The 144,179-nt window shown below is 39.3% G+C and overlaps 1 protein-coding gene and 1 long non-coding RNA gene across 3 annotated transcripts; both read right to left on the bottom strand.

Moving 5' to 3' along the window:
- Nucleotides 1–9,253: 9,253 nt before the first annotated feature.
- KCNJ15 (potassium inwardly rectifying channel subfamily J member 15) lies at nucleotides 9,254–10,390 on the bottom strand (the record flags this gene model as incomplete). The annotated part of the gene is made up of 1 exon (XM_081327127.1): nucleotides 9,254–10,390. Exon 1 carries the CDS (start codon nucleotides 10,379–10,381, stop codon nucleotides 9,254–9,256), a length of 1,128 nt encoding a protein of 375 aa, XP_081183253.1. The 5' UTR covers nucleotides 10,382–10,390.
- An 83,206-nt stretch (nucleotides 10,391–93,596) lies between these two features.
- LOC308667706 lies at nucleotides 93,597–139,301 on the bottom strand. Of its 2 annotated transcripts, XR_014026349.1 has the most exons (5): nucleotides 134,568–134,588; nucleotides 133,283–133,391; nucleotides 118,158–118,219; nucleotides 94,536–94,569; nucleotides 93,597–93,800 (listed from the first exon to the last, which is right to left on the bottom strand). It is a non-coding gene; the product is annotated as an uncharacterized lncRNA (long non-coding RNA). The 2 variants fall into 2 exon arrangements; XR_014026348.1 differs by lacking the exons at nucleotides 133,283–133,391; nucleotides 134,568–134,588 and adding an exon at nucleotides 139,187–139,301.
- Between the last annotated feature and the right edge of the window lie 4,878 nt (nucleotides 139,302–144,179).

The following is a 144,179-nucleotide window of genomic DNA, read 5'->3' as shown; positions in this document are numbered from 1 at the left end:
AAGACCAGAAGCTATTTCCATTTTTGTTGCCTCATCAATGCTGCAAGTTTCACGGCCAGATGAATAAACAGTTTTTTTTGACAGTCACCCTCATCCCTGGCAATCTCGAAATACTGGGAGCAAGAAACAAAGAAGGTCATTGACCCACTCCTTATCTCCAATCCACAGAAGAGGAAAATAACATAAATTGCCAATCCTTCATCTCAACCCATCAACAAATTAGTTGAGCCTGCGAGTTACTGTCAGCTTATTATGATTGGGTTTTCGTTACTTGCCCTTCTTATTTGCTTTTTTGTTTATTATGATTATATTTCTCACTTTTTATTCTATTGATGTTTTGAACTACTCAAAATTACTTCACACCTATGTAAATTGAATAAAACAATATAAACCCATTCATATCATATTCTTTATTGTGCACATTTGAGCTCAAGAAAAGAAAAAGCTGAGCAATTCAACTTGCTGGGAAGAACTTCATAAGATACCGTATTTCCCAGCGTATAAGACGACCCCCGACTTTTGAGAAGATTTTCAAGATTTTTCGTCTTATACGCTGGAAAATACGGGTACATGCCAGTTGCCAAGTGTCCGACACAAGCCCGATTCAGCCCCGTCTGATGCAGATGGTGCAAAGCCGCCCTTTTGAAGCCCAAAGGGGCTTTTCCTTCCACCCACCCTTTGGAATACACGCAAGAGCTGCGTTCACACGATGCGCTCTTCCAGGCCAGGCTCTGCAAACGGCACGCCAGAAGCCGCAACCACCATGGGAACTCCAAGTTCCCGCCTTTCGGCAGCCTGCACAGCCAAGCACAATCCGGCTTTGAGTGCGCATTTGCAGACAGAGCAGCTGCCACATCTGGAGCCAAGCCCCGTCTGGGAGGCGGGCGGCCAGGCGGGCCCGGAATATGTGCTGGAGAGCCGGGCTTGTGGCGGCCATGCCGAGGCCGGCTGGCAAGGACCGCTGCGTGGTCTGTGGGCGAGAGGGGTGCCAGGCCGCCAAGTACCGCTGTCCAGGCTGCCGGGAGAGATAGTGGGTAGCAGGGCGCACTCTGCTTATGCTCAGATGCCGCTTGGGTGAGGGTGAGGGGCTTCCTGCTGCTCCCGGGGTCTGGCATTTGCAAGGGGGAGGGAAAGGGGCTTAGAGGCTCTTGGGGGTGGGAAGGGAGGGTCACGTTGGAGGGGGGACTGGACTAAGGAGGCTTGAAGTTGCTTTGCAAGAACGGGGGTGCTCGATTGATTTATGTACTATTTTCCGGCGTATAAAACGACTGGGCGTATGAGATGACCCCTAACTTTTGAGAAGATTTTCATGGGTTAAAAAGTCATCTTATACGCCGGAAAATACGGTAGCCAAAGTCTAGGAACTAGTAGGTGGAGTAAAGCCGGAATCTTAGAATTTCAAGGCCAGTGTGATCTAGTATTGATCTAGTGTGATCTAGCCATAATAGGTAGATAAGGCCATGAAATCAACTGCACAGAAAGCCTAAAGCTGCTTTTACTGATATTGTCTATAAAAACAATGTTCAATTACTAGAAATATTCAAATCAAATAAGAAGAATTTTGGTTTTACAAATAGAAGCTTTCCATGGCAATGATTTGTATGTATTTAAGACTAATGAAATATTTTTAAAGGGCCAAATTAATCTAGATTCCAATGTGGTTTTACTAAGTCAGCATTAAATTGTCTCACTCTCCAATACTGTCAATATTATTTTATATCAGAGTGCCTTCATTACCTCATGTTTGGATTATTGCAATGCACTCTACATGGGACTGTAGGCACACTTCCTCAGTGGCTGCTCCAGCCCTTTGGAACAGCTTCCTACCTGAGATCTGAGGGATCCCTATCCTTTTAGCCTTCTGGAGGGCTGTGAAGATCTGATTCTTCCTCCAAGCAATGGGCAAGGATGGGGGTTGAGCTGCAAGGATGTTTGGTCAGGGAAGGGTGCTTTTGTTTTTAACCATGTTTTTATCGTGAGCCACCTAAAGTTATTATATGATGTAAATGACCATATAAGTCCTATAGGTTTTTTTTTCTTTTTCCTTTTACAACCCTGTAATCCCTTTTAGCGGGGTGGAGTCAGGGCAACTGAATGGAGCTGAGCATTTACTGTGCTATCCTGACACCAAGGCGCAGTGTGCAGCAGATGCTTTCTCCTTGTGCCCTGATAGAAGAAAATCTGACAGCTGCTTAGGATTGAACTCTCAACCTTCTGAAGTCAGAGACAAGTGTCTTCACCTCTAGGCCACCACACTGTTTTAGGTAAATAACCTAAGTAAATAAATAAATATATAAATAAATAAATTCTCATGTACAGGTGCTTTAAGAAGACAGAAAATTTCAATTTTCCATTTTTCCCAAGTCCTGATTTTCAATTTCCTGAAGAAGGACATCCACATCAAGCCATTTTCCCCCCCAAAATTATTAAATGCCCATTGTGACATCATGATTCAGTCTCCACACTTACATATCAGTGTGTGAAAGGAGATGACTCTGTATCATGACATCATGAAGCAGATTTCATATTTGCCCTACCTGCAAAGCTGAGGTTTGTGGCTCTTTGGGGGGATAATATAGCATTTTCTTGATACAGGAAAATCCTTGCATTTCAGAATTTCCATGTCATAAATATTCTTACAATTTGCTTTAATACAATTTTGAATGACAAAGGTTTTTTTAAAAAAATTTGGAGCGATCCATAGTTCTTTCAAGAACAAAAACAAGTTGATCATTCTGCTAAATATATCCAATCTCCATACAAGATTTTATTAGGGAAAGTTTCATCTTCACATTATTAACTGTAGCAAGAAAAATATAGCATTAAATAATGAAAAGTTTACTTCATTTACCATCTCTTTAAGAACTTGCAATTACCAAATATGAAATACAGGTAATCTTCAACTTACCACTACAACTGAGCCCAAAGTTTCTGTTGCTAAGTAAGTTCAGTGAGTCTTTTTCCTATAATGTGATTTTCTTTGGTATAGTTGTTAAGTGAATCACAACAGCTGTTAAATTAGTAACATGGTTATTAAGTGAATCTGAGTTCCCCATTGCCTTTGCTTGTCAGAAGGTCGCAAAAGGTGGTCACATGACCCTGGGACACTGCAACCATCATAAATACATGCCAGTTGCGAAGGGTCTGAATTTTGATCACGTGGCCATGGGGATGCTGTACTAGTTATAAGTTTGAAAAAGGGTTGCAAGCCACTTTTTATTAATGCCATTGTAACTTTGAATGGTCACTAATTGAGTGATCATGAGTTGAGGACCTTCTGTAGTGATTTATTCAAAACTGAAGAAGCTTCTTGGATGAGAAGTGAATTGTCTTCAAAGAAAAACAAGAAAGTCCAGTTGAAAAAGCACCTTTGGGACAACCATGACCTGGATGACTGAGAATCTCCATAGACTTACCTGTAGTGACATTGGAAACCCTGGAACATCAATCAAAGCCATTAAAAGATCAAAGCAAAGCAAGAAGTAACTCTTTCTTTAAAAAAGGTGAATTCAATCATGCAGCCTCACCCAACTATTTGCCTTCCAGGTGTGCAGGGGTTGTGGCTCCTAGCATATCATTTATTTTTGAATAAGTAGCTGCTTTTTCTTAAATATTAGAAGTAAATTATCCCATTAGATTTTTAATTTTCCTAACTTTTCTGTTGCTGGGTTTTCTTTTTCTTCAATAAATGTGAGGTTTCTCCCCATTCTGTTGATATCTCCATTTTGTATGGAAATGGGGCCATTTTGGCAACATAAGGTCCTACCCTGGAGAATTTGTGCATAATGAATGCATAAAAGCATTCATTAACAAATAGCCCCAAAAATTAAAAAACAGAAGCATAGCCAAATCAAAAATATAAGAAAAAAATCCAATATCTAACAATTCAGATACAGTTTTCCAAGTTTTCATGGTGTTTCTCTGTCATTTATCTCATCTGATGTATAGCTCTACTTTGTGATACACGGCCAGTGAACATGAATATTACTCAATATAAATGTCTCTATTTTCCATGTTTTGATCTTTCCTTCAAGTTTATTTAGCTAGGCTTTAGTGGTATAGTGTAAACATCCTGTATTCATTATAAGCTTTTTCTATGAGTGATGCTCTATGGAATTTCTGGAGGAACGAATAAAGGCCTTTAAAATGTTTCAGACTTCCAGACACTCCTAGAGACCACAGGCTATTTGTGTAGCAAGTAGGAATACAATATTTAAAGGACATTAAAGAGGAAGGGTGGAGAAATACCTTCCTTCTTCTAGGAAGTTATTAAGCAACTAAAGGCTAGGGAGCCAACTGGCTCCGTTTTCCTGCCCTTTGTTTTTCCGACACATCACTTTGACTGCTGAGGACTACAAAGAGCAACCCTGCAAAGTCTGACACAAATAAATGTAGGTCAGAAGCCGGCAGCAATATGTCGGAATTTCAATTTCAAAAAGCTTTTTGAGATACAGACACTTTGTAAAACGTGAAAAAAAAAACTATAAAACATTTACTGGCACCTCGTTCGGCCTAGACCTGAAAGTTAGATTTCGGAACCCTATATATTCAGTGGGACTCTTATTAAAGCTATAATTTCTTTTAGCCATTTCCATCTTTCTTTCCAAATTCAACTTGTGCATCTAAATTTTGTGTCATGAAAGATAGGAAGAAGGGATGCAAAGATTTTCCCTTGGGGACATTCATTATACAGCTAGTCCTCAGCTTACAACAGTTCATTTAGTGACTGTTCGAAGTGGCAATGGCATTGAAAAAAGCGACTGATGACCATTTTTCACACTTATGACCACTGCAGATTCCCATGATAAAAATTCAGATACTTGGCAACTGACTCATATTTATGCTGGTTGCAATATCCCAAGCTCATGTTGTCATCTTTTGCAACCCTCTGACCAGCAAAGTCAATGGGAAGCCAGACCCACTTAACAACTGTGTTACTAACTTAACAATTGTGATGCTTCACTGAACAAGTGTGGCAAGAAAGGTTGTAAAATAAGGCAAAACTCACTTAACTAATATCTTGCTTAGCAACTGAAATTTTGGGCTCAGTTCAGGTCATAAGTTGGAGACTAACCATATTATTCATCTCCTCCCCCCCTTGCCTCTTTAATGTTATAAAGGAATAGTAACAATAATATTATTATTATTACAGATTGCTTGGTAACTAGTTTGAAAATTTCTTTTCTTTTATTTCAGATTTATTTTGAAGATTCTCCTTTTGTTGCATACTATACCCTTGTGGAGTAGATTTGGATGAATGATTTATTAGCACAATTCTCTCTAATGAGCTTTATTATGACTGATGATTCTTATTTAAACCTCCAAGGCCATACCCTTTACTCTTAACTTTGCACTAATTACCATGATCCATCAGGTGCTAATAGGCTTCAGAAACAAAAGAAAGAAAAGCAAGATTTATTTATTTATTTATAAATAAATTTATAATTTATAATCCATACTTTTTATTTCTCTGTAGATCGTCCACTATTCCACTGGTTTTGCAGATGTTTCCGGCATTTGTTTACTAGCTCTACCTCTTTATAACTGACTAGCTGTTCCCTTCGACTATTGTAGTGAAAACAATAGTAACTGGGTAGTATCTATGCCTGTTTCTTGTTCCTCCTCCACCTTCTTCACGGCTAGGCTGAGAGGTAGTGATGGGCCCAGAGAAATTCAGTTACTTTCTGTGACTGAGGGTGAACGTAAAGATGGGTCTCCTTATTGCCAATCTGGCATTTACAACCCTATACCACATGGTTCTTCATGTGGTTGTTATGTCCAAGGACTATCATACCGTAAACTACTTTGAAAACCAGTTTAAATAAAGCTTGAGATAAAGTGTTTAAAATAAGCACATGAAGAAATAATGAGATAACATGTCATTCTATATGCTGCAATCTACACATTTCATAAGAGGAAGAAACCTTATGCACCTTCTTCAAACTTGCTGGCAATTTTGAAAGATGTAGTCCCAACACAAGGCTGCCTTCCTATACTGCAGACATGTCAAACACAAGGCCCGGGGGCCGGATCCGGCCCGCGAAGTGGTTTCATGTGGCCCGCGAAGCCATTCTGGAAACAGTGAGGGAACGGCCCCCGCTGCCTTGGCCCTGGCCCAGAGACCCTCCTCCTGCCAGAGACCCTCAGATCTGTCCCACTCCTGCCCAGGCCCCCATAGGCACCCTTGATGCGAACGATGTAGAGCTGGCCATGCCCATCCAGTAGGCCATACGCACTCTAGCCACGCCCACTCAGTAGGCCATACACACTCTAGCCACGCCCACCCAGTAGGCCATGCCCACCCTCGCCACACCCACCCGGCCCCCTGAGGGCAACCGCAATGCTGATGCGGCCCTCAATGAAATTGAGTTTGACACCCCTGCTATACTGTATCTAGTTGGTTTGTTGGTGCTTTTAGCAAAGTTAGATTCTGATAAACATCACATTTATTTGGGATCAGAATAGCATTTGGGAATACTTGCCTGAAGTAATTCTTAGAACCCAAACTCAAATCTTTTTGGATAATCTATAAATATTGATTTACTTCACAATGAGAACTCATGACAAATTTAATGCTTTAACTTGCCCTTGATAGTCTCTTTTTAGGCAGCCTATTTTATCCACTTATTTATTTAATCCATTATTGAATGCAATGCAACTTTTCCTTCAATGAAAGAACAATTACTCAAGCATGGGATGAGTTCAATCAGAAATGAAGAATAATTCAGGAATAATAATTAGTGTTCATGCTTTCTGTTTTAGGTTGCCTTAATGGAATTCATCTCTACAGTTATTTTAAATGGGAATTTGCAGAAGGCATCCTGAACTAAAGGATATTATCATGGTCATTTCAGCGTGGGTTTTATTTTTCCTGTTAACTAAATTTAATAAGCATACAGACTTGATATCCGTTAAGAGAAATGACTCAGAAAGTAATGACTATGACCAATTCTAAAAAAGAAAGGATTGGTTCTAGAGAAGGCATTTCATGAATTACGGGATTCCTATCAAGTGGAAAATGCTGCTGATCTAGCAGAGCTTATGTTGCATAGAAAGGAGAAGAGAAAAGGCAATTGTCATCATGCTTCATGAGGACCATGTACTATATCATTCCAGGAGGACCGCTAACATATAATAGTCTAACCACAAGAAAATATGACTTTGTTATAAATTCTGTCAGAATTATTTTTTGTTTTCAAAAAAAGTACTAATCAAAGAGCAAAGCCAGTCAATGCCAGTTTAATGTTCAAAGCTAAAAGAAAAACTGGTTATGAAGTAATCCCAAGAGTAGCTCTGAATGTCAGAAGGCAGATAGGTCTAGGAACAATGAGATCGGGATGATTTGCTAGAATGTGGTGTTACCAAGAGCTGGTAAATGATTTGGGAAATGATTTGGGAAATCAGTTGGGAAAATGATTTTTTTATGCTTTGAAAATGCAAGCAGACAGTAACTAGAGACATGTAACACACTTGTACTGCAAAGACTAATTGCTGACAGTACCATTTATACATGTCCTATTAATAGCACAGCAGGACATTCACAGATGACATGTTCAAACAAATATTGCCCGTAACTATTTCAGAATCCTTTATTTAGGAGCATTAAACAGTTCTCTAAAGCAAAGCTAAACAACTTTTTAAAATACGTTACTTCTTAAAAGCAAAATATTGTTACTAGCATTTCCCCCTAAATGACTGTGGTGTTCAACACCATCTTTACATGTTTTTTAAAAAATCTGTTCTTCAAATTATGGGAGGGAGGGAGGGAGAGAGGGGGAGAGAGAGAGAGAGAGAGAGAGAGAGAGAGAGAGAGAGAGAGAGAGAGAGAGAGAGAGAGAGAGAGAGAGAGAGAGAGAGAGAGAGAGAGAGAGAGAGAGAGAGAGAGAACACAGCATTGTGGGCCAACTGATAATTTGCACTGGTAAGTAAATAGAAATCTGTGCAAAAAGGAGTTTGCACTCAAGGAAAAGGTTCTGGAGCAATTTATTTTGTTCTTTCTTGTTCATCCAAAATGACCACAAGAAGAATATGTGCAGGCACTTTCCTTAAACCATTGTTTATGTAAGAGCCAGTTTGGTCCAATAGTTAAGGCACCAGACTACAAAGTGGGAGACTGTGAATTCAAGTTCTGTCTTAGTTATGAAAGTCAGCTGGGTGACCTTGGGCCAGTCACTCTCTCTCAGCCCAACTCACCTCACACGGTTGTTGTTCAGGGGACAATAGAAGAAGGAAGGTGTATTCTCCTTCTCCAAGGTATATTTTCACCTTGATCTATTTGTAAAAATAATAAGGGTGGGGTACAAATAAAAATGTGAGAACTTCCTATCAAGCTTTTGATCAATAATATGCTGATGAGAAAATTCAGAGCAAAGCTTGATCTTCCTCTGTTCTTCCCTTATGATGTTGACCTTTTGCCCTATCAATAATGTACAAATTTAACCTGGGCAGGGGGGAAAATGTCAGTTTAGATAAATGGCAATTAAGATCCACACAAAAGAAATTTGGCAGAATCACACAAACTGTCTTCATCATATCATGGCGTCACTGTACAAAGTACCAGTGTTCATAATTCTTCCTGTCAATAAACTTTAAAAATTGCTAGTTATATCTAAAACAAACACCTATGTAGCTTTTTATATCTGGAGAAATATGTTCAAAATATCAAACTTTTGTATCTGGAAAAAAATGTTCAATATACCAAACTTGAGGCACAACCATTGAAAATCATTTTTCATGTATCAAAGACTAAGCAACAGGCAGATGGTGTAGCTCTGGAGATCGACATGCTAACCACATCCTGTCTCTAATGCCAAGAAGGATGGGAGGAGTTAAGAAGTAGAGCCACTAACTACTGACATTCTACCCTGTGGACAAAATACACAGCTTCTCACCAGTGATGCAGGTCATTAAGTTACTGTATTGGCAGCACAATGTCAATGTGCTAACCATTCCACTCCATTTCAGCACTGGAGAAAGATGCGAGTATACTGTATGGCACGGATCCAGTTCCAGATAGTGCAGTGAAATTCCCTGTCTGGAACTCTGGTGTGCCACAATAACAGTCTTGTTTATATTAAGACAGGCTTCTATACTCCCAAAGCATACCTCCATTTTCCACAATTGTGGCATATGTTACACAAAAACTGAAAAAGAATTAATGATCCATTCTGATAAAATCATAGCGTTTGAGTATAAAAGTATAGACTTTCAGATAGAAGTGTTATATAAAGTATAATTTGTTACAGATGAGCAATCAAACGTTACTTTGCTGTAATAACATGGTTCTGCGTTCTCTCTCCCTCTGGTCTTCCTTTCTATATTGCTCTTCCAATTTTTGCTTTTCAGGGTCCGTACTATATAATGTACAGTCGATGCTTCTTCGGATCAGCTCAAATTGACTAAAATCTGCAACATATTTTCCATTCTGTGAAAGAGAAATCACAGGCAGGAATTCAAAACCCCAGAAAATTTCCTCTGGAATATATGAGGTTCGGCTCTGGCATACAGCACTCGTGGATTCCACTGTGGCATTCAAAAGGATAATGAGTTCAAAATCCTTTTCCTTTAGATTTTGGGGTGTCAGGTCACTTAAAGGGCTGCTGTCATCCAAAACGTGGTAAAAAGTCAGAGGTAGAATCAAGAAAGGGCTTTCTGAGGATGAATCCACATGGAATTTGACACTAGCTTGCTTTAGCAGAATCCTTTCTCCTTCTTTGGTTTCATAGGTCTGAAGAAGTTTTCCAGTTAGCTGGCACTGAATCAGGAGGCTCTTTCTCATGTTTGCTACACGGATTACAAGGCACAGCTGTCCATTGTGTTTGGTTATGACAGCACAATGACTGAACTTAATGGTCTCCGCTCTTTTTTTAGGTCTAGCAATTTTGGCCAGGAAAGTTCCAGTAATGAATATCTCAATCAAGGTAGTGAGAACTAACTGGGCCACTAAGAGAAATATGGCATGAGGGCATTCTTCAGTGATAACCCGGAAGCCATAACCAATGGTTGTTTGGGATTCCAAAGAAAAGAGAAATGCTCCGGTTAGCGAATCTACATTCATGACACAAGGGACATGTTTTTGAGAGTATCTGCTCTCTTCCAGATCTCCATGAAGAAATGCAATGGCATAGTAAATGACGCCAAACAGAAACCAAGTCATGATGAAAGTAGCAGCAAACAATGTAAGTTTGTATCTCCATTTCATGTCAATAACTGTGGTCCACAGGTCCTGAAGATAAAGCAGGTAAATACCATCTATCTTGTCAATCCTGATATTGCTGTGACCACTTTTAGACATGACACGAGGTTTGTTTCTCTTCATTTTAGCACTGATGCTGCCATTGACTAGTGAGGCTTGTGACATACTTATCTGTGTTGTTTCCATTACCTGTTCTTCAGACCTAGAGAGAGAGAGGAGGGGGGGATAATAGTTACTGTCTAAAAAGCACCCCAAGATATTCTGATAGTAGATGCCAAAAGTAAACCATGGAAATTTAATATCATCCACATAGGTAAAATTGATTATATAATAAGAATATTATAAATGAAATTTGTCACTGGCAACATGCAACGAAGTGAACAGAAAGTAGCGGCAACGTTTTCTGCTTCTGTGTCAGTGTAAGCGATAAGTCTTTGCTTTAACAAATCAATCCTATTTACAATTCTGAATTTTCTCATATTTAGTAGGCAAGACAAGAAAATAATTAATTAATAAACCAAACTTGATCTATTGATTTACTTTTAATTTCCCAGCCTCATTCTCCCCCAATCTGTTCTGTATTCTACCTTACCTCCCCCCCACCCTGAAAATTTTAAATAAGCATTTTGATCATGAGTTTTACAAATCATACTTCACAGATAGTAGGGTCAAAAGGAAAAGAAAAGCTAGCAGCTTTGTAAGTGCACAGAAAGAAATATTTGAACCTGAAAATTCTTCAAGGCTGTTTTTATCATGAGCCTCTCCAATTTCAAAGACTCAGCAGAAAACAGGAGGTCATTCACAAATTTAGCTTTCTAGCACTAGGGCCCATCACATAGCAAATACAGAAGGCATTAAATGGAACCAAAAAAGGACACAATATCCAGAACCAGACAGTGGTTACGTAGTATAAAGCAAGAGCAAGTTAAGAGGAGTTTCCAATAACAAAACTTCCTGAACTTAAAAAAAAGAAAGAAAGAAAACACAACCCACACACACCCTCTGAACTCGCATCCTTTGTACTCTGGCAGTTGTTGATGATAGTATTATTTTGTTCCATTGTTTTGCTTCAGGAGAGAGCTTTAATAAGTAGTTCATTTTTATGAAGCACAGAGGGGGTGTGGGAAACATACTTGTCCCTGGTGTAACTACTTAAAGAACATTTCTGGAAACCAAATATGAATTTGTAGTAGATATTCCTGCCAACCCATGATAACGGTGTAATTATTCATTAGTGCAACTTTCCTGTTTTGTCAGTAAAAATATTTATGTTTGCACCCATAACTGAATAACTGCTGGCAGGCTGAAAATAAATTAACATTTATTTTTACTTCCTTGAACGGTTTACATACAACTCCTGAACCTCCAAACAACCAAAGGAATTGACGTTCTCTGTAAGCATGACTGCAAAGTCAATATGCACACCCAAAGATGCACACTGTGCAAGATATCCAGATAATAAACCGGAAAAGGAGATTCAAAATCTTAGTGCTGCAAACAAGAATAATAAAGAAAGGGAGAGAGCAGCTTATTAGAAATACTTTTTGGAGAAACTAATATTGCAGAGATAAAAAAAGGAAATGCATCTGAGAAAATGACGCGAAAATCATCATGAACAAAATATTTTAAAAACTAATATATGGCACAGAAAATCAAGAGAATTCACTGTCTTGCCCGATTTTGGACAGAGAAAAAAAATGTCCCAGGAAATTTTCAAGGAAGAATTTTTCTCTCTTCTTCCCATGTCTTGTTCTCCTTTAATCTCTAAACTTGGCTGATCATGGGTGATTCTCTATTAACAAGTCACTGTCACAGAGGTTATTGTTTCTTATATGACTATCATTCATAAATGTCTTTATCAATGAAAGGCCAAATCTTGGAAAGTGGTACAGTATGAACCCGTAGAGAGCTTAGAACATTTTGCTTTCAATATTTGTGTAACTTTCTCAAAGCTAGATATTATGCTAGGAATAACTACAGCTATGGAATTTTCACTGTGTTAACAGACAAATAATTTAATTAATATCTTTCAAGAAGAGGTAATAATTACCAAAATTGAAAATTTCTTTGTAAAGGGTGTGTGTGTTAATTATTATGGAGAAACTAATAATTTTTTTTCCTTACTGGACAAAGGCTATAGATATCCCTGCTGTGCAGGCAAAATATGATGAGTTCAAATTCCTGGCTTTTCAAAATAGGCCTGGAGGAGTGCAATGCCTAGAGATCTTCTGCCAGTCTGTAGATAATCTAGAACTAGATGAATGAAGGTAAATGTCAATGTTAATATAGTCCTCCTTGGTATATAACTATTGAGGTGTTAATAGAAATTCCTGCATTTCAATTTCTCCATAGCTTGTTGGCACAACAATATCCTGAAACTAGTTTAAAAAGAAACATACAAAAACTTTTTAAAAAGAAGCCCCTTTCCTTTCAATGTCATTATTAAACATGCCTGATTTTGTAAATCTTACACTGCCTTAGGAAGTGATGTCTGTCAAGAAGGAAAAAAAAAGTTGTCCTCATTTCTTAAACTCTGATTCCAGATGTTGTCAGGCTGAGCTTCAAAGAAGATTTGTTGAGTCTGGGACCCTTGAGGGCTACAAATCAGCCCATATTAATTTTTTGAGGTATGTGACAAGCTGGCTGAAGATTTGTGAATTTCCAAGACAAGACAAAGCAGTTTCCCTGGATAGCACTTTGAGTGCTATAGCTCCAGGCTCTTTCTTACAAATTTTAAAAAAACCTCCCAAGCACCAACAGCCTGTCCCTGCAAGACCTACAAAGATAAACTGCCTTATTCTTTGTCAGTCTTTCTCATCCCACTGGTCCAGGGACTTTTTTTGCTCACCATGTTTCAAAGCAGTCTCTTTTCTATTACCAGTGTTCTAAACCTATGCATTTCTGGATTTTGACCCATAAACATTTAAGTATTAGAATAGCATCTCACCAGTCCTTGGTGTCTTCCTCTCTCCATTTGTGTTTCTTTATTAGGTAACATTCATGTATCATTTTAGTCACTTCCTTTCATGTCCTGGAATGGATCCCATCCGATCCTGGCCTCTTCTATTCCCCTGGCTTCCTGCATTCTGTTTCTTTCATCATCTCTCTTCTCACATGGTCCTGAATTCCTGTTGTTTATAACTTAAAACCCAAAGAAATGCATATCAAGAATTCCCCTTCTTCTCTCTGCCATTTTTATCAGATTAAAGGAGGGTTGCAGGGAATGCTACACTCTCATGTTTATTGGATGTTCATTTCCAGTGCAATGACAGTTGCCTATACTAGCTGTACAAGAGGAAAAGACCCTGAAGCACGTAGTAAATGTCTCCTCTGAAACAATCTCTCCCCCCCTTCCACCTCCTTCCTCCCAATTTTGACTGACTTACGCCTGGAAGCATGAAAGATCACATTCTTTCCAAACCTCTGCTTTGTTTATTCCTATTTCTCTGTCGTAACACTGGGTATTCCAGCTACTTCTATAAATGTGGGTCCATTTCGGAATCTTTTCAATGCCAGTAACACATGGTGGGTCTATGTGTTCTCCAATCCAATTTTGAGGTAAGATTTAAAAAAAAAACTTTTTAAAATTAAAATTCTCCTGTCATGAATTGTCAGATCCTCCTCCTTTCTGAGACTGTGACATACAGAGAAAAAGAGAATGGATTTGACTTTCCTGCCTCTAACTATCTCCTATGGTTCATATGATATAAATAATGCATGTTGATGTGGGAAATGTTTCTTGAAACTCATAAAGCTGAGGAATGAGAATGTTGGAATCAAGTTGATGTAGTTCCTATAACTTCTGAAGCGAGGACTGGGCCATTGGTAAAAATGAGTTTTAAGAGGAGTGTTATATGAGGCTACACCTCCATGTGCATTCATGTATTTGTAGGAAAGGGACATGAAAATGTTATTAATTGTGGGTTTTTCTATGACAGTTTTTCTTCCTATTTAACTAGTATGACCAATAAATCATAAGATGTAACAGCTCAATGACTTGTTAGAAGCCTCAACATTCTTCCCATTTATCTCTCCTCTCAAAAAGCAAAAAACAAAAAATCCAATTCCCAGAGAAGACAAATAATCAAGATGGAATGTTATACACCAGTAAATGTATCCTGAGTTTTTGTGTTGCTCAGTGGTAGGCTCAACAACTTGTGTTTCAGATAATTGCAATTAACTTTAGGAAGGTTTATCCTGCAGGAATATTCTTATCATATTGATTTCAATGTTTTAAATATCCTCCTCGTTAAAAATAATCTAGGCTTCATACATCTCTAGAAATATGTCCCTACTTTTCCTTTATCAACTACTAAAGATAGACTTTGAATACTGTAGCTTCAAATTCAGAACTGAAATATAGGTACTTTCAGAGAGATCTTTCTAAAAAGCCATATAAAACTGATACATAAAACCAGTGCTTTTTTTGTAAAAGAAAAAGGTGATGGAACTCACACATGTCATACAACCCGCCTTGCCTACTCTACAAGGTTCAATCCAAAAAAGGTGCTGGAACTCCGTTCTGAGCGTTCTATGAGAAAAAAAGCCCTGCGTAAAACTATATTTTACACTAAATAGGAATTCTAGGCACAGAGTATTTAACTAGCAAATCATTAAATGTTGATGCTGCATGCACAATCTGTCATCATCAATTATTTTCTTTTAATGAATAGGCTTGAGTTAGATATACTACTGGTTTAAATGTTTATAAATATAGTTATAGCCAGACTCATGCCAAAAAAGCTTATATATAGCTACAGTTGCTTGTTGACCATAAAAGTCTGGCTTGTTTTACTGTTTTTGTCTGGAATTTTTTTACTGTGTTTGATGGTTTAGGAACCACAATCATTTTTAAAGAAAAAAATGTATCAAATCCTACAACTGTTATTTTATTTAAGAATAATTCTAACAAAGTCAATGGAATAAAAATTATTTCATACAAAGAATCCCCATGAACTGCTGTATTCATTTTTTTAAAAAAAATGACTGACATTTCCTGAGGTACAAAACGCTAAGAGGTTTTGCATCTCTTCTGCCAGGAACTGATTCCCAACTTCCTTGAATTCAAACATCATCACAGTGTATCTTCATTAACACAACTAGCTTCCAAAAGAGAGATTGGTATTTTCCATCTCTTTCTCTCTCACCTTTGACCCTATTCATGGTGTGTAACTATTACCTGCCTTCTTAAGATAGCAATTTTCAACAGGGTTTAGTTTGGCAAAGAGCTAAACTTTCCATTCCATTAATTCAGAGCCATGTGCCAGGTTAAAAGCAGGTTATAGAGATCTTATCACCCACATGTACTTTTAAATTTGAGCATTTCAGTTCTGTATTATTTTATATCTTCCAACAGATACTAATCTGAACCTCCCAGTTCCATGGAGAAGACAGTTTCATGGTCCCACTTACCTACCATGATTACCATTGTATGTAGATCAGGGGTCTTCAAACTTGGCCCTTTTATGACTTGTGGACTTCAACTCCCAGAATTCCTCAGCCAGGCATGCTGGCTGAGGAATTCTGGAAGTTGAAGTCCACAAGTCATAAAAGGGCCAAGTTTGAGGACCCCTGATGTAGATGAATGAGTAATACAGGCAATAATGGAATACTGAAAAAAACAACAAGATTTATTCACTTTCTGTAGTTGAACTTCAAGCTTTATTTTCTCCTTACTTTTAATGAGGACTCAGAACCTATGATCTCTCTTTTCTGCTTACTACATGGATATTTTGCTCATGGTTATCAATTTCTTAATTTTAACCTAAAGTGCCTTGTCTTCTGCTATCATCTATTCCATTAATCTTTTATTTTTATCATATTTCTAGTCCATTCACTTCAAACTTCAATTAAAGAGAATAAATGGTCTGGATTAGAGTACTATAGAAGCAGTCTGTTTCCCTTTTAGATCAATTCCTACCCAAAGTCTAGTCAATTCTGTTTTTAATTTTTAATTGTTTCCATACTATTTCATATTAACCAGTTAATTCCTTTTTCCCCCCCAATCTGTACAATGCGCGCACACATAAGCACTTGAAGGTATTTTTCCCCAAAGTCCCAAATGATCTTATCCTAAGTGCAGATTTTAATGCTCATTCTGAGTTTAACACTATTTTCAAAATTTGAAGAATTGCAAAATCAAAACCATAAGCATATGAGATACAGACTGAATTGGTTTACTTCAAAATGCAGGGTAAACAAAATCCTTGAGCATATCTGCTATTTCTGTGTTTTTTTTCACATGATGAACTGACTTAATATCATGAAACTCTTAAAAAACAGAAAGACAAAATTAGCAATTTACTTTAATTCATTACTATTTAAAAAGCATGTTGGACTTTAAGGAAGGCTGATTGATTAAGAATTGATGCTTTTGAACTGTAGTGCTGGAGAAGACTCTTGAGAGTCTCTTGGACTGCAAGGAGATCAAATTAGTCAATCCTAAAGGGAAATTGAAGGGACGTGGTGGCTCAGTGGGTTAGGACACTGAGCCTGTCGATCAGAACGTCGGCAGTTTGGCGGGTCAAATCCCGAGTGCCGCGTAACAGAGTGAGCGCCTGTTACTCGTCCCAGCTTCTGCCAACCTAGCAGTTCGAAAGCACGTAAAAATGCAAGTAGAAAAATAGGGACCACTATGGTGGGAAGGTAACAGTGTTCCGTGCGCCTTTGGCATCTAGTCATGCTGGCCACATGAACACGGAGATGTCCTCGGACAAGTGCTGGCTCTTCGGCTTTGAAACGGAGATGAGCACCGGCCCCTAGAGTCGGAAACAACTAGCACGCATGTGCAGGGGAACCTTTACCTTTAAAGGGAAATTGATCCTGGCTGTCCTTTGGAAGGACAGGTACTTAATCTGAAGCTCAAATACTATGCCCACCAAATGAAAAGAAATGATTTTTAAAAATATGATGTTGGGGAAGATTGAAGGCAAAAGGAGAAGGGACAGCAGAGGATGAGATGGTTAGATAGCGTCATCAGTGCAGCGGGCATGAGTTTGGGCCTACTGAGCGAGACATTGGAGGACAAGTGGGGGCTGGCATGCTATGGTCCATGTGGTCATGAAGAGTCAGACATGACTTAGTGACTGAACAACAACAAATTTTTAAAACCACTTTTCCACTAAGCATATAAAAATGTTTGTCAGGGAAAAAATAAAAAATCCTTTTTTGGAAGATTGGAAACTGTACACGTTCCTTTTGTTGAAGGAAGAAAATAATGAATTGATGATCTATGGATTTAGGATTTTAAAAGGTTAGAAACAAGAGTAGAAGTGAAAATTCTGTATTTTTCTTTGTCTTTTTTTCTTTTTCCTTTGTTCTATATTCTATTTTTTATTTTCTTTTATTTTTATAATTTTATTGTACTTACAATTTTTAATATAAAATAATATGAAATATTTAAAAAGTAGAGATAACACCTTTCATCCAAGTGAAAGTTTTCTGTCCCTAACTTTCTTTCAGTATGTAGCTGATAATTTTGTATGAGTAAAACTCCACAGATAGGAGATGATTATCCCCACCGTTTCCTGGTTTATCATACATTTTATATATCTTTGATGTGTATCTATAACAGGGGTGTCAAACTGCCGGCCCGCAGGCCAGACACATCACCAAGAAACCGCGCCCACCCCATTGCTTTGCAATGGAGAAAAAGCTCTGATACGTCACGAGTTTGACATGTCTGATCTATAAGATGTTAGAGCATTCAGAACAATCTGCTGTGGTTTCATTACTGTCTTGCTATTTCCACATTTCATCCAATTCCACATCGTCTTTACTTCATTTATCTTATAACTCTTACATTATCAAACAGCTTTTTCATCTACCATTCTGCAATCCAAGAAAAGCTCACACATTCTCTAAAGTAATCATTAGCGCTTTCACTAGTAAGTTATTACTGATAGTAATATTCTTGTTTTCCTCAATAAAATGAAACTGGCAGTGGAGACATTCACCCCCAAAACAGAAAAGGAATGGCAGATAGACAATGAAGAGAAAACAGGAAATAAACTCTATTTCTATCATTTTGAGAAAGAACTGGAAAAAAAATCACAAAATACAAAGACCTGCAAATAGACATAGAATGACTGTGGCAAAAGAAGGCAGAGCTAGTATTAATAGTAACAGACAACTTGGGTGCAATTCCAAATCAAAGGAGCACTACTTGAACACCATTGGCATTGCCAAAAATCACCATCAATCAATTGCAAAAGACAGCTTTACTTGGAACAGTTTAAATCCTGCAATGATACTTTTAACACCGTCAGACTTCTGCCTATCCCAGGTTCTTAGGAAGGATTCTGTAGATAGATAAAAATGCCAGATACCATCTGAAAATCTAGCTGACTCTACAACCAATCATAATTATAATACTTAGTTTTTGTATCTCTTGAGGACTTTCTGTCATTTCACATATATTACCTTACTAAACCTTAAGGTTGGCAGGAATTGCAGATGAAAAACACATATTAATCTGTGAGGTGAGAACAGGAACCTCAATGGGACAATTTATTCTTTGGTATATCCATTTTGAACCCCCTGTACCCCAGATTTGTAGGGACTGCTATAATTCTTAATTGGTTAAAGATTATGGAAAGAAGTCCCACTACATCTTGATAGAATTAGTAAGTTACGTTTATCTGCGTTGCTAACCATCCATTTTTTCCCCATTGTCATTCTTCTTACAACATGTATCACTTTTTAATCATATTCATAATTTCATTTCCCAATAATTTTAAGCAGCTTTCTTTTTCCAGACTTCAGGGAAGGCTGATTATCATTATCTAACTACCCAAGCAGGATAATGTTTCACAGTAAGTAGTTGTGTCCACAGAAAATTCCAATTATCTGATCATATTAGCATTTTGTTTTGTTTTGCATACCATCTGCAGAGCTAAGATCTAAATCAGACAATCAATGGTTGAATGCCAGAATATGATGTTTTCAGTGCCAAATCCCTGCTCTGGGACACAGAAAGTAGAAGTAGTAAAATCTAGATGCAAAGAATATTAACAATAATTGAGTCCCTTTTATAAAAATTACATTGAAACATTTATTTGCAACCACAGGTTTTAGAAAAAGTTTGATAAGAATTTACTTGAAGCTGATGTTGATAACTAAACTGTACCACTATATCAGTGAGAGATAGCACAATTAATCTTTCTGGACTGTAGCCCCTCCATTTAATTACTTATAGATTAGAATTTGTGCCAAGGTATGCTATGGGTGTCAGATGATATCCAGAGAAGTATAAACACCATCAAACTTCAGGGAACTGATATTGTATACAAGCAACATGGAACAATTATCTGCTTGTGTGTGTGTGTGTGTGTGTGTATTCATTTATTGTGTACTCAAAACAAATTATAAAGCTTTTTGTTAGATGATGAATGATTAATACTGAAACAAAATACATGTCTGTGCGGTATTTCATTATGGGAATCCTGAACAATCTATAGTTTGTAGCTCCTGCCCATAATGACCACAACTCATTGACTAGAAAGTCCTTTGGGCAAAGCAAACTCAGTCTTTTCCATCTTACTCCAATTTTCACCAACCGCTTCAAGAGTTACTCCAGTACAGTATATTTCTCATTTACTTATCAGAAGGGAAGTTAGAAAGTGAATAAGCAACCTATGGTAATAGTGGCTACTTTTACTATTTTTTGTTGTCCTTAAGACAGAGAGAATGGGCAACAGAAGAACAAAGGTTATTGTGCAAAGCTGAGGTAACAGAGACTATCTAGACCAGGGGTCAGCAACCTGAAACAGTGAAAGAGCCACTCGGAACCAGTTGCCTCACGAAAGGAAAAACTGGGAGCCACAAAAAATGTGTGCACATGCGCGTACATGCGTGCATGTGCAGAACAGGGTTTGACTGAAGAGTGGAGCCAAGGCGAGATATGCACCTACCCTGCATATTTGAATTGATTGGTTGAACTTTTTTTAGTCCCACTTATTTTATTTTTTTGGGGACTGCACATGGCAGAGGACTGGGAGCCGCAAGAGATGGCTGAAAGAGCCGCATGCAGCTCCGGAGCCACGGGTTGCAGACCAGTGATCTAGACCAACATAGTTTTCCATCAAAGAGAACAAAATCCATATCCTGCTTTTACTCCTTGATCCATAACATTGGCATTCAAATGATCCTAGATAACATTGCCATAAGAAGTTGGGATAGATATTTTCTTCTTTGTGAGTTTGTCTAAATAACCATTTAATTCAGAACCAACAGACATCGACAAAAAACAAGGGCCTCTTGGCAGTGCAGAGAAATAGGCTGCAGCAAGTGACTAATCACCTCAATTAGTGATGTCAGCCATACCACAATTCACCTCTCCTAGAAGCCTGCTTATGGTGAAATGCCCATCAGGAATTTGTGCAAGTGAAAACTACTATTGTTTTGAATGGAAAGACTCATATGTACATAATTATCTACATAGCTCTTATGAATGTATATACATATGAGTTTTAAATCCCTCTCTTACAATTGCACCACTGGGTGTATTCACTGGAACTCAAGCAATGGCCAGACTGATATGCCATCCAGACTACTGCAGTTATCCCAAATAAGCAATAATATTTAATTTCAGAAGCACTTGTTTATTTGTTTAAATTTACTTGTGTGCCATCCATCTTCCCCCAAAGACCCCAATATATATAAAAATAACAAAGTCAAGAAAATGTAAAACGAAGAAATACAAATTCAAGTCACTTCAAAACACACTTTCAGTCATAGTGTAGCCATCTTCTTTGCAAGAAGAGACTGGTAGGTTTTCATAGCATTCCTAAATACAAGAAAGGACAAAGAGAGAAGTTCCAAAGACGGGATAATTGCTGAAAATGTTTGCTTCCAAGGCCACATCAGGTGACAGGTTGTAATCATGGGGCCTAGAGGGAATTGAACCTATTGATCTAGTTTGATAGACGTATCAAGCTGAATATCTTCTTCGCTCACTACGAGGTAAAAAGACCAGACCCCGTAGCCTCTGCTGGCCGGCTTTCTGATTCTCAGCCACTCACCCTGTGTGAACACCAAGTGAGAGCTGTATTGAAGGCTGTGAATCCCAGCAAAGCCACAGGCCCAGATGGGGTGCTGGGGATAGTGGTTAGGAATTGTGCCGATCAATTAACAGGGGTCCTGACAAGGATTTTTAACATCTCCTTGCAAATGGCATGTGTACCATCGTGCTTGAAGGCAGCTACCATTGTCCCAGTCCCCAGGAAAACTGCAGTTGAGTGCCTGAATGACTACAGACCTATTGCATTAACGTCTGTAGTCATGAAATGCTTCGAAAGATTGGTTCTCCAACATCTCAGGACATGCCTCTTACTGGATTTTGATAAACATCAATTTGTCTATAGGGGGAATAGGTCGACAGACGATGCCATAGCTACTGCTTTACACTCTGTAGCAAGTCATCTCGAGAAACCTGGAAGTTATGTCAGGATGCTTTTTGTTGATTATAGCTCGGCTTTCAACACCATTTTGCCGAGCATTCTCATTGAGAAGCTGACTGACTTGAAATTCTCCCCCGCCATCTGCGATTGGATTCAAGACTTTCTTAGGGACCGGTTACAAACAGTGAGGATCGGGTCTGCTTTGTCCACCCCCCTGAAGCTTTGCACTGGCACGCCACAGGGCTGTGTGCTTAGCCCCTACCTGTACTCTTTATACACATATGACTGTGTATCATCTGACCCATCCACTGTGATAATTAAGTTCGTAGATGATACGACTGTGGTGGGTCTTATTACAGGTGGGGATGAGACAGCATACAGGGCGGAGGTACAAAAACTATCCATATGGTGTAGTAACAACAACTTGCACCTGAATATCGGCAAGACGAAAGAGATGGTGCTAGACTTCCAGAGAAAAAAGGAGGAACCTGCCCCACTTTACATTGGGGAGGACTGTGTGGAGAGAGTTTCCTCCTTTAAATTTCTGGGAGTCTACCTCTGCGAAGATCTGACCTGGAAAGTTAATACAACCCAGGTGGCTAGAAAGGCCCAACAGAGGCTTCACTTTCTCAGGGTCTTGTGGAAGAACAGGGTAGAACAATGGCTAATGACCCTCTTTTACCGGTCTACTATAGAGAGCATTCTCTCGTATGGTATTGTGGTTTGGTATGCTGGTCTGACAGCCGCAGACAGGAAAGTATTACAGAGGGTGGTGAGCACAGCACAAGACATTGTGGGCTGTCCCTTGACACCACTGGATGACATCGCCAGGGCTCGTTGCCTTGGAAGAGTGAGGAAAATTTTCAGGGATGTCTCACACCCTGGACGGTATCTCTTTACTCTCCTACCATTGGGTAGGAAATATAGGAGTATAGCCAGCCGCACCAACAGGCTGAAAAACAGCTTTTATCCGTGGGCTGTTAGGCTTTTGAATGGGAAATAAGTTTTATAAACTTTATGCAGAATTGACTTGCGAGGCCGGTGTGTGGTGCAATTTGTTCACATGGTGTAATAAGATGGAGGGTTTGTTGTCACTGTGTGTTGGGGGGTGGGAGCACGAAGGGAGGCTCAGCTAATCTCAATGTATATGTGGTTGTACTTTAACAATAAAGGTTCATTCATTCATTCATATGAAATACAGGAGAAGAAGACCTGAGATAAGCAGGTCTGAAGGCTATGTGACCTTAAAGGTGACAACCAGCAAGTTGGATTGTATCAAGAAGCTGACTCATATCTAATAGAGCTCAGAAGCAGTGAGGTCAACTATGTATTACAACATAGGCATCACTGCCTGGGCTGCTACATTTTTTTTTACTAGCTGTAGCTTTCAAGAGCAGATCCATGAAGAATCTGCATTACAATAAGCAGGGCCTCCTAGTCACAGTTAGTACATAAGATGTAGTTGTGCAAAAGCCCTTGTTGTGCAAGATATGTGAGTCTAGCAAAAGCTCAAATTTTGAACCACCTCTGGACTGTGGAGTAGAACCTACGCAGAACCAAAATGGTACCAGGATCCACAAACCAAACTCATAGTCTCTTCCTCTCCATGCTGAGCCTGGCATCCTCTAGGCACCAAGTCGGCAGGTGGTTGATATTCAAAGTTAATATCATGGTTGATGATACTGAAAATTTCTGAGAAGTTAAGAAGGACAAGGAAGGTTGTAGTGCCTTAGTCCTCATTTCTCCACAACGCCAAACTTCTGCTCCATTACAGAGAACTTAACTGACCAAGAGGAACAGGAATAATTTGTGATACTGTAAGCAAAAGGTGTAATTTTTTAAAATGTTCCTACAATATCTTATTTCCTAAATGTTGACCAGAGTTTCATATTAAAAGGAATAGTAAAATAGTGATAATACTTAAGGAAATGCTAATTTCTTTACAAGATAAAAGCAGTTTAATTCATCTTCCATGGGACATTCATCCAATAATACAGATAATATCACCTCTAGGGTTAGTTTAAATGGTGTGCTAAAAACAGAGACTAAATCACAAGCAAATCCTTACTTATGAGACCTCTCCTATCAAAATGTCAGCTGCACACACACTATGAAAATAATGTCTGATATATTTAAACCACAGTTCTTCCTCAAAATATGGATTTTATCACAGTAAAGATATATTTTAAGAATGAAAGAAGCTAAAGTTACAAAGATATGCACTCTGTATTTGAGGTGGTGCCTATATAGACTGTAGTTTAATATTGTCACCCAGATGTAAAAAAAATGGCTTGAAAAAGGCATGATACAGAAAGGGATGCTGATTCTGAACCATATTTGACATACTCTGCTTGCTGCATACTCCCGCCTATCTACTATTTGTTTTGTAAGAAAAAAAGTGTATTTACATAAATATAACTTCTCAGCGGACTTTGCAAAATGTCCTATATTTTTCCCCCCTGAAGATGGATCTCTTGCACCAAACTTCTGGGACCATTATCCTGTTTTTTTGAACTACATCCTAAGAACTTTTTTTTACTTTTTGCAGTGCTTCGTTAACTTTTTTTAAAAACAACAACAACAACAACATGTTAATATATTTTTACAAAATTGTATTTAGGAATGCGTTTTTGAGAAAAAAGGAGTTTAAGATCTTTAACTCTAAATTTTCATCCTCATTTTTGAATATTTTTCTAACAATGGTTATGTGTCCAGTTCTTAATTTGGCCTACCTCACCCTCTTTTTAACCCATCAATTTTTGGGAGTGTGTGTGTATATATATATATATATATATATATATATATATATATATATATATATATATATATATATATATATATATATATATATATATATATATATATATATATATATATATATATATATATATATATATATATATATATATATATATATATATATATATATGTTTCAAATGTTAACTATTTAGATTACCTTGCTAGGCCCCAAACATGGGGCAAATCTTTATTTCCTGTTTTCAGCCTATCTTGAAGGCTATCAAACAGGCAGTAGTCACACCGGACAATTCATATATTTGTGTAAATTACTAACAAAGAATTAAAGGGAAACTGAGATGCATTTCTGACTCCTTAGTCGTCCTCAGTCAGCTATACCCTTCTGAGATTCGAACCTGGGCTGATTGCATACAAGGCAGTGTTATTTGCCTCTAAGCCACAAGGTCCCTCTCGCTCTGTTAGCTAACAGGGAAACTATCCAGCTACTAAAATGCTAGTGTTGCTTTCCTAAGGTCACCTCCAGTCCTGCATGCCAGCAACATTTCACAATTCGATTTTGGATTACTGTCATTACTTTTTTCAATTCAATGCATGTGGCCAATTTATGGTTTAAAATGCTTTTTCACACGCAACCCATATATGTTTTCTACTGAAGTCTGTGCTTTTTCCGAGACCCACCCAATTCCAGGACATGATTGGTGAAAATGCCAAGTGTTCTTGCTTTCCATGCAGTGAATGGAAAAAGCCCTCCCCTCTTATTTTCCATTGCTGCACATTCTTGGAGGAAGGAGAGAAAGGCATCTAAGGGGATTTGGTTATACCTGTTGTCTGAAACTGGATGCATGAAAGAGCCAGTTTAGCTGCTACTTGTGGTAAGATTTGTTGTAGGAAAGTCAAATGTTATTTGAAACTCAGTATGGATTCCAAAATGCCTCTGAAATAACTTTCAAATAGGTGGAGAATGAATTGACATGGATCTTTGTATGTATATGTCAATAATACCCTTGCTTTTGTTGATGTTTCAGAAGGGCAGTAGAAAACACCAAAGTTCAAAAGGCGAAACCACAGAGTGCTTTGTAATGAAATTGAAGCTTTCTTGTGCAGCTGCACAATCTTTCCTTAATGAAAAGAAAAAGAAAAGAAAAAGCAAGTCAATCATTTAAGATTATTAGGGAAAAATACAGAGCTGCATTATCCTTTCCTTATACCTGAAGAATATGAGTAAAAGGAGGGTGTTCTACAGCTTGAGGTGAACTAGCTCATGCTCCATATTTTCCAAGGACTATACCTTCCCCCATTGTAAACCTCTTGAATGATGTCTCAAGGAATGACTACCAATTGCTACTCACACCAAGGATCTAAATTATGAGTGAATCATTGAGTTTGGATTGTTGTTGACATCTATCAGACCTGTATTGATTCATAATGGATGGATGTTTGATTTTTGTTATGTTCTTCATATGTTATTGGCCACTCAGGAAAAAATTGAGGCAATGGCACACAAGGATTGTTAAATAAAATTAAAATCTAATGTGGATATCCAAGACCAGGAGAAAATAATCTCCATTTTTTACTTTATATGTATGCATTGTATGCATTGCACAGAGTTGGATGCAAACGTGAATTATTTGCATGCATCCTGTCCTATAAGTTTTTCTCATTTTTGAAAAATGAAACCAAACATAAGCATACCGGTATATATGCCATGGAAATAGGCAATAATAAAACAGGAAAAGTTCAAGGATTTCCAACAATGCCCTAGCCCAGAGGTCCCCAACCTTTTGGGCACCAGGGACCGGTGCCTTGAAGAAAGGTTTTTCCATGGATCAGAGGGAGTGTGGTTTTGAATACTGCCTGCATCCCGAGGATGGATCTTTGCTTGTTGGTGTGGCCCACTTTTTGGCATGCTGCAGACGGGGTTGGGGACCCCTGCCCTAGCCTATCCTTTTCAAATATCACATCTAAAACATGGGTGCTCCCTGGAGATAACATGCAGCCCTTTACTACTGAGAGTGTAAAGGGCTGCATGTTATCAGCTGGCATCAAGATACTGGTAAAAGCTCTCCTTAAGCCATCATCTAATTAGCAGATTGTGGACCAAGTACAGTAGCTGGTTTCTTCTTGAGAGCAGGAAGGCAAAAATCCTGCAGTATATTGCTTGGAGTGATAGAAACAAATAATATGTGTGTGTATGTGTGTGCCAAGTTGTCTTCTGTGTGTATGTGTGTCTCAAGATTGACCAATCTCTGTGACTTTCAAGGTAAAAAGTTAGTCCTTTACAAATTCTTCCTTTCTCAAACAACTCCATAAAATCTGTGATATCAACCAAAGGACAAGAACTTGAGACTGGACTTAAGGGTGCAGTAACTCGGAGTATTTATAAGGTCAGCTAAGATGGGATATCCACTTTCTTAGGCTTTCCTCAGTTCATGTGACAGGTTTCCAGGTTAGCTGGTTGTAAGAAGCACGTCCAACTTCTGCATCCTTCCTCACTTTATTATACTGTCTCTGTTCAACTGGAGCCTGAAAGCAGAATGTTTCCCCCCTTTTTATTGCATTATAAACATTTTTGCTGACAAGCAGGCCCATAGTTTTATAAGTAAATAAATAGGCATAATTTTAGTGACACACTATTGAGACCTTTGAGCTGAGATTAATACAAAGTACAGTATTATGGAAATATACAAAGTATGAGAGGACCAGCTGATGTAAAGCTACAAGATTCTATAGATCAGACCTTCTGTTCTTTCTTCTGTGGACCATGTCAAAAGATGTGAATACCTAAATCAAGAAACATTACCAAGAAGCAAAGAGGTATCATAATACTCTATTCCAAATAGCTCTACTCAAGCAGGTTATTGCCAGAAGACAAAGAATTTATAAGTAAAAAAACATATCGTATGACTCAGACACATGTACTGGAAAGAAAGATTCAATACAATATTTATGTAAGTTGAGCAAATAGATATGAGCTTCTATTGCCTTGGTACATACATCTGGTAATGCTGGGGGAGAGAAATTCTCCTACTTCTCCCTCCTATCAATTCTCATTCAATCGGAGGAGAAAGAGTTTGTTTTAGAAATTATTTCAAAGAAGATAATTTTGGAGAAATTGGAATGAATGGACCATTTTATTTATTTTCTTATTAAATTTGTTTGCTGCCCATCCTGCTGCAAGGCGACTCTAGGTGGCTTGCAATATACTGTAAGTGTTACCATAGTGTTCTTACATTTATTTACTAACAAAATCTCCAAAATATGTGAATAAACATTCTACCTTTTGGTCTACAATAATCTCTTCAGCAGTATGCAGCTTTCTGGCTTTCCATGATTCCCTTAAATCCCATGTGAAAGCACTATGAGAGCACGTCTCACATGGACTGTTTTCTACAGTCCCATCACTGTCATTGTTAAGGAAAAGTCCTTCTGTTATCTAGTTAGGGGTTTCTCTTTCTTCTGGAGAAAATCAGGAAAATGATCCACCCAATTTTTGGCCCACAAATATTGGTGAGAAATTTCAACAGTCTTTGTACCACACAATGATCAATCACTTCAAAATCAGGTTGTACTCCTTCACCCAGAACAACACGTGCTATCACATGAAGCATCTGGAGCAAAGAATAAGTAAACTTGGTTTCTGAGTTTATTCATCCAAAATGTTTATACATTTATAGGCAGCTTAGATTCTTTGCTGAGTAACTGAAATTTATATAAGGCAGAGGTGAACTACATACATTCTCAGGATTCCATTAAAGCATTCAGATCCAAATTGAGCCTTAAGTCACTCAAGACTTAAAATAACTACTGCATTTCTTATATTCTGGGCTAATTACTTCTTAGTGATGGTGGTAGTTTCAGTGTCAATCTTGACACTTAAGTTCACCAAAAAGAACAAAAAAATTTGAAACGTCGCATCCCCCAGTGCTACCAAATTGTCACTACACATGTTCCATGCAATCATCTGGCAAGGTGGAATATTTAGTGCTGCCCGTCCTTGATCTGAGGGACAATTGCAAATTATTCAAAATACAGCCAGCTAAGAATTTAGTTTTAAATTATGCCTAGCAGATCCTGGAAAAAATGTAAATCTAATTTTAGATATTTCACCATGACCTAAATTTTGATAAAATTCTAGCTGGCTTAAATAGCCATTGCAAAACACTGAATTTAATTCAACCCATCAAATCCATTGGAAAGAATCACCAGAGTGCTCCAGCAAACTTTAATTATATAACAGGTTTTAACCAGTTCTCCTTTATGAGGGAAAGATTTGCAATGCTACATTTCAAAGGAACTCAAAATAAAAACAACTGTACTATAATCAGCAAAATGACGTGGCATGAGGTTCGTTTACTTGCATCCTATACTATCTTATCTTTATTACTTTTCTTTTATATCAGTCTCTGCTCAAAAGTTCAACAGTCTTCAGAACATCAGACTGAGTCTTGAAATGTTTGCGGTCAATCATATAGCCCAGCTCACTGTCGACAAAAGGATTTCCCCTTTTAGTAAAACAAGATGTTTGTAATTAACCATAAGAAGAGCTAATCACCTTGTTTCATTGATTTTACATCAAGGAAAGTGGGAAACTACAATGGCATTTTATAAATCATCTACTGCAACAAAACAACAAATGCTAGCCTGTAACTATATTTGTAATATGTAACTGGTTAATGATGTCAGGTGAAAAATTAGTATAATCCCCCCCCCCAAACATTAATAGTGCAATGTTCTTGTCCTGACTGGAAAATCAGCACAGTATGAATGGCCATTTATACTTTAGAAATGGTTGCTAAATCTAGATGTAAGGCACTTGTATGATGAATTGGGTAATCACAATTGTACGGGAAGGGATAGCTGAACCTGGGAGAGGAGTGAAAAGGGAGATCAGCCTAGAATCCCTACAGCAGGGGTCCCCAATTCCAGTCTGTGGACCAGCACTGGTCTGTGGCATGCCAGAAACTGGGCCGTGCAAACAAGCAAAGCCTCATCTGCAGGATGCAGGCAGCACATGAAACCATGCCCCCTCCGGTCCCTTCTCTCCACAAGATTGGTTCCCCCAAAAAGTTAAGGACCGCTGCCCTACAGAGCCACAAGAGAACTAAGTTGACCCTCCTTGTGTATCATTGACCCTTATCTAATGGTAAGCAGGTACCAACCATTAGTTAAGATTCCTGTGCATACTGTAGGCTTTTACCAATAAATTAATTGAACCGTCATCTGTGGACCTGGTTTTTCGTGCCTAACACAGTACAGTTTTATTCACACATCACATATGATCTTTCAATAATAAGTGATCTGGAATCAATTTATTTGCTTTTTCCCTTGGACAACTTTCCAGTTTAAGTGCAAACCTGGACTGAGACTTTAGCAGCTAATCTTCCTTTGTGTGTATCAAACATTTTAATGATATGAAAATTGTTAGTCTCCAGTTTCTCTTACTCCTGTGAATTCCAGTCACATGAGAGAGAAAAAAAGTGTGCTGACCCCACCTCCTGTCATATTACCAATGATAAGTTTCTGTATCCCTTCATATGGTTTGACTGAGGCTCTGCATGAGACAGTCTGCTATAAAAATGAATGATGACGATTGGAACAATGTAGAATCCTGATCACGCTAGTGCCTTAAGTTCAGTGAGAGAAATACCGGTATATCAGCCTTTCTTCTGTAGGTCTTTGCTGCTAAATCTGTGCAGCTGACTGCTGTTTTCCTTGTTTCTGCTAAATGGTAGGAAAATAGAATGCCCAAATAACAAGTTAAAGATACTAGTAATCCATAGGCAGATGTATAAGAAAAGAAAATTTGGAAAAGTGCATTTTTCCTTTTCCCTATAAGATGTCACTTATAGCAATTATGGGCAAACTAGTCAATTGCAAACAATCCAACAATCCAAAAAGTCACCCTTCCTCTTCACATGATATACAGTATCTATGTATTTGCTAGGTCAAATTCAAACAATAAACTGTAGACAGTAATATCCTGCATAGTGGGAATGCAAAATGACTTGAGCAAGCAAGCAAAAAAACAAAGACAAACCAAAACCAGAACTAATCCTGGAACATCACAACCACCATCCTCCAAGTCATTAGCTACTTTGACGTGGTGGAAAATTCCTTCCTGACCCCAAATATGGCAATCAATAATGTTCTAAGCAAAACTCATTCATCAACTTTTTCCAAAGGAAGATTTACTCGTGTATAATTTTATGCCCTTTAATTGCCTCTAGCTATGGAAACGCTTGATGCCTTAAAATAAAAAGCTTACTTGATTTCAGACTTCCCACTAAGTTAACATTTAAGTATTTTCCACTAAAACCAATAGCATCTAAGTTTAGACTGCCCAAACATCATCTCAATATACAGGTCATTAAATTTGCCCCAGATCTGATAAATATATTAGAGTCAATGTCATTATTTTTATGACACATAAAGATGTGAATACATGTAGTAGAGAAATGTAGGTTAACTATTGGATTGCATCAAAGCTAAATGGATCAATGTCCACTTTATTCTATCCTGTGACTGGTCACCCTACTTTCAAAGTTCCAACCGCATGCAGAGAACCTAAACACATATACGTATATCAGCAAGGTGACTTTATTTCTGGAATTTATAGATTTTAAATTTAATTGCATTGGCTCTGACGTCTTATATCATGTTTCTACACAGATTATTAGGGAGAAGGAAGGAAGGAAGGAAGGAAGGAAGGAAGGAAGGAAGGAAGGAAGGAAGGAAGGAAGGAAGGAAGGAAGGAAGGAAGTCTTAATTACAGTAACTAGGACCATAGAGATGTCAAGGAAGACCCTAGAATAGTGAGCTGTTTCAGAGGATGTGCTACCAACCACTTTTCTTAGAAACTGATTCATCTTATAGTAGAGTAAGGCAGGAAATGTTGTCATAAATTACAATGGTGCTTTGAAGGCAAGAGGACAAACTGAAGCCCTCAGACTTGTTTCATGCTGCCCATAGCTTAACTTTGCAAGCCCGTGCAAGAAATCCATTTAGCTTTCTCACAGAATGGGCTTCCCTTTCTCCAATGTTTTCTGGAGATGGAAAGATAAAAGCAAGAAAAAAGAAGAACAGAGAGAGAAGTAGCAAAAAGTGAGAAAGAAGGGTTAATGTTTCCATTCACTTTTGCTTCTAGTGCCACCTGCAACTGCCACTGAGACATGACTGTAAACCAAATGTGCTCTTTAACATAAAAAAGAAAAGACATTCCTGGTTTAAGAAATAATTATCCCAACCCAAACATATAGAGTCATACTGTTTGAGTTGGGTGGTTTTATAAATCTTAAATATAGATAAATAAATAGGTAAAATATGTTGTAGCACCACTTGCTCTTTGGGTGAGCTGGAAAATGTCTATTATTTATTCCCCTTTCCCATAATCACTTGCAGTTTACCACAGAAATGGAAAGGTTCTGCTTGAGTCTCTAATACTTCACTCATGAGTACATTTTCTTTCCAGTAGATTAAGAACAGAAGAATGGAATAACAGTTAAACAGTTTTAACATATAATGGATTCCATGAGATTGGAGAATTCATTTTAAGTGTTTCATCACACAAAAATGCCTGTAATGCATATTTTGTCACTCTGTTTGTGTATGTGTGACGCATACAAACACATACACCTATACATATACATACCCATGCCCATACAAATATATATAAATGATCCCAAGATGTTCTTACTTGTCTGAGTTTTTAAAGAAATGTGCTTTGAAAAAGTGTTTGAGAATTTGTAAAATAGTTAAATTTCTGTTATTTATCTCTCAGTACCTTGGCACAGTCTGATTCATGGTTTAGTTTTCAGCTAATAACCAGAGGCTACTGACTATCTACATTAGCTAAACATCATTCAACTCAGGCAGTAAAATTGAAGAAAGTGTATTATCTGTAAAATCAAGCAAAGAAAAAAAAAAGTTTGCTGCCGCTCTTGGTTGATGATTGTTACATTGCCTAGTTTCTTTGCTTGAACAACTTTAAAAGGTCTGTTTGAACCTGTCTGAACCAAACTTGACTGTACAGCATGAACCTTGGACATTACTGGGTACATCAAAGCCAAAATTTAAAATCTGTACAGGCTTCAAACATGAGTTTATTATCTGTTGCTAGGTTATTCCAAGACAAACACCAATGCATTGTTCTATTGGTCTGCTTTGGGCTGCATTTTGGTCACCAATAAACATTTAACCAATACTGTAATGATTTGAATTACAAATCATGCTCTTTTATCACTGGTTAGCTACAATCCATTGGAGGGAGGGAGTGGATGTGACTTCAACAACATTTGGAGATCCTGTGTTTGGAACAACTAAGGGACATGAGCAGTTTGCACATACACATGCATAGAGAGAGAGAGAGAGAGAGAGACAGACAGACAGACAGACAGACAGACAGACAGACAGACAGACAGCATTATTTATTCAATAATGCTACAATATGCCTTGCCTGAAAGGTAGAGAATAAAATGAGTATGCAGAATTAGAATTAAAAATTTAAGTTATAGAACTCTGGGCTTTTAAAACTTCAAAATGCAATGTTGCTGTTCTGATTATCTTGGATGCTTCCCCAAAAGAAATGTCATATGGACGTAGAATATTAACACATCAGGGAGACTTGGACTTCATTTTTTTCATAATGTGCTATTGTATTAAGTGAACGGATATTTTCAAAATGTGGCATATATACAAAAATGCATTGCTTACCCTTTGCCTCATAAGTGGCCAATTTAAGAATTCTGAGACCAAAATACTTATATTATCCTCTACAATATGTAATGGTTCTTAAAATTTTCAAGGCACATCAATACATGGTGAATGGATAGAATTAACTCACAATGTGCACAACAGGGATGTCATGACCTCATCTATGCCTCCAGAAGTGCTGTGACCAGAGCAGCCATGCTGATTAGGAATTCTGCAAGTTGCGATAATCTGAAGTCACATGGTTTGGAAAAGTTTAGAGGAATACATAGTATTCTCAAATGTTATTTCCCCAGTTTGTTACAGTAGATGGCTCAAATCACCAACGCATTTGAAATTAAGTCAAAAGACAAAATTGATACCAATGGAACAGAAAAAAGATAATTAATAATAGTTAAATATGACATATATTTTAAAAGGGGATGTAAATTCATGTTTTGTATTTAATATTTTACTTTATTAATCTAGAATAAAATGAAAAATACTAATTTGCCTCTAAACTGGTTTAAGCATAGGTTTTACACAATAAATAACTCAAACGTTTTAAAAAGCTGAAATGCATGAAGAGCATTTACAACTTAGATTTCATCTTTCATAAGCATGAAATTAAGATACCTACAATTCCCATGTAAAATGTTGCCCTCGTTACAGTTAGCACAGAAATGTTGCAGAAATTTTCTTTATTCATCTAAGAAATAATGTTTCTGATCAAGAAATTCACCCATTAAAGCTTATTTAAGAAAATAAAATAAACAAACATGTAAAAATGAGACATCTCTTCACACTTCAATGTCACATTACATTTTTGTATTTGACACCACTTTCCAGAGACATCTCCAAGATCAGTAACATGTTACCATCAAGGAATATGTTTTTTTTTTTAAAAAAACCTCTACATATCTTTACTATTCTTTCATAACCTGAACCTCATCAGCACTCAGCAGGCTTTCCTTTCCAGGATTGTTTATGTAAACTTCAAAAGATTTTTTTTAATCCTTTGTTAAAGCAAGTCTTAATATAACAGTTTTGCATTTCTATGCAAATTGTTTTCACTATCACTAAAGAATTTTGCATTTCTTTTCATAATTATATCTTACCTGTAAAGGAGCAAGGTTCAAATTCCTTTCATGATTTTACTTTCATGACAATCCTACAGTCCTTCATTCAAAGTGGAACTATCCTTCAGGTAAAGTATGTACTGTATGAAGGCTTTCCAAAGCCCTCCTTTTTCTCCTTTACTCACCCTAACTCTCTTTGCATTCACTGTCAGTCAAAAACAAGTCGGTAAGAATCAGACTTAGAATTACCTGAATGAGGAAATCAGTGGGAGGGGAGGAATTTGAGAGGAGACTTTGTGATGTCAGCAGTATATCTTAAGGAAACCTACTGCAAAGACCAGGAAACGATATAATTCCTTCAAAATTCAACACCCTTCTATGAGTTTAGCAAATACCTGCTTCAGAATAAACTGATGTACTTTTAGAGGATATCTGTTAATCTTTGAAGAAATTTGATCAAAGTCCTTTCAAGGGTTTTATTGCCCAAATAAGCAGGGAAATATACTTAAAATGATTCTTAACATTCCTCTAGAGGAAGACAGAATAATAATGAATAGTGAGTATCCTTTTCCTTAAAAGAAGGGTACGTTGATTCTGAAACCAGTCATATTGAAAATCATGGAGTAATGAAGCAATCTTATCATAATCATGTAGAGCAGCTGATACGCTGAGATACCAGTGGCTTTCAGCTGATTACTGGCACCATTGTTTCCAGCTCATTTCTCGTGTTTGGCATTTCCTTTGTTATTTACAAGACATCAGAATTAAACTTTGGAAAAAAAGTACAGAGGGGAAAAAAAGTCATATTTTGCCTCACTTAATGGTTCCAGTAAATGTTACGCACTTTGGGTTTTGAGAGGTTTTCCAGAAATATATCAGTATAAAGCAAAAGGGGAAGCACATATTGCTCAAAATCATCTAATTGGGAAAGTAGTCAGTAATGCATTTCCTCTCTCATTAATTCTATATTAAACTGCTTTCTGTTTATACCCTGTGCTGTTTTTCAGCCTTAAGGCTTAACAAGGAGAAAAATAAATTGAGAAAGAATATATTTCAAGCATGATCAATAAGGGCAAAATTTAGAAGCTAATCAAAATAAATAGAACTTAACAGCCTTCCCCGAACTGGTGCCTTTCTGTATGTTTAAGACAACTGATGTATACGAGAACAACTCCTACAACACACAGGTGGTCCTCAACATATGACCATAATTGGGACTGAAATTTCCATTGCTAATGAAGCATTTGGTAGGTCAGTCACGTCTCATTTTACAATATTTTTTTGCTGCAAATCACATGGTTTCATCTTTCATAAGCGTGAACTTAGAAAATCCAGCTTCCCCATTGACTTTGCTTGTCAGAAGCCAGTTGGAAGATCTCCAGGATGCTGCAACCATCATAAATACAGTTACCAAGCACCAGAATTTTAATCACATGACCATGGGGATACTGTGACAGTCTGAAGTGCGAGGATTGACTATAAGTCCCTTTTTTAAGCACCTTTGTAACTTCAAGTGGTCACTAGTGACCCTAAGGTAAGGACTACTTGCATGCTGGTGTCCCAACTGCATGCTACTTAGACTGGTAAAACTGTCCTGGTTTTTTATTGACCAGGAATAATAATAACTTACTGTATGTAGTACCAAGGATTCAGGGAGGTAAGAAAAATCTATGCCAAAAAAAAACCAACCCCAAATGCCAGGAAAACATCATTTCTTTCCAGGACTGTATCAGCAAAGAGACATGAATAATATCATTAGTATGCATCCATAGGAACCTAGCGGTCTGGAGCACTGCTGTTTTTATGGTGAAATATACTGATTGTGCCAAAATAAGCAGCTGCCTTAAATTTATAAAGACATAAGCATATTGTGACTCCCTCCCCCACCACACCACTTGCTTTGTCAGACTCAGAACTATTGATACCATTCACACATGTTCCTCATCCATCCTCTGAACAGGGTTGGGGGACTGGATTTAGTCTTTGTAAGAGCAAGAGGCTGACAATGTGAACCATTCTTTAAAACGGTACAACAAACACAAGCCAGGATTTTCCACACTACTGTTTCAAGGTTCTACAGTGTATCTGTGACAAATCAATTTTAATATATAATAATGAAAAAAGTAAGAGAATGCTCTGAATATTTAAAATTGATTATTTAAACAAAGGAAGAAATTACTTTGGAAAAAGACACAGATGGAATAAGTTATTTGAGCAGAAAGAAGGGATTCATATGGGTTACTGTATAGGAACTGTAAATTTCCCCAAGGATTGACGGGGTTTGATCTGGTATATGATTGATTTGTCCTCTACACGAGAAATCTGGAAAATCGGTTCTGGAGCCAATTTGGCAATTAGAACATTCATAACCAGTTACAAGATAAAGAAAACTCTATAAGGGTAAAAAAAAGATGCCTTAAAAGAAACACTTAAATATGTATGTTTATCCCTGATATGAAGAATTGGTGTATGGGGTTGAGGTAGCACAGTTATAAGTAAAGCTATTTACAATTATTATTGCATTTGTTACAATCAGCACTATCTGGAATTTTGATTCCAGATTAATGTCCTCCATGCTGTGATGCCATGACCTTCTGTACTTATTTTTCCTATCTAACATCAAGCTTACTAATGGCAGCTATCAATGTAGCATGATGGAGACATCAGCTCATGGAATACAAAAGTAAAAAAGCACCCCATCTTCTCAAATGCTGCACTGTAAGATAACTTGAAGCTGAAATTGGGACAGAGTGTACTTATCCAGCATTACTGGTTCAACAGAAAAACTTCTGTGGAGCTCCACTGGTTTCCAGTTACATGTTTATGTCTAGTCTATGTCTAATTTCTATGTCTACTTTCAGATCCTGGCAATGCTGCATAAAAGTTTTATGTCTTAGGCCCTTGTTATCTTCAGGGCCATCTTCTTCAATACAATCTGCCCAGCCAACATGGCATATTTGGATGTCAATGCTGCAGGTACCCATTTCCAGAGAGATCAGGCAGAATGGACAAGAACATTCTCAGGGACCTCCTCCTGCATTTGGAATTCCCAAAGTTGTTTTTTAGACTTCTTCCTTAGGTCATTCAGGGATTAATAGCTTAATTTAAGAAAGCAATATTTATTGCTGATTTTAATATATGCATGCTGCAGGCTGCCTAGAGTAGATACCATATAAATATATAATAATGTAATGTATATGTTCATAAAATAAACTTAGCCAAACGTACATTTGGTTGATCTTTCATAGCTCGATTTTTTTTAGTTAAGGTTTTTTGTGTGCTTTTATATGATATACATATAACTATATATATCGTATAACTATACATAAGACAGATATAGATATAGATATATAGATATACGTATACAGTACATATCATACTAGAAAACTGGAATGCTATAGTCTGAAATAAAATAACACCTAAAATAACAGTGAAATTTAGCTCTAGTGTCCAAAACAAAGAATAAGACAGACTAATATAGACGTCTGCCAAGAAAATCACTGTTTATAGTAAACACCTTCTTCTAACAATCTAGAAAAAAGTATTTATGGATGTTGATGGATGTACAATACTGAAATCAAAGTGCATATACTCTCAGTAACTAACCTTGCAAAAATTACAAATAAAATAAGCAGTCGAAAAACAACATTTCAACCACATCTCATATGATTGGGCAGTGAAAATAAAGGACAGATTAAATGGAATTAATTCAATAAACAGAGTATTCAGAGAAGTAAAATTTGGACATCATTAAAGAAAATGCAAACAAAAACATTTCCAGAGGCAAAAAGCAAACAAAGGCAAAATGGCTTTCTACTGACATGTTGGTAATAGGTGATGAAAGACAGCAACAGAGACAGAGAAGAATGTGCCTAACTCAATACTAAATTCTAGAGTAAAACATCTAAATAAGTGATTCAAAGAAGTTAAGGAAGACACTAAATGGGAAAGATCAAAGATTTATTTAAGAAAATTACAGAAGCATGAAAAATAAATTACATAATAAAAACAAAATAAAGTAAATATCAGCTAAGAAAAAATGTATAAAGAGACAGCATGGTAGAAGGACTGCATTAAAATGATCCCCAAACTGAAGATACATACAAAGATTGGTCACTGGATTGGAATTAGACATTCTAAAAAGTGGCATTAAATTAATTTTAGAAAATTTTACTAACAACAAAGCTGCAAAACTTAATGAAGTATTGGCAGTACTGTTTAAATTCACAAAAGATTATGCTTTTAAAATGCTTAATGTTTTTTATAAGCAGATAAGGAAAACTGAGCAGTGACCAAGAGACTGCAAGTAATCAATTTATATTCCAGTGTCCCCAGGGGAAAAAGGCAGTGCAAAGAATATCCAAATTATTAAATAACTGACTTAGTTCATTTTCTAGTAAGATAAATGCTCAAATGTTGCAGTTCAGACTTCACTAATAGATATAATGAAACTCCTAGTTATTAGACTCAGAAGAAGTGGGAGCACCCAAGATCACATTGCTAATAACTGATATTTTAAAAGGTAAGGGAGTTCCAGAAAAATGTCATATTTTGGTCTATTGATTATAAATCCTTTAAAAATATATATACATTATTGGGTGGACAACTCTGAAATCCCTCCTGAAAACAAGAACTGAGATTTTCTATTCACTCAGCAAAAACAAGTCCTGGTACTGTCTGCAGCTCAAATCTTCTCGAGAAACAACAAGTTTTAATGTATACATTTACTTTCATATAATATTGTAGATTGAGCACACCCCTCAGCAAAGATAGAGTATCGTTCTATTATCCCCTTCAGTTTACTACAGTAAACAATGCATTCTTATCAGCAAAGTCTTTGTAGACCAATTAAAATGGCCTTTGCTCTAGCTCAGGGGTAGGCAACTTTGGCTCTTTTATTTTATTTTTTTATTTTATTTTATTGGATTTGTATACCGCCCTATTCACATAGGACTCAGGGCGGTTTACAGGGCAGTTAAAACCATGAATACAAAAAATTAAAAACAATTAAAACAATTAAATTAAATTCAAGCCCCAAGAGTAAATCTAAAATCCAGTTAAATTAACAACCCCACAGTCTGGACCAAACAGATCGAAGAGCCAAGTTTTCAGGTCCTGGCGAAATGAGCGAAGGTCGGGGGCAGTCCTAGGTTCTGTGGGTAGTTGGTTCCATAGGGCAGGCGCACCCACAGAGAACGCCCTTCCCCTGGGAATAACCCGCCGGCATTCATTAACCGGCGGTACCCTGAGAAGGCCCTCCCTGTGGGGGCGCACAGGACGATGGGAAGATGATGCCAGCAGCAGGTGTTCCCTTAGATAGTCTGGACCCAAGCCATTTAGGGCTTTATAGGTCATTACCAGCACCTTGAATCTCACCCGGAGGGCAACCGGAAGCCAATGCAGCTCATGGAGAAGAGGTGTTACATGGGAGTATCGGGAAGCTCCCATCAAAACTCGCGCGGCTGAATTCTGCACCAGTTGAAGCCTTCGGGTGGTCCTCAAGGGCAGCCCCATGTAGAGGGCATTGCAGTAGTCTAACCGGGAGGTCACGAGCACATGAGTGACTGTACGTAGAGCATCTCGGTCCAGATAGGGACGCAACTGGCGCACCAGGCGAATCTGGGCAAAAGCCCCCCTGGTCACGGCTCCTATATGATCTTCCAAACTGAGCCAGGAATCCAGGAGGACTCCCAAGTTGCGAGCCCTATCAACGGGGGGTAATACCTCATCCCCTATTGTTAATGATGGAGAAGGCTGGTCAGCCCGAGATGCCGGTATGAACAGCCACTCAGTCTTGTCAGGATTGAGATGAAGCCTGTTTCTCCCCATCCAAACCCGGACCGCCTCCAGGCAACGGGACATCACAGTGAGGGCATCACTGGGTTGGGTCGGGGTGGAAAAAAAAAGTTGGGTATCATCAGCGTACTGGTGATACCCCACCCCGAAACCACGAATGAGCTCACCCAGCGGCTTCATGTAGATGTTGAACAGGAGGGGAGAGAGGACTGACCCCTGAGGGACTCCACAAACAAGAGATCTCGGGGTGGACCTCTGTCCTCCCGTCAACACCGACTGCGAGCGGCCCAGGAGGTAGGAGGAGAACCACTGTAAAATGGTGCCTCCCACTCCCAGCCCCCTGAGACGCCTCAGTAGGATACCATGGTCGATGGTATCAAAAGCCGCTGAAAGGTCTAATAGGACTAGGACAGAGGAACAACCCCTGTCCCGAGCCCGCCAGAGATCATTCACCACTGCGACCAATGCTGTCTCTGTGCTATGCCCAGGTCTGAAACCCGATTGGTACGGGTCGAGATAATCAGTTTCCTCCAGGAACAGAGGAAGCTGATGCGCTACCACACTCTCAACAACCTTCGCCAAAAAGCAAAGGTTGGAGACAGGATGATAGTTATTCAAAATCGCCAAGTCCAGGGTGGGCTTCTTGAGGAGGGGCCTCACCAGTGCCTCTTTCAAGGCAGAAGGGAAAACACCCTTGCTCAAAGAAGCAGTTATTACTGCCTGGAACCAGCCTCGTGTCTTCTCCCGGGCTGCATAAACCAGCCAGGAGGGGCACGGGTCCAATAAACAGGTGGTAGAGCTCAGCCTCCTCATGATCCTGTCCACCTCATTGGGGGTCATAGGATCGAACTCAGTCCAGATAACACTTTCAAGACCACTCGAATCCTCCCTGTCAGATTCTGTCCAGTCAAGAGTCCAAGCCGGCCCGAATCTGAGCAATTTTATCTGCAAGATGATGACTGAACTCCTTGGCCTGTCCCTGCAAGGGATCCTCCCTCTCCTCCTGATGAAGGAGGGAGCGAGTAACCCAAAACAGGGCGGCTGGGCGATTATCTGCAGACGCGATGAGGGTAGCGAAGTAATTAGACTTCGCCGTCCTCATTACAGCGAGATAAGACCTTGTAAAGGCTCTTAGTCACAATCGGTCAGGCTCAGATCGGCTGGATCTCCAACAGCACTCTGGATCCCGTCTCCGACGTTTCATCTCCCGGAGCTCCGAAGAAAACCATGGAGCCCACCGGGATCTGTGTCGGGTTAGGGGTCACAAGGGGACAACACGGTCGAGCCCCTCAGTGGCAGCCCTTTCCCAGGCATCCACTAAGGCGTTGGCCGAGCTGTCAGTGAGGGAGATAGGAACAGACCCAAGCGCCTTCTGGAACTGATCAGGGTCCATTAGGTGCCTGGGGCGGAACCACCTGGTCAGTTCTGCAACCCAGCAGTGGGGGTGACATAGCGGAAGACCAGCCACAGGAGATAATGATCGGACCACGACAGGGGGACAATAGTTGGTAAGCCCCCTTCCAGATCATCCAACCATTGTCTAGATAAGAAAACCAGGTCGAGAGTGTGACCCCTCCCGTGAGTCAGACCCTGAATTACTTGAGTCAGGTCCATGGCCGTCATGGAGGCCATGAACTCCTGAGCTAACTCTGACGATAGTCCCAGAGAAGGCAGGTTGAAGTCACCCAGAACAATGAGTCTGGGGAACTCCACCGTCAACCCTGAGAGGGTGTCGAGCAGCTCGGGCAGGGCTGTTGCCACACAGCTGGGCGCCAGGTATGTTAGCAACAGGCCCAACTGAGCCAGGGTGGCTCGGGAATTCTGGGAGTTGAAATCCACGAGTCATAAAAGAGCCAAGGTTGCCTACCCCTGCATCTAGCTTCTGTCTTTATCATCATCAACTATGGAAGGGGAAGCACAAAGATTATCATTCCTTCTAAAAATGAACTTAGATGGTTAAGACTCTATCTCAAACTGGAGATTAAAATTAAGTTACTGATTTCTGCATACTTCAGGAGTGAGCTCACTATATGTTTTAGTTATACATTAAAAGAAAGCATTTCTTTAAAAAAAACACCAAAGGGGTCTGTGAAGTTGGTGATGCTTGAACCTGAAGAGAAAACACCTATGAAAAAGTCCTTCCACAGTAGATTTTGTGGAGCCTCTTTTCTGTAGGTGAAATTCTACTTCAGTACTCACTAAATTCTGCATGTTGATCCAGCTCATTGCCTTTTTTAATGATGTTTATAAAGTTCTTTCCATCTGAATTCCCTCCTGGATATTTGCTTTCTAGATTACTGTTATTCACAGAGCGACACTAGTGTTATCTATCAGCTATTTTTTCAGGGTTAATCCAGCTGTTTCTACCTGCAATGCAGATCAGTAGTGCCTAGGTAAAGGTAAAGGTTCCCCCGCACATGCGTGCTAGTAGTTTCCAACTCTAGGGGGCGGTGCTCATCTCCGTTTCAAAGCCGAAGAGCCAGCACTTGTCCGAGGACGTCTCCATGGTCATGTGGCCGGCATGACTAGACGCCAAAGGCGCACGGAACGCTGTTACCTTCCCACCGTAGTGGTCCCTATTTTTCTACTTGCATTTTTACATGCTTTCGAACTGCTAGGTTGGCAGAAGCTGGGATGAGTAACAGGCGCTCACTCTGTTACGCGGCACTCGGGATTTGACCCGCCAAACTGCCGACGTTCTGATCAACAGGCTCAGCATCCTAACCCACTGAGCCACCGCGTCCCTAGAATTGTATTATTTTATCTTTTAGCAAAAGTTGAAATGAGGGCATGACTTGTGTGGCTAAAGATTCATTGCCAACCTCAAGTTCTGACATAGGTAATATTAATGAATAAATATGATTCTTTCTGGAAATTTCAAATTGACAAAAATAATATATATATATTTTCAAAGGAGATACTCATGCCCTTTGGACAAGATTAGGCAATGGCACTGCTGAAGCAAACAATCCTTGATATACAATCAAAATATATAATTTTCATGATGGACTTTCATGTTTCTTTTATATTTAATTTTTACTGGCAGGCAAGGACCCCCAAGGTAATTCCTGTCATTACAAAGTTTGTTTTTGCATCTTGTAAAACTCATACATTGTTGACAGCAAAACAGTGCAAGCATGATTGTATATTTTTTACCTTGTGTGACTTATTTTATTTTACAACCATATTCTGTAAGTTTTATTTAGTAAATCTTATTTAGTCTGAGTTGCTGACCTGTAACAAAATTTTTGATTTGATCTGATCTGATCTTTTTTGAACTGTATTGCATCAAAGTTCACTATTATTAGTGTTGTCCAGCAGCTTGTATAAGACAAGAGAAAGAAACTGGAAATAAACAAACAATTGCTAAATTAATTGCTAAATTAAACTGAAAAGAAATGGAACATAAGGCAAAATAAAACAAAAGGAAAAAATCTACTACAGGCTATTGCTGCCGATATCTTAATGTTTGAAGTAAAAAAGGCAGTATTTAATCATTATTTAATTACTGAGAAGACTTATACTAGTGTGAAATTAGCATACAGAAAAATGAGGAAAGCTGGATGTATCATGATATATCTCAACTTCTTTAGCCTAATTTACTATGAGTGAAAATATCTTCACATTATTTAAAAACACTAACCACAAAGGAGTCCTAATCATTCTAGTTCTAAGCAATGGCAAACATAAGTCTCCTAGGTATCACTAGAGATGGAGGGGGTAGGAAGTGAAGACTCTCTTGCATTTGTGTTTTTATATTCACTTTATTTCACACCTGCTTAGGAAACTTGGAGTATGCTGATACTTCTCCATCTTCCAGTCCCCTTGCATTGATTCTTACTATCCTCCTCCAAATAATCCTAAACGGGGACATCTTGTATAGTGATAGGTCCATCTCTTTACATTATTTGCCTCTTTTCAGCAGCCCATGCATTTGTGTTAAAACAATGGAAATGAGCTGCCTGAATGATCTTGAAAGATATTTCAGATCTAAATAAATCAATTACTCATTTTAAAAAAGTTCCCATTCTTAAATTCGTAAATACAATCAACATGTGAGCAGAGAATTATATATAGATGTAACATATGTATACCTCTCTCCAGGGCTATTTTTTGTCATAGAACGCCCAGAACGGAGTTCCAGCACCTTTTTTGGATGGAATCTTGTAGGGTATGCAAGGTGGATTGTATGACTTGTGTGAGTTCCGGCACCTTTTTTTTTTTACAAAAAAAGGACTGCCTCTCTCTCTCACAAGAGAGAGAGAGACAGACAGACAGACACACACAGACACACACACACACACACACACACACAGAGAGAGAGAGAGAGAGAGAGAGAGAGAGAGAGAGAGAGAGAGAGAGAGAGAGAGAGAGAGAGAGAGAGAAGAGCTGAATGCAGAAGTAATATTAGAGATCAAGCAAATCCAGAAACACGTGGCTGCCAATTGTTTTTATAACTCTGTTTCTAAGACAGTGGAAAATGTTGACCTTAAGGGCATACAATATTTGATCAAAACATTTCAGGAAGCCAAGTTTCTGGTTCTGATTATTGCCAGACATGCTCTTTTGTGTGAGTGGGGGGAGGGGGAAATTCTGCCCATTTCTTATTAATCCTTGGAATGAAAGTGTTGAATATGAGGAGAGGAAACTCATGTACAAATGAGCAAGTTACAGAACAAATGAAAACTTGAAGTTAATGTTTAGAAGTAAAGAAAAGTTGGCAGGTAACGAAATGCCTTTTCCTGTATTACTTTTCAATCTCTAATTAAATGTCACTATTATATTAAAAATATAAACAGCAATATACATTTTGAATGTGACAAAATGTTTTGATGAGATCAGCAAACTTCATGAAAATAATATGAACTTTTGGTTTGTTCCCAAATTAAGATATTTGCAATACAAAAATAGATTTGCTACATTATGTTTCTAGGTCTAGTTTCCAAATTCTTGTGCATATTTAATCAAGATCCACAGTTCATACTATCGTGTTGAAAAGGATTTCAAGAGTAGAGACTTGTTCACTTACGTTTATTCACATTTGACATTTGTGTAGGATGAAGCATATTATATGTCTCTGGTGTGAACTGTATTCCTGGTTGAATTAAAGATTAAGGCTACTTCTCCAGTTGTTCAAACACAGCTACTTCAGAATGAAGGAAGGCATGGTACATTCTGAATTGCAGCCTCAGGAAAAATCAGTTAGTGTTTCTCTTGGCTATATAATTTGTCTTCAGAAAGCAGAATAGGACTTGCAGTTGGCATTGTTAAATTTAGTGAACCAAGTTTGACAGAAGTCAGGTTCCAGTGCTTATTTATCTGAAATAATTTTATCCATTTTTTAAAATGGCACTTTAAACATAAATAACAATTGAATAATTAAGCAATAAAGGAACCGCTGCCTTTCACACAGCAATAGGACAAGAGTGATGTGATTTAATTTCTTGTTAAATAAAGCAATCTGCATGGTACAAAAGGTTGCTAACTTTGGGTCAGAATAACCGATAAGAACATTCTCAGGGACCAGTACTACTAGCTCTGCCTTTGTGTTTTTCCTCTCCAGGTAAGGCTTGTATATCCTTGCACAGGTAGGTAAAAGGAGAGGGAACAGCAAAGAGTGCAGACATTCAAACAGGCCGCTCCCATTGTAGACTATTATTTTTGAATGCTTGCAATATTTGAAAAGGTTTATTATCTCCATAGGCTACCCACCTAATCTCAGAAGATATGACCTTACTTAGAACAATGGGTCAGCCAATAGTTTCTGATGAAAAAAGTGGTTACAGTTGATTTACTAGGGGAGGGAAATGCTTAAAATCATTTTTTTTTCATTTTGTGTAAGTGAGATTTGCTCAGAATTATTGCTTAATGGATGAACAAGGATAGCTTTGAAGGAATTACAATTGCTAGATTTAATGACTCTGGAAATGTGGGTGCTTATCTGAATATCATGCTTCCAAATTGGCCTTACCAATCTAGGAGAGTCTAATATTGAAAATCCAAACTCCTGAATCACACTAAGCTGAAGAACATTTTTTTAAAACAACAACAACAACGTGATAGCTAAATTCTATACTTTTCTATATAATCAAAACTATCCCATCTGCATTGCTAAATTCCTAAAAAACTAACAGACCTTTAATCTCACAATGCTTTTCATCCTTTTAGGGAGAAGGAGGAGAAAGAGGAGGAGGAGGAGGAGGAGGAGGAGGAGGAGGAGGAGAAGGAGAAGGAGAAGGAGAAGGAGAAGGAGAAGGAGAAGGAGAAGGAGAAGGAGCAATTTATATCTGTATTTTGGAAGATAGTCCCATACAGTCGTTTTCCTCTCTAATCATCTTGTGTGCTGACAAAAGAAGTCCACTACATACAAGGGTTTCATCAGAATGAGTACCTCCACAAAACAAATGCTTACTTTGTCCTCTGTCTTCATTTGCCCTAGTAGTCAGTGAACATCTATGGCACTGGAGGATAGTTAATCTGAAGAACCTGGCTAGGAAGCAGAAACAGAAGTCCTAAAGTTCATTGTGCATTTTATTTATTTATTTATTTATTTTATTAAACATATATACCACCCTTCTCCCATAGGACTCAGGGCGGTTCACAAGGTTTTTTAAAACAGTACAACAAATTACATAGATTAAAAACAATTAAAATAATTAAACTAACCTTGAAACTAAAAACCCCAATAACAATTAAGATACAATTAAAACCCCAGTTAATATTCTCAGTCCAGGCCAGAAAGCTCGAAGAGCCAGGTCTTCAGGTCCCAGCGGAATGAGCGAAGGTCAGGGGCAGTCCTAAGCTCTACAGGTAGCTGGTTCCAAAGGGCCGGCGCATCCACAGAGAAGGCGCTCCCCCTGGGTATTGTCCGCCGGCAATCTTTTACTGGCAGTACCCTGAGAAGACCCTCCCTGTGGGAGCGCACAGGACGAAGGGAGCTTGATGCCGGCAGCAGGTGTTCCCTCAGATATCCCGGACCCAAGCCATTTAGGGCTTTATAGGTCATCACCAGCACCTTGAATCTCACCCGGAGGGCAACCGGAAGCCAATGTAGCTCACGGAATAGAGGTGTTACATGGGAGTATCGGGAAACCCCCATCACAACCCGCGCGGCTGCATTCTGCACCAGCTGAAGCCTCCGAGTGGTCCTCAAGGGCAGCCCCATGTAGAGAGCATTGCAGTAGTCCAATCGGGAGGTCACGAGCACATGAGTGACTGTGCGCAGGGCATCTCGGTCCAGGTAGGGCCGCAACTGGCGTACCAGGTGAACCTGGGCGAAGGCCCCCCTGGTCACGGCTCCTATATGGTCTTCAAAACTGAGCCGTGAATCAAGGAGGATGCCCAAGTTGCAAGCCCTATCAACGGGGGGTAACACCTCACCCCCCCCATCATTAAAGATGGAATGGACTGGTTAGTCCGAGATGCCGGTATGCACAGCCACTCAGTCTTGGCCGGATTGAGACGAAGCCTGTTTCTCCCCATCCAGACCTGGACCGCTTCCAGGCAATGAGACATCACGGTGAGGGCATCACTGGGTTGGTTCGGGGTGGAGAAAAAAAGTTGGGTATCATCAGCGTACTGATGATACCCCACCCCAAAACCACGAATGAGCTCACCCAGCAGCTTCATATAGATGTTGAACAGGAGGGGAGAGAGAACCGACCCCTGAGGAACTCCACAAGCGAGAGGCCTCGGGGCAGACCTCTGCCCTCCCGTCAACACCGATTGCGAACGGCCCAGGAGATAGGAAGAGAACCACTGCAAAACAGTGCCTCCCACTCCCAACCCCCTGAGACACCGCAATAGGATACCATGGTCGATGGTATCAAAAGCCACTGAGAGATCTAATAGAACTAGGACAGAGGAGCAACCCCTGTCCCGAGCCCGCCAGAGATCATTCACCAGCGCGACCAATGCCGTCTCCGTGCTGTACCCGGGCCTGAAACCCGATTGGTACGGGTCCAGATAATCAGTTTCCTCCAGCAACAGAGGAAGCTGATGCGCCACCACACTCTCAACAACCTTCGCCAGAAAGCGAAGGTTGGAGACAGGACGATAGTTGTTTAAAATCGCTGGGTCCAGGGCAGGCTTCTTGAGAAGGGGCCTCACCACTGCCTCCTTCAAAGCGGCGGGGAAGACACCCTCACTCAAAAAAGCAGATATTACTGCCTGGAACCAGCTTCATGTCTCCTCCTGAGCTGCATAAATCAGCCAGGAGGGACACGGGTCCAATAAACAGGTGGTGGAACTCAGCCTCCCCATAATCCTGTCCACATCATCAGGGGAAACAGGATTTGGTTCTGCTCAGTTTGTGGCTCCTAGCCAAATGGTCTGTAGACAAAAATAAATATACAGGAAGCACATGAACAAAAGAATAGTATAGGCAAAGGTGATATTGGACACTGAGTCTAAATCTGAAAGCATTGACTCTTAACCCAGAAAGCTCTAAACCAGCGTTTTCAAACTTGCAACTTTAAAATGTGTCTGGAAGTTGTCATGCCAATTGGACTTCTTGTTGGTTCGAAATATTTCACTACTTGGATCAACAGCAAAACATTTCTAACCAACAAGAAAAGAAGTCCAGTTGCCATGACTCAACTTCCAGACAACTGTACCTGGATGACTGAGAATCATCAACACAACTTTCTTTAAGAGGTGCACATTTCAACTCCCAGAATTCTCCTGTCAGCCTGCTGGCTTGGGAATTCTAGGAGATGAAATATACACATCTTACTTACTAAGTTTGAGAATAACTGGTCTCTACTGAATCAATCCATTGCTATATCAAGGCTAATTTGATTAACAGCTGCAGCTCTTCAGACATTTCAGCTGAAGATCAAACTGAATCCAAAAACATCTTCATAAAATGCTTGTATTCTACCACTAATATCTACTCTTCTCTTTTCTTTAACTTTTTAAAACAATTTTTTCCCTGTTTAAGCTACCAGAAAAGAACAACTATTAGACTATGGATTGTTTAGTATTATCTGGACATAACCGCTTTAGCTGTTGTTATCTAAAAGTACGTTTTTCTGCAGTTAAAAGAAATTAAATAGTAACAATACCTCATTTCTATGACACATGTTCAAGATATAATTCTTCATAATTGGTTCATGCTACAGTTTTGACCAAATGAAGGTTGATATAAAATTTTCCAAAAGAATTTGGCAAATATATTTGAAATGCGGCTTTGTGTGACAAAAGATAGTATTTATCTGGCAAATTATGCTCATTTTAAAACAGTTCCTGCAAAAATACATAGTAGATAATGTTTCTTGTTATTTTCTATGCCAGAAATAATGAAGTTTTCTGATGAGGTCTGCATGGTGGCACATTGTAGGATATTTTTGTTGGGGAAGGAGCATTTTCAAATGTTTCTCAGCACTGACACAAGGTCTTTTTATAAAAGTTTCCATAAATATTTTTCCTTGAATCAGTTATTTTCATTAAACAGCCACAAAGGACAATTGCAGGGTGTTGCATTTCAACACAAGAGGAAGATCATCTTGTTTCAGTCCTTTGATTTTCCTCCAACACATATATAAAAAACAAAGCTTTGACTGCATCCATCTTGACTATATTGACCATGTCTTGTAGATATTCCTGCTTTGCCTAGTCTTCTTTTATCCTGAATTGTATCCCTTTTTTTTGTAAAGAATCATATGGCTAGAATTTGGTGTACTAGAGAAAGAAAGATTCATCTATTCTGGTCTTTATCAAAGTATGCAGACATAAACTTAATCCATAATTTTCCACATTAAAGAAATCAGCAAGTCTATTGAGATATTCTCTTTTTAAAAACCTTTTCAATAAGAATTGAGGGAATCTCCCATGTAGGCTCCTCTAATCATTCAATTATTATTTTAATGAATGCTAGTTTATGTATTATGTAAAATAATTTGCCACTAGAAAAGCAAAATCTACAAGTTCTCAGGATAATGTGCTGCAAAATACACACGGTCAAGCCAACTAATAAATCTTAGCAAATAACATCTGATCCCAAAGCAGTGAGCCAATTTCTTTGCCTTGTCTAGTCTACTTCATTATATTCAGGTGTTTATCAGTGTCTTTTCTGAGGTTTGTAATTTCCACTACAGAAAGCCATAGCCTGATGAGCCATATTTATATGATTTTTATTTTAATTGTACACCATCCAGAAATAGATGGACATTCTCCAAATTAGATAGATAGATAGATAGATAGATAGATAGATAGATAGATAGATAGATAGACAGACAGACAGACAGACAGACAGACAGACAGACAGACAGACAGACATAGATACGGTAATCCTCATTTCTTGCTTAAGACAGGCATTGAATGACAAAGAAAGGAAATCCTAGAGAAAAGGATCCTAAGGAAACTAGGCATGTAAGACAGGCCAACAGATCTTGTTCTGTTTATAATCTTCAAATGATTTTCCCCCCCCCCCATGCTTATTTGTTAAATTCAGTAGATTCACTCATTCAGCTTTCAAATAGACACACCTCTTCCCAGTCCTTATTCCTCTGGTTTCAAATGGCAGATTAGGCATTGAGAAATGTCATGCTAGGTAATTTTACCAAAACCAGTGGTACGCAATTCGATGTACACATCGAAAACAATTCAAGGACTCAGAAGCAAGCGAAAAGGAATACAAGCACTGTAGTTCTAGTGTAAGTCAAAGGTTTAGTATTTGGGTGGCTAACCCAAATATTGTCCATTGAAACGGAAGGCAGGCAGAGGCTGATACTCAGGGGTATGACATGTCTGTAGTGCAAGAGTTATGTATATGTCTGGAAACACACAAAAAGAAACTATTTTACTTTCTCAGGTTTCAGGTAACACATCTTCTGAATATGGCTTCTGATTGGTTGTATACTTGCCTGTTTGGGGCTTACTTTTCCCCAGGACTGATTTTCTGGTCCTGCTAATGACGTCTGAAGATGGTTAACTTGTGCACTGGGCACTGTCCATCTTTCTCAAAACCTGCCTTTCTAACAATTGAGATGGAAGCCCCAGCTAAATCCATCCTCCCAATTCTTTGTCTCTTAACTGATCCTAACTGCATCTTTGTCTAAAGTTTTGCAAACTTTGTATCACCGTGTTTATCAGTGTTCTGGGACCATACTTACTTTTTGTTCAATACAAGCTAATACAATAACATTGAGGACCACCCGGAGGCTTCAGCTGGTGCAGAATGCAGCCGTGCGAGTCGTGATGGGGGTCTCCCAATACTCCCATGTAACACCTCTACTCCGCGAGCTGCATTGGCTTCCGGTTGCCCTTCGGGTGAGATTCAAGGTGCTGGTGATGACCTATAAAGCCCTAAATGGCTTGGGTCCGGGATATTTGAGGGAACACCTGCTGCCGGCATCAAGCTCCCTTCGTCCAGTGCGCTCCCACAGGGAGGGTCTTCTCAGGGTGCCGCCGGTAAAAGATTGCCAGTGGGTAACACCCAGGGGTAGGGCCTTCTCAGTGGGTGCGCCTGCCCTGTGGAACCAGCTGCCCGCGGAGCTTAGGACTGCCCCCGACCTCTGTTCATTCCGCCGGGACCTGAAGACCTGGCTCTTCGAGCTCTCTGGCCCAGGCTGAGAATTTTTTTTAATTTTAATTTTAACTGGGTTTTTTATTTTTCTCAGGGTTTTATTTAATCTTTTTAAATTTGTTTTAACGTTGATTTTCTTTTAAATGCCCTGTAAACCGCCCTGAGTCCTTCGGGAAAGGGCGGTATATAAATCTAAATAAATAAATAAATAAATAAATAAATAAATAAATAAATAAATAAATAAATAAATAAATAAATAAATAAATAAATAACATGAGCAAGGGTTCAGAGAAGTCCAGCAGACCAATGCTTTATTTACTCAGGAATTAAATTACACTGAGGTCAATGGGGCTCTGGGACCCTACTGTTATTCTTCATTTCAAGCAAAGAACTATGGAAAGTCTAAGAGGCAGACATATATTTTCCAATCAATAAACTCAGCAGTGAGAAGCACTATAAAATAATCTAGATAAGTAATAGCTTTGCCTGTCATTTCAAATCTTTCCCTTCCCCCTCTAGGATTTATGACAGTGGGAAGGTAGACATTAACCAGTTTTGACTCTCTTCTGATGATGATTATCTGCCTGACTGGAGAAGGAACTGAGGGAAGAGTGCAGCTTCAGCACTCCATGCTGAAAGGATTGGCTTCCACTTCAAATGTTCCACTATCACTACAACCTTAGCATTTCATCTATTTTCTTTCCTAAGATTACTTGATTCCTTAGAAAATGCACCCTTTTCTGTTTCTTTGAAGCCTTGCCCAAGAAGCCTTTGCTTCTTGGAGTCTGCATACATAAGGAGGAGAAAAATAATCAGATTTTTCTTTACACAATAAGAAACAGGGAGGAAGGCTGGGTTGTGATGTTTCCCCGCCTAAGTTGACTTTTTGCTGCATTCTCCCTGCTAGATGTGGTTTGTTTTACACACAGGTCTAGTTTTAAAAGAAAGAAAAAACATTAAATCTATGTATATAAAGATCCTGCATGAGACCTGATGTATGTTTTGGGAAGTGCTACTCGGGAATTATGGAAAGAGTCAAATATGACATTGGCAGCTACCCCCAGTGGAGTCCAGGTATCCGGTCTCTACTGCAGTCTGAGTCAAAATGGCCACTTTGATGCCCAACAGCCAGCTATAATAAGAAAAGGGCAGATCCCAAACTTATCAAACACTGCCACTAAAGCATCTTAGATCATATAGTTGACAAAAATTCTGTTTTGAGATAAGGAAAATAAAACCAGCTTAAACCGGAATAGCTAAAAGTGATTGTAAACTGTCTCTGCTGTGGACAGGGAAAGAGACAAAACAATGTCATGACCACAAATCAGTAGAAGGGTATGTTGTACATTGATTAGAAAGACATGATGGTGAACCCTATAAAACCACTTGAAGCCCCACCCTCTGTCCCACAAATTGTCAACCTCTTCTCCTCTGTAGTCCTTTCCTTTGTACAGATTATTTGTACAGATTATTTTGTACAAATTATGTGACTGAGAAAGACAAGGAGAGAGATTCTGTTTGTATGCGTTAATTAAAGATGCTGCTAGTGGTGTTTATATTATTTATTTATGTACGTACAGTTACTTTGTTATCACTATTGTGCTTGATGAAAAGTGGAGTGCAGTTCAGAAAAGTAAAATCAGACTTTACCAAAACAACAATTGTTGGGTTCCAGCTTACACAGTGACAAAACACCATGGAAAAATAACATCTTTGTTTCACAGAGGTTTGAACTGTAGAGTGGGGAATTCTAGAACTTTGATTTGCTGCTAGGATTTTGGGACCACAGAAGGAAAACAGTTGTCTTAGATAGCACCACTTTATTGCTAAGAAAAACCTTAGCAGCAACAATAAAGATTGCTACTGAACTCTTAAGGGAATGAAATTAGGAACAATGGAACAATGGAATGCTGATGGAATTAGGTGCATCTCCAATTTACATAGAATGTCTGTGGTATTGTTGAGTTGCAATGTTGACTTTTCCCTTATTAGTATTGCCTCATACAATTACTTGGGCCTAGACCTCTGCTGTCAAGAGTCAGTTTTATTCCACCTTTTTAAAGATAGGTAATATTTCTTTGTTCTTGGTATGGAAGGAATTAAGAGGCTTTGTCTTATGAAAGAAATCTTTATCTCTAGCTCTGGTTTAGGATTATGTTAATGGCAACTGGACCAAATCTCTGTCAGGTCTACAAGGACCATAACTGACCTTCATATTCAAAGGAAATAAAACAAACCATGCTATCATCCATCTATGACCTCCAATGGTGGGATTCAGCTATGCACTCAACTGTCATAGGTAAGTAGAAAAAGGTAATGTTTACTTGGGAAGAGGTAGTTTGCTTTCTCTTACACCCATCAATTACTAAGATTACAAGTTAATATACAGATACAACAACAAAATAGATCTTGTTCAGAGGGCAACTTGATTTCATATCATCCATAAATAGTACTAAAAAAAAGCTTGATGTACATTGCTACACACATCTTAGCTGACTGCTTAGAAAGCCTACTTACTCAGAAAGCCTATTTGCTTTGAATAACCCATTCCCATTGACCTTTAAAAAGTTTGAATGGGTTCAAAACTTACAAAATTGTTCTTGTTATTGTTTTTGTTCCAATCTGAGATGAGAAGGTAAAATCAGATAAGCGCTGAGAAAGTCAGCCAACTATGTACTCTAATAAACCATTAGTTATTACTTCATGTCAGAGTCATATCTTGTGCAAGAAAATCTAGTGGAATACTAGTAAAATGAAGATTAGAAAAGAGATACTCACAATTTATATCATTTCTTTCTGCTTACAAGGTATACTGCTCACCTGTGCACTTGTTTTGTGAAGGTGAACAATGATCTTGAGGTCAAATATGCTCACCATGGCTTACTGCTCTTCTGATGCCTCTCATCTCATCTTCTCAGTAATCCTTCTTATTTGAAAGTTTTTTAGATTAGAGGAGAGAGAGGAAGCTATCGTGCTTGTCTTTGGTATTTTTCCCCTTCCCTTAATATCCCTGTCTCAGCCTCACCCTTTTAAAGACCCCAGTTTGTTTCACAGTTCACTTGAAGAGCCCTGAAATTCCAAGAACTGCATAATATGCATAAATATTCTCCAGCCTAGTATCTTCCTTCTCACAATTATCACTGAGTGCAGGACTCAAGGCAAACATTTTTGCAATTCGTCCTTGATATAAATTCCTGTTTATGCAATGGTGGGTATACAGTAATTAAATAAGACAACTGTAAGTATGACAAAAAACACACAGTTCACATGCTTAAATACATGTCTTTAATATAACCCCACATTATATCTCAGGGGGGAAAAACCCACAAATTTATATACTTGCTATGTCATAGCAGAAAAAAAGTGCATTTTAATTTTGCATTAACTAAAAAAGTATCTTCTCTACTGATGAAAAAAGACCTGTGAGTCAGGAGTAGGATTGTCTGGTGCTTACTGTAAGAAGTATTAGATCCCAGGCATGCTTAATCAATCAATAATAGCAATAATCCAGCATACCACACAAGATCAGAGGGAAGAAAGCCAAGAGGATGACCTCCCAAGCTATACTAGCAATTTGAGGTGTCCAAAACATTTCTTACCCCACAAACAAAGGAATGCCTGCCAGAAAAAAATAGTTTGCTGGGTGGACTGATATCTATTGTCTTTTGTATGCTTTGTTATATTATAAAAGGCAATAGCAACGTTCATCGTTTTTATTTAATCATTACCAAGGAAACATCTGCCAAAACTGCTTAGATAAAAATAAGACAGGGAAAGGTTTGAAAAGGAATAACATAGGTCCTCTGACCCTGAAGGATTTTTTTCAGACCTTGTAAGAATATCAAGCTGTCTACTCATTCCTAGCCTGACAGTGGGGCTGGATATGGGGAGGATTCTTTTTTATTTCCATCAATGAGTTCATGTTACATAAGAAGTTACTTGATAGAAGTATAGGGCACGCAATCTAGAAGATCATATTGGAGTCGTGGCCAGGGGGGCATTTGCCCAGGTTCGCCTGGTACACCAGTTGCGCCCCTTTCTGGACCAAGATGCCCTACGTACAGTCACCCACGCACTCGTTACCTCCCGTATAGATTACTACAATGCTCTCTACATGGGGCTGCCCTTGAAGACCACCCGGAGGCTTCAGCTGGTGCAGAATGTGGCCGCGCAGGTAGTGATGGGAGCACCCCGATACTCCTGTATTACACCCCTCCTGCGTGAGCTGCATTGGTTACCAGTTGCCCTCCGGGTGAGATTTAAGGTGCTGGTACTTACCTTTAAAGCCCTACATGGCTTAGGCCCGGGATACTTGCAGGACCACCTGCTGCCGGGAATGACTTCCTATCGCCCACTGCACTCACACAGAGAGGGCCTCCTCAGGGTACCGTCGGCTAGACAATGTCGGCTGGCGACCCCCAGGGGGAGGGCCTTCTCTGTGGGAGTGCCAGCCCTATGGAACCAGCTCCCCCCTGAGCTACGGATGGCCCCAGATCTCCGGTCCTTTCGCCGCAGCCTCAAAACACTTCTTTTCCGTCAGGCTGACCTGGACTGACAGGGTTTTTAATTATGTTTTTAATTTTTAACTTATTTTAATTTTAATTTTAATTTATTCTACAGGGGCCATTAATTTAATTTTCTTTTAACTTCTGTATTATTGTATTTTATTGTTGTTAGCCACCCTGAGTCCTTCGGGAGATAGGGCGGCATATAAGTCCGAATAATAAATAATAAATAAATATTGGCCAATGCAACATTCCCCCTAAATTTTCTTCACTAGGTTATGCTGCAGTTGACAAATGTATTCATGGGGGAAACCTCAGAAAATATCTGTGTGTGTGTGTGTGAGAGAGAGAGAGAGAGAGAGAGAGAGAGAGAGAGAGAGAGAGAGAGAGAGAGAGAGAGAGAGAGAGAGAGAGAGAGAGAGAGAGAGAGAGAGAGAGATGGAAATATTGATGGGATTTATCATATGGAACCATGATGGCAGCTGTATCTTCACCCTGGACTTTCCCCTTCAGAACATTTTGTAATATTTAAACATTTCAGGGTGTTTAAAAACAAAACACTGAAGCCTGAAAATAGCAACATTTTTTTTCTTCATTTAAAAACAACATAATGAATGCATTTCATGTTTTTTTTAAAAAAATGACTAAAAAAATAAAGCATTCATTTCAGTAAACATTTTAAGATATAGTTTTGGGCATCTAATCCTCTTCCAGATAGGTCAAATTCAATTCTTATGAGATATAATATTTTAATACATATGAAATGCCTATTCTGGAATTTTAAAAGTGCAGTGCCTATACCAATATTTGCTATTCTCACCAACAAGTTAATTATTAGCCAATCTGGATTTGTTAACAAAGGTGAAAACGTTTCTGCATAAAAAAAGTTTATCTTACTCTAAAAGTTGATTGCCTAACATCCAACCTTTATTTGACATTTAAAACTTAATTGTCTTTGATGTAACCAGAAGGTAGCAGCTTCCAACTTTCGGTCAGTTTTTTATTAGAATATATTTCTTGAATAGGTGTATAATACAGATTGAAAAGATGTGTATGTCCACCTATATGACATAAAACACTAACAAATGACAAAATTCTCGTTCAACGCCCTCTGCCCCTGCATTTTTTAAATTAAACTTTGTTTTTATCCAGAATAGATTATTTTGCATTTGTTCACCCTCAAACAATTGTTCTTGAGAAGGAAGTTACCAATGAATTCAATGACATATAGAATTTGACAAACACAAAACATAAACAAACATTTTTTGTTGTTGTTAGTTGTGAAGTCATGTCCGACCCATCGTGACCCCATGGACAACGTTCCTCCAGGCCTTCCTGTCCTCTACCATCTTCTGGAGTCCATTTAAGCTCACGACTACTGCTTCAGTGACTCCATCCAGCCACCTCATTCTCTGTCATCCCCTTCTTCTCTTGCCCTCAATCTTTCCCAGCATTAGGCTCTTCTCCAGTGAGTCCTTCCTTCTCATTAGGTGGCCAAAGTATTTGAGTTTCAACTTCAGGATCTGGCCTTCTAAAGAGCAGTCAGGGTTGATCTCCTCTAGGACTGACCGGTTTGATCGCCTTGCAGTCCAAGGGACTCGCAGGAGTCTTCTCCAGCACCATAGTTCAAAGGCCTCAATTCTTTGGCACTCAGCCTTTCTTATGGTCCAACTTTCACAGCCATAAATTGCAACTGGGAAGACCATAGCCTTGATTATACGCACTTTTGTTGGCAGGTGATATCCCTGCTTTTTAGTGTGCTGTCTAGATTTGCCATGGCTTTCCTCCTGAGGAGCAATCGTCCTTTAATTTCTTGGCTACAGTCCCCATCTGCAGTGATCTTGGATCCCAGGAAAATAAAATCTGTCACTACCTCCATTTCTTCTCCATCTATTTGCCAGGAATTGAGAGGGCCGGATGCCATGATCTTGGTTTTCTTAATGTTAAGTTTCAAGCCAACTTTTACACTCTCCTTCTTTACCAGCAACAAGAGGCTCTTTATTTCCTCTTCACTTTCTGCCATTAGAGTGGTATCATCTGCATATCTTAGGTTGTTGATATTTCTCCCGGCAATCTTAATTCCAACTTTTGATTCATCTAGCCCTGCCTTTCTCATGATGTGCTCTGCATATAAGTTAAATAGGAAGGGCGTCAGTATACAGCCTTGCCGGACTCCTTTCCCAATTTTGAACCAATCAGTGGTTCTGTGTCCAGTTCTCACTGTTGCTTCTTGACCCGCATATAGGTTTCTCAAGAGACAAATAAGATGGTCTGGCACTCCCATCTCTTTAAGAACTTGCCACAGTTTGTTGTGATGCACACAATCAAATGCTTTAGCATTGTCAATGAAGCAGAAGTAGATTTTTTTCTAGAACTCCCTAGATTTCTCCATGATCCAGCATATGTTGGCAATTTGATCTCTAGTTCCTCTGCCTCTTCGAAATCCTGCCTGTACTTCTGGTAGTTCTTGATCCACATACTGCTAGAGTCTAGCTTGTAGGATTTTAAGCATAACTTTACTAGCATGTGAAATGAGTGCAATGGTGCGATAGTTTGAACATTCTTTGGCACTGCCTTTCTTTGGAATTGGAATGTGTAGGGCCATCTCTTGGGTTGTTGGAAAAGAGTGTTTGCTATGACCATCATATTCTCTTGACAAAATTCTATCAGCCTGTGTCCTGCTTCATTTTGTACTCCAAGGCCAAACTCGCCTGTTATTCCGGTTATCTTTTGGCTTACTACTTTAGCATTCCAATCTCCCATGATGATAAGAACATCATTTTTTGGTGTTAGTTCTATAAGATTCTGTAGGGCTTCATAGAACCGGTCAATTTCATCCTCTTCAGCACTGGTGGTTGGGGCATAGACTTGGACTACTGTGATATTGAATGGTTTGCCTTGGATTAGAACTGAGATCATTCTGTCATTTTGGGGATTGTATCCCAGTATTGCTTTTCCTACTCTTTTATTGACTATGAAGGCTACTCCATTTCTTCTGAGGGATTCTTGCCTGCAGTAGTATACCTGATAGTCATCTGAATTAAATTCACCCATTCCTGTCCCTTTTAGTTCGCTGATTCCTAAGATGTCGATGTTCAGTCTTGTCATCTCTTGTTTGACCACGTTCAACTTTCCTTGATTCATGGATCTTACATTCCAGGTTCCTATGGAGAAAAATTCTTTACAGCATCGGACTTTCCTTTCACCACCAGACACATCCACAACTGAGCGTCCTTTCGACTTTGGCCCAGTCGCTTCATTCTTTCTGGCGCTACTAGTACTAGCCCTCTGCTATTTCCCAGTAGCATATTGGACGCCTTCCAACCTGAGGGGCTCATTTTCCAGCGTCATATCTTTTTTTGTTTTGGTACTGTCCATGGGGTTTTCATGGCAAAGATACTGGAGTGGGTTGCCATTTCCTTCTCCAGTGGATCACGTTTTGTCAGAACTCTCTACTATGACCTGTCTGTCTCGGGTGGCCCTGCACAGCATAGCTCATATCTTCATTGAATTATGCAAGCCCCTTTGCCACGACAAGGCAGTAATCCATGAAAGGGTAAACAACCATGGCAAGTAACTAATCAACACCAGATTAGTTATCAGCAAATTGCCGAGGCCCTAGTGGTAGCCTGGGATAGGGCTGCTGCTGGGGCCTTGGATCGAGTTGTGCCTTTGTGGCCTCTGACCCAGCGCAGATTCCGGGTGGCCCCCTGGTTTACCAAGGGACTCCGAGAGATGAAGCACCAGAAAAGACGCCTAGAGAGCTGTTGGAGGTCCAGCAGATCCGAATCTGATTGAACACGGCTAAGAACTTATCTTAAGTCTTAACTAGTGGCGATGGAAGCGGCAAAGCGTGCTTACTTTTCCGCTCTCATTGCATCCGCAGATAACCACTCAGCCGCCCTGTTTAGAGTGACCTGCTCACTGCTCAACCAGAGACCAAGGGATGACCCCTTGCAGGGCAGGGCTGAGGAATTTGTACAGTATCTGCAGGACAAAATCGCTCAGATCCGGACTGGTTTGGACTCCGACTGGGTGGAATCCGGCGGAGTGGAGAGGGCAGGTCTTGGTTATACCATTTAGGGTGAGTTTGACCCTGTGTCTTTGGATGATGTAGTCAGGATTATACGTAGACTGAGCGCTACAACTTGTCTATTGGACCCATGTCCCTCCTGGCTGGTTTTGGCCACCGGGGAGGTGACAGGGGGCTGGCTCCAGGCAGTTGTCAATGCTTCATTGATGGAGGGTGTCTTCCCCTCCACCTTAAAAGAGGCGGTGGTGAGGCCCCTTCTCAAGAAGCCTGCTCTGGACCCAGCCTCCTTGAATAACTATCATCCTGTCTCCAACCTTCGCTTTGCAGCGAAGGTTGTTGAGAGTGTTGTGGCGTGTCAGCTTCTACAATTCCTGGATGAAGCGGACTATTTGGACCCATACCAGTCCAGTTTCAGACCCAGTTACAGCACAGAAATGGCATTGGTTGCATTGGTAGATGATCTCTGGCAGGCCCGGGACAGGGGTTGCTCCTCTGTCCTGGTCCTACTTGACCTCTCAGCAGCTTTTGATACCATCGACCATGGTATCCTGCTGCGACGGCTCGAGGGGTTGGGAGTGGGAGGCACTGTTTTACGGTGGTTCTCCTCCTACCTCTTGGGCCGTTCACAGTTCATAGTGGCAGGGGGGCAGAGATCTACCCCAAGGCCCCTTTATTGTGGGGTACCTCAGGGTTCGGTTCTCTCCCCCCTCCTTTTTAACATCTATATGAAGCCACTGGGTGAGATCATCCATGGCTTTGGGGTGAGGTATCACCAATATGCCGATGATATCCAGTTGTTTATCTCCACTCCAAGACAACCCAGTGATGCCCTTGACGTGATGTCCCAGTGCCTGGAGGCGGTGTGGGTCTGGATGGGAAGGAACAGGCTCAGGCTGAACCCTCCAAGACCGAGTGGCTGTGGATACCGGCATCTTGTATTGTCCAACATGTTCCATCTCTTTTTGATGGGGGGAGCTATTGCCCTCCTCAGAAAGGGCCCGCAACTTGGGTGTCCTCCTGGATTCACGGCTTAATTTGGAGGATCATCTAACTGATGTGACCAGGGGGGCCTTTGCACAGGTTCACCTGGTGTGCCAGTTGCGCCCCTTTTTGGACCGAGATGCCCTATGCACGGTCACCCATGCCCTTGTCACTTCTCGCCTGGATTACTACAATGCTCTCTACATGGGGCTGCCCTTGAGGTGCACCTGGAGGCTTCAACTGGTGCAAAATGCGGCCGCGCGGGTGCTTATGGGAGTATCTCGATACTCCCATGTTACACCACTCCTGTGCGAGCTGCATTGGCTTCCGGTTGCCCTCTGGGTGCGATTCAAGGTGCTGGTAATTACCTTTAAAGCCCTACATGGCTTAGGCCCGTTGTACTTGCAAGACCACCTGCTGCCAATGTCAACCTCCCATCGCCCGGTTCACTCCCACAGAGTCGGCCTCCTCAGAGTTCCGTCGGCCAGGCAATGCCGGCTGGCGACCCCCAGGGGGAGAGCCTTCTCTGTGGGCACGCCGACCCTCTGGAATGAACTGCCTCCGGAGCTGCGGACAGTCCCTGACCTTCAATCCTTCCACCATGACCTGAAGACGTGGTTGTTCCAACAAGCGGGCCTGGACTGATCATGGTTTTTAAATTTGGTTTTTATCGGCTTAAATTGTCCTTTATTTCTTTATTTATTGTTTAATTCTTTTTTAATCTTTGTATTCTATGTTTTTTATTTTTTTTATTGTTGTGAGCCGCCCTGAGTCCTTAGGGAGAAGGGCGGCATATAAATTTAATAAATAATAATAATAATAATAATAATAAATGATGCTAAATAAACTTAATTCTTTATGACTGGGATTGCAATATTTTTTCATCTCCTAAGGATTTCTGAAAAATAGACAAAAGTCTTAAAATTTACTCAAATCTATATAGTTAGTTTCATTTTGATTACATTTATTTCACTCCACTAAATCAAAGATGTCTTATACCCTCTATGAAAATTTAATTTATTTAAAACTTTTATATAGCTGCCCAACTTCCAACTGGCTCTGGGTGGCTCTGAATTATTTATTTATTTAATACATTTAAAATCTTACATTAAAATCTATTGTAATTTGTTCTAGATATATTGATAGATATATTCATTTTGACAAATTTTGAAATATTTCTAGGAATATAAACCCTAAATATTTCATCAGTAGTGGGCACTGGGTACACCATTCCGGTAAAACCTCTGAACTTAAGGGAAGTAAAATCACTTAATCTTATATCCAGAGTAGATGACTGAATTTTACTCATTAGGGCTGGTAGTGAGAATGTACAATTACTAAGGAAAGTCAACATATGAGTGGCCTAAAGAAAAACCTTGTATTCAAAGGAATCAATTTTTATTCCTCTTATATTAAAAGAAGATCTAATTTGTATTGCTAACAGTTCTAAGACCAAATTTAAAACCAAAGGTGATAATGGGCATCCTTGCTGAGTATGAAGGAGAAAAATCTATGTGGTCATTAGGAGCTGAAAACACACAATTACTAAGTACCACATTGCAGTTCAATTGGTTCAGAAATTATGTGGTTTGAAATAACTCTAGCAATAGGTGAAAAGTGATACATTGACATTTACCTAAGAAAGTATGTAGGGAATCCACATCTGAACTTGATCTATTTCCAAAGATTAATATGAACTGTAGAGAAGGCTTTTTCAGAAGATAATGATATTAATGCTAGAATTATTTTGTGTTATCGTTAACAAATCAACAAGTACATGCATAGTATTTGAAGCTTGCCTAAATTTTAAAAGGACAGATTGAGGTGGGCTTTGATTTTGATTAGTCTGACTGATTATGTGCCAGCAAGTCAGTTTCAACTCTTAGTGACCCCACAGATAGATTTTCTTTTTAATGACAGCCAATCCCTAAACTGGTCTTTCAGGTGTTCCAACAGCGCACTCACTTCCATCATAACTAAGTCCATCCACCTGTTGTTGGGTCATCCTCTGCTTCTCTTTCTCTCCACTTTTACTAACATTACAGATTTTCTGGACCTTTTCATAAAGTAAGATAATTTGATAATTTGAATTATTATTTGTTAATAATAATTGACAAATCTGATTGTAATATTTTAGCTAGAATAGCATTAAAGATTTAAAGTCTACAAAAATTAATGAAAAAGATCTGTAACTGGCAGATTGAGTAGCATCTTTCCTCAGTTTTAGAATCAATGATATATATACGGTAAGCATCATAAAATGAATGCTACCTTATAAAGAACCAGTAAAGTCCTTTTTAATTAGAATATTTTTGAAAAAGATTAGGTTAGGATTTGTTAGCAGACAAAACATCACCATAATTGGAAGGAAAACCTTAATTCAATAATAATAATAATAATAATAATAATAATAATAATAATAATAATAATAATAATAATAATAATACAACAACAACAACAACAACAACAACAACAATAATAATAATAATAATAATAATAATAATAATAATAATAATAATAATAATAATAATAATAATAATAATAATAATAATAATAATGGAAGAATGCACTAAATGAGCAACACCCCCATATCCATGTCCTTCCAATAAGGAACACTAGTATAATATAATAAACTAGTGGCAAAATGGACAGAAGTAGTGGACTGAAAGATACCAGGATGATAAAAGAGCCAGCCTATCAGCAAGATGGAGATGAATCTAAGGTTCACTTGGTGTCTGACAAGAAGAGAAAAAAAGAAAAAATGTTAATCCATAATGTATAGTCCAATTTCAAAATAGTTCTCTTTCTGTTCTGTACAGTATCTAATATAGCTGCAGGGTACATCTCATTAATTACTTCTAAAGTTATTATTCGATTCCACTTTAGTGTAAGAATTCCAGTTGGGTGTTTACATCTGTAATAATCATTCTACAAACCTCAAAGCCTTTGTGTACCTGAATGCACTTTTGTTTTAAGATCACAATTTTATGTAATTTATGAAATACCGAACAGGATGTGTACATGTCCAGGGGAGAAGATATAAAAACCCATCTAAATGTGAAAACTGCATGCTGCTCCATTGATTTTTTTTATCAATTCCATATTAAAGAGTATTATGAAATAATAAATGAAAAAAGTGTATTGGTGTTAAAAATTTAAAGGTTTATTGCAAACAATACTTAGGATCACATTTTACTGATATATTTATTGCACTTGTTTTCCTTCCTAAAGAGCTTCTCTTTTTATATTTCAAAGACTCAATTCAACCTTCTGAACTATCCAGGACTCCTTCCATTTGCCGCTAGTCATATTTTGAATCATCACTAAGCCATTTTTTTAAAATCATGAACAAAAGCAAAATTAAAGCTGCATTAATACATAATGCTAAGTTGTGATTTTTTTCCCCTAGCATGGTTTACTGAGTAGTAGCCTATTCTCTACATGATGCTAAACAACAATGTGGTTCACATATCACACTAAACCAAAAACAAATAACATTTTACGTTAGAAGGATAACCATTAAAATGCCCAAAGGAACAAGGACAGTGGTATGGATAATTAACCTAAAGAGAGGTTGGTTAGCTATTTGGTGGATTAAGTAGGTGCCTCCTGTAAGTGTCTTTTAGTATTGAATAAAATTAGGTGTTGACACCAGGCTAAACACTCAAATGTGTCTTGTAGCGATAGCTCAAAATGCATGAATTGCAGGGAAGTTGGGGAAAGATACATTTACATTTAGTGATGATGGACTCAAATTGAGACTGATGTAACTTTGTTGGCCAAAAGCCAACAAAGCAAACATGAAAGGCAAAAGTACATAAGATGGGAACAGTTGAGGAAGATGGACCCATATATTGGTGCAGAGTCCTGTCTTGTAAGCCAACTGCCCTTCTAGCAAATATCCATTTATACCATGACTTAGATGAATCTGCAGCCCTGGCATGTATTTCTCAGGTATGTTTGGGAATGTATCCTTATCAGAAATATGCCCTCTTACCTTCTCTCTGCTTGAGAAAGTAGTAGGAAACCAGCTACAAAAGATGCTAGAGGAAACAGAGTCTTTCCCTCCGATCAGGTTTAAAATTCAGCCATGTAACAGACATAGAGCTGGTCAATGATATTCCCTCCTTTATATCCCCTCAGAACTCTTGGCAGCATTTATTATCATCATCACCTTCCTCCTGCTAGAATACATTTACCTAGAGGTTTGCTTAGCCCTAATTCTCCTTATCTTTTGTAATGCTGTGTTTCTTAATTTGCCTTGGCTGGCTGAAGAATTCTGGGAGCTGGACTCCACACATTTTCAAGTTGTCATTGTTGAGAAATACTGCTGTAAAGCCACAAAGACCATTCTGGTTTTTGCTATTGATTTGGGATTACTATGGGATAGTCCTTATTTTTTTGGTACTGTGCTTTAATTGTCTGTTTTTTAAATTGTTGGTTTTATGCATTCGTGGTCCATACTCCAGACAGCAGGGGTGAATTATAAAGAGTGTTAAATTAAATAAGTATTATTATATAATATCAAATCAGTCCTGAAACTCACTCTTAATGTCTGAAAAACTTCCACATTCACCCTATCTCCTATTAATATACCGTATATACTTGAGTATAAGCCGAATTTTTCAGCCCACTTTTTGGGCTGAAAAATTCCACTTCGGCTTATACTCCAGTCAACAAAAAAACTTACCGAGGACTTGTGCGCGGCCGAGGCTTTGGTGCTTCCGGGATCGCGCGCACCTCTCCCAAGCCACCGCCATCCGGAGACCTGCCGAAGTTTGGGGAGGTTTGGGGAGGTGCGCGCGCACCTCCCCAAACCTCCCCAAACGTCGGCAGGTCTCCGGACCTCCGCGCCCTGCCTGCCTGCTTCTTTCCGCAGCGGAAAGAAGCAGGCAGGCAGGGCGCGGAGGAACGGAGACCTGCCGACGTTTGGGGAGGTTTGGGCGCCTCCCAAACCTGCTGGCGGCAGAGGCTTGCAGAGCGCGGATCCAGCCTCCGCCGGCGGCGGAGGCTTGCAGAACGGCAGATCGGCTTATACTCGAGTCAATAACTTTTTCCAGTTTTTGGGGGTGAAATTGGGGGTCTCGGCTTATACTCGAGTCGGCTTATACTCAAGTATATACGGTACTTTCCAAATTAGTATATCTTTTCTTAGGCAGTTTAAATGCACACATTTTCCTTACTGTCATAGAAAGTTCATTTCTTATACTTTATCATATTTTACAAGAAATGCAGTGGAGCAAGAGAGCCAAAGAAATATAATCTTTTAGAATGCAAAATAACCTGTGTGTACCACAAGACTCCAACAAAACAAATCACTGAATCTTTAGCCTTCCCAAGGCTTCTTGTTTCAACTCTTTACAGCCTCCCCCCCCCCCCAAATATTAGAAGCCTTTGCTTTTATTAATTCAGCCTAAATATTTTTGCCTGGCCTTTCTAGACTCAGTGCAAGAGACATAAATAATTATATCTGCGCTTCAAAATTCTGATCTTAAGCAACAATCATCGTTGATAATGGCCATATTAATGAAAATGAAACTAACAGGAAACTAAACATTCAGTAATAGTATAATGAGCAAAATTCATCCTATGCATTCTATGCAAAGGAAAATTAATAGTGAAACAAACTCTCCCTTATACTGAATTCTGCTTACAAATTTCTAGACCGAGGTACAATTTATCCTCGACTTCCACAGGAAATGTTTCCACAGGATATGCTCATTTTGCACAGAATGGTACATTGACGTCTTAAAATGCTTTTTTAAAACATCAGAGTAATTATCCTACGTCAACTACTATCCACTGGAACTATAATGTCTTTTTCAATCCATTTGAATGTTTCCATAGATAAACAGTCTTCAAAATAAATTGATGGATTTTTTATATGCATTTGTTAACCATTGTGATGTGGTAAAGCTACATTTCTTGATATATAAATTGACTCCAGCAACTTTTTACTGGGATTTGAAAGAAGGTTACATTTTAACTTACTTTTATTGTTATATCTTTTACTATTATGTCCCATAAAACACATCACAGCTTTGTGATTGCTCTGGTTGAATAGAACACTGAACAGGTCATGGCATATATCTCATCAGTTATTCAGTATAGGCATGGACAGAGGTGAATTTTCCTCAGACTCAATAATAAACAAATAATAAGTTGCTCAAAGTCAAGGCTGAGTTCTAAGAAAATTGGTGTTGAAATCATGCTACTAGCATTGACTTGTTATAGGAAATGTTTTTTGTGTGCAAAAAAGTGAAGAAGAAAATTCAGTGGGAAAACCACTAATTATAGAGTAAAAAGAAGCTAAATTGGTGATTCTGGTTTAGTAGATTTTAAAAGTTTCATCTGACTATCTTACTGGGTCTGTATGCAACCATGGGCTCCAAGATCACTGCAGATGGGGACTGTAGCCAAGAAATTAAAAGACGCTTGCTCCTCAGGAGGAAATCCATGGCAAATCTAGACAGCACACTAAAAAGCAGAGAGATTACCCTGTCAACAAAAGTGCGTATAGTCAAGGCTATGGTCTTCCCAGTTGCAATGTATGGCAGTGAAAGCTGGATCATAAAAAAGGCTGAGCACCAAAGAATTGAGGCCTTTGAACTATAGTGCTGGAGAAGACTCCTGCGAGTCCCTTGGACTGCAAGGCGATCAAACTGGTCAGTCCTAGAGGAGATCAACCCTGACTGCTCTTTAGAAGGCCAGATCCTGAAGCTAAAACTCAAATACTTTGGCCACCTAATGAGAAGGAAGGACTCACTGGAGAAGAGCCTAATGCTGGGAAAGATTGAGGGCAAGAGAAGAAGGGGATGACAGAGAATGAGGTGGCTGGATGGAGTCACTGAAGCAGTAGTCATGAGCTTAAATGGACTCCAGAAGATGATAGAGGACAGGAAGGCCTGGAGGAACGTTGTCCATGGCGTCATGATGGGTCGGACAAAACTTCGCAACTAACAACAACAACAATCATTTTTAGGAGACTATAACATAATTCCATAGAATAAAAGTATCGAATTGCCACATTATATCAGGGACAGTGACAATAAAGTTAAGAGGGTCAGACATCAGCTGAGCTTAAATGGACTCCAGAAGATGATAGAGGACAGGAAGGCCTGGAGGAACATTGGCCATAGGGTCGTAATGGGTCAGACACGACTTTGCAGCTAACAACAACAACAATGCAACCATGTGACTCTGAAAAAAATGTATCACTCAAAAAGGATTCCATGAGAGAACTAGTGGTAAAATGGAAAAACAGTTAACAGAATAACACCGTTAGAAGGGACCTTGGAGGTCTTCTAATCCAACCCACTGCTCAAACAGGAGACCTTATACCATTCCAGACAAATGGCTGTCCAGTCTCTTCTTAAAAGCCTCCAGTGATGGAGCACTCACTTCTGAAGGAAACAGTCCCACTGGTTAATTTTTCTCACTGTTAGGAAATTTTTCCTTAGTTCTCTTAGGTTGGTTCTCTCCTTAATTAGTTTTCATCCATTTTTTCTTGTCTTGCCTTCTGGTACTTTAGAGAATAGGTTGACTCCCTCTTCTTTGTGGCAACCCCCGAGATATAGGAACACTGCTATCATGTCACCCTTAGTCCTTCTTTTCACTAAACAAACCCAATTCCTGCAACCGTTCTTCATAGATTTTAGCCTCCAGCTACCTAATCAATTGGAAGAATTCATTAATCTATGGGAAGCAAACTAAAGTATGGACAAAACTGTCAGTTCAACATTCTTTCCCAACTATCAAGTTCTTTCCCAGCTATGAAGAAATGTGCATATTTTAAATGGCCTATTTTTTTAACGAACTAGAAAAAATTCCAACCATCCCAACAAATCTATTTGTGAATTTATTTATTTGAATAGATATAAATATCTGATGTATCATTCAGAGACTTGAAAGAAGAAGTTGGCTATAGTTCATCATGGAGAAAATCTATGTGGTTGCTAGGGATTAGAAAAACGTATGGCACATAATCAATCAAACAATCTGTAAAATACTGTATTCCATTTGTCTTTGCATGGCTACATTGCTCCAGCCTGTCAGAGATGGTTAAAACTGAACTGCCAGTTAAAAGAAAAAACAAGCAAACCTAAGATTTTGGGTTTGTTTTTGTTTTTTTGTCTTTTGTTTTTTTTTAAAGTTCTTGGCTACACAGTGGTTCACAAATTAGTCCATTCTGCTGTTGGATTTTTCTTTATAATTTGACATCTCCTCTGTTTCTGAGGACATTTGTGAATGTTGGGAAGGAAGGGAGTCATGATAAGCTAACGCTGTTCAAGTCAAAATACATTCAACTTAGAAAAGCAGACCATACAGTTATTAACATAAGGAATAGAAAAAAACCATGTGTGTTATGTATTGGGCTCAATGGTAATACCACGTGGGTTGCTGGAGCAGCTAACAGCTCTCCAGCAACCCAGACTACAAGTCTCCAGTGCTGCTATTGGCTGTCCCTAGGCAGCAATGGTTGCTTCAAACCTATTGGCTGCCGCCTAGGGGCTAGACTATATATTGCAGCTAGTTACAGCCCAATTCTCAGTTCAGATCTTGCAAGCAATAAACCATGAGGTTTTCTGAACTCACTTGCCTCGTCTTCATTCCTGTGCCAAATAACCCGCTACACAACAACGTGTTTAGTGCAATCATCATTGAGGCCTGTAGTAGCAAGAAGAATCTATGTGGGCCCAAGGACTTGTGTGTAACAGACCATAACTGGGTAGGTCAGAAAGTTTCCAGAAGAATAAATCTAAATCACACTTTATAATGTAACAAATGTATTATGTCCAAAGATTTAATGACCTATAATCCACTTCTATCAGAAATTTGTTAAATCTGATGAAGTGTTCTACCATTGTGCATTTATTCTTTTTACTTTACTTACTTTACTTTACTTACTTTTCACCAGCACCTTGAACTAATATCTTGGTAACACAGGCAATACTGAATACAGAATAACAGAGTTGGAAGGGACCTTGGAGGTCTTCTAGTCCAACCTCCTGCTTAGGCAGGAAACCCTATACTATTCAGATAGATGGTTATCCAGTCTCCTCTTAAGTACTTCCTATATTGGAGCATTCACAACTTCTGGAGGCAAGTTGTTCCACTGATTAATTGTTCTAACTGTCAGAAAATTTCTCCTTAGTTCTAGGTTGCTTCTCTCCATCTGTTGCTTCTTGTCCTGCCTTCAGGTGCTTTGAAAAATAGCTTGACTCCCTCTTCTTTGTGGCAACCCCTGAGATTTTGGAACACTGCTATCATGTCACCCCTCACCCTTCTCTTCATTAAACTAGACATACCCAACTCCAGCAACCATTCTTTATATGTTTTAGCCTCCAGTCCCCTGATCATCTTTGTTGGTCTTCTCTGCACTCTTTCTAGAGACTCAACATCTTTTTTACATTGTGGCAACCAAAGCTGGATGCAATATTCCAAGTATGGTCTTACAAAGGCATTATAAAGTGGTATTAACACTTCACTTGATCTTGATTCTATCCTGTTAATGCAGCCTAGGCCTGCATTGGCCTTTTTGGCAGCTGCAGCTACTTTAAGAGATAAAATGTGAACTATAAAGGGCATGTCAGAGATGCAATCAAATGTAAATTACATCACATTAAGAAAAGGTTTTCATTTAAAAAAATAATAGCAAAGGAAATCTTAACAAAGTCAGGTATAGTATCCCTCAAGCATAGATTGCTAAATCAGTTTTGCTTCTGAGCAAGTACTTAGAGAAATGTTCCAGTTTTGGTTTGTTCCTGGAATAGGTAGTATATTTTATTATAATCTAAGTTCCACCTTTTCCTACCACCATTATCACATTTAAATAAAGATTAGCATTCCAGTGTCCTTGAGACCCAATATATAAACTAAGAGGAGGTAGACTTTTGTACAGTGAGTTCCTTCCAATTTGTTTAGCAACAGTTGACTCACAGGACACAGTTAAAAAGTCAAGATTGTAGCTGTGTGCAAATGATCAAAGCCCCATCAATTTTACACGTGGCTCCAGCTGCCAGGCTGCTTTTTTTGACACCCGCTCCATGAACATCCTACAACAAGAGCAATAATGAGAAAAGTATACTTGAGAAGGTATGTCTTAAGTAGGTTAACAAATCACAAAAGGATTAGATGCAATTATACAAAGAAAGGGGGGAGTACGTTGGTTGTAAAACATGAAAGAATGTGTTTGAACATAACTTTCCTCATTCAGATTTCTACTGGAGTTCATATATTTCTATAATAGACCCTGACAATAATTCCCAGTTACTGGTGATAAAAACGTCTGTATACCTATTTGTATTCTCCAGATTTCTTAAAGTTTCCCCAACTACACAGCTGAATGACACACCGTTGCCCCACTTAATAGGACTGACTACTGTTGGAAAACTGACTTCATGTGCATCATTTTTCTGTGCTGTTTAAAGTGTGTGTTGTTTAATCCACAGTTAATAGGATGACTTCTAAAATTCACAGTAAAGGAAGGAAATAGAAGACTAACAAAATGTTCATAACCACTGAATGTTTCAAAATGCTCCAACAAACTAGTTATTGAATAAAGGTAAAGAGAAGGAAATTGAGATGTTACGATTTAAAGCAGCATATAGATGGAAATGAATTAGATCTTTCAGTTGTGCAACTTTGGGTTACTGTGTCAGAGAAAAAAGTAATGGTTCATATTCCATTTTTCATAAATATAAAAAATAGCAGTGACCTAGATTTGTCTTCAGTCTTAAGATGCCTTCTTCTGAAGAGAAAAAAGTAAAAAAAGAAAGAAAGGTGACATTTATTTTAGCAAAGTTTTAATGCAAACTGAAGTTGTACCTTGTTACTTTTTAATAAAAATAAAAAGAAGTCAAAATAAAGTACAGTTGCTACCATTTCCAAAAGCACTACAAAACATAACCATGAAAAACTGATGTTAATACTCAAGAAAATAATCCTTCCCCTTCTCCTGAATAGGCTTCGAAGGAATTTCTCTTTTCAACATTCTTGAAAATGTCCACTAGATGGCACCTCAAGTTCTTCAAACTACGTCTTAGTGTCTTCTGAATTTTCTAGCTCTATTTGCATAATCTGAAAGCTGTACACTTTCATTTATCAGTAAGATGTCATATGCCCTCGTGACTCTGTTTCTGTGCTTGAATGCTGCATCATGCTTGACAATTGACTTTGCAATATTTTTTCTTATGAAGTGAAATGTGCACACTGCTAAACTATCTTCTCAAATTTACCCAGAAATATTGTCTGTAATTGGCATTCAGTTCATAATAAAATCATTTAAACCAGACATGTCAAACACAAGGCCTGGGGACCGGATCCAGCCCGTGAAGTGGTTTCATGTGGCCCGCAAAGCCATCCTGGAAACAGTGAAGGAACTGCCTTGGCCCTGGCCCAGAGACCCTCCTTCTGCCAGAGACCCTCAGATCTGTCCCACTCCTGCCCAGGCCCCCATAGGCATCCTTGATGCGAATGATGTAGAGCTGGCCACGCCCACCCAGTAGGCCATATGCACTCTAGCCACGCCCACCCAGTAGGCCACGCCCACCCTGGCCATACCCACCCGGCCCCCTAAGGGCAACCGCAATGCTGATGCAGCCCTCAATGAAATTAAGTTTGACACCCCTGATTTAAACCATAGGTGCTTACAAGATGTGTCATGACATCCTGTCAAGATATTTGACTACTTATTCTTACATCAAATGAGTTGTACATTCAAATGTCTCATTCCAAACCATTCAAAACAATCTAATCAAGGAACTATCAAAAATAAAATAAAATAAAAAATCACACCAAAAGCCAACATGAGTTTGTCAAAAACAGATCATGCCAGACAACTCTTATTACATGCTTTGTGTTGTGTAGTGAGTTCGTTGCGCAGGAATGGAGACGAGGCGAGTGAGTTCAGCAATGGTCATGTTTATTTGCTTGCAGGATCTGAACAGGGAACTAGGCTGCAGCTTGCAGCAATTTATAGCCTGGCCCCTAGGCAGCAGCCAATAGGTTTAAAGCAAACCATTGCTACCTAGGGGCAGCCAATAGCAGCACTGGAGACGGGGTGTCTGAGGTGCTGGGAGCCGTCAGCTAGCTCCAGCTTACCATGTGGTGTTCAGTTAAGCCCAATACATTACACCCCTCCCCTCTTAGAATGAACAACATCATAGCAACAACAGAACGCTTACAAATTAAACAATAGTATGAAATGGCTCCCATTAACAGTACAATAAGACATTAAACAACATTATAGCTCCATTAATTTTTTGGTACAGTCTCATGGTCAACAATTAACATAAAGCACATACAACATTATAGCTCTTTTATTTTGCCACATAATGTGCTAAATAGGCAGGAGGTTTGCGTGCACTTGTGGAACGTCTGAGGGATTCAGTCACTTTCTGGTCTACCAGCTTACCCACCGGGCCAGGCAGACCAGTGTCCTTTGATGCACTTGAGCCAGATTGATTTGGTGCTCTCTGGCTGGCCTCTCCAGGTTGGCCCACCCCAGAGTCAGTTTGTTCAGCAGAGTTGGCATGGCGGTTGTGAAAAATCAGGTTGGTTTGCTCCATCAGGGGACCCATGTTGCACTTCCAGACTCCCCCCCCTCTACGGCCAACTCCTTGTTGCTTGTGTGGTGAAAGTCTTCAGAGTCTATGCCTGGGCTGATCTGGTTGTCAGTTTGGAACCCTTGGGAGGGACTTATGATGCAGTCCTTGCTTAGCGGCCATTCTGGAAACCGCTTTCTGAGTTGATCAATGTGGCGTCTGACAACTCGCCCTCCCTGCAGCCCCACTTTGTAAGAGAGGGGACCAGATGATTTAGTAATTTTTCCAGGAACCCACTGTTCTGTACCAGCCTGCTACCGGCCCTGCAGAAAAGGCAGGGACAACCCCTCTACAAACGGCAAGAGGCTGGAATTACGCCTGCCAAATTTATTCACATAAAACAGAGCAAGACAAGACACCAACCATAAAACACGAGCTAAGAAGCAGGAACAATCCAAGCGGTTGCCTTCAGCAAACCAGCCCTCCCACACATTCCCCTTAAATACAGTTCAGGGCGTGGCCTCTCTGTGCCTCCTCCCGAGGTGCCCCATTGCCTTCCTCTGTTTACTCCTGACTGACTGCCTCCTGCGTCGGGCGTCCTTGAACAGGGCCAGCTGTGGGTCATCTTCATCCACGCTGTCAGGCTCACACAGCTGGGTCTGCATCGTGACCAGATGAGAGGGGCCTTGCTGGGGGCTCTCATCAAGCTATCCAATCCCCTCAGCAAGCTCTTCAACACCCCCCTCCTCCTCCTCTGAGTCGTCCGACCCAACTGCCGAACCCACAGGCTGACCCTGAATCACAACACCCACAGATTCCCATGCCCATAGTTTCTAGCCCACACCCCATTACCCACTTGCAGCCCCCTCGGGGGTTTTGGTCTAGAGGCTTCTGCTGCCACTCTATCTGGATGCAACCTGTCCAGTTTCATGATCAGACATCTCCCCCAACGTAGTTCTGCTGGGCTTTTCCCAGTAGCCATGCAGGGTGTGGAATGCTGGCAAACTAAAAAATCTGCCAATCTGTGATGCCAGTCCCCAGTCACTATGCATTTCAGTGACTCCTTTGTGGTCCTTACCATGCGTTCAGCTTCACCGTTACTGGATGGATGAAATGGGGCAGACGTTGCGTGTCTGATGAGATTTGCTCTCAGGAAAGCCTAAAATTCAGCAGCAGTGAATTGGGCCCCATTGTCTGACACTAAGACATCTGGCAACCCATGCGTGGCAAAGAGTTTTCTAAGCACCTGGATGGTCCTGGCAATAGTCATGTTTGCAACTGGAATTACTTCAAGCCATTTGGAGTGGCTGTCTACCACTATAAGGAAGAGCTGTCCCTGAAAGGGCCCAGCGAAATCTATGTGAATTCTGGACCAGGGAGTGTGCATTTGCTCCCACCTCTGAGCTGGAGCATGTGGCATTTCAGGCCTTGATTGCTGGCATATATAACATCCATGCACCTGTGCCTCGATGGCCTTGTCTAAATCTGGCCACCATAGGTAGCTTCTAGCTAAAGCTTTCATACGGACAATACCCGGATGGCCTTCATGCAGTGACTGTAAAACTCTCTCAGTGAAGTGGGAACTATGACCCTATTCCCCCATAGGATACAACCCTTGTGAGCTGATAGCTCATGTCTTCTTGCAAAGAAACTCTGGAATTCAGAGCTTGGGCTTTTATCTAACCACCCTGTGTGCACCCATGAAAGCACTCTACTTAGTGTCTTATTGGCTGCTGTTTCTGCAGCTATGTCCCCTGCGTGGAGGGGAAATTCTGGCAAGTCCTGAATGGACAGAATTATGGCCGCTGGGGCTGGATCTGGTTCAATTAGTGGCAGTGGAAGTCTGCTCAGGCCATCAGCATGGCCCATTTCTTTGCCGGGTTTGTGAACCAACTTAAACGTGTAGGCTGATAGAAAAATAGACCATCTCAACATTCTTGGGGAAAGTATGTGGGGTGTTTGTTTGTCTGTTGTAAAGAGTCCCAGTAGTGGTTTGTGGTCTGTGAAGACCGTGAAGTCCATGCTATATAAGTAGTCATGGAGATGGGGTGTCTGAGGTGCTGGGAGCCATTAGCTAGCTCCAGCTTACCACTGGTGTTCAAGCCCAATACATTACACTTTGACCGGATGACAAAATTAGTGGACCATTTGGCTGGGAATTCACTCTCTTAAAAAAGAATTCACTCCCCATTTAGTTGTAAGTTCCTCTCAAATTCTACTTCAAACTCTCTTAATTCATTGTTAAGACAAGGTTTATTTCTAGTAAACAGAAGAATACAAATATTCTCTTATATACTTCAAAGAACAACATACTGCTAAGCTTGTAAGTCGCCCTGAGTCTTCGGAGAAGGGCGGGATATAAATGGAATTAAAATAAAAAATAAAAAAAAATAAAAATATGTTAAGCACTGGTGAAATTTCTGAATTTTGCAGTGATCTGTACGAAACATTGTGTAACATTTTTTTCTTTTTAAAAAAAAGAAAGAAAAGGAATCTTTTTTCATATCTGCCAAGTATTTGGAATAATTGAAGAGCCCTAGTAAAATTATAGCTTGGTACTTGAGTTAAATCCCAAAGTTCTTCATGAATCCACACAATCCAGGGGCAGATAAACCTATTACCATATAATATGCTATTTGGAATGAATGATAATTTTAAGAAGCTGTGATTTTAATGTTTTATTTAGTTTGGGTATAGGAAAGGAGCACACAGAGTAGTAAACACTGCTCCGTCCCCGATTATTAACATCTCCTTGGGCCAAATCCCTCCTTTTAGGACCTGATGGACAGAAAGGCTGATGGGAAAAAGGGGATAAATTTTTGCAACTATCTATGCAATGCACCCCAAAAAACATAAGAGGAGCAAGTGGAAACAGAACAACAAAACCAATATTGTAGCATCATGACACAATCCCTGTCACTTTTGTGAGTGTCATATACAAAACCTTGATGCCAACGAATCTGTTTGTCATCCTGATAATTTGGCAGATATGTCTTTTCAGCAAAACATTATACGGCATTGGTGCAATAATATAACCTGAAACATTTTTCATAAGCATGTGGAGTAAAGACCCATTTCGAAATCAAAGGTTACGTTCATTTGTGAATCAAGATCCGTGTTTCAAAGCCTCTGAAATTAGTTTGACTTTTCAAGTGAAATCCTGAAAAAATATTAAAAACATAATGAAGGAAAATGTCACCATCTGCTTTCAAACTGGCTTGAAAAATAAAGTTGTTAATGGAATTTCATTCCTAAGTGTTATTTAGTATATTGAGTTAAAGCTAAAGCACAACCGCATAAATACAAATGAATTTTATTCCATACATTTTTATCTAAGCATAGTATAGTCTAGAGAATGCTGAACACAATTTGCCAGAAAGATCATGAAAATAAATACAGAGGGTATAAGAAGCAAAATCATTCCCTGAATTTGTTTGATTAATTATATAGTCTTCAAGTATACTTTAGTCTCTTTAGCTTTATCATTTTATGTTGCACCATTGTTACATCTTGTGCCCAGATAAAAATCTTTTATCTTATCTAGAATGTGTTTGCATTAAAAGTCCAAGGAGGGTTATTATTCAAAATTGCCCTTTTGTCTTACCAGCAAACTAAGCATTCTTAACCACCTTTGGATTATAGCCTTGAGCCAGGAAGGGGCAATAGCTCCAGTATATGGTAGAATTTCTCAGCATGGAAAGAGACTCCAATTTCTCTTCCTCATAAAGAACCCTAGAAGTTCAAAACGATTTCCTTCTTAAAATTGGACAGAAAACTACAGGCACAGTATTTTTAATTTTAAAAATATGTCCCTTGTATCAACATTTGTTTTCATCTTCCAATAACTAGTAGCTAAGTGAGAAAAACAAAGGGATTGCAGGTATACGTGAGAACAGATGGCTTGAAAAAAATGTGTGGCTTGGTTGTGACATATGTAAAGATTTACCTAAACACATCTGAATCTGTGGTCTTTTGGCAGCTACACAACATTTCTACTCAATATCTTCAAAAATACTTGCACAGTATTTGTACCTTCAAACATACTTGCAGAGTGTTTAGTGGTTTTTAATATTTTCAGGTTTTTCAAAGAATTATAAAGGTTATAAGATCCATTGTAGATATGAGTCAGCATAGGTATGTGTCTAATACATTAGATACATTTATGTGGGGAGCATAATATCTGATTATGTTCCTAAATACAAGGGTCTTTTCTTGGCAGCATTACTCCAACACAGTGACGTATTTGTTTGGTATCACCAAATGTCTAATCTCAGGAACTCCAGAAACCTATTCCCTAAAATGCTATTCTTGTCACTCCATGTTCCAATGATAAGCATGGATGGTAGCTGTGCTACCCACCAACAGAGGTGGACCCACAAAGGGGTGAGCAGATATTATTGTCTTCCTAAGACAATAATAAATGGTTGCGCAAACTTTGGGATAAGAAATGTCCAGAGTTGTTTCAATACAAGATGGGTGGCAAATAAATTTAAGAAATAAATAAAATAAACTTATTTTTCCATCTTTGTAAACTAACAGAAGATGGCTTATATGGGATCAAAATGAGGAAGCAAATACAACCAAAAGTTCTAGTTTAAATACATGGACACCTAAATAAATGTTTATGAGTGTGTATCTTTGGTTATAAAAGATACAATTAAAGATTTGGAACATAAACCAACATAAGATATCATTGCCATATTTTTTACTGAAGTAACAATATCGATAAATTAACTTTAGACCAATTGTTGCAGGTTTATGATGTATGTGTTCTGCTTGGCTATATTCATATTTTTAGGATATATTTTAGATTGTATCAATTCTTCAAAAACTGTGTACCCAGAATAGTCAAAAGAATAATTGTAAAATGGTGCAAGGATACATTTATACCTGATTTGTAGAAATGAACTATTGATACGAATTGCCTGTCAAGCTTTGAATTGGGTAATTTATAGGCAAAGTAGAAAAAATGAGAACTCTCAGGCAATTGGTCAAATTTCAAGGATTTTTGTTGTTTATTAAACAATTTTCCAGGTCTTTTTCTTCTTTTAATTTTGAAATTTATTAATAATAAATAATAAATAAATAATAAATAAATAAATAAATTTATTAATTTATTTCTTTAAGAAGGGGAATTGATTGGTTAATTAGTTTGGTATAATTAAATCGTGATTTTCAAAAATTGCCTTGAGGCAGTTTGGGATTGAAAGTACAAGAAAGGGAAGCATGCCACTGGGATTTGACTTGCTGCAGCTTTTTGCAGCTATAAACACTGCAAACAGCATACTGTATGATTCACAGTGTGTATTTTTCATAACTAAGCATGCCCCATATTGCTCCAGATGATATATGACCGTAGGATATATCCACATACACAAACCTAATGTTATACTGACTTGTTGCATTACGTTTATTACTCCATTTCCCTAAACAATGAACTATATTTGCCATAATAATGTAAACAAAAAGATATTTATTTTGCTATATTTTCAGGGTATTTCCTAAGATGATCTTTGCCCCAGCAATGACTTTCTTACTGCGCTGATGGATTGCATTTTGTTGATATATTATTTCTATAGATTAAAAAAAATGGAGGCACATAAGAAAAGAGACACAGCACTGAAGAAAATGCACATATTTTAAGTTCAAATAATAATAGCAATAGGTTGTCACCTGGTCAAGAAGGACTCTGCTAGATGTTGGATTTTCTGGACATTTGGTGACAAGAGGGCTATAGAACTCAGGGCTGTTGACTAAGCAACCAGGGGCAGCAGCTATTGGAAGAGAAAGTTGCTTATCATCACAAATATACAAAAACTAAAAATATAGAAATAACAACAGAAATGCATTGGAATAACTGCAAGAAATACCGTTTGCTTGAAAGCAAGAACTGGTGAGAACACAAAACCTTTAGCTAACAGACTAAGTGATAGAAAAGGAAGAGTCTAAAGTGCCCTGCAACTTTAGAATTCAAACAGACAAGCATATGCCACACTGCTCCTTGGTGGAGCAGTGGGCTAATGCCTCCTTAAGTAACACCAGCTGCCTGCAATTAGTGCAGGTTTGCATCCCACCAGGCTCAAGGTTGACTCAGCCTTCCATCCTTCCGAGGTAGGTAAAATGAGGACCCAGATTGTTGGGGGCAATAAGCTGACTTTATAATAATGCCCCGAAAGCCCTAATAAGCAGGCATATACATAGAATGAAGGCTACTGCTAAGCACACTGATTTGTGCTTTAAATTGTAAGCCGCCCTGAGTCTTCGGAGAAGGGCGGGATATAAATGGGATTAAAAAAACAACAACATCCACATAACAATTGTTGATAAGAAAGACAAAAAAGTCTGGATAGTGGACACTGCGATATCTGGAGACTGCAGAAGAGAGAGAAAAAAAACTGGAGAAAATCACTAAATATGAAGACCCACAAGTAGAAATAGAATGACTGTGGCAAAAGGAAGCAAAAATAATATCAATAGGCACCTTGGGTACAATCCCTAAACATCTGGAGCCCCAGCTGAATACCATTGGTATTGGCAAAATTATATCAGTTAATTGTAGAAGGCAGCTTTCTTTGTAATAGCTTATATCCTGCAGTACTACCTTTAATATTATTAAACAACATCTGTGTATTCCAGGTACTTGGAAAGGACTTGATAGGTGACAAAAATGCCAGATCCAATCTAAACATCTGACTGACTATGCAATCAATCAAAATAATAACAGTTTTGTAATATTTCCTTTTCTCTAAATGATAAAGTGAAAGAACTGATGGGGAACTCATCAAATTTGCAGATGACACCAAGCTGGCAGGAATAGCCAATACTCCAGAAGATAGGCTTAAGATACAGGAGGATCTGGACAGACTCAAACACTGGGCACTATCTAACAAAATGAAATTCAATTGTGAAAAAAGTAAGGTTCTGCATTTAGGCAGGAAAAATCAAATGCACAGGTATAGTATAAGTGGTACCTTGCTCGATAGTAGTAACTGTGAGAGGGATCTCGGAGTCCTAGTGGACAATCACTTAAATATGAGCCAGCAGTGTGCTGCAGCTGCCAAAAAAGCCAACACAGTGCTAGGCTGCATTAACAGAGGGATAGAATCAAGATCATGTGAAGTACTAATACCACTTTACAATGCCTTGGTAAGGCCACACCTGGAATACTGCATCCAGTTTTGGTCACCACGATGTAAAAAAGATGTCGAGACTCTAGAAAGGGTACAGAGAAGAGCAACAAAGATGATTGGGGGACTGGAGGCTAAAACATATAGGGAACGGTTGCTGGAATTGGGTATGTGTAGTTTAATGAAGAGAAGGACGAGGGGTGACATGATAGCAGTGTTCCAATATCTCAGGGGCTGCCACAAAGAAGAGGGAGCCAAGCTATTCTCCAAAGCACCTGAAAGCAGGACAAAAAGCAACGGATGGAAACTAGTCAAGGAGAGAAGCAACCTAGAACTAAGGAGAAACTTCCTGACAGTTAGAACAATTAACCAGTGGAACAACCTGCCTCCAGAAGTGGTGAATGCTCCAACACTGGAAGTTTTTAAGAAGAGACTGGACAGCCATTTGTCTGAAATCGTATAGGGTTTCCTGCCTTAGCAGGGGGTTGGACTAGATGACCTCCAAGGTACCTTCCAACTTATTATTATTATTATTATTATTATTATTATTATTATTATTATTATTATTATTATTATTATTATTATTATTATTATTATTATTATTATTATTATTGCTATTGTTGTTGTTGTTGTTGTTGTTGTTGTTGTTGTTATTATTATTATTATTATTATTATTATTATTATTATTATTATTATTATTATTATTATTATTACTGAGAGACTTTAATGGAAGACATGATTGACCTTGCAGTGGAAATTATTCAAATAAGAACTAGAAGACTTACCAGCTTTCTACAGCAAATTAATCTTTTCCCCATGCTCATACAGATTTTGAACATGTTAACAAAAGAGGTATCTTTTAATAACATGAAGCAGAAAAAAAGTGATTATAATAATTCAAATGAATTATCTTCTGGAAAGGATCCATGAGCAGCTTTCATTTTCCTACTCACAGTGTTGTTGATCATTCCATTCTTGTGAAGGATTTACATTTCTACTCAATGTCAGAGAGACTGGATGTTCTTCTTGTATTGTGCAGTGGAGCAAAGACCTTATTAGATAAAACAGCAGATATGTAAAGCTAAACGCTACTACTTTTTTCCTTTTTGTCCAAAATGATCTATAGTAAAGACATTATGAATCAGACTCTTAAGACTGGCAAAGGTTGCAATAATCACCTGCATAATCCTGTTTTCCTGTGTTCATTGCCTGTGGTTATGTTAACTGCTGGACAGAAGAAGCCAAAGCTCTTGGAGGGTTCTAAACAGCAAGCCTCCAAGAAATCAAAAGCTTGCAAGCAACAGATGGACGGAGCAGACTGACAAAGAAGTCTGGTCTGGCCTAGAATCTTTTTCAAATCTTTTTCAAAGATTTCCGCCCCCCCCAAAAAAAAAATCCTCCACATCAGGTTTAACATTTTCTACAAATTGGAGGTAATAGAAGAGAAGATTCTATAAAATCCCCTGTAGGATTCTAAAAATAAAGTTTCTGACACTGGAAAAATTGAATTTCATGGCTATTGGGCAGGGGTAGGCAACCTTGGCTCTTTTATGACTTGTGAACTTCAACTCCCAGAATTCCTGAGCCAGCCGGCTCAGGAATTCTGGTAGTTGAAGTCCACGAGTCATAAAAGAGCCAAGGTTGCCTACCCCTGCTATAGGGGATGAAAGGTTTAGTGGTGGTGTTGGATCTCTTTCTGTAAAATTTGAACATTCTCTGTTTGATTTGACAGGTGGACATCTGATTAATCCTCTATGCCATAAGGTTTATTTCCATTGTTCTTACTTCACAGTCTTGTCTCCCATTAAGTAATACCATGGTTTTGCCTTCAATTTCATCAATTCTATGGACAGTGTTCGTGTTCCCTCTGTTCCCATATCTGTGCCAGTCCATTTATGCTGAAATAAAACTGTCTGGGAGGCCTCCATCCTTACATTGTTCTCACTTCATTGCTTTCCTTCATTCCTTGCTCAGTAATAAGCTCCTTTGACAGAGCCATCTGATTTGATACATTAAAAAGAATTCTGTAGTTTTATCGACACTGGGTGTTGTGTAAATTCAAGTGACATTGGAAAGCTCTGCTAACCAGGCAAACATCCAATGGATTGGAAAAACATATCAGTTGAAAACAGAAGGAAACATAATTTAATCAATGTGAAAATGTCTTCTATTCCCAATCTCTTTGTAAAAGAGTTAGACTCTTTAATGTAGGACCTGATGGAGCTAGCAATTATTCAATTAAATCTCATGCAGAAATAGAAGATTTAACAACCTTCAAAATTAATCTTTTCCCCCTGCTTATACAGATATTGATCATATAGTTTTTGAATATATTCACAAAAGAGGTATCTTTTAAGAATATAAACCAGGGGGGAAAAACTACGTATAGTACAACTCTTAAAAGAGATGATCTTCTGAATGGTCATTTACAGGCCTTAGGCTTCATTATAGGATATTTCCATGACAACTAGGAAAACATGTTTAAAACAGCACATTTTCTTTTAGAAAATTATTGTCACCTTCCCTTACATTTTTATTTATGGAAGAATGTTTAATTTAATCATGATATGAAGGTGTCAAAAAAGAAAACAAATGAACATGGATAGAGTAATTGAACATCATTATAAAAGGGATATGAAGAAGTCAATATGTTATACTGTAAAGATTATGAGTAGGAGAGCATCTCCAAATTGAGTCATAATTTTGATATTTCTTCAAAAACTCCAAGTCTGACAACCATTAGATAAAATTGATTCATTATGAACTGCTCAACTATTCACAGTTCCATACTCTGCACTATTATTTCACCGTCCTTGGGATAATTTATCTTTTCCCCACTGCGTGCTTATGGCTCTCTGAGAAAACATTAAAAGAAAATTTATAACTTTTTTATACAAAGGAGGTTTCAATCATAGATATATTGAAGTGAGCCTGTTTGGATGACTTCCAACTTTCATTGCAACAAGTATAGACCATTTAGTAACTCTTCAGCCCATAAGATTACAAACAGATATCATCCCATATCAGAACATCAACTTTACAATCCTGGTCTCAGGAAAAAGTCCAAAAAAACCCCTGCAAAACAAAATAATTTCATTTTAATCTTTATTAAATAAATCAACTTCATATTCCTTCCTTTTACTTCTAACAGTCTTAATTTAAATTCATTTAAATATTGTCATAAGAAGAGCCTTGGTGGAGCAGTGGGCTGATGCCTCCTTAAGTAACACCAGCTGCCTGCAATTAGTGCAGGTTCGCATCCCACCAGGCTCAAGGTTGACTCAGCCTTCCATCCTTCCGAGGTAGGTAAAATGAGGACCCAGATTGTTGGGGGCAATTAAGCTGACTTTGTAATAATGCCGCTTGGGGTGTGTGTGAAAGCCCTAATAAGCAGGCATATACATAGAATGAAGGCTACTGCTAAGCTTGTAAGCCGCCCTGAGTCTTCGGAGAAGGGCGGGATATAAATGGAATTAAAATAAATAAAATAAATAAATAAATTTAATTACTCAATTCTTCTTTGTATAATTGAACACCCTTCTTCATGGGTTTAAGAAGGCTCTTTTGTAGATCCAATAAGAAAATACTTTTCAGTTATTCCCTTGGTTTATCATTTATAATGAAATATCATCAATATATTCCCCTCCTATCCACAAGTCTTTTCTGCAAGCTATCTGGATCTGGATGGGGGGGGGGAAACAGATTCACCCTCAATCCAAACAGTAAACTTCTGATTCTAATATCCTCTTATCTTTGATTTCTGATGGTGTTGTGCTCCCCCAGAATATAGTTTCAATGATATGGAAGGGAGAATTGGAGGGGTCTTCTTTCCATCTGTCTGACCTGAGTAGCCAAAGAACCCCAATTAAGTATCCCCTATTATGGGAGTGCAGCACAAAGAAGCTGATAGAGGGCTTTAATGACAGCTCTCCTGCTATTGCACTTCTTACCTGCCCCCCCAAGGCACTTTGATGGACTTTCATAAGCTTGTAGGCTTTTCCAGAAGGCTTTTGAAGATAACTCTAGAGCTACAGGAATGTATGTGTATGTATAGTGTATATGGATTTTTTTTGCTATTTGATATTACTTATCCTTTTGTTATTAGGGTTTTCTTATTCTTGTTGCTAGTCTAATATCTAACATTATTTAGAATCCACAAGGATTGAGGCGGTAGATGAATTGTATAAAAAAAGAAAAGTTATTTGTTGAATAAGACAGGTCTGCTCCTTACAGGTGTTGAGATGTCTTTCTTTCCTGAAACACTCTGATGAAACACTTTGATGAGGGACCGTATTTAAAACTTTGCAGTAAAGTAACTTTTCAGAGTGCTGCGTACTTTTAAATATGTAATTGCCGATTTTTGCTTTCACAACTGAACTTTGTGCTGTAGATTTATGTGTGACAATGCTTACTCATTCAATTAATCATTTTTATCCTAATTCAAGTCAGCTCTTAATCCAATTTGGATTACTTCTTGTTCTTACCCCATTCCTTGTTTTCATAATCTACCTATTCCATTTTTAATTCTGTTTAAAAATAGTATTTTTTAATTGTAATAATTTTCACTTAGTCATTCTCCCCTTTTTATCATACATTAACTAGCTTCTGCTTTGTTCAAGGTTCTTTATTATGAATTGGTATAAAATATATCTTTTGTCTCTTTTCTTCTGATCTTTTAGCCTTGCAATAAGTATTCTCCAATAAGTATTCTCTGATCTGTCAACCAAATTTAATCAGTCAAAATAGTAGTCAGAGAAAATCAAATGCTAAAGAATTTATCAAGTGTGAGAAGATTCATCACTTAGGTGAACTTTGAAAAAAAGGAATGGGTAGATCCATTTTGTCTTTCTGGGCTAACTCAAATAGATAAAGAGCTACCCAACCCAGAAAGTAAGTTAGACATCACGGAAAAATATAATAAATTTCTCTATAACATATATGGAGAAGCAGAGCTAGAGGCAAAGTAGAATTGGAGGATTTCATTCTATAGAAAATTATTTGAGCAGTGTGCCTTAGTTGCATATTACACTTGTAATATACATTTGAGTAATGTGCTAATTTGCTCAGTCCTTAAGGACTCAAGGAATGAAGACTTAAATTCTTATTGAAATCAGCACTCTTGTTCTGAAAGAATGTTAACGGAAGCATATGATAACTAGCTGACAATTTTATCAAGCGAAAGGTGGTGGAGAAAACTATAAGGTCAGCTACACTGGACTTAATTCTTAATAATAGGGATGAAATGGCTGAGAGAGTAAAAATTTTAACAATTTTGGGGAATAATGTACAGGTCATATTAGAATTCACCAAAATGCAGGCATAGGTAAATGAATGAAGTCAGTTTAGTGTCCTAGACTTTAAGATAGCTGACTTCAACAAACTAAGACAGAAAATGGAGAGGATTCCATGAGTGGTGATGCAGTAGAAAGACTGCAGTATTACAGGCTAACTCTGCCCACTGCCAGGAGTTTGATCCTTACCAGCTAAAGCCTGATTCACCCTTCCATCCTTCTGAGGTCAGTAAAATCAGGACCCAGATTGTTGGGAGCAATATGCTCACTCTGTAAACTGCTTAGAGAGTTCTATAAAGCAATATGAAGTGGTATATAAGTCTAAGTGCTATTGCTAAGTGCTATTGCTATTTCTATTGCTAGAGGGAAAAGGGATACTTGGAAAACTCTGAAAAACAAGCAAACTAGATGAAAGAAAACAAGTTGAAGAATAAGAAGACCAAAGAATACCTAATGAAGAAATACCACTTAGAAACAAGGAAGGTGAAGGAAGCATTGGAAATAATAAAGCAGCAAATAACAGCTATAGCCAAGAAGATCAGCAGATACGAAGCTCAAATTGCTACATATAGGCAGAACCTCCAATTTCAATCCAATCAGAAATGTTTCTCAATAGAGAAACTGCAGTGAATCAGTCAATACCTGACAAGGAAGAAACAGTGCAGTTCTGGGCACAGATATGGGATAATCCAAAGAAATACAACAAGGACAGCTTGGTTAAAAGAGGTGGATAAGAATAAAAAGAAGTTGAAATGAAGGAACTAGTAATAACAGTAGACATGGTAAAGAAAGGAGCAAGAAGATCAAGAATTGGTCAGCACCATGTGAAGATGAGTAAAGGATTAGGAATTAAATATGCATTAGTGAATGTGAACTCAGACAGCACATTGGTTGAAAAATTATTATTGTATGTATGGAAAAAAATAATAAAAATTTTAAAAAAGAAAGACAAAAAGTCTGGATAGTGGATGTGGCAGTGGCTGGAGACAGCAGAATAGAAGAGAAAGAAATGGAGAAGATAACAAAATACAAAGACCTACAAATAGAAATAAAATGACTGTGGCAAAGGCAAGAAAGGACAGCACCAATAGTAATAGGTGCCTTGGGTACAATCCCAAAACAACTGGAGCACCACTTGAACACCATTGGCATTGACAAATTCGCCATCAGTCAATTGCAAAAGGCAGCTTTACTGGGAACAGCTTCCATCCTGCAATGACACCATCAAACATCCAGATCTGTCTACCCCAGGTCCTTGGTAAAGACTCGATAGGTAGACAAAAATGCCAAACCCAGTCTGAACATCTGGCTAACTGTATGATGATCAATAAATAATAATAATAATAAGTTTCTTTCAATAAGGAGAAAGAAGAAAGTCAAAGAAATGGGCCAGTCCACTAATGGGAGAAGATGGCAAGAAGGCGACATATAGCAGGGAGAAATCAGAATTGCTTTATTTCTTCTTTGCATCTGTCTTCACAGAAAAATTTAAAATAGCCCAACCTATCAAAAGCAGCATCGTGGGAGACAGAACAAGAATGCAGATCAAGATAGGTAAGGCTTTGGTAAAGAACAACTATCTGATTTGGACAAGTTCAAATCTGCTGGACCAGATGGAGCTGGCAGATGTGATCTCAGAACCATTGAACAAAATCTTTCAGAGCTCCTGGAGCATGGGGAAAGTGCCAAGGTCCCTTCCAGCCCTATCATTCAATAATTCTATATTTGTCCTTTCCATCTGTCAGTTAATTTTAAAAAAATAATGGCATATGGATGAGGAGGTAATCATTTTACCTCTGGAGAAAATTGATCAGAAAACAAATGTTGAGTGAGAATACCTTGAATCAGTGGTGGGATTCAAATATGTGAACAACTGGTTCTCTGTGTGGATGCTGCTTCCGGAAGTCCATTCTGGGCCTGGGCAACAAAAAATTAGGTACTGGTTCTGCCAAACTGGTGCAAACTGGCTGAATCCCACCACTGCCTTGAATAGACCTTTTCAAAAATATGAGAAGATATTGATAGGATTTTGGGGAGGAGCTTCAGAACTGCCATCACCCTCCCTGAGGAGGCAGAGTAGTGGATCCAATACAAGCCACTCATGCTTGCGTTCACATATGTGGTGTCACGGGAGAAACTGAAAATAGGAAGAAGCTATCCATAAGAAGGACAAAATAGAACAGAGCATTTCTGTATGTGAAAAGCAAAAATGTTCTAACTACTTTAATAAGCAAGGTATTAAAACTCCTCAGATTTCTATGAAATTGTATAGGTTTCATTTCCCCATAAGTCAATTTTATTCAATTCTGATAAAAGGGAAAAGAATAGATACAGTAAAGGCATCATTAGACAGTGTTTGGGAAAACCTTGATTGCTTGTGGTAGGTAACAGAAATGTTAATTTAAGAAAGGCCATTTTTATGCACTTATATGTATGTACACATGCACACCTGTGAATTTATGTTCACAAGTGGCTTTGGAAATAATCAGCAAAATGTATAGTTCTACTTTATCTGTTTTAGTTCTCTGCAGCTGCTCTGTTAATGCAAACTACTCTTGTCGAACAGCATATGTATGAAATTTTGATCCTGGTGGAATAATACAAATGAATAAAATGCAATATGTTACAAACATTTTATTACAGTCAAGACCAGCTTATAAAAAATAAAAGATGCAATCTGAGAACACAACAAAACCTTATTAATTATGTAAGATATTTATTTGGTTGTTGGATCTGACAATAGAAAACCATTATGACTTAGGCACAGAATTTAGTAAATGAATAGGGAATTTCAGGGTTGTGTTATCCTTTTCAAAAAATTCTAAATACCCTTTGTCTGCAAAGGCTTTTAAGGGTTTAATTACTTGGGAGTGCAATTCCTTGTAAATCTCAAAAAGACATGATCTAAAGTCTGGGCAGAGGCACAAGAGCCTCTTCTTTGTGAAAAGGGTATCTGGTATGATCCATGTTGGCAGAGAAAGGGCACTGAAGCCCTTGTTCTAGAGAAGGCCTCGAGACAGTTGGAAAGGGACAACTTGGATAATATGTAGGTTGCAGTTTCCTTGTTTCATTACAAAGTCAATACAGCCTTGGAGCAGCTGCAAAATTATTCTGGAATTCCATAGTCTCTATTTCAGGGTTAGGCAACCTTGGCTCTTTTATGACTCATGGACTTCAACTCCTAGAATTCCTGAGCCAGCCGGAGTTGAAGTCCATGAGTCATAAAAGAGCCAAGGTTGCCTACCCCTGCTCTATTTAATGACCTCTTTTAATTGATCAAATCTCATGGTTAAAGGCAATCAAGAGACAGACTCAAATGAAGCAGCTTGCTGGTTACTGTTTTGTGCCATTTAGATTGGGAGAGTTTGTCTACTGTTTTGGGAGCTTGTAAATCACAAGTATGGATTTGTGGAAGCAAAATTATAGCCTTGTTGCATAATTTTCACTGATATTGAATTAGTTAGCTACCTATTGGTTCTCTGCAAGACTCAAGCTCTTGTTTGTTTGTGCAATTTATAGATAAATAGCAATGAGAGCCTATCCATGGTGTATTACTGGAGTTCATTTTATCAAAGGCCACTTTCAGGTTTACAGAGGTTACACACAATTGTGAGAGTTACATGTATATTAATCAGCTGGATGTTGGAAGAAACGACAACAATAATTTAAAGTTGATCTTCCTTTCCTAAAACTTGCTTGCTCATCCTTCAGGATGCTGTCTTGCTCCAGCCAATCACACTACTTCTTTCATTGTTTACAATGCGTTGATTATATTTAGAAAACTTATAAGCCTGTAATTATCAGGGAGTGCCTCATCGCCTTTTTAAAGATGGGCTCAATGATAGCTTTGCCCCAACCCTCTGGAATGCATACAGAGGCATCTGGAATAATTCTTGTTTGACATAAGTAGGAGTCACTTAATAACAGCTTTATGAAAGGCAGGCATGCCACATATGTGTATTTTAATACCACCAAAATGTGCTATCTGAGAAAGCATTAACCTATTAAATTTATGCTTGTCAGGCACAGAACTTCTTTTACTTGAGGATGGCAATAGTGCCAACCTCCAGCTTCATCAAAATCTCCAGCTTCATTAATTACATTTGTCATACATTGTGTGGTTTATTAAGGGAGCATCTTAAGAAAGGAAAACCTTTAATTTATGGGGTTTTTTTTTTAAAAAGAAAGCCAAGTTTATATGAAATAGATGAAAAATAAGGAAGCATCACTGCTGATGGAAGTGAACCTTAGTCCTAATCCTTGGGGCATACCAGAAAAGAAAAAAATAATAATGCTTTGTAATTATATAAACACCTGGACGGCCTTGTGTAATTCTACATCACATCAAAAATAGTCAATAAATGGATGGTTACATTTTCCTTTGGACAATATGAGAGCCTTTTGCTCACTCAGTCCTTTGGCATGTATAACAGAATACACTAATTACTGATTGTGCTGCAGTGTCGATCCTGCTGCAGAAAATGGCTTAGAGAGGAGGAGATGATATTCTTTGGCCCACACAAGTATTGGAATGGAGATAAATGTCAGCAAGAGGCACTGTTGGAAAAACCAAGTATATTAGTTTAAACTTCTGTGAACTTTGCATGTTATACTTTGAGAGAATGCAAGCACATCCACATTTTAGCCAATTATTATCTGTACCCTGTAATCTGTGGGGTGGACACTAATATCTTTCCTGTTGTTGTTGATACCTTGTAGAAAGCTGTTTTTCTTTCTTGATGGGGAAATTGCAAAATTATTATGTAGAGTGTCATAATAATTTTCACAACTCCATCTTAAATTCATTTTTACTCTGAATCTGAGAACAGTATGTATGCATGAGGACAGATAAGTTAGCACATTGATGTTCATTTCCCACCTCCACTCCATTCATTCCTTATGTGCCGATATGGGAGGAAAATGGAGAATAAAAGAGCAGTTAAAGCCACAAAGGGAGATAGAAGCAAATCTCTTTCTCTATACGGTGCATAGTTGGAAGTTAAGGGGAACATGATGCAGGCTTTGCAAAGTGCTGCAGTGTACTGCAGCAAATTGCAAAGACAGAAACAGCTTCTCTCCAGAGCAGGGGATATATATTTCTGAATGGTGAGGAGATATGGTACATGAATATTATATAAGGGTAATCTTCCTAACTTCACTGGAGGTACTGTATGGGGGGGGAAATGTATATTATATCCTTTTTTTAAAAAATTCCCTCAGAAGTGCTTACAAATCCCTCATGCAGATTAATAAATTAGGCCATTTCTAGGAAACCTATGTATCATGAAATTACCCTGCTGATCCTTGGGACATGCCTTTTTGTATTCCCACTATTAAGCCACCTGCCTGATGTTAAGCTTCTAATTTATGTAACTTTTAACAAATTGAGGAATGCAAAGGAAAGCAACTTTAAATGGAAAAAGATGTAACTGGATTATGCCCCCCCCAACCCAAATCTTCTTGAAGAGGAGGGGATATGAAATCAGATGACAAGGATGCATGTCAAATAGTTATAACCCTGATCCTTGTTGACTCAGGTTTACCTTGCCATATATCACCATAACTGCATTCATTGTGACTTTATTCCTCCATAGATCTATCTACCAGGTCTGTACCAGGAAGAATTTTTGTTCCATGCACCCCATTGTCGCAGATATATTTTTTTACCTTTTTTTACTTCAAAAGTATAGCCCAATGGTGAGATAGGTGGCAAATAAATTTAATAAGACAGGACAAGACAAGACAAGACAAGACAAGACAAGACAAGACAAGATAAGATAAGATAAGATAAGACAAGATAACCTTTATTGTCATTTTTTTTTACTGTGGGCACAATGGCACACATCAAAAATGAAATTTGCCCACTGTCAAAGTGGAACACATACATGACACACACCTAACCATACTATATACACATATGTATAGACCCACACCCCTACATATACATAACAAATAAATATTAAATACTGTCCATCTTGAATATATAATGGAAGGAAGAAGCTTTAGAGTTCACAAGGTTAATACTGTATGGAACAAAGCTGTAACTGAATCTGGATATTCTGCTGTGAATACCATGGAGCCTCCTCCCAGAAGGTAACAAGGAAAAACAGGTTGTGAAGAGGATGAGTAGTGTCCCAGATAATCTTACGGATCCTGCTCAAGCAATGCTTCTGTGCTATGTCCTGGATGGAAGGGAGGGAACTGTCAATGATCTTTTCAGCCATTCTCACCACTCTCTGCACTGCCTTCCTGTCTGAAGCAGTGATGCTTCTAAACCAGACTGTGATGCTGTATGACAGGATGCTCTCGATTATTCCCCTGTAGAAAGTGGTCAGGACAGGGGAAGGAAGATGTGCTTTTCTCATGCGATGCAGAAAATACAGGCGCTGCTGTGCCCGCTTCACTAGTTTCTCACTGTTGAGCGACCAAGCCAGCCTACTCGTTAGCTGCACACTCAGGAATTTGATGCTGGTAACCCTCTCCACAGGTGAATCATTAATGCACAGAGAAGTGTGGCTGTGCCTGCCTTTTCTGAAATCGACAATGATTTCTTTGGTTTTTCCGGTATTTAAAACTAGACTGTTTTCCTTACACCAGTTCATGAACCCTTCAACCTCCTTGTGGTAAGCTTCCACCTTGTCCTCATGAATAAGGCCCACTATTGTTGTATCATTTGCAAACTTCACAGTATGGCTGGTGGCAAACCTAGCACAATAAAAATATATTCTATACCAGTGATGGCGAACCTTTTAGAGACCAAGTGCTCAAACTGCAATCCAAAACCCACTTATGTATCGTTGGGTGTCGGGTGGGCGTGACCCATTGGGTGGGCATGGCCCATTGGGTGGGCATGGCTGCAGTGGTAATGGCAGACTGGGTGGGACTAAAATCTTCAATCAATTCCAACTTTGCGAGATCTTTTTTTCCCTATGAGAAGTTGAAATTGATTGATTGATTGAAACTTTTTTTTTTTGCATACGGCTGCAGAGGCCTAAAGCAAAAAGGTTTTATAAAACTAGGACTGGGGCAATGGTGTGCATGCCCACAGAGAGGGCTTTGCGTGCCACCTGTGGCATGCGTGCCATAGGTTTGCCACCATGGTTCTATACATTTGAAGTGGAATGTTCTATTGTCTACACAATGGTAAAGGACAGCCATAGTCTCTACTGATAGATGCCACAACCACCTCCATTCCTATATTATATGTAACATATCTCATTGTACATATTTCTTAACTCTAAAGCTTGACCACTTCCCAGATCCATGTGTAAGAATCAAAAGATGATGTTCAGAGAGCACTTCCAAGCAATTGGTTTTTTGATACATACTTTAGTGATTGCATGATATTGTCTTTGAACAAATATTAATGCAAAACAATTTTCCAAAAGCACAGTTGTTTTGCCACCCTTGGAACATGCTGGATATGCTATATTCGCTTAACAACCACATGATTTGCTTAATGACCAAAGTGACTTACTTTATTTTATGTAAAATGAAGTCAGGTCCACATGATTACCCAATTAATGACCACAATGTAATGACTTACAACCAAAATTTTGGGCTCAATTGTGATTGTTAGTCAAAGTGTCAGGACCCACTTCAATCCCACATCTTAAGAAAGCAAAACTCTTGGAAGTGATTTCTTCCAACAGGAACTTTTATTAAGAGTAGTTGATAGCAGGCATAATAGACACGATCTGAGATTTCCCGCACAGAACAATAGGTTAAGGTATTCCCAAGCAAGACCCCACCCCATAGTCCATCCGGCCAGTGTGGGACGACCAATCCCCAGGTGTTAGGTTCATCATGGGAAAAGGGGAGATAACATCGGTCCATCTCCAGATCACACAGCAATGGTTGACGGCTCTTCACACCTTCCTCTGGGATCATAGAAATAAACCAAGCACTGAGGTTACATTCTTAATTCCTTCCCTTGTTCTTGCTGACAGTTTAGGGAGATAAATTCAGAGGGAGAGATAGCGCAGGGGAGCAAGATGTTACATTGTAGCAGATAGAGGAAGCAAAGGCAATAAATGAAAGCAAAAGGTTACATTGTAGCAGATAGAGGAAGCAGAGGCTATAAACCTGTGGGCACATCCCTCCTCCCCCTCACCCATGGAAAGATGATATTTGCTTTTGGGTTAGAGGGGATAGATAGAAATGGAATAGGAATGGGTTCTGACACAAGGGCTACCTGTAATTCTACAGTCTAGGCAGCTCATCTTGTGCACATAAGAATCTGTTTTCCTCTTGGAGGGATTTCTTGCTTCACCCCTGCCTCACAGGCATTCCACTTAATTTAATAACATGCTTTTGTAATTTTTGCTTCAGGGAAAAGGTTTCCTGTGCAATTTTGCTGGATGGCAGAGTTTACCGCCATTCACGGTGATTGCTGGAATGTGGTCTTTATACAGTTGACTCCACAACAGAGACCGGGCACCATTCTGAACTAAATGTTTTTGAGCCTCCACAGTGTGTTAGTTACTAGCTTTAAAAATTAGTGTTTCATTGGACCTATGCACTGTATAGTCCAGCACATCTTAATAATCGATCCCACTTCCTACTGTTATGGCTTTTTTTAATATTGCAAAACATTTCTTCTCACAAATACTTACCAAGAAAATGATTCCCAGTGTGATTCTTTCTTGGCTGTAGAAGAGAATGAAAGAATAACACAACTATTTGCTTATGAATTTATAAAAAACCAGTTTGTATTGCTCTACAAAATCTGATTGAGAATGTTTGACACCTGCTGCACTATCCAAAATGATTTGTGTTCAACTGTACAATGTCTCTGGCCAAGCAGTGATAACTGTCTAACAGCCTTTCTCCTAATTAAGACAAATTAAATGTTCTGAAACAGCACAGCTGGTGGGAGTGCAAAATATAGGAAATTCACCTTTGCAAGACAAGCCTGCATGCTGCTTGGATACTATTTAGAGGAGAACCTTCTAGAATTAATTTGACAAAGTTTACAATATGACAGACATGAAATCCTATGCTGCCATGCTATAAGAAAGATAAAATGCACAGGAAGACTAAATAGTACTATGCTGTGCAAAAGAGGCAAGACTATTAGATTTGTATCAGCAGTATTTAACCATAAATGCTCATTTCCCTGATTTAAAAGGTTTCCCCAACATATAGATATACTATAAATATTTCTCTCCAACATTTTCATAAATTATAACCAAGGTTAAGGTAAAGGTTCCCCCGCACATGCGTGCTAGTCGTTTCCGACTCTAGGGGCCGGTGCTCATCTCCGTTTCAAAGCCGAAGAGCCAGCGCTTGTCCAAGGACGTCTCCATGGTCATGTGGCCGGCATGACTAGATGCCAAAGGCGCACGGAACGCTGTTACCTTCCCACCGTAGTGGTCCCTATTTTTCTACTTGCATTTTTACATGCTTTCAAACTGCTAGGTTAGCAGAAGCTGAGACGAGTAACAGGCGCTCACTCTGCTACGTGGCACTTGGGATTTGACCCGCCAAACTGCCGACCTTCTGATCGACATGCTCAGAGTCCTAACCCACTGAGCCACCGTGTCCCTAATAACCAAGGTTATCCTTATCAAATTGGCATACCACTAAGCAAGGATACTTAGCCTTCTAAAATGAGAGTAGAAAAATTTCTAGTTTTATAATTGGTGTAAAATACATAGCAATGGCTAAAATAATTGTATACATATGGTACAGAAGTTTAACTAAAATTAAGCAAGAGTGGTTTCCATATATATTATATTTCATGCAGCAAGGGAAATATAAACATCTAGACTACAGTTTCTAAAGTTTATGCTAATAAATACTATAAACTGGCTGGAGCACAAGAAGAAGCAGGAAGTAAGTGATTGAATACTTATCAATATTATTTTAGTAATTTATTTCTTTTTCCTTTTCCTTTTTCTTTTTTGGGTAATTATAAATAATAATACATTGGGGATATGACACTAAGCTGAAATATATATACACACAAAAACATACATACCCAAACTTGGTGCGCTGCTTTGGTTATCTCTGCTAAAGCTATACTGAGTGTTAATTTTATAAGTAACAACATTTTTTTCACTTATTTGATATTATCTCTTCTAGAAATATATATTTGTTTCAATGAAATAAATGGTGGGGGGGAGGGACTTGAATAAAAATAACTGCCCTCTCAAAAGTGGTATGGGGTGACTGCTTGAAATCTTTTAGAGGTTCTCCATGTGCATCAAGCAGCTGATTACCAGTGGCGTAGGGTGGGGGGTGCAGGGGGGCGGGCCGCACCGGGCGCAACATCTGGGGGGGCGCGCTCGCACTGAGCTGCTCAGGGAGCCCCAAGGGCTGCACAGAGTCGGCTTGGCTCCGCTCTCGAGCTGCTCTTTCTTGCAAAGCGAAACGAGTCCGGCAGGTGAGATGGGCGGCCACATAAACTGAATAAAATAAATAGAAGCGGCCAACTCTCCGCCCAGGCTCAGGCCAACCGCAAGCGCCCCGCAGGCGCCCCGGCAGGCTTGGCCGAGCGAAGACGGACCCGCCGGCCGGCTGGCCTAGCTTTGTGCGCATGCGTGGCTTTATTTAGCGGGGCTCACGTGCGAGCTTGAATGCAGCGGCTCTTGCAGGTCGGAGCCCCGCCCAGCCGCCCTCGAGAGGGACCCGGAAGCATCCCACATGCGCGTGACTCTTCTTGGAAAGTCTACGCCACTGCGGGGCGCGTCTTTTCGGCGGTGCCATGACGTCACCGGGTTAGGGGGCGCAAATTGCCCCGGGTGCTGACAACCCACGCTACGCCACTGCTGATTACCCCCCAAAATGGATTTAGAACTGAATTTTCCTTTTACTTACAACTCATTTCAATCTTGAGTGGCAAACACTAGAAAGTGACAGGAGGGATAATTGCAAGAGAGAAGAAAGAAACTGAAATGAATAGTACCATTCCCTCTGTTCATTAATTATTTTGCAAATATTTTCTGCATTAGTTAAAAGAATCTTAGGGAATCCTGACAGTATCCGGGAAAAGAAAAAGGGAAGTGTTAAACATTGTGTGTTCATGTATGCAAACAGACATGCCAACAGCCTCTGCTTCTTCCTTGCAAACACTGTCTTTTCATTATCGCTTTCATTTGTTAGAGGAAAAAGTAGCTGAAGTTTTCAGAGCAATGTCTCTGGATATATTTCAGCTACATTTTAGAATCAGATTGCATTGATGCTCTTCACATGAGAAACAAACTGTCATAGTTCTAATAAGCAAATTAAAATGGAAGAATATTTTTCAGCTCCTTTAAAATTTTTGTTGTAGTTTTATTTCTTTGGATAATTGATATTTTTTTTAAAATGCTGGAACCCTGTTTTGTTGTTAGTACCTGCATTGCTTCCTACTTCGATTCAGCACTGCCTAGCTGACAGCTAAAATACTTTTGTGTGGGAATACATCTTAAACACTGCACATGAAATATATAATAACCTTGTCTACTAGGAGATACAATTAGCATGTTCAAAATAGAGTGCAAGTGTGTTTTGAAAAGGCATACTTTGAAGTCTGGGCACTGAGATGAAGTTAGTCTTTGTAGCTGTAGATTGTTTTTATTGTTTCAATAAATAACTTCAAGAAATAAAACTGTTACTTCTGACTGAAAGTTGGATTTCATGGGCAGAAGACCTAGAGTAGGGGAAGCCCCCTATACATCGCTAGGAGCCTGCATAGTTCCTTTCTGTTAGAAGAGAAATTTTAAACTAGCTGCTTAAATAGTAGATAGTAAGGTGAACGTTAATCAGATTCTGTGTTGAATAAACTGCTAAAATGTATACTATAGCAGTAGAAAAATTATTAAAAAAAATATTGTTAGGCAGTAGCTTAATTCTTCTACAAATAGTTCTAAAGCACAAAGTAAGGTTCAAAATAAAGGTAACATTTAAAATGAACTCAATTAAATGAGGTGAGGTGAGGTGAATTAGCTCGTTCAACTAATAGGATATGGTGGTTTACATTAGTGTACAAAACATGTTTTACTTTTCTACTACAAAGCTACAGTAATTTATGGAGCTGAGGGCGCTGATTTGTTGCTCCCAGCTGACACAAGGCAAATTGATTAATGGACTCCAGCTCTGCTGCTTACCCAATGAACCCATTTGTCAGTTTCACATTCTTTCACATTCTTTTTCAAAATCTCAAGCTTTTTTATTGTTTATTACCAAAAACAAAACAGGATTCTTCCATATGTTTTTATCAAGAAAAGACACATTAAAATTCTCATTAGTCAAACTGCTAAGGCCTATTTAAAATGGCTTTACACTGACTGGCATCATATAAACTGGATAATTTTACATACAGAAAATACTTAATGCTATGTGTAATGTATTGGCCACAACTGTTTTAATATCTGACCTAGACTGCTGTATTGTTTAATGGTTGCTGTTACTGAAAGTCAGACTGGCTGCCTCCAAGCTGATAATTAGGCTTGGGGCGGGAAACTGTTACTTTAAACCTATTGGTTGCTGCCTAGAGGCTAACTATAAATAGCTGTGCAGCAGCTGCTTTTGTTCTGAGTTAATAAACTTGTTTTCTGTTTCAACACTTTGTCTCGCTTAATGCCTAAAAGGACTGAAGATATAACAATGGCAATGAGGATAGGATGTGCTGCTTCATCGTAAGAGTCTGAAGTCACTAGGGGGTGAGGCCAGCTCAGAGCCTGGCAGGAACTACATTTCCCCCCTTGGTCTGCCAGCAAGCCATGCAGGAGACCACCTCGCCAGAAGGATCTGTCCTAGGGCCTACACAGAAGCCAGCAGCACATAGGCATTGTGAGCATGAAACCACTAACTACTGTATGGCAAAGGTCAGAAAGCTTAAAGAATTCAATGTCACACACCTGGAGAGATGGCCATCCTACATTTCCCGCTTTGAAAATTACCTCCACACCAACCAAGTCTGTGAACATGAGTTGAAGGCCGCAACCCTCCTCTGTGTGTGTGGCCCCGCCACCTTCGACATTGCCGAGAACCTGGTTGCCCTGATGCTGCTTGAGTTGGTTACCTACATGGACTTGAAGAAAAAGCTCCAAGACCACTTTGACCACAAATTGTCCATCATAGCATGGAGGCACGCCTTTGAGCAGAGGAAACAACAGCCCAATGAATCAGCAATGGAATTTATCGCAGCCCTTTGGCAGGCGTCTTGACTCTGCAATTTCACAGACTTGGAAGAAAGACTAAGGGACTGTTTAGTCTGTGGACTAAAAAATCGAGAGCTCCAGTAAAAAACTCTTCACAAAGGAGACTCTCTCACTACAGGAGGCCTTGAAGGAGGTCATGGCTGATGAAGCCATTGGAGGGGCCGTTAAAACACTACAGCCCTCCAAAAGCATGCCGAGCGCTGAAACTGTCCACCACAAGGATGCTGAGCAGATGGAAAACACCAATTCAGACTACAAAGTCGACCAGCTTCAGAAGCAACCGGAGAAGGGACCACAGCCAGCTGACAAGGCAGTTCCTTTTCTTAGATGCATGGGCTGTGGAGGCTGCCATCGCCGCTCGGAATGCCATTTCTAAACAGCAACATGCCGGGCATGTGGCAAACCAGGCCACATTGCCGCCATCTGCTGAGGTCACCAGAAGGACAGCCCACCTGAAGACACATTCAGGACAGGTACCGGGGGGCCGGGTCAATACCGAGTTAGGTTCTGCTCCAGCCAGAGGAGCATGTTCCGCACTGGTGCCCATCACCCCCTTAAGCCTAAGCTTCGACTCCAAGTCAAGCTTCAGGGAATTCCATGCAAAATGGAACTGAACCCTGGCTCAGCCATGTCCATCATCTCCCAAGTAACATTCAGGCAAGTATGCAATCGCAGCAACGGATGGGCCAAACTCCGGCCATCTAATTTACTGCTCACTGACTTCCAAAACTCCCAAAGGTGAAGCCACACTTCTGGTGCAATTCAAGGGTTTTCAAGGTCCACTAGATGTCATAGTGGTGGAAGGCAAATGCATGAGCCTCATAGGCCTTGATTGGTTTGATGCATTGGGCATTCAAGTAACCGGCATTCACAGGACACAAGCGGCAGACCTGTCTTCAGTCTACCAAGAATTTGCGTATATTTTCAGTTCAAGCCTAAGGGAGTACAAGGGTCCTCTGATAGCCCTCAAGCTTGATCCTTTGGTAACGGCAATATGGATCAAGCCTCGTAGAGTGCCTTTTGCTCTAAAACCTAAAATAGACGCAGAGCTGGACAAGCAGATCAGACAAGGGGTATTACAGCCCATAGACAGTGGGTTGTGGGAGACCTCCATAGTAAGACCACTTAAGGCCAACGGAGAAGTACGCATATGCACTGACTATAAGTGCACCATTAACAGGGCACTTCAACAGCATGCATACCCAGTGCCATTTGTCAGCCATATTTTGAAATCATTGCAAGGTGGCCGCATGTTTGCCAAATTAGATTTGGTGCAGGCCTAACAACAGCTGCCCATGGACGAGGCCACGGCAGCTACCCAAGCCATTGTCACCCATAGGGGGGCTTTCAAGGTCAAGCGGCTACAGTTCGGGGTGAGTGTAGCCCCAGGGCTTTTCCAAGGAGTAATGGAGCACATGTTCAAGGGCATCCCAGGGGTCTGTCCCTATTTTGATGATGTCCTCATTACCAGGGAATCAGCAGAGATTCTGGATGAATGGCTTAGAGCCGTCCTTCAGCAGTTCCATGATGCAGGACTTAAATTTAAAAAAAAAAGTAAGATTGGGTGGAGTCAACCGAGTTTCTTGGGTTCCGCATTGATCCCAATGGCATTCATTCAGCGGACTCCAAGCTAAAAGTGATCCAGCAGGCCCCAAGTCTGAAGTCCAAGGGAGAGCCTCAGGCCTTCCTGGGCCTTCTGAAATTTTACCACGCATTCCTCCCACACAAGGCCGCAGTGGCAGAGCCACTACACCAGCTTTTATATAAAAAGGCTCAGTGGCAGTGCACCAGTGTCCACAAGAGGAGTTTCAAGGCAGTCAAGGAACTGCTGTCCTCAAACTCAGTCCTCACACATTTTAACGAGAAGCTGCCTGTTTGCAACGCATGTGATGCATCTCCCTACGGGGTTGGGGCTGTGTTGAGCCATTTGATGGCTGAGGGAAACAGACTCCCATCACCTATTATTCCAGGACTCTGTTGTCCACAGACCACAACTACACTCAAATTGATAAGGAGGCTTTGGCAATCATGGCAGGAGTTAATATGTTCCATGACTACTTGTATGGCCGCCAGTTCATGGTCTTTACAGACCACAAGCCTTTTCTAACAAACAGACACCTCAGATTCTGTCTCCTCAAATGCTGAGGTGGTCTGTCTTTCTTTCAGCCTACAGCTACAGGCTGATTCACAAACCAGGCAAAGAAATGGGCCATGCAGATGGCCTTAGCAGGTTGCCCCTGCCACATGTGGAGCCAGCTCCAGCTCCAGCTGCACGCATCCTGGCTATCCAGTATTTATTTATTTATTTATTTATTTATTTATTTATTTAATTAAATATTTGCTGGAGTCTCCCCTTCACGCTGGGGACATAGCTGCTGAGACAGCAGCTGACAAAACACTGAGCTGTGTGCTTAACTGGGTACACACAGGATGGTTGGACCAGAAATTCTGGTCAAGGGCCAGAATTTCAGTTTCTTCATGATAAAAAATGAGCTTTCAGCTCATAAGGGGTGCATCCTTTGGGGACGTAGGGTCATAGTCCCGAGCTCCTTAAGGCCCACAGTTCTTGAGTCTCTGCATGAGTGCTATCCGGGAATAGTCTGGATGAAGGCACTTGCAAGGAGCTACCTTTGGTGGCCAGGGCTAGATAAAACTATAGAGGCCCAAGTACAGACCGGAGATGCAGCAAGCCCCTGTCCACTGATGGGAGGACACTCACACACCATGGTCAAGAATCCACATCAATTTTGCCAGGCCCTTTCAGGGACAGCTGTTTTTAATAGTGGTCGACAGCCACTAAATGGTTAGAGGTTGCACCAGTTCCCACTATGACTACTGCCAGGACCATCATGGAACTGTGCCGAATCTTTGCAACACACGGGCTACCAGATGTGTTAGTCTCAGACAATAGGGCTCAGTTTACCACTGCAGAATTCCAGTCCTTCCTCAGGGCTAATCTAATTAGGCATGCCACCTCGGGTCCCTTTCATCCGGCCTCAAACAGCCAAGCGGAACACATGGTCTGCACAACCAAGGAATCCCTGAAATGAATCGTCATAGGAGATTGGTACCACAGATTGGCAGATTTCCTACTCTGCCAATGCACAACTCCCTGCACCACCATGGGCAGAAGCCCAGCCGAACTCCGATGGGGCAACGATTGATAACCTAGCTGGACAGGCTACACCCTGACTGAGTTGCCTCGGACACTGCACAGCCAAAAGCACCAAGAAGCTTGCAAGTTGGTGACCCAGTTTGGACCCGGAATTACAGGCAAGGGGCTTTGTGGGTGGCAGCAGTGGTTGTTAAGGTGTCAGGACTACTCTCTTATGAAGTGGTCCTGGAAGATGGGTGAGTCATTCACCGGCACATTGGCCAGCTGCGTCAGAGGCTAGTAAATCAGTCACTGGCTCAGGATTCTCAAGAGGGCTGCACATAGGGTCTGTGCAACAGCGGCCCAACAGAGGAGCTTGCACAGTCCGACAGAAGTCTCAGTCAAGGAGATGTGTGAATGGCTGTAGGAGAGTTCCCTCTGGACACACAAACTGTATCCACTGAGCAGAACTGGCAAACTGCGCTGAATGCCAGCCCGGCAGATTTTGCTGCACAATTGGACTTTGGTTTGGGCCCACCGGGACAGGCCAGCCAAAGGGACTCGAGTCAGCCCAACTCCACTGGACCTCAGAGTCCTGGTCTACCCAGCCTGGCAGGTGAGCGGGTAGACTGGGAGAGCCCTGCAACCCCTACATGTTCAGAACAGTCAAGAAGGCCACCTAAATATTTGCAGGACTATGTCAAACAGTTGATGGTTTGAGCCACCTAGGGGGAAGGGGTGTAATGTATTGGCCATAACTATTTTAATCACTTGCTTAATGTCTGACCTAGATTGCTGTATTGCTTAATGGTTACTATTACTGAAAGCCAGACTGGCTGTCTCCAAGCTGATAATTAGGCTTGGGGCGGGAAACTGTTACTTTAAACCTATTGGTTGCCACCTAGAGGCTAACAGTATAAATAGCTGTGCAGCAGCCATTAGGGCTGCTTCTGTTCTGAGTTAATAAACCTGTTTGCTGTTTCAACACTTTGTCTCGCTTAATGCCTAAAAGAACCAAAGATATAACACTATGCATTTGTGATTGATAGGTACAGTACAGATAGCAAGGGACAAAAAGCTCTTAATAAGTCAGTCTTTCACGACTTGGCACCCTCCAGCTACAAGGGGACTGCAGCATTCAAAATTCCTGGCATTAAACATTTAGTGCTCAGCACATTGCTAGAATAAGAACAATTGCATTCTGCCATCTCCCACTCATATACTCCATACCAGGGGTGGGGATTAATTTTCCCAAAGGGCGCATGAGAAACTGGGACTGTTGTGCAAGGCTGACACCACTCATTCTCCCCTAACCCTCATGACACCACAGGCCAGATGGGGACAGTCAAAGGGCCAGAGGTGGCCTATGGGTTGTAAAATGATCAGATAGGCTCCATAGAATTCCATTCACAGGGATATACATTTTTAAGTCAGGGGTCTTCAAACCTGGCCCTTTTATGACTTGTGGACTTCAAGCTAGCTGAGGAATTCTGGGAGTTGAAGTCCACAAGTCATAAAAGGGCCAAGTTTGAAGACCCCTGGTTTAAGTAATGGTTTTATAAGGAAGGACATTAGATAACACTACTCAATGTCTAAAGCCCCTATGACGAAACTTTTCCTAGGAAGTTGGGTTAACTTATCATAAAGTTAAATAATTCTGTGTATAAACTTCAAAAAAAATCTTTTTTTAAAAAAAAACCTGTGTTCTGGTAGATTAATATGTAACTGTTTCCTGCTGTCATTACAGCTCCCCACATTTTGGTTTAAAGCAGGGGTTGGCAACCTTGGCTCTTTTATGACTTGTGGACTTCAACTCCCAGAATTCCTGAGCCAGCCATGCTGAGGGGAAAGGGAGAGGTTTCCATGCTGAGCCATGTGGCTCAGGAATTCTGGGAGTTGAAGTCCACGAGTCATAAAAGAGCCAAGGTTGCCTACCCCTGGTTTAAAGTAATATTTAAAAGTAGCACATCTGCCAAGTATCAAAGAATCAGTTTCATTTGAGAGAAATGTTGCTTCATTCAAAATGTAACATATTGTCAATAAAATGTGAGTTCTGCCAGATAATTCAGATCAACCAACCTGAAAATGTGTTTATTTATTTATCTATTTATATTTTGTGTTTCTAGATCACCGATCTCCCTCAAGGAGGGACTCTGGGCAACGTACCAGGAATTGTATGAAGCTTTTAGTTAGAATCAATTACTTTATTAAGTATGGCTTACATAATTTATCCTCATTGTCTACATCATTTTTGTCTCTTGAGCTTTGAGGACAGGAATGTCAATTATGGCAACAACTTGTTATTAGCTATCATTAAGCATCAGAAATGCTATCTATGAAGCTATGACAAAAGAGATTAAAAAGAAGCACTGAATTTAAAATGCAGTGGTTATAAGGATCCTGATAATCAATTGTTGAAAGTAGCTTCATTGTACAGTAGTATGCAATAAAGATTCTTCTCTAGCTGTGCCAGGTTGAGTATCTGAGTAATTTCAGCCACATTCTGTCCAGGGAACATGACAACACACTGAACAACAAAGAAAAAAAAACTAGCAGAGAAAGACAAGACTCTGAGCTAAAGACATTCTCTTGCACTGTTTCATTGCTGAAAGGAAATTGTGAGCTTTGCTTTGCAGTTCTCTGGTTCCTGTAAGATTTGCTTTCCTTGAAAACAGAAAAATAATAATAAATAAAAGTATGGCTGAGCAAACTATATTAAGCATGAGTCAATAGATGGAGCTCAAATACACCTTGCAGCTCTTCTTTTTGAAATATATATTTTAATAAACTTGTTTGTGTAACTCTTGGAGATGATATAAAAGTTAACATTTGTCCACCTTATTCCATTCTGCCAATTCATTTGCAAAGAATTGATATTTGATTCTGAGGTAGTGTAAGGTCTGGAAAGCTGCCTGAGAAGCCAGATTTGGATAATTGAGGCAAACAGATCTAAACAGTGCTCTGAGAAATCTTGGAGACACCAAGAAAGTGTCTCTAAGAGGCAGGCTGCAAAGAATACACATGTGTATGACATGAGTAGAAGACATGTCATTCCAAGTTACTTGCTGATTATTGTTATACTGTAACAATAGACTGTTTCTAGAATTATAAAACAAGAAATATTCTTAGAAGAATGCCTGAAATAGTTGGACCCATAGAAAAAACAGAGATCAAAGTTCTAAAGCAAGTATTTTGGAAAGATACAAATTGGGATTTTCCCTTATGCCATTTTCTTAAGCATAAGTTTATTTGATCTTCCTCATCGTGATCATTGAACTGGTTTTGCAACCCATCTTCAAAGCATGTTTAATACGTGGGAAGTCCAAAGTGCATTCCCTTAGGTTATCCTGACAACCAGGGAAAAGAAGTTCAACTTCAGACTGAAACAAAAAAGACAGGGAACGTGACCAACAGCCATTCTTCCAAATGAAAAATAAAGGACAAGCACATGCATTGCATGAGTTGAGGTGAAAGAGTAGAAATGGAGCTGATCTTTTGGGGAAAGCCAGATCACAGAGTTTTCTCTAATCCAGTGTTTCTCACCCTTAGCAACTTTATGATATATGGACTTCAATACCCAGAATTCCCTAGCCAGCTTCCATCCTATCTTAGACCTCCATCTGTCTAATCTATGAAGTGCCAGCATTGTTTTGCAGGCATATACCATGCAAGTTCTGGGAAGAAATCAATTCTCTCTCTCTCTCTCTCTCTCTCTCTCTCTCTCTCTCTCTCTCTCTCTCTCTCTCTCTCTCTCTCTCTCTCTCTCTCTCTCTCTCTCTCTCTCTCTCTCTCTCTCTCTCTCTCTCTGTAAATTAAGAGTGAAGGTTTCTGTATTTAACAAAGGAAAAAGTAGGAGGACTTTGAACGTTACATTTTAATTAAATTCCTTGCAAGCTGAAAGGGTATTACAATAATGCATACTTTCATTATTTGATACCAAGGGGTATAATCCTTGCACAGGTGCATTGTCTTTGTATTACAATTTGGATTAAAATATAATTATTCATCTATCTGGTGTTTTTATAACATCTAGAGGGACAGCTATACTGATCTGCTTGAGAAAAAGAAAAAGACCTTTTCAATAACTTAAAGTTTAGTAGATTTCATAAAGCATAGATTTTGTGGACTTGTGCCATAATAAACCTAGAAGTCTTAAAGTTGTCATAATCTTAACAACTATGAACTATGGTGCTGGAGAAGACTCCTGCGAGTCCCTTGGACTGCAAGGCGATCAAACCGGTCAGTCCTAGAGGAGATCAATCCTGACTGCTCTTTAGAAGGCCAGATCCTGAAGCTAAAACTCAAATACTTTGGCCACCTAATGAGAAGGAAGGACTCACTGGAGAAAAGCCTAATGCTGGGAAAGATCGAGGGCAATAGAAGAAGGGGACGACAGAGAATGAGGTGGCTGGATGGAGTCACTGAAGCAGTAGGCGTGAGCTTAAATGGACTCCAGAAGATGGTAGAGGACAGAAAGGCCTGGAGGAATGTTGTCCATAGGGTCGCGATGGGTCGGACACGACTTCGCAGCTAACAACAACAACAATCTTAACAAAGTCATATAATTTGACTCATGTCTCCCAGGCAGAGAAGGAAGAAATTCATAAGCAACTACAAAAGAATACAAAAAATTATTTGAACAAACAATACACATAACCAATAATATTTGCTAAATAGGAATGTCAATATTAGCCTATTGAATAATGTGCTGACGTGCAAATCAAGACACATTGCAAATATTTTCTATATCTTCTGTCACTTTGGGGTTATTATTATTATTCAGATTTGTTGTGTTTTATTTTGCTTTACAAGATTGGCTTTCTCTAGTTCTAGTAAAGAAGAACCATCTTGCAGGACGTTTACTGTAGCCATGATTGCACTCTGTTTCACTGACTCTGTTGTACTTGAAAATTCAGCCAGTGTTGTTGTTACCATGCCCTTGATGTAGATTTTGTACTGCTTTTTAATTGGATGAGTTGTTTTCTCTGATGGGAATCCTATATGTAATTATTTGCTCTTCATTTTGTTCATAGTTTTAATGCTAACTACAGTATTTATATGTTGTAGGCTACCAATGTGATTGAGACTGAAGTTTGATTAAATAAATCTGACTCCTAGGCCCAAATCAAAAGGAGAGCTGCAGGCATTCTTGGGTCTCCTAAACTTTTATCACACATTCCTACCTCATAAGGCAGCAATAGCAGAGCCCCTCCACAGGCTGCTTGACAAAAAAGCCCCTTGGAAATGGACTAACTTACACGAAAAAGTTTCCAAGATTTGAAAGCTCTTCTATCAGAAAAGTCCACTGTAACTCATTACATAGAGTCTAAACCTGTATGTCTTGCATGTGATGCATCTCCTTACGGGGTGGGGGCAGTCTTAAGCCACATAGAGAAAAATGGGAAACAGGTTCCTATTGCATTTTACTCTAGGACATTTTCATCTGCTGAGCACAACTATGCACAGATTGACAAAGAGGCCCTGGCCATAGTTGCTGGAGTTAAAAAATTTCATGATTATTTATATGGCAGGTGATTTCACTGTCTACACTGACCACAAACCTCTGTTGTTCACAACAGACAAACAAACCCCCCACATACTATCTCCAAGAATGTTGAGATGGTCTATTTTTTTGTCTGCATACAATTTTAAATTAATTCATAAACCAGGACAGGAAATGGGCCATGCTGATGGCCTCAGCAGACTACCACTGCCACTAATGGATCCTGATCCAGCTCCTGCTGCTAGAATACTGTCCATACAGGATATACCTGAGTTTCCCCTCCATGCAGGGGATATTGCTGCTGAAACTGCCACAGATAAAATTCTGAGTAGAGTGTTATCTTGGGTATACACAGGCTGGCTGGAAAAAAGTCCAGGCTCTGAATTTCAAAGTTATTTTTTCAGGAGGCATGAGCTGTCTGCACATAAAGGCTGCATTTTATGGGGGAACAGAGTCATAATTCCCGCTTCCCTAAGGGACAGGGTCTTACACTCCTTACATGAAGGCCACCCAGGCATTGTCAGAATGAAAGCTTTAGCTGGGAGCTACCTTTGGTGGCCTGGCCTTGATAAGGCTATCGAGGTTCAAGTCCGTGGTTGTTAAACATGCCAAAAATCTAGGCCTGAAATACCTCGGGCCCCAGTTCATAGGTGGGAGGAAACACACACTCCCTGGTCTAGGATTCACATAGACTACGCTGGGCCTTTTCAGGGGCAACTTTTCCTGATAGTAGTGGATAACCACTCAAAATGGCTGGAAGTAATTCCAGTTCCTAACATGACTACTGCTAGGACCATCCAGGTGCTGAGAAAACTCTTTGCAACACATGGGTTGCCTAATGTTTTGGTTTCTGATAATGGGGCCCAATTTACTGCTGCTGAATTTCAGGCTTTTCTTAGAGCTAACCTCATCAGACATGCAACGTCTGCACCGTTTCATCCATCTTCTAATGTACAAGCTGAACGCATGGTGAGGACAACAAAGGAGGCACTCAGGCGCATTATCACAGGTGACTGGCATCACAGATTGGCAGATTTTTTTACTCTGCCAGCATTCTACACCTTGCACTGCTACAGGTAAAAGTCCTGCTGAACTATGTTGAGGGAGACATTTAATTGGGAGTCCTCCTAGATTCACAGCTTTCCCTAGAAGACCACATAGTAGCTGTGACTAGGGGGGCCTTCGCCCAGGTTCGCCTGGTGCGCCAGTTGCGGCCCTATCTAGACCGAGATGCCTTACATACGGTCACTCATGCGCTCGTGACCTCTCGTCTTGACTAATGCAACGCTCTCTACATGGGGCTACCCTTGAAGACCACTCGGAGGCTCCAACTGGTACAGAATGCAGCCGCGAGAGTTGTATTGGGAGCTTCCTGACACTCCCATGTCACACCTTTGCTCCGCGAGCTGCATTGGCTTCCAGTTGTCTTCCGAGTGAGGTTCAAGGTGTTAGTAATGACCTACAAAGCCCTACATGGCATGGGTCCGGAATACCTTGGGGAGCACCTGCAGCCGGCGTCAACTTCCCTCCGCCCAGTATGCTCCCACAGAGAGGGCCTCCTCAGGGTGCCACCGGTCAAAGAATGCCGACTGGTGGCCCCCAGGGGGAGGGCGTTCTCTGTGGGTGCACCGGATTTATGGAACCATCTTCCGGTCGAGCTCCGGATGGCGCCCGATCTCCGCTCCTTCCGGCGCGATCTTAAAACCCATCTCTTTAAACAAGCTGGCCTGGCCTGATGGGACGGGGTGGGATTTTATAAATGGACTTCAATTTTTAATCTGTATTAATTTATTATGGGCATTGTTTAATTACTTTTTAATAATTTTTAATTTTTGTATCTTGTTTTTATGTATTGCCCTGTTCACCGCCCTGAGTCCTTCAGGAGAAGGGCGGTATATAAATTAAATTAATAAATAAATAAATAATAAATAATAATTACTAAACTGGACAGGTTGCATCCAGATAGAGTGGCAACAGAAGCCTCTAGACCAAAATCCCCGAGGGGCCTGTACATGGGTGATTGGGTTTGGGCCAGGAACTATGATCACGGGAATTTATGGGTTCCTGGTCAGATAACCAAGGCATCTGGTCCCCTATCTTATGAAGTGGGGTTGGAGGGAGGGCGACTGGTCAGAAGACACATCGACCAACTCAGGAAAAGGTTTCCAGAATGGTCACTAAGTGAGGACTACAGCATAAGTCCCTCCCAAAGTCCTTAAACTTGCAGCCAAGACATCCCTCACTGGAACCACCAGGGTTTTCCCTTGTCAGCAGAGGTGGAATTTGAGGATGAACCGGGAAGCACGGAAGTGCAACATGGAACCCCTTACCAAGCAAGCCAGCCAAACCTCAGCAACCGCTGTGCCTACTCTGCAGAACAGACTGACTCTGGGGTGGGCCAACCTGGTGAGGCCAGCCAGAGCATTTTGATTCCCCTTGACACTGGAGCACAAAGGGACATGGGTCTACCCAGCCCGCTGGGTAAGTTGGTAGACCACAAAGTGATGGGAACTCCAAGACATTCCTCAAGGCCACACAAGCCTCCTGTGTATCTCACGGATTACATTGTTAAATAAAGAATGTATTGTGTTGTGAAACTTGTACCACTAACTACAGAAACTTGTGCATTGTGAAACTGCCTTTACTGCAATGTAAGCCTGTTCATGAGATGTTGTTTAAGCTCATTGTAGTTCTAACTGCATTGGTAAGCTTGTTCAGACATTGTTAATGTCATTGTAGCCACAGTGAATTTATGATTTAATATTTTTTATTATTTTTATTGTTATCACTATAGTGTTGGGAGTTGATTAATAAGTCTTGACAGCTGTTAAGACTATTCAAGGGTGTCATAGTCTGATCTAAGAGGGGAGAAGTGTTATGTATTTGGCTTGTGGTGTTACACCACGTGCGTTGCTGGAGAGGCTAATGGCTCTCCAGCAACCCAGACAAGCTGTCTCCAGGCCTGCAATTGGTTAGCTCAGGCGGCAAGAGTGGGTTCAACCCTATTGGCTGCCGCCTAGGGGTTAGTCTATATATTGTGGTTGGTTGCGGCCCAAGCCTTCAGTACAGTTCCAGCAAGAATAAAAGCATGAGTTATTCTGTACTCAGCCTCGTGTCATCATTCCTGCTCCCAAGAGCCCACGACTTAACACAATTTGTCATCAGTCTCACACCTCCGCATTTTCCTAATCTGCCTTGTAGATTATTGGCCCAAGAATGAGACATAAAATATCTCTGAACATATGTCATGAGGTGATAGTTTAGCCTTTCATTATATCAAAATTTCAATATTGTGTACTGCTATGTTTACCTTCCTTAGTGTTACAAAACATATGTTTTCTGAAATCTGCATTCCATTCTTTGTGCATTCTCCTACCTATCAATTATCCATTTACCCACAGATTAGTAAGCAAGTAAACATTACAGTCATTTTCATAGCTCCTATTTATATGCTTTATATCCTTAACATCTGCATTGTTCATCCAATATAAACTGTCATGGATCATGAAACTAAACAGATAATTTAACTTAGCTTTTAATTCTGCCTTTTCAGCCAAAACATATTAACTTCATCTAGGCTTTCAAACCAGCATAATTTCTTCAGTCTAGAACAAATCAAACTGAAGTAATATTTCTTTATCTTGAAATAATTTTTATGAAATATAATAATATGCCACAGAACTAAAATTTAATGAAATCTCCTTTTGAGATGAGAGTTTTGGATATTCAGCAGAGAATCAGCAGGTGCAGGAAGAACTGCCCTTTTCTCTCAAAAAAATCAAGACTCTTTGACAACCAGAGGGCATCTCCACTGTTGATCTCTACCACTGTTTCTACTCTCACAAAAAAAGCAATGTGAGCTGCTTACAAATGTCCTAATGGCCACCAGCTTCAAAACATAAAGAACCATAAAGCTAGAGGCAGGAATCTTGCCAATGGAGTAGAGGCAATGCTCACCAAGAAGAAAACAGATTGCTCCAAAATTCTGTAGAGTGGCAATTTTGTAGTGCAATCTGAGATGAATTCTAGTTGGTGATTCCTAAGGAACTGGATAAGGTATTTTTTACTGTTATTTCAGGCAAAAATAGGGACCCTCCCTAGTTTTTTGGAATGTAAAGATGAGTGGGGAGAGATGTGCATTCAGACTCGCAATATTGTGTTTAATGTAATTACAATAAAGATAGAGCTAATACTCCTGGGTGTGCTCCTTGTCTGGACTACCTTGTAATAGCAGTCATCATCTATAAAGGCCTACATGGCGTTCAGCTGGGTTATTCAAGGGACTTCCTGTCTATTGGTATCTTATGATACATCACTTGTTTGTATCTTATGATTTATGATTGTAACTATCATTTATGATCTATGACTTATACTTTGTTGTTTGTATGAGAGCTTATGCACCAGAGACAAATTCCTTGTGCATCTAATCATACTTGGCCAATAAAGAATATTCTATTCTATTCTATTCTATTCTATTCTATTCTATTCTATTCTATTCTATTCTATTCTATTCTATTCTATTCTATTCTATTCTATTCTATTCTATTCTATTCTATTCTATTCTATTCTATTCTCTGCCATCTCTTAGGACAGGGCTTTTCAACCTTTCCACCCATTGTACCACTTTTAGGATATGGCAACCTCCGAGTACCACCAGGCGCCTAGCAAGGTGTCAAAAACTTGATGACCAAAAAAAAAAGGAAAAAAGTGATGAAGTACAGGTAGTCCTCAACTTACAACAATTCACTTAGTGACTGTTCAAAGTTACAATGGCACTGAAAAAAGTGCCCCCCAAGCTACAGCTGAGCAAGACACCCATCTGCCCACCCAGCGGCGCTCCTCCTCCTGTCCAAGGTTTTCATTGTTGTGTTGAGGATTGGCAGTGGGGATAGGGTGGGGGGTTGGTTTTTATTCCCCCTGTCTGCTGGGTGGTTGCAGCAGGTTTTGGTCACTTCACATGACCCTGGGACACTGTGACCGTCATAAATATGAATCAGTTGCCAAGCATCTGAATGTAAATCACAAGATCCTGGAGATGCTGCAACATTCTAGCTGATCCGCGCTTCTTCTGGGCTCAGCAGAAGTGCCAGGATCAGTGCCAAGCTCCAGCTTGAGCCTGGCGCTGATCCTGGCGCTTCCACTGAGCCCTGACAGCCCCAAAGAAGCTATCCTATCCTATCCTGGTGCTTCCGCTGAGCCTGACAGCCCTGCAGCTCCAGCCATCTCTCACTCAGGCTTGTGTGGTGCTACCACTCCCCTCCCCCACTACCACTTTTCTAGGATGGTCGCGTACCACCTGCCAGGTGCCAATGTACCACAGGTGGTATCCATACCACTGGTTGAAAAGCCTTGTCTTAGGAAACATGTCTTCTCTGTCATTGGACCTAGCCTTTGAAGTAGCATTTCCCCTGAAATTCATGTGACTCCTATGGATTTCTCTAAGCTGTTGAAAACTTGGCTATTTTCCCCCATCTTGAGTATTAAGGCAGTCCTTGGATGTATTTTTTACTTTATCTAAAGAACTGGATCCCATCTTCTTTTGTATTGTATTTTTATTGTTTATTATATTGTGAACCACCAAGAGTCAGTTTGGAGATGGATGGCACCTAACTATACATGCATATATATCAATAGCATGCATGCTTAGAACAAATTCCCTTCCTTCTCTCAAAAAGTTACTTAAATTCTCCAGTATCTTCAAATATACTTTATCTTCATCAGACCAGCAATGATGCTGTAATGGTCACAAAACAAACAAAAACAGTATAACTGAAAATTGCTTAACAAATGCTAATCACTTATTAACTAGGAGTCCCTTTAATGATATATCTAATTAGCAAAAGTTGAAAATGCCTAAACCTCTCTGTGAAGGTGCTTTTTCCCCCTGGCCTTTGATGGAACCCAGAAACACTCGATTACATGAACTTTTACCTTATACTAATAAGGCACAACTGACATTTTAAAATAAAAAACTAGTATGTTAATCGTCTTACTATCTCAACATAAAAATCAGATTCCATATGCATGATTGCCCCAAAATTATTTGTTTGCTAACCAATCAATTTAGCCTTTCTTCTCAAACAGAAGAATTATCTGCTCATGTAAACATATATAGAAGTTTATGACTTTGAAAATATGAGCAGACAACACACAAAATCCAAATATAATCTAAACATTAAAGTACGCGAATTGAATATAAATATGACCTTTTTTCATTCTGCCTTTTTTATCAAGAGATCAAAATTTGGATGTAAACATTTCTAACTTCCAGTTTTTAATTTAGATAGTAACGGATTTTGTAAAAAAAAATATACTAGAAATGAGCTAATAAAGTGAGACTGATGCAGTTAGATTACAGTATCAAGATGGTGGAATCTCATAGACAGTTCCTCAGGATATTTGTCTGAAGAGAAGAATAGATACATACTAATGAGGGACATAGATGTTAAGACCATATATGCCCTAGTATCATTTGATATTGATCAAGATTGAAAGTGTTAAACTAATGCTTGGGTAATCCATTTGGAATGTGTTAATGGACAATTAAGGAACAGGAACTAAGAAATACCTTTGAGATTATCTACTCAGTGGAGATGAATGGGTGGGACATGTGAAATAACAATTTTCTCATAAGATGTGCAATAATAAAATTGCCATACTGTGAAGCTTTTTATGTACTTTTTACTTCATTAGCTTGTAAAAGAACTTTACATACAAACAGGAACTAGCACAAATATATCTAATAAAAAACATATACAAGCTCTTTGAGCTGAAGGGGAAATGTATAACTAAATGGCAAATAAAACAAATGTATTGCTTTTATTATCATTCCTTACCACTAATTTTTAAAAAAACATTTTAAGAATGTTCCATCCTATGACTTTGAAAAAGAAGCATTGTAATAATTGCACATTTTTGTGCATGCCTAATCTATGGATTTTTGCACACAAATTTCCATAATAAAATGCTTCTTCATCATTTTTTCCACTTCTTTGTCTACACTGTTCCATAACATATATATGCATCCTCCTGTGCAAGTTTGGTCCCCCCCAAAAATACAACAAAACATTTTAAGTAGTGTGAATGCAAGAGAGTCTTTACCTTCCCATTTGCCTATTGATTCAGAAAACGTTTTTTGTGTGTAACAGGCCTGGCTTATTCTCAGTGACATGGTTTTGTTTAAGATTTATTGGTTAGAAAAGAATGCAGAAGAGCATTCACTGATTCCTATCCACCACCAGCCCAGTGAAAACCCAATTTATCTTGTTTGAGAGAATCTCCCAAAGTTAAAAGGGGAGGATGGTAAGGATAGGAGAGAATTGCTCTGTCAGTGAAATTTTCAATTCCTTGCACATAGTCAGAAGAAAGAATGACATTATATGAAAAATGCTAAAGCAGAGGAAAGATTTCAGCCCAGCTTGCAGCTTTAAATTTGCTTATATATCAGAAGATAAAGCAGTAACAGCTTCTTCTGCCAACTCCTTCCCCCAGGTTCGCTCTCAATTTTAATAACAAAATTTCAGGTGCGCTACATCTCCAGGTTGCAATCTAGTAACTCCATCTGTTCCTACATTTATAAGTTGTCACAGGCGTTGGCTGCAAAAGCATTATTTACAAATGAATATAAATAAAATCTTTTCTTTCCAGACAATTGGCTCCAGCATCCTATGTTATTTAATATGAGAAGTGTTTAACAACTAAATAAGATGCCAGGGTCCTTACTTCAAGCTGTCTATCACTACTCTTTAATTATAAAATTAGGCTAATTAAATATTAGACCATTGCATATTTTCATTATCACTCTTGCTTTGCAGATCCTAAAAGGACATTGTTGTCAAAATATTAGCTAAAGGAATTATATTTAAATCTGCCTCAACTTAAAACAAAATCATTTCTTTTTGCAGTAATATTCTCTCCTTTCATTTTTGTGTATTCAGTTAAGTCAGGTGTGCTGTGGAGCAAAGCAGTCAAGGTTTTTTTATTATTATTATTATTTTGGCTAATTCTGGATCATCTATAGTCACACATTCCTGATTGTTTGAAGACACCATATAGTGGAGAGTTAATGGAGTGTTGGCTTCCGCTTGTGAGATGCCCAAGCTTTCTTGTTAGTGTTGTGATTCAGGGTCAGCCTGTGGGTTCGGCATTTGGGTCGGACGATTCAGAGGAGGAGGAGGGGGGTGTTGGAGAGGTTGCTGAGGGGGTTGGAGAGCTTGCTGATGAGAGCCCTCAGCCAGGCCCCTCCCACCTGGTTACGACGCAGACCCAGCTGTGTGAGCCTGACAGCGTGGATGAAGATGACCCACAGCTGGCCCTGTTCAAGGACGCCCGACACAGGAGGCAGTCAATCAGGAGTAAACAGAGGAAGGCAATGGGGCACCTCAGAAGGAGGCAGAGAGAAGCCACGCCCTGAACTGTTTAAAAGGGGAATGCGTGGGAGGGCTGGTTTGCTGAAGGCAACCGTTTGAATAGTTCCTGTTTCATGGTTCGTGTCTTGTTTTGCTCTATTTGCTTTTGTGTTCATAAATTTGGCAGGCTTAGTTCCAGCCTCTTGCCTTCTTGTAAAAGGGGTTGTCCCTGCCTTATCTGCAGGGCCGGTAGTAGGCTGGTACAGAACAGTTAGTTCTTTTGCAATGTTGTATGTACGGGATCCTGATAGAGATACAATTGGACGGGTGGGGGGAGTATGCCAGGTTTGTGTATTTTTGGGTGTCTATAGAAGTGTGGGAAGATAGGTCCACTGCTTCGCATCTGCCACTGTTTTTCTTTGGCAATTTGGCCTTTCGTAGTGAGCTGACTGAGAGTTCTCTTGATCTGGTTGTCTAGCTTTTGTATTCTAGTGGTGTTCACAGGGATGTAGGTTTCTTTGTCCTTGAGTATTTCTTTTGCTTTTTGTTGGTATTGTGCTCCGTTCATAATCACTGTGGTTTGGCCTTTTTCTGCAGGTAGGTTTCTGAGGGCTGCTCTGTCTTCTGCTGTAAGTTGATTCTGTTCCTTGGTTGTTCCATCAAGTCGCTCATGCATTGATCAACCAAGATTAGATTACTGTAATGTATTCTAGCATGGAGCTGGTCCAGAAGGCAGTAGTGCGGGTGCTGTATTATACACAAGGGATCCCACTAGTTGGTGAAATGAACTGGTTACCAGTTAGCTTCTGGGTATAATTCATCATGCTGATTGATGTAATGGGCAAAAAAGTTACTTTGAGGGACAGGAGGAAAAGCTGTTACCAAGACAACAGTCAGATAAAAGAAACCTGAGTCTAGTGCAAAACTGTAACCTGAGAAAAAATCTCAGACATGACCCTTCTTAGTTCTCACAAAGATAAAGGGCATAAATGTATTCAGACTATAAAGTTTCTGTTATTATAATCTTATAATAAAAGTAGCTTTGGCCTGCATGACTTTGGTTTCCTAGTCTGGTAAACTTTTAACATTATTATGTGTTTTATTTACATTATGTAATATATGTTTGTTTAAAGTCATTTAATGGTTACAATGGAAGATCGCATGTTTGACAGTTCTTTGACAGCAGACAGCTCCACACGCGGCTACCACTGACAGCTACTGATAACAGCTGCGAGCTGACAGCTCCATACGCGGTCGCCCGGGATTGGTCAAGAACGGAAGCGGCAGGAAAATCCACAGACAGGGATTGGCCAGGAGCTCACCAGAGGGACTATATAAGGGGTTTTTAAAATGCACTAAGCTGTTCCTGTGGAGATGAATAAACAGCTGATTGCACCCAAGCCTGCTGTCCCTTATTGACCGGGAACCCACCATAAAATACTACACATTACTTCTATTATATATGTGACCCAAGACAATTCCTCTTCACTCAGTGCAGCCCAGGCAAGCCAGAAGATTGAATACTCGTGATATATAGACCAAAGATGTGAGCTACCCAGGAGATGAAGGGGACACAAAAAGTATTTGCAGTGTTTATCTTTTTTCTTTCAAAAGCTGGCAACAGATTTTTATCTAATCATTGTTTCTTTTTGTTGATGTGAGAGCATGAATGCAATCTCAAATAATGGCTTTTGCTGTATTCCATACCAAAAACAGTGATATCAAGTCCCTAGTATAAGGGGGGGGAACCCTACCATCTCCTTTCATTTGCTTAATAAAATAATTGTTATTCATCAAAAGTATATTTAAAGACCATTTGAAAAATGTATATATTATCAAATGAGACTGTTAATTTCATGAAAGCATGATGATTGTGATGATAATTACCTTCCATCATGAGCCCTGGTGGCGCAGTGGTTAGAATACAGTACTGCAGGCTACTTGTGCTGACTGCCAGCTGCCAGCAGTTTGGCAGTTTAAGTCTCATCAGCTCAAAGTTGACTCAACCTTCCATCCTTCTGAGGTCAGTAAAATGAGGGCTTAGAGAGGGCTGTAAAGCACTATGAAGCAGTATATAGGTGCTATTGCTATTCCTATCAAAACAGATCTTAACAACTGCATAGATCATTTTTCTCCAGAATTACCTGTCCTTAACCTGGTCCTTCAAGTTTTCCAGTGGTGCAACCATCACATGACAAAAGTGTGTCTGAAATAAATATAATAACTATATCAGATACCTTTAACTGACATATCAGGAATAATTTAAATGAAAACAAATTTATGTGCTGAAAGGAAGAAAGTTTCCTTCACATTGAAAACAAACACTAAATATCCATTATGTTAAATTCATACACAAAATCCTGCAACATATTATGAATCTAAGAATATTATTTGAGGTTAGTTCTATGTCAGTGATCTATAAAAGGATCTGGAAACTTGATTCAAATTTTCTCCTAATAAGATGGTGTAATATAAAAATGTGAAAAACAATTATGAAGTAATCATATTTTTGTCTATCAACAACTCTCACAATATCTCAGTCAACAAGTATTTACAAAAAACAGCCCTCTTTATCTGAAATTATTTTTCAGTTATCAGCTTGGAACAAAAGTTGATTTATATAAAAATCTTACATGTTTAGAATTACCACATAAACCATCTTCCTCACTGAACTGCTTTATCATTTGTGACCTTCTTAAAGAAAAGGATTTTTTCTATAGATTTTTTTAACATCCTTACACATAAAGGGAAATCCATAGCCATTAACTTTCCATGGTACAAAATAATGTAAAAAAAGAAATAAAGAACAAGGGAAGGAGGCAATTGCCAGATCCATCTTGAATATACAAACACATCAGTAAAATTATTCCACACCCCACATGGTGTGCTATAAAAAAGGGAAAAAATCAAATACAAAAAGTATTTAAAACAAAATGACATTTTAGACTTTCCAACTGTTATGGAGTTATTTTAAAAGACATCCTAGCAGTCCTCGTACACTTTGAGAAGATGAGTAGTAGCAGAAGAAGTAATAATAGTTATGTTATGGAGGCATTATGGGGACATTGTGAGCTAAGGAGAAATTAAAGAGAGAGAGAAATATCTTTTTCTGCTAAATGACTAACTAAAATACTAAATACTATTGTGAAAGAGCAACAGGTTAGCTTAATGAAATAATGTTCAGCATAAATGGATCGTCATTTTATGGTGATTTTTGAATTAGTTATTTTGAGGTAAAACCAAGACTGCGATCTTAACTACATCAAGTAGTAATGAATCCTATTGAACTCATCTGAATAAAGTTTCTGAACAGACGTTAATTCTGAACAAGATTTTAAATAAAGCTCTGTTTCCTGGTAAGTATATGCACTTCACCTCTGACCTTTCTTAATGCCAGCATGAGTCTTCTCAGATTTTTTTAGACCTCAGTCTAGTTCACTACTTTTCATAATTTCTGTTGGTTTCTCCTCTAAATACTAATGAGGTTCATCTCTGTTTCTATTTAGGAGACTAGAGAGGATTAATTAGGCCTGGACAGAGTCAAACTGTTTTGAAAGCATGTACATTTTTTTTCAAATTCTTAAAATCCAGAATGCTAATATTGTCAAGTTATACCATGTTTCTTCTAATCTTGTTTTGTCTTTGTCCCAGAAAATTCCTAGATAAAAACTTCAACATATACCTAGATTTACATTAAGATGGGACCTCATGGCTCAAATCTAAAATTCTGCAGCCCAATCTGGGCCAAATAACCAAACAGGAGCCAGAAAAATGTATACTGTACCAAAAGGGTAAAAGCAGTTGAAAAACATGCACAATGAGGCCAGTAAGCATGGAGAGCTTAAGAACAACAAGTCTGGGATTTAAAATTATCTAGCTGCAACAGTATTTGCTAAGGCAAACTTTTGCTTAGTTTATTTAGCTGACTGGTGCTTAGTCAGCCTCCTTCTTGGCAGAATACTCTTCCTGTTTTTGTCACTGCAAAGTAACTGATATGATACTCTATTTTAAGTAAGCGCTTCTCCTGATAACCATTATCCTAAGAAGAAACTGTTAGTTCTCTAACAAAAATGTATTTGACAGTGAAACTTGACTCCAATGTTAGAGTCAAAGAACCAAGGTTTATTGGGATATAATTCAGAGGTAATTTTGTTGCTATAAATCATTGTTAGTAACATCCATATGATCTGGTTGCAGGTTTTCCCTTCTAATGCCCCCTTTGCAACCAAATGCCTGGGACTGCAGTTCTCGGGACATAAATGGCAGAGGTTATGTTGTGATATTGAAAGCCTCAAAGCTTTCTTGGGAAGGAGAATGATAAAAAATAGTATGTTGATTTATAGGATTCCAGTTTCCTATTTTTTAAATTAAGATTATTATTATTATTATTATTTTAAAAAGTAAAAGAGGAAGATGGGGCATAAAACCAAATGGATACCAAAAAAAAACCCCCTCACATTGTTTTCTTGACCACTAGAGTGGGGACCTCAAACCTAGGACAGTCATTTCCAACAATTTTGCTCAATAAATCTTTTTCAACCATCTCTATGAATAGGCTATTTACACCCATTAATATTTTTTTTACTTTCCTCCAGTCTTCCCACTCTCATCCCATTGCAGTTGTTTTCTAAAATTTCATCATCATCATCATCATCACCATCTTGCAATGAAAAAATAATCTGTGAAAATTAACTATCCTGACCCTAGACGTTTGTGTTCCTTTTAACCCTAATATCTCTCAATGGACACATTTTGGTTTCTTCCCAGACTGGTTGGGGTTTTTTCTCTTACTCCCCACCCCCCCCACCCCCATAGTAGTGTAACTTTTCCTCCCTTAATTTTTAAAAACATCTTTATGTTGCACTCTGTTGCTTTGCATAGTCTAGCATTGGAGTCACAATGATACCCTAAGGCAGAGGTCTTCAAACTCGGCCCTTTTATGACTCATGGACTTCAACTCCCAGAATTTCTCAGCCAGGCATGCTGGCTGAGGAATTCTGGGAGTTGAAGTTCATGAGTCATAAAAGGGCCGAGTTTGAAGACCCCTGCCCTAAGGGAAAGAAACCCTAAAAGAAACGATCTGCTACTGTCAAAGGAGACATGTGGGAACAGGATGTAAAGGCTTGTATGCAAACATCTGAGAAAGCAAAGGAAGCTAGTGAGGAGAAAACAATTGCCAAAGGAAAAAAGCAGACAATAGTAGACTGAAGTCAGATAGACAGCAGGACTTGCCTTCCCTGCATGGATTGGAAGGATAAGAAACAAGGGAATAACCAATCAGGTCTTGCAGTGGCCATAGTCTGGGTAGAGAGCCAGACCCATTGTCAATCCAATCCAACTCATTTCTGAAAGTGACTTAAGAAATAGTTGGGAGCAGAAGGGAAGGTAAATAGCATAAGATGCTGTCCAGAATTGCCCTTAGCTTAGATTGTCACTCAGCAGCTAAAGTAATATGATAACTTAATTTTCCTTTCTCCCTTGTCTCTTGATGGGGACTTCTACAACAGGGACAAAGACCAGCATAATAAATCTGCAGCAGATTGTAACATGCCAATTGCCTCCTAGAATTTGCTGCAGGATCTACAAAGCTTCCAGGGTAATCAATAAGTCATCATTCACAGCAGCATAATCAACCTTCATTCCATCTAATGCTTTTCATCATCAGTCCATCTAACAGTTCTCTTCTGTCTTATGAAACCCTTTATTGATTGATTGATTGATTGATTGATTGATTGATTGATTGATTGAATTTCTATACTGCCCTTTTCCCGAAGGACTCAGGACTTTGAGACTGTTGTGAATTTGTTTTGGTTGTCTTTACAAACATTTGTTTGGCAGGCTGCCAAAAGGATATTGGCAATAGGAACGAACCTCTTAGGCCCAAACTTTTTGTGTTCCCATATGCTCAATTAATCAGAACTGCAGCCTAAATGTTGCTGAATTCTGCTGAGATGGTTGGTGAATTCATTTAAAAGGGGGGGAGAGGTGTTTTTTTTAAATGCCCATGGCATCCAAAGCTGTATTTCCAGAGGGAATGTTCCCACTGACTTTTTAATTTCTAGCTATTTCCAAAATAAATAAGCTGTACCTTAAGAGTAATGGAGCTGCAGGGCTGTCAGGGCTCAGCAGAAGCACCAGGCTTCAGCTGGAACTCAGTGCTGATCCTGGCACTTCTGAGCCCAGAAGAAGCGCCCATCAGCTGGAATGTTGCATCATCTCCAGGATCTTGTGATTTACATTCAGATGCTTGGCAACTGATTCATATTTATGACGGTCACAGTGTCCCAGGGTCATGTGAAGTGACCAAAACCTGCTGCAACCACCCAGAAGACGGGGGGAATAAAAACTAAACACCCCCCATCCCACCCTGCTGCCAATCCTTAACAGAAATGCTCACAACAATGAAAACCTCGGACAGGAGGAAGAGCGCTGCTGGGCAGGCAGGCAGGTGTCTTGCTCGGCTGTAGCTTGGGGGGCACTTTTTTCAGTCCCATAGTAACTTCGAACAGTCACTAAGCGAACTGTTGTAAGTCAAGGACTACCTGTACTTCATCACTTTTTTTCCTTTTTGGGGGGAGTCATCAAGTTTTTGACACCTTGCTAGGCGCCTGGTGGTACTCGGATGTTGCCATATCCTAAAAGTGGTACAATGGGTGAAAAGGTTGAAAAGCCCTGCTCTACATCTCCAATACTGAACTGACCAAACCAGGTTTATTATTTCAAAGTTCTTCCTGTGAAAACCTCTAAAAATAAAATTAATAAAATAAAACTAGTGGTATGACCCCTTCATGGATTACTGCCTTGTTGTGGCGAAGGGGCTTGCATAATTCAATGAAGCTATGAGCTATGCCGTGCAGGGCCACCCAAGACAGACAGGTCATAGTAGAGAGTTCTGACAAAACGTGATCCACTGGAGAAGGAAATGGCAACCCACTCCAGTATCTTTGCCATGAAAACCCCATGGACAGTACCAAAAGGCAAAAAAATATGCTACTGGGGAAGAGCAGAGGGCTAGTACTAGTAGCACCAGAAAGAATGAAGCAACTGGGCCAAAGTCAAAAGGACGCTCAGCTGTGGATGTATCTGGTGGTGAAATCTGGTCCGATGCTGTAAAGATTTTTTCTCCATAGGAACCTGGAATGTAAGATCCATGAAACAAGGAAAGCTGGACGTGGTCAAACAAGAGATGACAAGACTGAACATCGACATCTTAGGTATCAGCGAACTAAAATGGACAGGAATGGGTGAATTTAATTCATATGACCATCAGGTATACTACTGAGGGCAAGAATCCCTCAGAAGAAATGGAGTAGCCTTCATAGTCAATAAAAGAGTAGGAAAAGCAATACTGGGATACAATCCCCAAAATGACAGAATGATCTCAGTTCGAATCCAAGGCAAACCATTCAATATCACAGTAGTCTAAGTCTATGCCCCAACCACCAGTGCTGAAGAGGATGAAATTGACCGGTTCTATGAAGCCCTACAGTACCTTATAGAACTAACACCAAAAAATGATGTTCTTATCATCATGGGGGATTGGAATGCTAAAGTAGGAAAACAAAAGATAACTGGAATAACAGGCAAGTTTGGCCTTGGAGTACAAAATGAAGCAGGGCACAGGCTGATAGAATTTTGTCAAGAGAATATGATGGTCATAGCAAACACTCTTTTCCAACAACCCAAGAGATGGCTCTACACATGGACATCACCAGACGGTCAACACAGAAATCAGATTGACTATCTGCTCTGCAGCCAAAGATGGAGAAGCTCTATACAGTCAGTAAAATCAAGACCAGGAGCTGAATGTGGCTCAGACCATGAGCTTCTCATTGCAAAATTTAAGCTTAAACTGAAGAAAGTAGGGAAAAGCAATAGGCCACTCAGGTATGAACTAAATCATATTTATTTATTTATTTTAATCCTATTTATATCCCGCCCTTCTCCGAAGACTCAGGGCGGCGACGAATATACAGTAGAGGTGACAAATAGATTTAAGGAATTAGATCTGATAGACAGAGTACCTGAAGAACAATGGACGGAGGTTCGCAACATTGTACAAGAGGTAGCAACTAAAACCATCCCAAAGAAAAAGAAATGCAAGAAAACAAAATGGCTGTCTGAGGAAGCTTTGCAAATAGCTGAGGAAAGGAGGGAAGCGAAAGGCAAGGGAGAAAAAGAAAGATACGCCCAATTGAATGCAGATTTCCAGAGAATAGCTAGAAGAGATAAGAATGCCTTCTTAAGTGAACAGTGCAAAGAAATAGAAGAAAACAATAGAATAGGGAGGACCAGAGATCTCTTCAGGAAAATTGGAGAGATGAAGGGAACATTTCATGCAAAAATGGGCATGATAAAGGACCAAAATGGCAGGGACCTAACAGAGGCAGAAGAGATTAAGAAAAGGTGGAAAAATTACACAGAAGAACTATACAAGAACGAGCTTAACATCCCTGATAACCACGATGAGGTGGTCACTGACCTCGAGCCAGACATCCTAGAATGTGAAGTGGGCCTTAGGAAAGCTGAGCAACAACAAAGCTAGTGGAGGTGACAGAATTCCAGCTGAGCTACTCAAAATCTTAAAAGACGATGGAGTAAAAGTGCTACACTCAATTTGCCAGCAAATTTGGAAAACTCAACAGTGGCCACAGGATGGGAAAAGATCACTTTACATTCCAATTCCAAATAAAGGCAGTGCCAAAGAATGTTCAAACTATCGCACCATTGCACTCATTTCACATGCTAGTAAAGTTATGCTTAAAATCCTACAAGCTAGACTCCAGCAGTATGTGGATCAGTAGGTGTGAGCTTAAATGGACTCCAGAAGATGGTAGAGGACAGGAAGGCCTGGAGGAACATTGTCCATGGAGTCACGATGGGTCGGACACAACTTTGCAACTAACAACAAAGTGGTATGAATCCAAATTGACAATTTGTCATATTTCTACTAATTGTTGCCATGTTTTCATTCAGCTACATAAAACATGGTTGTGTTGGTGGTAGCATGATTGGAGTCTGAGAGTTTATTTTATTACTTTATTTAAGTATATTAGTGCCCTCCCTGCGAGATATTGCAGCAGGTCTATTCCTTGTAAAAAATTACAGGGCATTCAGTTAGTGGGGTTTTAGTGAAACCACCCAATGGAAGCACATCGTGCACAGCTCTAAAATAACCTCCCTTAGTCTGGGGAAGGTTAATATATACAAATAACTTGCAGACTGCCATGTATCTTTTTCTATCAGAGTTTTTATTTTAAAAAAACAAACAAAAAGAGAAAAGTGTGGGGGAGAGAAACATACTATATTACCTGTAGAAAAAGTACCTTGATCCAATTTTTAAGTACATGATTAAACTTTAACCACCCAGAGTAATACCGATAAGTCTTTCCATTATACAAACAGAGAACCACTATACATAAAAAATAATATATATAATCAGTCTAAGATTGCAATCTATAGGATGCACTAGCTTTCCAAAATCAAAAGGTGTTTAGTTTTGTGCTTGTTAAATCCATAGTTTTTTTTTATTTTTTCAATATATGGTGCATTTTACAATACCAGCATAATAACACTGACAGCCAGCTTTCTCTGAGGTATCCAATAAACATGAAAGACTATGTGTTAAATTAATTTCTCCTTAAAATAATGAGAAACATACTTTATTTGTTTATAACTAGATATACCACTTCAAAACAGATGCTAATGTTGACAATAATTCCAGAATTTTAGAGGCAGCTAATTCATCTGCATCATACTGTGAAAACAAGAGTTCTTCTGATCAATTATACTGCCATTGATTTAAGATATTGATAAAAAAGTTACCTGCAATTTTCAGATTCAATTTCTTCCAAAATGAAATTGATCATGCCAATAAGGGTCAAAGTTATGCTTCCAAATAATGACAGTCGTTCATGAAAGAGAAGCATTAACAATATTGCTAAAAAAATGAAGACAGACAGTTTGATACTAAGATTAAGGTGCTGGGCTAGAAACTAGGAGACTATGAGTTCTAGTCCTTCCCTAGACATGAATCCAGCTGGGTGGTTGTAGGTCTGTCACTCCCTTTCAATCCTAGGAAGATTGCAATGTCAAATTACTTCTGAAAAATGTTGTCAAGAAAATTGTATGTCAAATCCACACACATTCTTGAAAAAGTGCCATGACATAAAAGGGGTCATCCATAACCTTCTAATTGTTTCCATTTATATCGTTGAATCAAGTCAAAATGTATGCCCAGTGATAAAACCTTATCTCAGAAAGGTTGTAATCCATCATTAGATGTTGGCTATAATTTACAAAAAGAAAATCTAGGAGGTTGTCCTTCTTATAGAAAATATGTTCATATCTTATTTCATCTTTATTTTTAGACATAATTGTGAGGCTTATATGCTTTCTTAGAAAATAAGCATGATAGATGTAGTTGGAGCCAGTGTATTGTGTTACCCTTATACCTGGAAAGAAGATTGAGCTAAGCAAAAGCATTCCGAAACCTTTTAAAGGCAAGGGGGTTGAAGTCAACGAGTGCTTTGTGGCTGTGTTAATGGCATCCACTTGAGAAATAAACAAAGTAAATAAGCATACTAACCAAGGCAGAGAATATAAATTAATCCTATGACATGTTTTTATGTGCCCACTAGCCTAAAAATGTTGAGAGCACTTAGTACAAGCCATAGTTTTTTAAAAAAACAAAATTGTCAGGACCACAATCGTCTTAATACCAGAATAACCCATATTATGGTGAATTGTGATATACTATAAGACTAATGCATGGCAGTGAAAGTTGGACCATAAGAAAGGCTGAGCGCCAAAGAATTGAGGCCTTTGAACTGTGGTGCTGGAGAAGACTCCTGCGAGTCCCTTGGACCGCAAGGCGATCAAACCGGTCAGTCCTAGAGGAGATCAACCCCGACTGCTCTTTAGAAGGCCAGATCCTGAAGCTAAAACTCAAATACTTTGGCCACCTAATGAGAAGGAAGGACTCACTGGAGAAGAGCCTAATGCTGGGAAAGATTGAGGGCAAGAGAAGAAGGGGACAACAGAGAATGAGGTGGCTGGATGGAGTTACTGAAGCAGTAGGCCTGAGCTTAAATGGACTCCAGAAGATGGTAGAGGACAGGAAAGCCTGGAGGAACGTTGTCCATAGGGTTGCGATGGGTTGGACACGACTTCGCAACTAACAACAACAACAACATAAGACTAACTCTCTTTCTCCCATTATTTTTGTCTCTTGCACAGAGATAGGCTTTTTTTCCAACACCTTTTATTTCTTATTAAAAATATGTTTAATGCAAAAACATACTTGCAGTGTTTATTATATAAATTTCTCAGTACAGCTGCTCATTGGAAAACATGTCTGCTAAGTATCTGTCAAAATTATAAAAAATCCATTAGTTTCATAGAAAAGTTTGCCAATCTGAGTTTTCCTCAGGTAGTTTGTACCTGTAAGTGAAGATTATGTTGAAATAAAATATATGTTTTATAGTTTAAACAGTGAAAAATGTATTAGTCAGAAAGGTCCTTTCAGACTCCTACTCCTTCTCCTTTATTGGTCCTCCGTCTACAGTAAGCCACCAATGTGGATGTTTCTGAAGGTCCTGCTAATTTCATTGGGTTGTGCAGCACAAGAAAGTGTAACTAGACGCCAATTTGTATGAGGGATACAGGGATATCAGTGCAAGTTTTAAACTCAACAGCATTTTTCCAAGTCTATTTTTTCCATCATTGAAGAAAAGGGTGCACCACATTAAAAAAAACACATAAAAATAAGAAGTAATAAAGGATACTCTTTTTCTCTTTTGCAAATAAGACAAAGCAATAGAATTTTTAAACAACTGAAATGTATTACTGCTTTTGTGATAGAAATAGCTAGTGTTTTAATTGGATTTCAAAGCAATTTTTCCATGGAAAATAATATTTGGGGGGAAAATATAGTTTATAGTTTATAGTTTATTATATTTGTATACCGCCCTTCTCCCGAAGGACTCAGGGCGGTGAACAGGGCACATATAAAATACAAAGTACAAAAGTTAAAAAGAGAATTAAATACAAAGCCCGAGCTAAAACAATAAATAATAATGTAAAAAACCACAATAAAAACCCCAACACATCCCCCATCAGGCCAGGCCGGCTTGTTCAAATAAATAGGTTTTCAGATCGCGTCGGAAGGAGCGAAGGTCAGGCGCCGTCCGGAGCTCAACCGGCAACTGATTCCATAAGTCCGGGGCACCCACAGAGAAGGCCCTCCCCCTGGGGGCCACCAGACGACATTCTCTGATCGGTGGCACCCTGAGGAGGCCCTCTCTGTGGGAACGCACAGGGCGGAGGGAAGTTGACGCCGGCAGCAGGTGATCCCCGAGGTACTCCGGACCCATGCCATATCATTTCTGATTTTATTTATTTTATTTTATTTTATTAAATTTATATACCGCCCTTTCCCGAAGGACTCAGGGCAGTTTACAGGGCATTTAAAACAACCAATACAAAAGTTAAAAACAAATTAAAAAAGATTAATTCATCCCTAGAATTAAAAACCCCAGTTAAAAATTCTCAGCCTGGGCCAGAGAGCTCAAAGAGCCAGGTTTTCAGGTCCCAGCGAAATGTGCGGAGGTCGGGGGCAGTCCTAAGTTCCACGGGCAGCTGGTTCCAGAGGACAGGTGCACCCACAGAGAAGGCCCTTCCCCTGGGTGTTATCCGCCGACAGTCTTTTATCGGCGGCACCCTGAGAAGACCCTCCCTGTGGGAGCGCACTGGTACATTCCTTAGCTTCCTGCTTGAAATATGAGCATTCCAGATAGCATGCAGATGTGTTATTATAAAGGACTATCCAACCATCCATTCTTACACAAACATACACACATGTATTTTATTAAATATTTTCCAGTTTTGTGAGACTTATATTTATGTGTGTTGCAATTGATTAAGAATTATTTTCTCCATTTTTTTTCTTTTCACACATTTTATTTGTTCTAAAAATGTAAAATTAGAACCATCAGCCATTGCTCATGAGAGCTTGCCTCACAGAATGTCTGTTTCAGAAGAGAAGGACCACAGCAGCAGTTCCTTCTGAAAGCTACACAGCTGGCTTTTTTATTTCAAAAAAGACAAAAAATTAATTCTACTTGTGTGAGAAACTGAAACAAATAAAAATATATATACAATAATTTAAAATGCACCACACTTAGCAGCAAAATGATTTTCCACAACTAAACATAGTACACCCATTTGGCGAATAAATTAGTCGAAAATGTTCTAATAAACCAGACTGCCCCTGGATGTGTGGGTGGAAGTTAGATAGAGAGAAAAACTGAATGCCTTTTTAATTAGTGGCTTATCTGCTATGTATATCAAACAACACAATGCAGCTAAGACGATCACAGTGTCAAAAATAGACAGCTGCTGCACTGATTTTCTTAGATTCAAAGAAAGCCTTTGACAATTTGAACTGTGTTTTCTCATTCAAGGTTTTTGAAGACAGGAATTTTGGAGAAAACCTCAAAGTCAAATAAACCCTGTGAAATACAAATACAAAAAGGAACAAGGCAGACTTTTCTTTTTATTCTGATTCTTGAAATGCTGAACAGAATTCTACGACAAGAGGAGAGAATTGTGGAAGTGAAGATTTAACTGATAAATTAAGTGCATTTTCAGATGACATGGGGCTGATTCTCAGCACAATTTATAGCCAAGAAATAATAGAAAAACACAAATGACAAACCTATCATGAAATACTAGAATTCTGTCTTGTCAAAATTATAGGTATATTGTAAAATAAAATTAGGAGAAAAAGAGGTACTAGGCAATATAATTTTCACTGGTTTTGTCATTTACAGTACAGTCATTAAAAAGATTTAAAGCAGACAAAAGAGTTTATGATTTTGAGTATTGTAAAACTTAGTTTGAAGCAGAACTGTGTGCAAATGATGAATATGTAATTGCTAAAATGTATAAACTTTTATTGAAATCTGAAACAGAAGCAGAACAAGGGAAAGAATGTATGATAAAGTATCCTAAAGTGTTTTAAGAGTGTTCCAAATGCTATGCAGCGTTTGTGTGAATTGAAACTTTTGCAGAGAAATGCATTGAGATCCATTGTACATATTGTTGGGTCAAACCAAGAAAATTTAGCATTTTTCCAGCAGTTCAGTCTAGGCAAAAACTTTCCTAAATAGAATAAAGGCATTTTCTTTACTATTGAGTTAATGTGCTATCCACTCATTACTGGGGAAATATCCACCAATCAGGACCCAGCAGCAGGGATGGGGTAACTTTAGCCTGTCTTCTTTAGGCTGTTTACACCTTCCATGTGAAAACTCTGCCTTCCGTGTGAGAAGACTCCAGGAGCAAACCTCAGGAGTTCTCTAGACAGAAGTCAAACTCTGCCGTGATTGGACAATTACAATTGGTTTTGTATGCTGCCAGGAATCTATTGGAGTTGGGCAGCTATAATAAATTTAATAAATAAAAATAAATGATAATTTATTTTTTATAAATTATTTATAGAACCAAAATTCTGTTTGAGTCTGGGGAAGATTAAAAGTGATAAATATAGGAACTCTGGCAAATAAGCCCAGACCTATCTCTTTTCTTTCCCAGATGAAATAGTGGACAAACTTTCCTGTAGTTTGTTAGAAGCTAGAGAGAAGTTGGTACCAAGGCAGGGGCGGATGGCAGCTATCAAGTTATATTGGACAGTGAAATATTAATAGAGAAGGCAACAGATTTGTTAAGATGAAGGCCAGATAGTGACCAGAGTGGACAGGCTGTATCCAACTTTCTCCAAACACATCTTCGATCACACCTACTATGGTCTTCTGCTTTCACCCCCATAACCAAGTGGCAAAGTATAACACATTTTTCATACTTTGAGACCGTAAGAAAGCGTCAGAAAAAGAGAAAGAATACTGTTTTATACATGTCACTGAGAGAAGGCAGGAAATTGCTGCTCTGAAGGCAAGATTGTGCCATGGTTCATTGTGAGGGAGGACAGGTCCAAAGGCTCACATTTGAGGAAAGAAAAGAAAGAAAGGAATGTCTGTTGAGTTCCTACTGTGATAGAAATGCATTTGCAAAATTAAAGGTTATCTGTTGAGATTTGTCCTAGGCTGCACTTGAGGTTATATAAGTGATGGCAGTTCTGATAAAAGGAAAGCTGCAGCACTTAATTCTAGAGAAGCCAAATGAAACAAACTGAATTCTTGTAGCAAACTGTTGTTGCTGCTGATGCCCTCTGATATCCAGCGGATTACATGTGTCACATTTTGAGAGAGATAAATTTGAAAGGAAGAAAGGAAAACTCTCTTTCCTTCAAACCATCTCAGAAATAGTCAGGATTTATTTACCACAAGGACTGTGTGACTCTAAAAAAAGCCACAACTGGAGGTTGAAAAAAGAAAAGCCATAAGTTTATTCAAACAAATATATGCAATGATTCAGGCACACCCATGAAAAAGCTAGACATGCTCACCACACTTGTCAGCACCTCCTTAAAGAAGCCGTGCCTTTTCCTGGACTTTCATCTAAGTTGGACAAGTCTAGGAAAATAAGTGCTTGAATTAAGGTTGCAGTGTTACAAATTTGTTGCACCTTATTCATGTCAGCAGCTGATTTATTGCCTCCTGAATTCAAATGCAGTGCCTCCTGCCAGCCCTGGAGAAGGACTGCCCAAACCCCTAAGGTTGAGCCCCCTTCTTCATTTCCATCAAGTTGTACAGAAGTAAAGAGCTGTAGAGAAAGTTGTAGAGAAATAAACCTTGTTTCACCACAGTGATGTTCCAGATGCTCAGCAGGGCATTCAGCACTCCAAACCAGTCCCCTCCCTCCATGGTGTATTAGGCTGTTTCCCCCAGATACAAGCAACTAAATTTAAGGCAGAGATTGCTTCCCTTAATCCTATCTCTAATGCTGCATTTCATGTTTTTAAGATAAAAGTATCTTTGATCACTGTGAAACATGTAAAGAGCAACAGTCTTCTTTCTTATTCCCCCAGCAAAAGCAACTCTGTAATTTCTGAAGCATGGGGAACTATGCGAAGGGCAACAGGGCAAGAATTAAAGGCAGACAGTAGCCGCATTATGATTCCTGCCAATGCCTGAAAGCAATTCTCATACACCTTGTGGTTTCAGAAAGCCAGTTCACCTCCTAGATCAGGGGTGTCAAACTCAATTTCATTGAGGGACGCATCAGCACTGTGGTTACCCTCAGGGGGCCAGGTGGGTGTGGCCTGGGTGGGCGTGGCCTACTGGGTGGGCGTGGCTAGAGTGCATATGGCCTACTGGGTGGGCATGGCCAGCTCTACATCGTTCGCATCAAGGGTGCCTATGGGGGCCTGGGCAGGAGTGGGACAGATCTGAGGGTCTCTGGCAGAAGGAGGGTCTCTGGGCCAGGGCCAAGGCAGTGGGGGCCGTTCCCTCATTGTTTCCAGGATGGCTTCGCGGGCCACATGAAACCACTTTGCAGGCCGGATCCGGCCCCCGGGCCTTGTGTTTGACACGTCTGTCCTAGATTATTGAATAAGATTGGGCCCTGATCATCTCTATAGGAAGCCCTTAGCTATGGCTATGAATAGCCCAACTAGTAAGTATAGTTTGGGAGATGGGCCAGGAATTAGCTTAAATACCTGGTGGGCACAGGAAGAAAGACCGGCTAGAAAGATCTGGACTGTCCCACTGCCCAACCAGAGGATAGCATCCAGGAAGAGAACTATGTCCACACCAGCCTAAAGAATTGCATGATTATATTCATAGCAAAAACAAAGAAATAAACAAGAATAGAATAAGAAAACACCACACAGTCTGAAACTAGTGCTTTAAAAGGTCTGCTGTTCTTCACTCAAATCAAAGTTCATAGAACCCGTAGGCCAAAATTTCCAATTTTTCCCCTTCATAATGCTAAAATACAGTAATGATGATTCCATTAACCTATTATGACATATAAATTCTTCTGCTCAAGGTATTTTCTTTCATGCTAACTAGTAATAGAGATTGATCTACAAATCAGATATGGGTACATTCTGACCATAAGAGAATCTCTAAATGTTTCTATTGCTAGAAAATTGATTGTGTCATGTTTCCTATTATGTTATTTCACTGATGTTATTTCACTGATACTTCCATTTGAACTTTGGGTAGAACATGATTAGAATGCAACAACATAAACCACATCTAAGTATAGCACCCCTTGTTATAAAAAGCAGCTTATACTAAATGAGGTCACAAATAAGCAACAGGTATTTAGATGAGAAACAAATGATAAATTCACAAGCTCTTACCAACATTGGAGCAGGGAAAAGCAATGTTGGTCAAGATTCATCATCAGAAAATCCACCACATCTGTAGTTAGCACAATATGGAGACCAAGTATCACCTTCTTTTCGCCATCTTAAGACATTAATATGAAAATAAGATCTAATGTTGAGAAGTATCCCTTGAGATATGTGATTAGGCAACATGTCTGTCAACTAGAACATAGGAAAACTATATAAGAAGCAATTTTCCCCTTAATTTATTGCCATTCAACCTTAATCCTGGAATTAAGAGAACTAAGCTTTTTTTCATTAGCTATTGTAGCTTCAGCCTTAATGGTTGGTTAAGCTTGATAGGAAAGCAGATGGATTTTGTCTTTTTCACACTGACAATGTAATTTCCTAATGGGTGAAACACATAGCCAGGTTACGGGTGTTAAATGTGGGACTATGGAAGGTTTAACTCTTCCTTTGCATTCCATCATCACATCACATCAAAAATTCCTCCACAATTAAACATAAAAAGGAGATAAGCCTGGAATGAAAACGTTTGCATGGTTAACCTAAAATATGGGGTAGATTTTTAAAAAATCATGGACAAAAGATTAAGAAAAAACTTTCTTGTACAGTGTTTAAAAAAGGTAAAGGTTTCCCCGCACATGCATGCTAGTCGTTTCCAACTCTAGGGGCCGGTGCTCATCTCCATTTCAAAGCCGAAGAGCCAGCGCTTGACCGAGGACGTCTCCGTGGTCATGTGGCTGGCATGACTAGACGCCAAAGGTGCACGGAACGCTGTTAGAATCTGGTTTTTCCTTTATTCTAGTCATGATACGATATTTAAAATAGTCTAGACCAGAAACTGAAGGCAGATATTTTAACGCCCTCAATAAATTAATTCACATTCTCTCTTTCCAAGTTTATAATTCCTCAACATAAAACTGTCTTTAAAGATAAATTTGAGTAAAATGGAAAATAGTGGATCTGAATAAACAAAGCATTATTTACCTTTGAAGCAAAATGTGACAGGGTTTGTTTTTTGTAAAAATCTGAAAAAATACATTTCTAAATGATGTAAATCATTGTATCATCAGTTATGGAACAGAATCATCTTAGAATAATTCTGGATTGATAGGTATTTAAAGCATAGCATATATGTTAATATCTTGGATTAAAGCAGTGAACAGAAACAAAGAGTAAGTCCTACCAAACAATGATGGCTTTTCTCCTTTTGCTTCACACTTGGTAAAACTTACAACTTTGGCTGCAGACCAGCAGTGACATATGGTAAACAACAACAACAACAAAGTCCTACCCCTCATTCCCACACTTCTGCATTCCTCCAGCATTAGTTTTTGTTTTAGAGAGATTGATTGCTTGCCCCATCTTCATTCAATTACAAACAGCAAGGTCCATAAAGTTGTGGTTATCTATATTTAGTAAGGAGAAAACAAAGTGGTTTACAGTATGTTGGTGGTATAACAGGGTTGCCTTTTCAAAAAAAAAGTTGTTAATCACTTTTCAGACGGAGATGGGCAGCAAAAATTTTTAATAAATTAAATAAATAATGAAAAGCAGAAAAAAGTGATGGTTCTAACCTGTTTTTTCCCCACTAACAAAATGATTCAGCTGAATTTCTGCAACAGATATTTGTGTTTTTGCTCTTCGATGTCTACAATTATTTCTGAATAACATCTTGTTCCTCTTTCTTTTTCACCATTTATTGTCACTGGCAAATCTTCACAAAAGTTGTGTGGTTTTAAAGTCAACTCAAAGAACACAACTCTATGTCTGACCTCACAAAGCAGCTCCAAAAAAGGGGTGAGTTCAGAGATAAATCCCTGCTTCTTTCTCCAGCTTCAAGCAAGCCAAAAAGTAATTTCAGGCTTATTTTGGTTGCATGCTTGCTTGATATACGGCAATAAATGGGTATACTTCCAATCCAAGATGAATAGGGAAGACAGAGGCCAGCTTTGCTTTGTAATCTCAAGGCACTGAAAACTCCAAACAAAGCCAAACGTACAGACACTATCTCCTTCCACTAGTTCAAAGTTAAAAAAAAACACACAACAAAGGTAGAGATTTGCTTTGTCTCTGTGTTAAACAACAGCAAGCAGAGAACCAAAACCAAAAAGCATCATTACAGGTAGTTCCTTGGCTTGCAACCATTGGTTAATGACCACTCAAAGTTACAACAGTCGTGTGTAAAGTGACTTAGCACTGTTTTGCACACTGGCGACCATTGTAGCATCCCCGCGCTCATGTGATCAAAATTTGGAAGCTTGGCAACTGGCGTGTGTTTGTGACTGTTGCAGTGCCCTGGGGTCATGTGATCACCTTTTGCCACCTTCTGACAAACAAAATCAACAGGGATGCCAGATTCACTTAACAACTGTGTTACTAAACAACTGTGGTGATTCACTTAACAACTGGGTAAGAAAGGTCATAAAATGGGGCAAAAGTCACTTAACTACCTTGCTTAGCAATGGGAATTTGGGGCTCAGTTGTGGATTGTAAGTTGAGGACTAGCTGTACCACTATCACCACAACACAGGACTTTTTTGTATGTTTGAGCCTGGGAGGCAGGGGGAGGGGCAGTGATTTTTAAAGTTCAACTCTAAGGCGGATAATTATAAAATACTACCATGTTCCCTCCATGTGATTGTTTACTCTGGTGAGCAAAACTGTGGCTCTTAGTCTCCTTATCAGCAACTGACTTTATTCTTTCATATTTCACTCACATTGTTTCACGCTTAAAAATAGCAGACACCCACCAGCCTTGTTATATTTACATATATTTTTGAGGCTTCTTGGGTGTAGGAAAAGATTTTAAAAAACATAGTATAAGCTAATAATCAACGTTTGCCATCATAAGATAATTTATGTATTGTATAACTCAGCATGTATGATTTATAGGTTATAATTCTTCAAGCTGTATTACATAATTCAAAATAGGTTGCAACGTGATTCATGATATAATGATAGCTTTTATGCTCATCTGCTCTGTAATATGAGTGTCAGGTATCCAATCTACACTAAAATTGTAATCTTGTGACAAGACATAAAAGAATATATTGACTTGTATCTGCACATTCATACAGAATTATTCATCAGAACATTCAGAAATCTCTTATGAAACCCAAATACTTAATGAATTAGTTATTGCTAAAAGAACTGAAAAAATAGAAGATCTTGTGCCACCCCAGATATTAATCAGAATAACAGTTGCATGCACATTTATATGAAAGTATCTCCCACATGATCAAAAGAGCATTTGCTGAGCTACTGGGAAGAATTTTCTGGGCATCTTGTAGATAAAATCACACATCTAAAGTAATAATAATAATAATAATAATAATAATAATAATAATAATAATAATAATAATAATAATAATAATAATAATAATAACAACAACAACAACAACAACAACAACAACAACAGCAAAAACAACAACAACAACAACAACAACAACAACAACAACAACTTCAGAATTCAAACAGACAAGCACCTGCAACATAACACCCCGGACTTAACAATTGTCAATAAGAAAGACAAAAAAGTCTGGATAGTGCACGTGGCAGTGCCTGGAGACAGCAGAATAGACAAGAAAGAACTGGAGAAGATAACAAAATACAAAGACCTACAAATAGAAATAGAAAGACTGTGGCAAAGGCAAGCAAGGGTAGTACCAATAGTAATAGGCGCCTTAGGTGCAATCCCAAAACAACTGGAACACCACTTGAACACCACTGGCATTGACAAATTTGCCATTAGTCAATTGCAAAAGGCAGCCTTACTAGGAACTGCTTCCATCCTGCGACGATATCTATAATACCATCAAACATCCACATCTGCCTATCCCAGGTCCTTGGTAAAGACTTGATAGGTAGACAAAAATGCCAAATCCAGACTGAACATCTGGCTGACTGTGCGATTAATAATAATAATAATAATAATAATAATAATAATAATAATAATAATAATAATAATAATAATAATAATAATAATAATAATAATATAATGATGACAGATTAAATAGATGGAAAACCAAACCTTTGCATGGACACCTTTTGAAAAACATTGAAGGAAAATGTGATAACAACTTGACATGGGCATGGCTTAAGATGGGAACCATCAAGAAAGAAACAGAAGGCTTAATACTGGCTGATCAAGAACAAGCACTACAAACTAATGCCATAAAAGTGAAGATACAAAAATCTACTGACAATCCAAATTGCCGACTTTGCAATGACAAAGTTGAAACTGTTTCACATTTAATATGTGAGTGCAGCAAAATCGCACAAACTGGTTACAAAGCGAGACATTTCCGAGTTGCTAAACTAATCCACTGGGCATTGTGTAAAAAATACGATTTGCCTGTGTCCCAAAAGTCGTGGGAACATAGGGTGGAAAAAGTTGTCGAGAATGAGAGGGTGAAGATCTTGTGGGATTTCCGAATACAGACAGATCACCATTTGGAACACAACATGCCAGATATCACAGTCATAGCGAACCAAAGCATACAGTTGATTGATATCGCTGTACCAGGAGATGCCAGAGTTGAAGAAAAAGAACTGGAAAAAATTACGAAATACCGCGACCTGGCCATCGAAACTGAGCAATTATGGATGAAACGTGTAACAGTGATACCCATTGTCATCGGTGCACTGGGAACTATGTCCAAAAACTTTGCAAAATACATCAAAAAAATGCAGCTTCCTGCAATAACTCCAGCAAAGCTACAAAAAACTGCGCTACTCAGAACATCTTACATTTTAAGGAGATACCTGGTTGATACCTAGGATGCTGGCAGCAACCCATGTCAGCCATTAGTGCCAGTCAATTTGAGTGTTCAGTTGACTGAGTTTCATGTTTTATGAATAAAAGTTTTATAAAATAAACTTTATTGTCACTTTGAATGTACACCACTTGGCATACATCAAAATGAAATTTTGTTCCATACAGCATTCAAAGGGCCACCACCTCCGATATACACTCCTTGTTCATGGCCAGCTCAAGTTTCAGATCATCCATTTTAGTCTCTAGGGAGCAAACGATGGCAAACAGGACAGATAGAAACAGAGCTCCATGTGGATTAGCCCTCAAATTAGCTTGTACTCCTGCACAACAACGTTGCCTCCTCTTCTTTTTCTGATCCTGTCTCTTCCATCTTTTCCTTAAAGGGGCCTCACCCTTTTCGTCCCTGGAGCATGCTGCCACTGCCTCCAACTCCTCCAAAAGCCTCTTTCCCTTCTTCTGGGACTGCTGACAGCCTCATCCAGTTCCTTTGCTCCATAAGCTACGGGACCTCTCCTCCTCTGCCTCCTTCAGAAACAGCCCTGATTTCCAAGAGAATCCGTTGCTAGGCCAGCAGTCAGTTCTTGCTGCTGGCAGAACAATTTCAAACAGCGCAAACGACTTTTAATCATCTCACCAACAGTTCCGAAACAGCTAAAAACTCGCCATACCAGCAAAGATTGTCAGTCGTATGTTAGCTTAGTCCCACCACATTGCTCAAACACATTAAAACCTTCCTGATCATGTGGCCTATATCCCTTAATATCCCCCCCAAAGCTTTTCATCTTCGAGAGCCAATGCAGCCACAGCCAATTCAGGCACTGCCATCTTAGAACTCAACTTAGAACATAGCAGATCCCACTTCAGAAAATTCTGCTGAAGTAATACAGACTACATCTTCTGAGGTTATTTGTAATGAATCTAAGTCTGTTGCTCCTTATTATTATTAAATTCTTATTAATATTGGCCCTGGCTCCTGTAATTAGAATTTGTGTAGAGCAAGGAAGGAGACCTTGACAGAGATAGAGCAGATCCAAAGCAGCAAGAGGAAAAACATTGGTTTAAGTCCAAAACAAGAAGAAGGTATGCACAACATGAGATTTGGGCAGCAAGGAATAAAGCAGAGTCAGACTTGCCAGATTCTGCTACTGTAGCCAGTATTCATGAAAGTAGCTTTAACTTTCTTGTGGATTCAATTTCTTGGTTTTGTTGATGTAGTGGGGCGGACAGGAGTCTTTCCCTTCCTAGTTGATGAAAGTGTCCAGGGAGGTGATGAGATGCTGTTTACCACTGTTCTGGTAAATGCTTCCATGGTTGAGGTCTAGTACCATTGGCTTTAAGATATACAATGGTTGGCCCCCTCATTAGGAACACATTGCTCAAACCAGCAACTTTGGAGACTTATATCTGGCTCTTGAGAAGAAGGCAGGCCTGCAATTACAAAAGTTTTACATGTTATCCTCAAGCTAAACAACTGGCAGAGTCAAAGTCCTATCACAATGCCTGGAGGTTTCAGGGTCTGTGTGAGAAGTTGTAGTCTAGCAAGATGGAGTAGTTATGGGTTCAGAAGCCATCTAACTCCAAGCAATTTCCACTTCTTGTTTGGGACAGAGTGGTAGTTCTTGTACTGAACAGATTTATAATGGGGGGGTCTTTCTGGACTCACTTCCTGCTTGAAGGATTTCTTATGTCTTCATTATACCGATTTTTAAAATTCTTCAGCTGCATAGGAATATATTATCATCTTTGTTAATATTTGCTGTCTTTGGTTTTATATTTATGGTAGTTTAAATCCTGTTTATATATATTTGTATAGAATAGAATTGCTAGCAGCTCTGAATCAGGGAGCAATTGAAGCAACGTACAAGCTTAGTAAAACAAACAAACAAATAATGTTATCCTTTAGAACTGATCATATGCCAAATAAAATAGTGAGATTGATTTTTTTGTAATAAAATCTTTGGGGTTTAATGAAATTTCCATCCAATAAATACATTGAAGATGCCATAAGATTTGCTTTTGCTATATTGGCTGAATGGACCAAACTTTGGGAATATCTAGTGTTTAGAACAGTGGTGGCAAACCTTTTAGAGACCGAGTGCCCAAACTGCAACCCAAAACCCATTTATTTATCACTGGATGCCAGGTGGGCGTGGCCCACTGAGTGGGTGTGGTTGTGGTGGTCATGGAAGATTGGGTGGGTGTGGCCAAGGTGGGTGTGGTCACCTCAATGTTGCTTGTGGGGAGGGACACCTGTGGGGGGTTGGCAGGGTTGGGGGAGCTCCAGGAGGTCTCTGGTAGGTGTGGTGGTAGGCAGGAGACTCATCCTGCGGGATAAGGCGAAGCAGGGTGAGGGTGCCATTGCCATGGGGCAAGGCAAGGGCTGGGCAGCTGCTGCCTGACACCATTGGCCCTCGCACACAGAAGCCAGCGAGCACATGGGGGCCAATGGTGTCCGTCAGTAGCCACAGCCTGCCAGCCCCTCAACAGGCGCACTCTGGGCTCCTCAGCCTGTCGCCAGCAGTTCAAAGAAGCCGCCTCCGAGATGAATGGTCAGCCAACAGCTGAGGAGGTGATGCAGTGGGTCGTGCCTGGGAAAAGGAGAGCATGCCAGGCCAGGAGGGACTGGATGGGGGAGAGGGAAACCAGCCATGCCGGGCTGCATTCAGCCACATGGGACCTCAACGAATTAGCAGGCAGCTAGTTGAAGAGGGGCAGTTGCCACCTCCGAGGCATGGCACGGGTGCCCACAGAGAGGGCTCTGAGTGCTGCCTCTGGCACCCGTGCCATAGGTTCGCCACCACTGGTTTAGAACATATAAACATTGTGCTCTGCCCAGAATACTGAAGTAGAAGGAATTTTTCAAAAAAAAATTGAATTTTTTCCCCCAAAAATTAACATTGTTGACTGAGCAAAGAAAACCCAAAGCAAACATTAAGACCATGATATAGTCTTACATAGCATGCTTTCAATGCTGCATATAGGAAAAAGTGGAAAAAGAATCATTTTTTTTCTTGGAATACATAAAGAATGGCCAGAAGGGGAGATTGGTGGACTTTTGGAGAAGGATTACCTCTTCCTTAAAGGATTGCTCACTGTCCCTCTGGTTTTTTTTCTTCTCCAAAGCTCCTTCTCCTAACGATTAAATAGCCCATTAAGAAGACTTTATGAACCAGTTTAAGTTTCTCCTTCCTGATTTACTTAATGCATAGTAGTAAAAAATTGGCAGATGGCAGATAATTGTGAGACACTGACTTGTACTGAATAGCAGCATGATTGTTCCCTAGATATACTATCTACAGCAGTATATATTGTTCTGTGTAGGAACACTGCCAAGATGATAACATCAGCCTCTTGTTCAGGATGATGTTGTTCTCTGAATGCTTTACCAAAGGAGAAGTACAGGTTCATTTATTAAGATCATTACTATGATATTATCTGAATAGTTAGTTTCTATAAGACAAAAATGCAACATGGAACTCAGGCTTAAGGATCCATGGAACTCTTACTTACTGTAATGTAATTCAAAATAAGAACTAGAACAAGTATAAATTATTGCTATACAGTAAGATTCATTCCCAAGCACTGCATTTGTCTTTACTATTCATACAGCTGAGCTAAATAGAATTAGCTTTTAGAAGTCGATTCAGTGGTGGGTTCAGTGGTGGGATTCAGCCAGTTCGTACCACTTTGGCAGAACTGGTAGTTAATTTTTTATTGCGCAGGCCCAGAATGGACTTCCGGAAGTGGCATCCACACAGAGAACTGGTTGTTCACATATTTGAATCCCACCACTGGTTGAGTTCCATCTCTCATCAGCATTATTTAGCATGGGTAAAAGTAAGGAATGAAGAGACTAGCAAGCTAATACTCTTGATTTAGGGAGATGATTTACAAGAAATGGTTATGTACTGTACCATCATGTGTTCAGATTTATCTTACAAGTCTCTTCCTTTATCTCAGTCCTAGTGATGGAAACATTTAATAATCTAATTAATGATTACACAAATTACGTTACTGGGTCCTATCGCATATCATCCTTTCATGAAATGTATGTTGTTGGAATATACAGAATAAAACATTTTTACTTTATATTGCGCAGTGAGCTCTAACTTCATATCACAAACATCAACTTCCACAATGTCAGAATGAAAGAGGATTGTATGTACATGTCCTTCATGGAACAGAGAAGAAAGAAAGCTATCTCTTATCTCTTTGACACATAAATGGGGTAGATTTCAAGCCAGCTATTCTCTAGTAAGAATAAGCACAATTCTGCCATGTATTATTCCTGAAGTGAATATTGTCATATATATTTTATTAGGTCAATATTATTAATGTAACTCAATATGCCTCCTTAAGTAACACCAGCTCCCTGCGATTAGTGCAGGTTCGCATCCCACCAGGCTCAAGGTTGACTCAGCCTTCCATCCTTCCGAGGTAGGTAAAATGAGGACCCAGATTGTTGGGGGCAATTAAGCTGACTTTGTAATAATGCCACTTGGGGTGTGTGTGAAAGCCCTAATAAGCAGGCCTATACATAGAATGAAGGCTACTGCTAAGCTTGTAAGCCGCCCTGAGTCTTCGGAGAAGGGCGGGATATAAATGGAATTAAAATAAATAAATAAATAAATATGTATTCTGTCTTTTTTAATGTTTGAGTTCATTTTTCCCTGACATCCCAATCTTTATAATGATATATAAACAGATATATATGTACCTTAGAAAAACAACATTCTCGTATTGCTATTATCACTGTTATTCTCCTTTCACTACAAATAGCAAATATTTTACCAGTCTTATTCCTTTTTCTTTTTTAAAAAAAAAAGCTCAGCCAAACCCTGAAAATTCTGCCACAAACGTCTTGTGTTTCACTTGTCTAAATTATCTACATAAAGTTCTTATTAATTCATAAAGTTATGTATGAGCTGCATGCTAATAGAAGCCTGGGAATTGCACAAAACTGAATGCTACAGTCTCATAAGAGCAAAAGGTTTCATGTTTCAGTAAAGCACAAGACTGTTGGATAAATCATTAGTGACAAGATATATGTTGGTGTGGCTGTTTGTAAACACCAAGTCTTATCTCAATAAATTACATTTTAGTTTCTAGCTCTCAAAAGTTAGAACCTTTTTTTCTATTTATATCAATACTGACTCCCTAAAAAATTGGTTGTCCTCCAGATGTTTCCAGCCAACCCTAGATGATATGGTTGATGTTCAAGAATGACATCAAGTTATTTCTGACTTAAAATATTGTCAGTTGCTATTCTGCAGCAATGGCCTTATTCTGGGATTAACCTGAGGCCTTAGAAATGAAAGTAGATATAATTCAATAGTCTGAGACCTGGTGAGATGAGCTCTATTAATGGAATATATAATTAAATGAGGTAGTTTGTTCAAAAGTGCAGAACAAATAGAAAGGAAGGAGCAGTTGCATTTTATGTTAAAAGTATCCATTCCATCCTGATTAGATATTCAAGTGAATTAATCTAGCAGTGCTGCAGAGAACATCTCAATTAAAATGAGGGCAAGAACAAATAAAAGCAATATTATGGTGGGTGACCACTACCACATGTTCAACAAAGGTGAAGATGTGGATGTTTTCTTCAGAAAATGAACTGCAACTCTTTCAAAAAGGTATGGAAGCATAATGATGGGAGTCATTAATCATTCTAATATTTATTGAGTTTTAATCTCTGCCAGGCACAGTCTTTCTATTCATGTGTATTATTTCAATAAGCAGCAGGAAAACTATTTTTAACTTATTTTTTCCAAAGTTAGCAAATTCGATAGCCCCAATCCAGCTATGATCTGACATGATTAAGGCTGAGTACCACAGCCATCTAAGATTATGTTAATACCACACTTGTCTGAGATATATGTCTCTTTGCATGTACATCTTTCTTCAGAATTGGGAAGTAAGCTGTTTTAGAGCACAAATTCTAAGAGGTACTTAACTCAAATCAGTCAAGTCCTAGATAGTAATGGACAGAACTGTTTTGCTTTTCATAATGTTCACACTTTTCAAATACAAGCTTGTGCCATCAGTGTCTACATCGATTCTTAGATTTTAAAATTGGTATAAAACTCACATGCACTGTTTTAATCATCCAAAATTTGTACAGAT

The sequence above is a fragment of the Vipera berus genome (assembly GCF_964194415.1).
Source record: "Vipera berus genome assembly, chromosome: 4".
Taxonomy (NCBI): Eukaryota; Metazoa; Chordata; class Lepidosauria; order Squamata; family Viperidae; genus Vipera; species Vipera berus.
This window is presented reverse-complemented; position numbering and strand designations above follow the sequence as displayed.